General features: G+C 50.6%; 1 protein-coding gene and 1 long non-coding RNA gene across 3 annotated transcripts; both read left to right on the plus strand.

The window, feature by feature from the left end:
* Positions 1-17,367: 17,367 nt before the first annotated feature.
* Positions 17,368-82,639, plus strand: SSUH2 (ssu-2 homolog). Its single transcript, XM_046684145.1, has 13 exons — positions 17,368-17,451; positions 59,534-59,669; positions 62,224-62,322; positions 62,674-62,755; positions 64,224-64,356; positions 65,579-65,639; positions 66,667-66,791; positions 68,107-68,169; positions 69,846-69,931; positions 71,259-71,351; positions 71,926-72,031; positions 73,865-73,972; positions 78,614-82,639. Exons 1-13 carry the CDS (start codon positions 17,368-17,370, stop codon positions 78,758-78,760), a joined length of 1,323 nt encoding a protein of 440 aa, XP_046540101.1. The 3' UTR covers positions 78,761-82,639.
* A 16,302-nt stretch (positions 82,640-98,941) lies between these two features.
* LOC124237226 (uncharacterized) lies at positions 98,942-106,635 on the plus strand. 2 transcript variants are annotated; one of them, XR_006887966.1, is made up of 5 exons: positions 98,942-100,088; positions 100,453-103,706; positions 104,405-105,253; positions 105,964-106,033; positions 106,458-106,635. It is a non-coding gene; the product is annotated as an uncharacterized LOC124237226 (long non-coding RNA). The 2 variants fall into 2 exon arrangements; XR_006887963.1 differs by having other exon boundaries at positions 98,946-103,706.
* The last annotated feature ends 18,110 nt before the right edge of the window (positions 106,636-124,745 follow it).

A 124,745-nucleotide genomic window follows, 5' to 3' on the forward strand; every position in this document is an offset into this window, starting at 1 on the left:
TTATGCTGCCTTTCGCCCTGCCTCTAGTGACAGCTTCCAGGGTATCCATGGGCCCCAGACACAGCGGGGGTGTCAGTGGGGAGCATCTCTCTTGCGGGCTTGCTCAGTTTTCCTGTGTCTTCTTCCAACTCACCGTCACTCAAGGCCTCCACAGCACGAAGGACGGAGACTCTGAGTCCCTGGGTGCCAGCGTCTGTTCATCCATTCGTCCATCCACCCACTCATTCATTCAGGATTTACAACCACCTGGAGATAAACAGACAAATTAGGCTTGGTCCCTACCTTGAGGAGCTCGCCGTCTAACAGGACAGACTGATCAAAAAATAAGTAGTTATAGTACAGCATGGCAAGTGCCACAGATTAGAGATATTTCTCAAAGAACTTGCCTTAGAAGCTCATAGGAGGCGACAGCTTACTCTGAAGGCATCAGGGAAGGCTTCCTGGAAGAGGTGGCTTTAGAGTTAGGTGTTGAAGGACAAGCAGGAGTTCGCCACATAGAACGTTTCAGGTAGCAAGACTATAGCAACCAGGGGACTGGTGAGAACCAGAATGCTGAGAAGTGTGCCATGGCTGGGGCTCTGGCTGTGTGGGGGGTGAGGCAGGAGATATGGCCCAGCTCAGGCATGGGTGTGAAGGATCCCGAATGCCACTAAACAGTGTGGATTTTATCTAGAGGTCCTGGGAAGCCATTGAAGACTTCAAAGCCGCAGAAGGTCTCTATCAGATTTGCGTGTGAGGAAGACCACTGGTGATTGGAGCTGGGCAAGGTTTGAGGCAGGAAGACTAATTGAAAAGCTGGAGGCAATAAAATAAGGGCTCTGGGGCTGGCCCGGTAGTGTAGTGGTTATGTTGCATGCTCCCCTTCTGGAGTCCAGGGTTTGCAGTTTCAGATCCTGGGTGTGGACCTACACACCGCTCATCAAGCCATGCTGTGGCAGCAACCCACGTAAAAAGTAGAGGAAGACTGGCACAGATGTTAGCTCAGCGCCAATCTTCCTCAAGCAAAAGGAGGACGATTGGCAACAGATCTTAGCTCAGGGCCAATCTTCCTTATCAAAAATAAATAATAAAATAGGGGCTGTATCAGTAATTGTACTTGGCTACTAATAAAAAAGATGCAAAATGATTGTGGCTTGTAAAAGCTGGGGATTTTTTTCTCTCTGTCACATAACACAAATAGGTAGTTTGTGATGTCATCAGGCACCCAGACTTCCATCTCTCTGTTCTGCTCTTCTGAGAGCCACCTCATAGGCAAAAGATGGCTGCTGCTCTTCCAGCCATCGTATCTGAGTCTAGACAAGAAGAAAGAGGAAAGGGTGAAGGCAGGAAAAGGCATCTGCCAGGTGAGTTAGCTCTGTTAGACAGTTTTCCCAGAAGTCCCACTTGACACTTACTGTTTGCTCTCTTTGGCCACCCCTCTTGGCAAAGGATGCTAGGAAATGTAGATTTTTAGCTGGGCTCGTGGTCGGCCCTCACTGTGTCACTAGGGTTAAATGGTAGGCAACAAGAAAACTCTGTCACTAAATCTCTTAGGAATTACCTGTTTGTTTGTTTTTTTATCTCCTTGCCTGGGTCCCAGGTCCCAGGTCCTGGGGACATGTCCCTCCTCCTGCAAAGAGACTGGGACGAAGAAGATGTGTTGCTGCCTGCGTCCGTGTGGGATGCAGCGGGCGTCTGAGCCTGAGCTTGAGCATTGTCCACCGCAGCACCAGGTGCATCTGGTGAAAGCTGGGGCAGCTGGGCCGGCAGTATTGTCACAAGGGGTGGAGGAGCTGCCTAGAAGAGACTCATCAAGGAGAAGTGATGGGAACAGAGAATGGTAATGACCCTGGAAGGTTGCCTTTTCCAAAGGTGGCCGCGTCTGTGCTCTCATGATGGGACTGACCCTCCTTCCACCAGGAGCTGGGTCTGCGTTGCTCCCTTCATCTGGGCAGGGCTTTGGATGGTTCTCATTCACAGGGTGCAGCAGAACCCGGGCTGGGTGAGCTTTGGGCCAGGCCATAAGGAGGGTACAGCTTCCTGGCTGTCTCCTCTCGGGATTCTTGCTTTTGGAGCCCAGATGCCGTGCTGCGAGGAAGTGCCCACCAGCCCATGTGGCAAGACCACCTGCCAAGGGACTGAGGCCCCGAGCTGTCAGCCAGCGTGACATGTGAGTGAACAAGACTTCAGAGGACTCCAGTCCCCAGTCTTCAAGTCGCCCCTAAATCGTCGCGCCTTCTAGGTGAAGCCCAGACATCATGGAACAGGGACAAGCTGTTTTCTCAGTGCCCTGTCTGAGTATCAAAACCAGTGACTCCAGGAGCATAATACTTTCTTTTATGTCACTAAATTTTGGGATAGCCTGTTTCACAGTCATCATAACTGGAACAATGAGTGATAACGGCAGTAACCAGCTACTGATTGTTGAGGTCCACTCTGTGCTGGCGCCGTGCTGAGGCACCCTCGGTGCCCATAAATTGGCTCATTTGTCATGTAAAGGGGCCTTGAGCTGGGGATCTTGATGCTGAGGGCTGAGGTTGTGGGGCAGCTAAGACACATTTTGGATTTCAGAGGAAGGAAATGCTGTGGCCCGAGGTGACCACAGAGTGCTTTCTGGAGGTGGCGGCCCTTCAGCTGGACCAGAAGGATCACTGGAATCAGAGAGGCAGAGTGGAAATTGCCCGATGCCAGAGGCAGAGAGCTGTCTCTCATTTCATCGTGACAATCCTGTTTCCAAAGACGATGTCGTGGAAAGAGCATTTGACTCGGGAGCCGCTCCTCCTGAGGTCCTTTCTTGGCCCTGTCACTAACCAACTTTGCGACCTTGGGTCAGCTATTTGCCTTCTCTGTGCCGAGTGTCCTCACCTGTCAAACGTGGATGGTGAAACCTGCCATGGTCCTCACGCCACGACTCTGTACCTCACACCCCAGGGGAAAAGCTCATGGGCCCCAGGGACCTGTGTACCCGGGGAGAAAATGTGACAAAGAACACACTGAAAGACGAAGCTTTCAGGGCAAGGCTGGGGCGATGTTCCTGACAGGAGAAAGCGGTCGAGGAGGGAGAGAGGCTTTCTGAAGCCCATTTTCTGCCTGGGGTTTTATGCGGGACTCTGCGTTCTTACTTTAAAGGCATTTTGCTGTTGTTGTTGGGCGTGCTAAGAGAGAGGGAGAAAAAGTCTTTGAAAGTGAGATGTGCAGGAGGACGTGAGTCCGTGGGGTAGGAGGACGGGCAGCAACAGGAAAGAGGATGGAGATGCCAAGCAAGTTGTAGCCCTGAGATCTGTCAAAGTCAGCGCCACCGTGAACCAGCCAGGTTCATCACTGATGCTCGAGCTCCCGAGACAGGGACGGCAGGCAAGGAGTGGGAAGGAGGCTTTCTGTTTTCCCTCGGTGTTCAGATCCAGGCAGAGGATCCCGTGTCCTGTCCCCCCTTGGCTCTTAGAGTCGCATTTAGAAGAAAAGTCACAGCACTCCAGAGCCGGACGAGACCCAGTTTCTAGATTTACAGATGAAGAAACTGAGAGCCTAAGGGTCTTGGTTGGTAGAAGGGAGAGCTTGGGATTTGGAGACAGAAGAACCAGGAGTAATTAGCTGTGTGCCAATCAGCAGGTCACTCCCCTCCAAACTTCAGTTTATTCATCTATGTAATGAGGTTAAGAAAACTATCTCTTCTTACCAGATTTTGGTACCTGATTCCTACCAGAGATTTTGGAAATTTTTGGAATGGTTTTCCAAAAAGGGCAATGTGATCTCAGGATGTATTAATAGAGATATACTATCTAGAATGATGGAGGTGACTGTTGTACTCAACTCCCCACTGGTCAGACTACACTTGGAGCCTTGTTTGGGCTCCATGCTTTAAGAGGGGTCTTGGAAAACTAGATCCTATCTAGAGAGGGTGAGCAAGATGGTGCAGGAGTTTGAAACACGTCTTGTGAGAAACAGCAATGTTGGGTTGGAGACAAGGAGACTTGGTGGGGAAGGAGGGAAGAACTTTGCTCAAATCTCTGAAGGCTGAAGGGGTGAGATTCATTCTGGATGGTCCCAAGGGCTGGTGGCTTTGGTTTCATTCAGCCCGTGCCTGGCTCACAGTAGGCCCCCTTGATAATGACGGTTAGGGTTAGGGTTTCTGTGAAGGGGAGCAGGAAGAGCTGACTCAGTTTTCCAGACGTGTAATAGGCTGCTTCAGAAAGGGGCGAGCTTCCTGAGGCCAGAGCTGTTAAGGCAGAGAGTGAGAAGGAGTCGAAGATTGGAAAAGCAAAGGGACGGGCGGACTTCGGGTCCAGATAGTGAATATTTCAGGCAGGACTGGTTACGTAATTTACAGGGCCAGGAGAAAAACAAAAATGGGAGTTCCTTGTGAAAAATGATTAAGAATTTCGAGACGGTGGCAGCAGAGCGCTAAACCAAGCTCGGGGCGTCTTCCGAGCCCCGGATCTTGCGGGTTGCAGGCCCATGAAGCTGACCCTGCTTTTAGCTCTGTGGCCACAGTCTCTGTCACAGCGATTCAACTCTGCCATTGTCCCACAAAAGCAGCCACAGACAGGACGTAAATCAAGGGCAGATGGGGGCGTTGTATTCCCATAAAACTTTATTTATAGAAATAGGTGGTGGCCAGATTTTGGCCCACAGGCTGGGGTTTGCAGACACTGCTTCCGCGACCTGAGATAGCGATCAGGGCCACCTCGGGAAGGCACTGCCCCTGAGTCGAGTCTGGCCGGCCTCTGCCCGTGTTTGAGCCTCCAGGTTTGCTCTCCTACTGTCTCCTCCCACCAGGGGAGAACAGCTCTGCCATAAGCTGCACACCTCAGTGGCGTTCCTTGAATCCATCCTTCTGTTTCCATCAGAGTGAGGGCGAGTAAATGAATCCATGTGGCCATATTTCCTGCAGGGGTAGTTGCCAAAACAGGGAGACTGGCCCCTGCCATTGCTCAGGGGGATCCGCTTGCATCCCAGGTGAGAGACAAGAGACGGAAGCTTTGCCAGCCTCAAGGATCCACAGCGAGAAGCTGTTCAGAAACCACACAGCGCAGGCTCAGGGGAAGGGCTGAGTGTGAGTGTGCCTGTGCATGGGAGCAGTGTCTGCTGTTTTCTTTCAGACCCAGAGCAGGCCTTGATCTCCGACAACAGCTGGAGCTTCTGCATCAGAATGCCTCCACTAATTCACAGAGACATCAATCATTAATTCACAGAGACGTCTATCACTAATTCAGAGAGACCCCCACTTCACAAACAACACCTTGTTTGAAAACAGACTGAGCTCAGCTCAGCTTCCAAGGGAAGCTTTCCCAGGGCCATTTTTTCATTCAACGCGCATTGACTTGGTGCTGGTGACTTTGCTGGGCTCAGCAGGTGGGAAACAAAGATGAATAATGAATTATTTCAACAACCACTTGCTGAGTGTGTGGCACGTGGCAGGTGCTGGGGAGACAATAGAGAAGAAGACCTGGACCCCAACCTGGCAGAGGGCACAGTTCTGCTGAGGAGGCAGACGAGAAAGGACAACGATCCACGGGGGGCCGGGCATCGTGCCTGCACGTGGCAGGCAGCCGGTGACCACTGGAAGGAGACCACAGGAGGGGGGACCGATGCAGAGGATGAGAGAGGCCCGGGAGCACCCACAGGCCCGCAGAGTGTGGTGAAGTTCCAGTGAGTGAGTGGCTGGACGCTGTCCCCAAGCTTCGGGCCCTTCCTTCTTGGGCAGTTGCTGCAAGCCAGGCCAGAGCTGCCGGGCGAAGCTGGCATCATCTGTTTTTTCAAGTAAGGAGTCATTGCCCTCCTCTCCCAGGTTTTGCAAAGGAGGGCAACTTTTAGGAGCAGTGTTGTGTATAGGTTGAACTGTGTCCCCCACAAAAGATGTTGCAGTCCCGGCCCCCAGTTCCCGCGAACGTGACCGTATTTAGAAATAGGGTCTTTGCCGATGATCACGTTAAGATGAAGTCATTGGGGTGGGCTCTCATCCTGCGTGACTGTGTCCTTGGGAAAAGGGGTCATTTGGATGCAGAAACAGATGCGCGCACAGGGAGAATGCCGTGGAAGGTTGGAGTTATCGTGCTACAAGCCAAGGAGCCACCAGAAGTCAGGGGAGTGGCCTGGACCAGGTCCTTCCCTGCAGGCTTCAGAGGGAGTGTGGCCTTGCAGACCCCTGACCTCAGGCTTGTGGTCCCCAGAACTGTAGGACGACAAACGTCTGTTGTTTAAGTCCCTCGGTTTGTGACTTTGTTACAGCAGCCTTAGCAAACTAGTTCACGATGGAGGGACCAGACTTCTAACTGCAGTAGCTTCCCTTTGCTGCTGTAACAAATGCCCACAGTTTATTTTAAAATAGCACAAAAATTTATTCCCTTAGCATCCTGGAGGTCAGAAGACCTAAACTCAAGGTGTCGGCAGGCCAGCCTTCCCCCTGGAGGCTCCGGGGGACAGCCCGTTTCCCCACTTTCTCTAGCTTCTAGAGACCACATGGAGTCCTTGGTTGGTGGCCCTTCTCTTCGACCTCTGCTCCAAACCAGGGGCTGGGTTCCAGGCTCTCGCCTCCCCTCTGCCTTCCACGCCCCCTTCAACCTCTGACCTAGATTCCTTTCGGGCCACAGCGTCTGGCCCTGTGGGAGTTCTGGGGCCCCACCTGCCACCTGCTGGAGCAGCCTTTCCGGACAGCAAGGACGCTGCTGGCCCCCCTGAGCAGAAGCTGCTGGGCAGCCTAAAGGTGTCGGGCCCCCCGACTCTCCCCCTCCCTCTCTGTCTACGTGAATGTTATGTTTGGGGACGGAAAGTAGATTGGGGACTCCGTATAAGGAGAGACTGTCCAACAGCAGAGCTCTCTGGGAACTGAGTAGGGAGGGGGTCAGGGTCGCTCACTCGGAGAAGGCAGAATCCTGTAGATCTTTAGAGCTTGGGCTGCTGAGTCAAATTGGCTGAGAGAATCTACCCGTCACGAGCTGTATGAGCTTGAGCCTTCATTTTCTCGCCTGTAAAGCAGGAATAATCATAATAGGGCGAAATGAGGACCACGCCAGGGTCACAAACTTAAATGCCCTCAAGGGAAGTGACTGAAGCAGGCCAGGTGAAAGAAACACAGAGCCTTGGTGACCATCTCTCTTCTGATTGACCCAGGGACAAGAAACACACCCATTCCTCTTAGCTATAGGGAAACTGACAGGGCAAACACTAATGATGATAGCAAAGGATGCTCAGCCTCAGGGTGGGGAGACAATAAGGGGTGGTGGGGACTGTGGAAAACCAGAGTTCACATGCCCTGCTGCCTCTGAGTGGAGTAGGGTATTCAAGCTTGGGGATGGAGGTGACCGGCTTAGCCTTGGTGAGGAGGGCTGAGGGGCCATAGCCTGGGGCTGTCGTCTTCATGGGCTGTGAAGAATCCCAATGCTCAGGCCACACCCCACACCAATTATGGCACTATCTCTAGGTTAGAACCTGGCGTTGATAATTTTTAAAGTTCCTCCTCTCAGTGATTCCCAGTTTTAGAACAACCAGCAGTCTGGCAGTGGGGGGAGGTCAGGGCAAGGGGCCCCCTGGTGACTGGGGCCAGGGAGAGAGACTGAGGGTGAGAAGGAATTCGTGGTAGGGATTGGGGGTGAGCGCCATCTTCTGTAGAGTGCGACTCCTCCCATGACCCTCACTGTCATCCTAAAGCTTCGTATGTTCCCAGTGTACCTGTTGTCATGGAATTTGGAGGGAGGGGCTGAGTTTAAGTTGAAAACGACACGGGCTAACCCAGCTGCTGTGAATGAGGAGAGCGGCTGACTTACTGAGGATGGAAAGGCTGATATTCTTGTGAAATTGCTTAGTTGTGGTCGGTCTCTCACAGGAAACAGCACAACCCTTTTCAGAACTCGGGTAAGAAGAGTTACAGAATGTATATTCATAATGAGAAAAGAGCTTGACAGACTGGAAATGAGGAAGACGGCCTTTGGGGTTACAGGGGAGGTGGCCTGTGTCGGGAGTAGAGATGTTGGGGTAGCTGCTGAGGATCTGAAATGGAAGAAAATGTCCCAACAGCTTCAAGCTTGGTATAAACTTTAGCTTAAAATTTAACCGCAGCTCAAAGGAGCCGAAGATAGTAGGATGTGCAGGAAATGACTGTCAAGAAGTTTAATAGAGTGTGGTGACGACAAGAGTCCTTGATGAGCCCAGGAAAAACACTCGAGACGTTCAGTAGGAGGCAGCAAGGGAGGCTGCATACTGAGGTTGTGTGTATCGATGGACTGGGCGCCTCTGCCTGTGCAACGAAAGCCATTCTTACTGAAATAGAACTTTTGGGTTTGCGACTGGTTTTTATTTTGTTCAGATGTACGAGGTCTTTGTTTTGCTCAGATATGTGAGCATATCACTGTAATATTTCATTTTAATATGCTGTAGAGCTGGCATGGGTTGTAGAGAAGTTTTAATTTTTTTAAATTAAAATATAGTTGACATAGACTATTTTATTTTCAGATGTACAATATAACAATTTGATATTCATATACATTACAAAATGCTCTCTATTGTAAGTCTAGTTACCATCTGTCACCCTACAAAGTTGTTACAATATTATTGACTGTATTCCCTATGCTGTACATTGCATCCTGTGACTTATTTATTTTGTAACTGAAAGTCTGTACCTCTTAATCCCTTTTACCTATTTCACCCATCTCTCACCCCACTCTGCTCTGGCAACACCAGTTTGTTCTCTGTATATATGAGTCTGATCCTGTTTTATTTTGTTTGTACATTTGTTTTGTTTTTTAGATTCCACATACAGTATTTGTCTCTCTCTGTCTGACTTAGTTCTCTTAGTGTAATACCCTCCAGGTCTATCCATGCTGTTGCAAATGGCAAGATTTCATTCTTTTTTATGGCTGATTAGTATTCCAGTGTGTGTGCGTGGTGTGTGTGTGTGTGTATCACATCTTCTTTATCCATTTCTCTATTAATGGACACTTAGGTTGTTTCCATATCTTGGCTATTGTGTATAATGCTGCGATGAACATAGGGGCGCAGATCTTTTCAAATTAGTGTTTTCATCTTCTTCGGATAAATGGTCAGAAGTGGAATTGCTGGATTGTCTAGTAGTTCTATTTTTAATTTTTTGAGGAATCCCAATACTGTTTTTGATAGTGGCTGAGGCACTATCAAATTGGTGGCACCAATTTACATTCCCACCAACAGAGCAAGGGGGTTCCCCTTCTCCACATCCTGGTGATTTTCGTCTTTTTGATAATGGCCATTCTGACAGGTGTCAGGTAATATCGCATTGTGGTTTTGCATTTGATATCCCTCTAATAGGTGAAGGGGATTAAGAGAGCTCATTGTGATTTGCATTTCCCTGATTAGTGATGTTGAGCATCTTTTCATGTGCCTGTTGTCCATCTGTATATCTTTTTTTGGAAAAACGTCTCCTCAGGTCCTCTGCCCATTTTTAAATTGAGTCGTTTTTTGATATTAAGTTGTATGAGTTCTTTATATATTTCGGATATTGACCCCTTATTGGATATATGATTTGCAAGTATTTTTTCTCATTCAGTAGGCTGCCTTTTTGTTTCATTGATGGTTTCCTTCTCTGTGCAAAAGCTTTTTAGTTTGATGTTGTCCCGTTTGTTTATTTTTTATTTTGTTGCCCTATTGTTAATTTTATTTTTTATTGTTCATTTTTTAATTTTGTTGCCCTTGCCTGAGGAGACAGATCCAAAGAAATATCACTAAAACTGATGTCAAAGACTGCCTCTGTTTTCTTCTAGGAGTTTTATTGGTTTTAGGTCTTAAATTCAAGTCTTTAATCTTTTTGAGTTGATTTTGTATATGGTGTAAGATAGTGTAAGATAGAGATCTTGTTTCATTCTTTTGCATTTGGCTGTGCAGTTTTCCCAGCATCATTTATTGAAGAGACTGTCCTTTCCCCATTGTGTATGTCCCTTTTGTCATAGATTAATTGACCATATATGCATGGGTTTATTTCTGGGCTCTCTATTCTATTCCACTGGTCTGTGTGTCTGTTTTTGTGCCAATATCTTACTGTTTTGATTACTATGGCTTTGTACTGTAGTTTGAAATCAGGAAGTGTGATACTTCCAGTTTTATTCTTCTTTCTCAAGATTGCTTTGGCTATTCGGGGTCTTTTGTGGTTCCATACAAATTTTAGGATTATTTGTTCTAGTTTCATGAAAAATGCCATTGGCATTTTGATAGGGATTGCATTGAATCTACAGATTGCTTTGGGTAGTGTGGACATTTTACCAATATTAATTCTTCCAATCCATGAACACGGTATATCTTTCCATTTATTTGTGTTGTCTTCAATTTCTTTCATCAATGTTGTACAGTTTTCAGACTGTATATGTTTCTAGAAATTTTTCTGTTTCTTCTAGGTTGTCCAGTTTGTTGGGAGAAGTTTTAATTTTTGCTGACATGCATATTTACATCAACTGTTTATTTGTGTAGGAGGCATTAATCTTATTAGGGGAAATAGGATGCCCTTTTGCTAGACCTTAACTTTATCCCCATTTAGTGGACCAGGCAAAGAGGTCTGGTTGGTTGGTCCCCTGGAGCCAAGGAAGTTGGGGAAGAAGTAAGTGGCAGGGTGATACTGTGGTTATAATTACAGAGATATATTTGGTCTTCTGGTTCTTGGCACAGAGTTCCTAAAACTCTTGGAATTTCCCAAGTGAAGAGAATGATAAAAGTTATCTCTTGTTATGTTAATGAGGTGACTTTTGGAAATCCCCTACGTCACCTAAGGACGGAGGCTGGTTTCCAGGGGAGTCAACCATGTGATTAGAGGGTTGGAACTTTCAGTCCCCCGTCGCCCACCCTTACCTCCTTGGATGGGTGAGGGGCTAGACATTGAGCTCCCCAATGGCCAATGATTGAATTAATCATGACTATCTAATGAAGCCCCTGTACAAACTCGAGAGGGGGGCTTTGGAGAGCTTCGGGTTGGCGAGCACACAGCAATGTGGGAGAGGGACGTGCCTGGAGAGGGCATGGACACTCCATGCCCCTTCCCCACACCGTGTCCTGTGCATCTCTGGCTGTTCATTTGTTTTATCTTTTTATAATAAACCAGTGATTTATTAAGTAAAATGTCTTCCTGAGTTCTATGAGCCGCTCTATCAAATCAATCGAACTTGTGTGGGGGTCGTGGGAACCTCTGATTTAGAGCTGGTCAATCTAAAGCACAGGTGACAACCTGGACTTGTGATTGGCGTCTGTAGGGGGCAGGGCAGAGAGTCCTGTGGGACTGAACCCTCACCCTGTGGGATCTGATACTTTCTCTGGGTAGACAGTGTCAGAATTGAGTCGGATTGCAGGACACCCAGCTGGCGTCACAGAATTGCTTGGTGGCGTGAAAAAAACCCACACACTGGAGGCAGGTACTAGATCTCGCCCTGGGGAGGTGCTGAGGAAAAAGCGGCTTTGGACTTGAGGCAAGGAGACCAAAGGAGATGAGGGAAGAAAGCTTGCAAACAGAGAGGAGGATGGAACCAGGAAAGGAGAGGCCACGTGGAGGGACAAGCAGTGGCCTCGTGCGCCGCCCCAGGGCAGGCTTGGCAGAGTGGGTGGACTTACCTAAAGGGGTTGGAACAGGCCAGTCTTTCCTTTGATGGAGTTGGATTCTCTGCGGAGTTATTGAGCCTACAGTACCCTCAAGGTTTCTGAACATATGTTCTGAGAACTAAAAGGACTTCTGGAAGAAATTGATTCATGGAAATGAGCAAGAACTGGGAATAAGTTGTTCCTTTGAATTTAGTTTTTTGGAGAATAATGCCTGGCGCCCAGTGGGGACTCTATAGATATTATGGAATGAATAAATGGAGGTAATCCCACACTGATTCGTGTCTGGGAGGAGGAAAGGAGCAGAAATGCTCGGCCAGAAAATTCTTCGAATGGAGGGTGATAGAAAAAAATTGCTATGTTATCTGTGTTCATGTGAGCTCTCTGGGTCTAGGACCCTGGCATCCCTGACTAGTTTCCTACGGAGACGGGGCAGGGACTGTGCCTGGGTTCTGCTGTGGAACGTCTGCTCCAACAGGAGGAAAGCAGCTGACAGCAAATCAAGCCATTGCGTTTGCTCGCTCTTGGCTCTCTGGAAGCTATTAGGAGTGGCTGTTGCTATGCACACAGAATGACTCATGTCAGAGCTGGGTCAAGAAATACATGCAGCTTTCAGCTGGGTTTCTAGTACTTTTGAATTGACGTTTAAGGCCATTATACTTCTGTTAAACACTGAAAATCTTGAGACGTGTGTTTTTGAAAAGATGGGATGTAAATTGGGCTCTGTAACTTCAGATGCATCCTGACTGTGCTGCGTCTCCAGTGTGACTTCAGCAGGCTACTTAATGTCACCGTGTCTCAGTTGCCTCCTCTGTAAATGGGGTAGTTATGTCCTAACTCCTAGGATTAAGTGAGTGAACACGTGAATTAGTGCATGGAAAGCAGAACAGTGCACAACACGGCACAAGCTTGATATATTCATTATTGTTGTTGTTAGTCAATGGTAGTAATGTTTTTTCAAGCAGAGGGAGGAGTAACATTTGTTAGTACCATTTGTTAGTTACATGTTTGTTGAAGGAGTGCACTGTGAGGACTAGATACCAGGCGCTGTGCTAGGGACACTGTAGCCACTCTCACTGGATCTCCATCATAACTCTCAGAAGACAGTGGCAGCTACTGAGGTTCAGAGAGGTGCGGTAATGTGCCTGAGGTCCCACAGCTGCATAGCAGTGCTGAGATTTGAACTCAGCGATGCCAAAGCTTTCCCTTGGGCCACAGGGTGGTCCTGAAAGAGAGTAGGATGACCTGTGGTTTGCAACCTGAGATGGCCTTTCAGTGGAGAGTGGGGACCAGCCTTGCAGAGATGCTACATATGGATTCTCGGACTATTTTTGTGAGGATCCTTGGAGGGTCCTCGTTGGAGTCTAAGATGAGAGGTCCTGGGTCTAACGGCGTGAGCAGTCTCTAGACTTTCTGCTTATTGAATCTGACTCTCTTTTGGGGTGGGTGGCGTCACAGGGGGTACCTTGGGGTGCAGCAGGACAGAAGTGCTGGGGAGAGGTCCTAGCGGGTGGAGCTGAAACCTGTAACAGGGTCAGCAATGCGAGAGCCTGGAGGCTGTGTCCGAGCTGCCTGTGCATCAAGCCCGGGAGCGAAGCTTGTGTGGTGAGCCTGCACCAGGGAGGGGACATGGGGTGAACAGCAGGCCGGCAGGAGGCCGGAGGTGAACTTTAAACAACCACAACAACCACCAAATCGTGCAGAGCCCAGGTGTTGGTTGATGATAACATTTTTTTGGACAGAGGTGCGATTTCCTCTGGGGAGTCCCAGAAATTTTGGGATGGAGGTTGGGGGGCTGGCATCCACAAGACCAGGCAATATCAGAGAAACGTGGAAGGTATTCTTGTCTCCTTTCACAGATCAAGAAATAAAGGCTCTGAGAGTGAACACGCCCCACCCAAGGTCAATGCGGTAGAAATGGAAGGGCCGGCTTCCTGTAAATCAAGCCCACGTTCTTCCCACCTCGTGATCGGCAGTAAATCCACTCAGCAGGGTCACACACTCAGATTAATGTATGGATCCAAGCAGGGCGGGGGCATACTTGGATACGGATTAAAATGTGATACACTCTTATCACCTGAATTGCTTCTAAGGGGAAGTGGATTAGAAGCTGAGACTCGCTCTCAGTGGGTTTGCGTCTTCCACCCTCCCTCCCTGAGAGGGGGGAGTAGAATGGATGTGATCCTATCTCAGAGGGGCTTGGGTTCTACGTCAGCAGTGCTCTTTCAGTTGCAAATGACAGAAAATCTAACTCAAGCTGGTTTAGGGACAAAAGAAAGGAGATGGTGGACTTTATTGGCTCCTGGAACTGAAGAGTCCAGGGATGGCCCAGCTTCAGGCATCCTTGGTCCAGGAGTCAGGAGAATTCACTTGGGCTTTGCCTCCCAGACAGGCTCTTGCTCCATCTCTCCGCAGGGCAGGAATCACATTATCAGCTCACCAACCCCAACCAAAAGAGAACATCTCCCACCCCACCCCTGTCTCCCAGAAAGGCGCAAAGGTCCCCAGGAAAACCCTGTCAGCAGGGCCTGGATCCTGGGTTCACCCGACCCCTGTGGCAGGAAGAGGAAAGAGAAGAATTCAGTCTCCTTGTAATCAGTAGAATGGGTTTCCCACAGGAAATAGGGGTTTTCTTATTACAAGAAGGGGAAAGAGAAACAACAGAAAAGTCCTTATCGGCTCATTCCAGGCAACGGGTGGTACTGGGAGTCTGAGCTGGTGGGTGGCCAGGGTGGCTGGAGTCTCCAGGTGACGGCCATGTTCAGGCTCAAGCAGGTCATGATGGACAAGTTGAGATGATGGACATGTTCAAGGTCCACAGGTGGTCCACCCTGTTTGGGAGAAGAACTCCCGCCAGTGACGGGGGTGGAGCCAGGGCCAGGCTTGGTGCCGGTGGTGCAGGAAGCGGGGTGCAGGAATTCGGTCTGAAAGAAACCTGAGAGGAAGCATTAAAGATGAGGGAGCTTATCATACACCCTGGGAGGGTCCACAGGGGACCCAGCAGGCCGTGCAGGTTGATGAATTAGCTTGGCAGACATTTCCCAACCACACAGCAAAAACAGAAATGATTCTTTCCGGAGCTAAGAAGCAAAAATTAATACTCAGCTTCAAAATGTGGCCGGTGGAGACACTCGTTTTAATTTTTAAAGCAGCCCAGCCGGAAAGCAGGCAGGGAAGCACATCTGAACAGGGTCCATTCCTCACTCCGAGATCACCCATGTGATCTTGATGCGGAGCTGAGGAGTCGAAAGAAAGATTTCTTGGACTCTCAAGGTCTGGTAGTAGTGCTCCGTTACTCAGAGAATAGCATGGGGACAGGCCCCGTGGGCAGGGAAGGGCTGCAGCATGGGGACAGGCCCCGTGGGCAGGGAAGGCTGCAGCATGGGGACAGGACCTGTGGGCAGGGAAGGGCTGCAAACCCGGGTTGAGGGCAGGGCTAAATTTATAAGGCACAGGTATGTGAGTTATTTCTTTACAAGACAAAGATCATGAAAAAAATCATTAAAATGGTATCAGGGCAGGTGGGGTCTGGTTATCAGGTGGTCCTATAACTTTGGGTGCAAATCAGGTCAGATCACGTCGGGACGTCCTGTGCTTCCCGGAGGATGATACAGATCAGTATGTAGAGCAGGACGCCTTGGGCTTCTCTCCCCGGGGCAGCCTGGATCCTCATCAATCTCATTTAATCCTCATTTAAGTCACTTCAGGTGTGGACCACAAATGGCCCCATTTCTTGGATGAGGAAACTGGGATTCAGAGATGGTAAGTGTCTCATCTAAGGTCTCAGGGCTAACGAGTGATGGAGCTGCGCTCTTGGTATCTGGGAATAGTCTTCTGCAGAGACCCAGAAGTTGTGTAACAGTGTCTGGGGGAGGGGGACGGGGTGAGGGAGGGGAGCATTTTGTGGGGTTCTGGCCCTTCACCGCTGCTTCCTACCCTCCTCCCTGCCCCCTCAGTCAACCAGAGCGGCCCTCCTTATGCTGCATTAGATTAGCTTCCTCAATGTTGAAAAAGTAAATTCATTAATCTGGTGTCAAAATGAGAAAAAAACCAATCAGGCATTAAATGATTTAAAAGATTTTATTTTTTTCCAAGACAAACTTGTTGATTTATTTTACTAATCTCAATGATGCTAGAGACTGTGCTTCAAAGAAGAAATAATGCGTTTTGTAAGAATGATACACTATATAATCTAAATGGTGCTGGAGAAAATGCTCTTATTTTGCATGAACTAACTTAAATTTTAGGTCTATAAGAGAAGCATTTTTAAAATCTTGAAATCTCTTTATGAAACGTTTGTGCTCCTGAAATTTGCTTGCAAGCCACATTTATTTGCAAACATGCTAGGGGAGCGGTTAGGAGGGCCGGCTTTCCAGCTAAGCATAACGAGCTTGTATCCCTGACTGCTATTTATTTCCAAGTCTCTTGGCCTCTTGAGCTTCCACTTTATGTTTTCCATTTTTATTGAGATATAATTGACATTGAGCTTTCTTTTAAGAGTGTGTTTGAAGGAAGAGTTGCAACTACAAAAAGTCTGAAGGCCGGGGCAGTGAGAGTACCCTGTCCCTGGTGGGCGAGACCTGGAGATGCACAAGGTGCCAGGTGGCTGAGTCTGCCAGGCATGGAGAGTTGACAGCTATTTGACGGTAGCAGACGCCATGGGTGTCGTGCTCACATCCCCTCCCACACTGACACCTGACTCCCCACTGCTGGCCCCCGAGTTCTCTTGCCTGAGAGCTTTCCCTGGCCCCTGGAGCCTGCTTTGGGGAATTAGCGCCCTGTCAGCAAGCATTGACTGACGGGAGGTGGTGTATAAATACCCCAGCTCCCTCAGCTTCTGGAGCAGGGGGAGCAGTGACTGGGAGGAGGGTGTCGACACTGCCTCCTAGAGGTCCCCAGCAGAATCCCACTCCAGTTGCCCACAGTGGCAGCTGGCTCCGTATCACACCCTCTCTTGGCACCTGTCTTTTGCTGTATCGCTTCCCCACACCCCCACCGCTCTTCCTTGCGTCTCCCACATAAGCTATTGTACTAAAATCCTTGTTTCAGTGTCTCCTTCTGGGAAACCCAAACTCAGACCCCCTCCTACCCCAGGGCCTGGCCACGGATTCACCTTGAAGTGCCCCGTTGGCATTTAACCCTTCTTTGGGACATAGGTGTGCTGGAACCTCCTCTCACTGTTGACTTGGGGACCTGGATTCTTTCTTCCTGGGCAAGCCTGTCACAGGCCCTCCCAGTTCCTCCAGCCCGTCCAGCACACAGGGCCTCTGCTATCCATTGAGTCCAGTGCTTCTCAGCCAGGAGCAATTTTGATTCCCAGGGGACTTTGGCAATGTCTGGAGACACTTTTGATTGTCACGGGGGTGCTCCTGGCATCTGGTAGGCAGAGGCAGGGATGCTGCTGGACATGCCACAATGCACAGCACAGCTCCCCACAGCAAAGGAAGAACTGGCCCAAAAGTCCACAGTGTCGAAGCTCAGAAACTTGCTTCAGACAAAGGCAGTCAGTCACCCTGGCATGATTCTTCGGCAGGAGGGAGTCGCATCCGCCAGGACAGACCCTCCAGAGTAGACCCAGCCCTGGAGACTCACTGACGGCACACGGCAAGGCTGCTGGGAACAGAGGAGACCAATTTCTTGTTGAGAACCTGCCAGCATCTTCAAGGAGTTAATAAGTCAACCGGAAAGAACCTCAGAGAAGCAGCATCTGAACCAGCTCTGTCTTGGCTGCCTGACGGCATAGACAAGAGTGGCAAACTCCAGGAATCACAAGTTATGAGAAGGAAATGGCGTGTCCTTGTCCGGAATGGAAAGGGAACAGCAGCTGTTGCAGCCACAGCCATAATGGCCCCAGCGGCCCAGACTCCCCCAGCCCAGGAGCTCCACCGTGTGCATTTGTATGAGTCCAGAGTCCAGGTGGCCGCGAAGGTAAACCTGGACACCAGGCCAGGTGTGCAGGGCCGCAGGCAGAGCTGGAGGGGAGGGTGCCGGTCTCTGCAGGAGCTGGACCAGCTGGGTGCATTCTGGGGCTGGCTTTTTCTCCGCACCACTACCTTCTGACGTCTCTGCAGGGTCACCCCTGCCCTCCTGTAGATGCCCTGGGCAGAGCCGCTAGCCTTTGGTTCTCTTTGGGGAATTATCCTGTGGGGTGCTGGAGAGATGGTACAGACGTGGGTGGTGGTTCCTTGGGTGTGTCCATATGTAAACATTCTTTGAGCTGGGTGTATATGACACCAGCGCTTCTTAAACTTCTGCAGGCATGCAAATCACTCAGGGTCTCGTTAAAATGCAGCCTCTGACTCAGCAGGTCTCGGGGGGCGGGGGGGGGGGGGGTTGGTTGAGAGTCTGCATTTCTGACAGGTCCCAGATGATGCCCATGCCCCATCTGGGGACCACAGTGTGGGTAGCAAAGTGTCATACCTCAATTAAAAATACAAACAAAACAACAACAGAGGAAAGAAAGCCCAGTGTAAATGCAACTTTAATTTCATTTCTAACACGAAGCTTCTCTCCTCTACCCAGTTGAGGCTGACCCTGGCTGACTAGAGTCCAGACCACGGTTTGGCTTCCAAGTGCCCTGTCACCCCACCACCAACACCCTGGAAGTGAAGATGGGCTGTTCAGGGAAGAGCTCAAAGGCCCTTTTACAAAGCTAGTGCTGTCTGTGGCTGTCCCTTCTGGGTGGACAGACGGCAGAAGCCCTGACTGTGCTGTCTGGAGAATGTTCCATAGGGGCCTCTGCCCTGGCCTCCCAGCTGCACTCTCTGCCTGATCTTGGGTCCTGCCCTGGCGCACACCCCTGGGGCTCCCTTGCCCTGGCAGGCAGCCCTCCAGAGTCCCCTTGGTGCCTGGGGACATGCAGGCATCCTGGATGTCCTAGTTTGAGCTGCCTTAACAATGTGCCATGGACTGGGTGGCTTACACAGCAGACACATTTCTCACAGTTGTGGAGGCTGGAAGTCCAAGGTCAAGGTGCAGGCTGATATGGTTTCAGGTGAGGGTTGTCTTCCCGGCTTGCAGATGGCCGCCTTCTTGCTGCATCCCTACACATGAAGACAAAGTGAGCTCTCTGCTGTCTCCTCTGATAAGGACAGTAATCCTGTTAGATCAGGGCCCCACCCTTATGACCTCATTTAACCTTTGTTACTTCCTTACTCCAAATAGTCACACTGAGGGTTAAGGCTTCACCATATGAATTTGGGGGAAGATGCCGTTCAGTCCAGAGCAGTGGGCCCGCCATACATGCAGGCTGCTCTCCCTCTCCGTGCTCTGCCATTGCAGGCTGCTCCTGCCAGCTGCCGCCTTAGGCTTCTCTGAAGGGCCAGCGCCAGGCCTATCCTTGCAAACCCCCAACACTTGGGACCTCCTGTCGGGTGCTACTCCATTAGCACTTAGGGTGGCCTCTGAGATTCTGCAGCTCGGCAGAGATCCAGCCAAGGAGGGGACGCCCATGCCCTCATCCTGCCTGCCCTCCCCAGCCCACCCAAATGGTTCTCCTGGGCTCCCCCCGCTTGGCTTGGGAGGCACAGGAAGGACCCCTCTTCCCTCGCCCTTGGGGAGATGCCAGGGTACCTGCACTGCAGCAAATTCCCTCAAAAATCACGCGCTTCCCTTCCATAGGTAGTGGCAGGTGACGGGCTTGACAATTACATATCCTATTGGGTCACCTTTTAAATAAACGGACACTTCTACAGCACTCGCTAATGCCAGAAGTTGTCCTAGGGTTACGCATATTGTTGTATTGAATTCTTATAGGAATCCTGTCCGACGGAAATGATTATTAGCCCCATTTACAGTAGAAATGATGATCAGCCCTCCATTTCCTCCTGCCCTGGGCTGTGTGGTAAAGGGTTCTTCCTCACCCCTTCTCCCGCCATTTGGGCTTTTGAAAACTTTCAAGCACACTGAGTCACGCAGAACACAACTACTCTAACTGCAAACACGCTTTCCTTAATGACGGAGGCCTCTGGGATGTCTTGGGTGGGCTTCCAGAAGAACTGGCCCCATTCTCCACCACCCCCTTGGGGTCCTACAACGAGGACAGGCTGGGCTTTGTCCTACACGTTCTTCTCTGTTGCTCTTGTCAGAGTGAGCATTTTCCGAGGCCGGAGCACCCAGGCCATCTGGGTCCCCATCTTTCCCGTGCCCCCTGCTGGCTCCACCCCGCTATCTTCACACCCCATTACTCCTCCATCCTCGGGCGGCACATTTGGCACGAGGGCTCTGGCTCCCCAGAGGGGAGGAGCCCATGGACAGCTCTGGACCACGCTGGCCTCTCTGAGAGGTGCCCCCGTTCATAACAACAGCACCAGTCTGCTAACCGCTAGAATTAAAATCCCAGTTCACCAGGTTAATTCAGCTCCCTGCTTCTTCACTCTGTGGACAATTTGAAATTAAAATGAGACAGGCCGGTTGCCAATTAAAACCCACTAAAGCTTTAGCTCACGACTGTCCAAAGGTTTTATATCATCGGCACCTGGTAGGTGCTCTGTAAATGTTTCTTGAGATAATGGGTAAGTCAACTTTCCAAGGACATTTTAATGCAGGATTCTGGAAGATGCTAATGCCTTCCCTCAAGGAATTAATCTCCTGCGGTGGAACCTCAGGCGTCGTGCTGGCCTCTGCGGTTTAGGGTGCTGGCCAGGTTCTGCACCCTCGCCTCCCTGTGCCCAGGTGCCTCTCCCACCTCGGAGGGTGGTACGGCCATTGAATGAGATCGTGGCATTCATATCGTCTTCATAAATGCATGATAATAACATCATGCCAGTGCATGACAGAGCCGCAAGAGGCTGCTCTCATCATTAGTTCACCAGATTTATGTCAGCCGGCTCTGCCCACGGGAGCTTCTGACATATCCTCAGTCCCCTGCTAGCACAGCCTTGGACGTCCAAAGCCCTTTCCACCAACTTTCAGATGGCAGGAATCCAGATCGCCAGCCTGTCCCTCTGGCCGTTGTTGGCCACGTGTCCCACCCTACTCCCATGAGACACTCAATCACTCGCCCCCTCGATTTCCACACTGTCCAAGCCACTAACCCTGAGCACGCATCGTTCTAATCGCTTTAATGGAAGTTGTCAGTGGAGCTGCTGGCAAGGCTACTGCTCAGAGCCCACGGCCTTCCTCCCATCGGCTCCATCCTCTTTTCTCATTTCACTTCCCTATTGGGAGCAAAAGGACACATTTTTCTCTCTGGTTTTCACATAGACCATTTCTCCCCATCTGCCCCAAGTGCATCTTGAAGCTGAAGCACTTAGCAAGACTTCCAGACCAGCGGTTCTCAAAGTGTGGTCCGCAGACCAGCAGCATGAGCATCACCTGGGAGCTTGTCAGACACGCAAATTCTTGGGCCCTCCCCCCAGACCCACTGACTTGGAAACTCAGGGTGGGATCCTGTGATCCGTGTTTTAATGCCCTCCAGGTGGTTCTGACATGCGCTCAAGTTTCTCTGCTTTGGACTTAAGGGGCTCTGACGTAAAACTTGAATCTCTCCTGATGAAAATCCCATGCACGCACGACAGTTTGCGAATGGGGCAGGCGTTCCCTGGTGAAGATGTGGGAGGAGCGAGGGACGGGGCTGGACCGCTGCATCCGGACTTTGAATGGGCAGCGGGTCTCTCTGCCTGTGTCTCTGGGGCGCCCCCTGCAGGCGGTTTACACAGCGCGTCCTACCATTTCTAGAGCCCCCCGTTCGGCCGTCTCGTCTACGTTTCTCTTTCCCTTCCTCCCTTGTCTGCGTGTTCTTGGGCAATTTCAAGGAATGGCAGCTTGGGTCTCCTTTTCTTCTACCCTCATGGACTCATGTGACCCCTCTTCTCCCCAAATGTCTCAAGATGTTTTCCTAAATAAACCTAGGTGCTCATTAGGAGGATAAATTTTTCACCCCCCTTTAGATGGACAGTGGCAATGAGAAGGCCCAAATCTTTGGCCCCGGCCTGGCCTCTCCAAGCCCCTGTGCCTTGTTAGAGCCGCCATTGTGCTTGCAAAGGCTGCGAAGGGATGCACGGTTGGGTCTGAATCTCATCTTTGCCACTCAGTTGCCTGGTGGGCAAGTCCCTTTGATGAGGATTTTAGGCTGGTTAATTTTAAAAACTGCAGATGAGAAGCAGGCTCACAGGACTGGAATTTGCTTGCCCTTGGAGAGACATTTGCGTTTGTGAAGAAAGGGAGATGACCTTGTCTCTAAAACTCAATGCGGAAGGCAAGAACTTAAGTTGGTTACTGTCTGGCAATCTCATGTAACTGATTTAGGGTGGTGGCTTCTGACCTTTACTTAATCCGATTTGATTCTTATCTAAAAGTCATGGGATCACCCAATAACCAGACCCCACCTGCACTGATACCATTTTAACATTTTTTCATATTCTTTCCTTTGTCCTGTAAAGAGATAACTCACATACCCATGCCTTATAAAATTAGCCCTAACCCTCAACTCAGGGCAGCAGCAGCTCTGACTGCCCGTGGGTCGTGTCCCCATGCTATTCCACACTATTCTCTAAATAAAAGAGCACTACTGCCAGATCTTGAGAGTCCAAGAAATCTTTCTTTCCACTCCTCGGCTCACCGACCCTGCATCACCTTCACCTTTTTGGACCTCAATTTTCTCACCTAGTCTTCAGCTGACCCGAGTAACAGAGATGGGGGAGTGTTCACGGGCAGCCCTCCTCAGGGTGAAAGCAAAAGTCACTTCGACAGGGCACAGCGGGTTGCACATAAGCTAAGTAAAAATCACACCCAATGTTTTTGAAGATTGCAACTCTCGGAAAAGGTAAAAAAATAATATATTTTATCATAAAACTTGCTTGGCAAAAATGATAACTCCAGACTTCCTATTTGATAGAGTAACCGACTAGTGTCTGCTTTGTAGTTTTCCTTTTGCTCTGTTTTAGAACAAAGCTGTTCTAGCATCCGTTTCTCACTGAGCACACTTTGCGGACACCCACAGGCTGGCAGGATGTTGAGGTGTGACATGCAGCATGGTCTTGCTTTTGCAAGCCAGCAGGTCCAGGCCTGTCCCACTGCTGTACCGTCTACTCACACAGCAATTATGGTTTCTAAAGCTCTCTCACACGTTAGCAAATGTCATCATTGAGATTGCCCACGAGGTTGGACAGGGACTAAAATTTTCACTTGATAGCTGAGCGGCGGGCTTAGAGGGTTGAGAAATGCCTCCGAGTCAGGCTGTGGGTGGAGCCGAGGACTGTGAGAGGAGCAGGGGTCCTGGCTGGTCCCTGTTGCCTGGGTCATGTTCAGCCTCTGCTGAAGTTCTCTGACCCTCAGGCTCCAGGGGCATCTGTTTGGAATGTCAGCTCTAGCTCACACATGCTCCTCCCTCTGGGGCTGCCCCAGCCCATTTGCACGTCTGAATATGACCCTGAGTGTGGGGAAGCAGAGGAGGTGGGGAAAGGATCAGGGTGCTCTGACCAGTGGTTGGGGACTCAAGGCTCTGCCCTCATCCTGCATGTGTGCTACTTGCTGTGTGTCCTTGGGGAGGTCATTTCACCCCTGGAACCTTGGGCAGTGGAGACCCAGCTCAGTCCCACGCTAATTGAAACTGTGCTCTGGCTTGTTGGTGGCCCTCACCCCTCTTGGCATACTTTCTGCCCTGCCCCCCTGCAGATGATGCCCCTGTGATCATGGGACCCCAGATTGCTGTGGTTTTTGAGTCTTTGGGCTACTTTTAGTAGCTTTTCCATTTCTTCCCTCACTGTCAACTGTCACTTCTTGCCACTATCAGCTGCCTCTGATTTCTGCCCCTTCTCGGTGCGTTACTTCTAATCCATTGTGATCTGGGATATCAGACGACTCACTTTGTTAAAATTCCATCTCAGATATGAGTCCTGGCTTGGAGCAGAGGCTTTGGTGGGTGCGGTTGGTGATGACAGTAGCTTTGACTTTGCCAAAGCCCTTTCGGCTTTTTTCTGTCCTCTGAGTCATGTTCTAGAGGGCGAAGCTCCCAGATTTGGTGACATTTCACCACCGTGGGTAAATGTAAAGTGTGGAAGGGCCGGCAGGTGAGGTGGGCTGCTGCAGGCTGCCTGTGTTCAGGGCGGCATGGTGGGTGGGAGCTGAGTGGCCCAGAGGCAAGTGCCGGCTGCCGTCTTGCAGCACCAGGCCCGGGCGAGGGCTCCTTTCACACTCACAGACCAGGAGATGCCTTGACTCCACGGAGAACCACTTCCGGTCCTGACTCAGAGTCCTGACAAGGAGTAGCAGCTACTGGAGCCGGGGTCATAGGTCATGGCATTGAAAAGGGACCAACATGATTAATCCCAGAGCTAGAGACTTTGCAAGGGAGATATTCCAATCCTCCAGTGCTCACACACATTAAAAAAAAAATCCAAATTTAAATATTCTAAAAAAGATCTTCACGGTTATTCATAATGGCAAGGAATCAGAAATAGATTAAGATACACATATATTTACAATGGAATGCTGTACAACAATAATATTTAAAGTATTTCTAATAATGTGGGAAATTGATGATACAGAGTCAACTGAAAAAGGCAAGTGAAAAAATTGTTAATACATGAAGATCTTAAATTAAAATATTATTTGCGTAGACAAAGGACAGGACTGATATACTCAGTGATTATCACTTGGATGACTACAGGAACTGGTGGTTAATAGAAACTGGTGGCTCAGACCAGGTGTAAGACAATAGGGAGTGGTGGGGACTGAGGCAAACTGGAGAGAGCATGCCCTTTGGAAAAGGGGCTCCTAGCCATTTGTTGCCATCTACTGCCAGCTCTTCAAATTTTTAAAGAGAAGTGTGAAATCCCCCAATTTTTAAATGTTAGCAAGTAATTTACACTTTTAAAACACTATTTTGGCCAATAAAAATTTTGGTGATTAGGCTTTGGCCTTTGGCCCAACAATCTACCACCTTTGAAGTACACCAAAATGTTGACCCCAGCTGTCTCTGAGGAATGTGTTTACTGCAAAATACAATGTTTCTTTATCATAGCTTTGGTAATTTTTCAATTTTAAAAATCTATGCATACTATTTCTATAATTTAAGAAAAAAATTATCACCCAACACCCAAGGAATTGGGACGTGAGCATACGAGTGTTGAAGGAAAGGAATCTAAGAATTCTGGGTAACTCCCAGAACCTTCTTGAGCTTCTGTTTCACTCTTTGTAAAATGAGGAGGGGAGTTTCTGCTCTGCTCACCGTACACATTTGAGAATCAAAGGAGGTGTCAAGTTGAGAAGATCTGGCAAAGAATAGGGTGCTTTGGGGGGTAAGATGAAGTGGGTGCTCAAAAAAGTTGTCACAGGAACTGTCAATTATTCAGAAGCCGGAGGAGTCCAGTGTGTGTATTCGGAACAGCCAGGCTCTGCCGATAACGAGCGGTGGCACCATGAGAAACAATCGTGACTCTCTCTCGACTGTGATGTGCTGCACACGTCCAGATGTCAACGCTCCGTTCGCGCTGTGTATGCATGATGCCTTTCTGAGCCTGATCCACATTCAACAAAGAGACAATCACAGTCCTTATTTCAAAGCGTCCTTGCGAAGATCAATTCAGAGAATTCAAGTTACATGTGGCGAAGAGAACTCAATAAGCAGCAGCTCCCTTGGAGTTCTGGGCCGGCTTTCCTGTCAGAACCTGTTCAGTCTCGCCTGTTCCCACTGAGCCAAGGAGACGCCATGGGTGGGGTTGTGAGCGCAATAGACTACTTGTTCAAACTGTGCCATTTCCCCCTTCTAATACTTATCCAAAGCACGTAATTTTTCCCTCTCTTGCTTTCTTAAAGAAAGGGAGCTCAGGCCACTCACTGAGGTGATTTACAGACGGGAAGTAAAACCCAACCCACATTCTGTCTTCGGAAACCTGCTCCAGGCTCACCCTGAGTGCAGCCCAGCCCACCGCCACTTCCTGCAGCCACTCCTGGCACCTGCGGAAGCTCTGAGAGGCTTTGTTATGCGTGCGATGTCTACTTGTTTTCCCAGGAAAATTGGGCAGGCGAGCACTTTCATGTAAATGACCTTATCAGAGAAAATATCTCTAAATGCCAAATGTATACATATGCATGTCTATCTATTTCAATAAATGGTTTGTACAATGTATCCTTTTAAGATGGAGGGTTTTTAAATGTCAAACTCTAGCATAGTCACTTTCCATACATTAGCTCTTTAACCCTCACAGCAACCGTCTAGGATGGATAATATCATTACCTTTTTACATGTGAGAAGAATGGGCTCAGAGAGGGGAAGTAACCTTCCCAGGGTCACACAGCAAGTAACTGGGAAGACTGAGATTCAGTGCCAGGACTGACTGGGGCCAAAGAAAGTTAGATTTTTCCTGGTTGCTACAGTAAAGTATCAAAAATAATTATTTTGATGACATCCTCCCAGGAGTTAGAATCCCCCCTACCTTTGCCTAAAAGAAATGAGAGTAAGGGCACGAGATCTTCCTTTAGGCTCCGCGAAATGGCGAGATGGGATCCCAGGCTCCCTCTGTGTGTGTAGGGAGACAGACAAGACTTGGTCGGAGGGTAGGATTCCTGGGCCTGCTCTGCCCCCCGCAGGCCACTGCTGACACCATCTATTGCCCTGAAGGTGCCACCAGCTCCTCTCCTTGTTCTGTCCCTCCCTTCTCTTGGGTGCTGCTTGCTGACTGAATGGGGTCATTCCCCTGAATTCCCAAGGCTCACATCAAGAATGGGTCCATGTTTATTGCATGAGGCTATAATTTCTTTGGATGGGTTATGTCTAAAAATACTGAGCAATGCCACCACATAGACTTCTTGACTTGAAAAACATTGGAGTCGAACAGAATGCGGCAGGAACAAAGATAACCATCTAGTTACAGCTTCCCTGCCATCCAGAAGGGTCCTTTGCTGCTATGACGACCCTTTTGGACTCTGGTGTTAGACTCGTGCTAACACATGGCCTGGGGCATTTGCGGGAGCCCCGAAGGTTGACCTGACGCCTGCTGGAAACGGGAGGGAAGTAGCTGCAGACAGTGGGAAACAGAGTAGATCTGGAGGGCTGGGCTGGGGGGCGATGAATGAACAGGGGCGGAAACCCTGAGGGTCAGACACGCGGAGGTAGGGAACACGGGGAGGGATGGAGGCAAGGTTTCTGAGCCTGGACGTAAGAGCCCCAGAAATAAATCCGAGGCGAAGAGGGCTTTGCACATGTTTTGCTGGGGGTCCTGCAACAGACCGTCCCTCTGGAGCCTTTTAAAGAGATTTCTGTAAACATTAAATATTTACCTTGCTTTCCACAACTCATTTTTTAAAATAATCAAACAAAACCCAAAGAAAAAAACTCAATAAACGTATATATATATATATATATATCTATATATTTTTATGAGCAAAAGAACCATAAAGTTAACACCTAACTGGTCGCTTCAGGGGTGGGGTGGGGGAGGGGGTGAAGTTTTTCTCTGTCTCTCCTGCTCCGTTTGACTTGTTACAATAAGCGTGTACTACTTTTCTTTTGTTCCTAAGTTTGAACTAATTGCAGATTTACGGGAGAGCTGCCAAGGGAGTTCTCACAGAGCTTCGCTCAGCTTCCCGTAACGTTAACCTGGTACATTTATCACAACTGACAAATAGAAATGGCAAGCAATAGGATGTATTGGAGTATATGAGGAAGCCATTTGGTGTAAACCTAATTCAGCCTGACCGTGGCCATTGAGCAGGCATTGTATATCTGCTTTAAACATTTACTATGGCAAGAACAAAGGCCCTTAAGATAACGGTGCAACTTCCCCCGACATTGGCATTTCCTTAGAGATGAGCATCTTTCCCTAGGCTAGGAACTGATTGCTGTGCGCATCTTTGACCACCCAGCTCGAGACAACAGACCTGCCACCCTGCTGTGTCCATCAATTGCTATGCAGACAGAGCAGTCTCACAACTATTGTAAAAAGGGCCTTTCAGTCATATGTGAAACATCCTCTTTGAGGGCATATAACCACTCTGTCCACCCCACTTCTTCGGTGCCCTTTCTTCGTTTGGGAAGGAAAGCCCCGGGCCATGGTCCTCACATTTTAGCTCAGAATAAACTCACCCAAATTTTCATTTATAGATTGGTTATGGATTATTTTCATCGACAAAACTAAGAATTAACGCTGCACAAGACTGTTAAGCAGGCTGCAGACTGTGCTCAGATTTCTCGTTTTCCCACTAGTGTCCTTGTTGTGTTCCAGGATCCCATCTGGAATCCACGTTACATTTAGTCATCCTGTCTTCTGGGGCCCCACAAGGTATGGTGGGTTCTCAGTCGCTCCTTGTCTTTATGACCTTGACAGTGTTGAAGAGCAGTGGTCAGGTATTTCATAGAATGTCCTTCAGTTTGGGTTTGTCCGATGTTTTCTTGTGATTAGGTGGATTGTGGTTGTGGATTTGGGGGAGAAGAGCACAGAGGAGAGGGGCCCATCTCAGCACGTAATGTGGGGATCCATGGTATTGGTACGGCCTGCTGATGTTAACTGGATTGTGTGCTGTCTGCAGCTTTCTCCACTGTACAGGTGCCATTTCTCCTTTCGTAAATAATGAGTATTTGGGGAGGGGGTGTAGTCGAGGTTATCAAATATCCTGTTCCTCCTTAAACTGTCACCCACTAATGTCACTTTTCATGGTTCATCTTGCAGTGGCAGTTCCTGTAGCCTCTGAGGGGGTTCTCAGCTCCCTCGTCCCTTTTCCACTTGTTCATTGGCATTCTTCTGTAAGGAAGATGGATCACTCCTCCCCCATTCATTTATTTATTCCATCTCTTTTTTTATATCAGTTTGGGCTCATGGATATTTTTATTTATTTATTTTGGGGGTTATAATAAAATGTTTTATCTACTTATTTTCTTGCTTGGATTTTTCCAGCTTTGGCTGGTGGGAGCTCTTTCAGGCTGGTTCTTGTGTCCCTTTGACGTGATGCATTACTTTTGTAACTTCATTGAAACAATCCAACAAAGTACAAATAATTAAAATTGGCTTTCACGGATCTTTCTTAGGTTGAACTGGTGTTTCATTCTATGCTAGGACGAGCCATGAGGCAGCTCAGCTTCATCTGTCACACAGACAAACCTTTAACAGATGGCAGATTTTTTCTTTCTTTTTTTATAAGGCTAAATTCTCTTTGGCACCTGAGGCTGGATTGTGCTAGAAACTAGAATCAGGACTCTATCTAGCTTATGAACATCTGAAGTAGGCTTTTTTTAATTACAAAGAATGAGAAGAACTTCACGGTGTTGAAGAGACTCATGAAAACCGTGAACTCAGAGGGTTGCCAAAACTTCACCTGGAGAGAAAATTACAAATAAATTCCAGAGCATTGTTCTGTCTGATTTTACAGTCAACAGCTGGAAACATGACTTGGCTGAGAAAATCAAATTTCAAGGTTAATTCATCACCAATAAACGGAAATTGCGCTCGCTGCTTGTTTACACGGCTGCACTGAAGGAGAAGCCGCGTTCCTGAGCCTGGAGACACCGGCTTTAAGTGATGGTCTCTTTGAAGCATTGTCAAAATTCTTTGAGGTAATGAGCTTAATTAGAAAAAAAACAAAAACAAAAAAAGGAAGATTGGGCGTCTACTGGTGCTATTTCAGCAATACCAGGGTCAAGATCAGCACTTGGGACAAAAATCCAAGAGAAGAGTAATCTTTTGAGGATGTCTTATCACTCCCAAGTACTGGAGTGAAAAACTCTGTGAGGGCGCTCCATCTAGCTACCCAAACAGCCAGTTTGTGAAAAACAGCGAGTTAAACATTTGCCTTTCGGTGTGAAGATTTGAGAGCTGATCCCCGAATACTGAGGTTTGCTAAATGTCCAATTAACCTGCTGGAATCAGTGGAGGTCACAGTTGCTCTGTTTTTGGAATACCCAGGCAAAGATCTTTGCAAACTTTCAAAAGCGTTGACTTTCCACGGAGCTTGGGATAGCGGACACTCAGCGCTTCGCCCGGAGCCTCTGGGTCTCTCTTATGTGTTGGAAGCATTCATGCCACAGCTTCTGGGTGCTTCACTTCCATCGCTCCCACCTGCTGCTTTCTTCCAGGGCCTTCCTGGGCTGCTGGGGCCCGCTGCCTGCTGCTGTTGCCCGCAGGCGCAGAGAGCAGAAGGGCCTCCTGGGAGGTTATGGTACCTGGGCTGGCCGTAGGGGCTGGTATGAAAGTCCAGCTCCCTCTTTGGGGGGGATAAATTCTAGGTGTGACATCCTCTAGAGGTCCCCAAGGGACCACGCCAAGGTTGGGACCTGCCTGAACGGCCACTTTGCCCCGCTTTTCCTCTTTGCCTGGCCTGCTTCCCCCTTCAGTAGAGGGTCCCCTCAATAAATCCCTTGCACCTGCCTCCTGGCCTGGGGTCTGCTGCGGTGGGAGCCTGACCTAAGAGGCTTGGCACGCGTGGCAGATGTGTTTGAAACTTCAAATACATTGATTGTGAAACTTTAAGAAATAAACATTGACCTCATTTCTCAGTATTTCATGTCAAGAAGTTACAGCCAAAATTTATCTAGAGATACATCCTATCCATGTTAAAATTTCTTTTCAGTGTCTAGATTTCGTGCTGTTCTCACTTTCGAGGAAGAAAAACCATTTCCCCTAACGTGTCTGCAGGGGGAATTCAGGATACACGCTTGTTTTCTGATACTGTGGCTGAAAAGCACATTTGAAACTCTCTCAGGAACCCGGAACCCCTTTCCCACCAGTGCTCAGTTCTTGCCAGAATCTCCCAGACGTGCTTTTGGAACTCAAGCTAGACTTCGCTGCCAAGACAACTTACATCAAATTCACTTTAAAGATTTCCGGGGGTAAATTCTCTCTTTCATTTCCTGAAAACAAGTAAGCATGCATTGTACGTCATTTCCCATTTTTGTCAACATAATAAAGGCAGGCGACAGCCTTGATGTTGAAAATGATCTTGGTCATTTTTCAGTTGCCACTCTTGACTCTAAAGAGAAAAACTGGGGCAGGCAGGTAGGTCCATATCATGTGAATAAAATAAAGACTCTGTTTCCTTTGCAGGGAAAAATAAATTGTTTTCATCGACAATTGCCACAGCCTTGCTTTGCTTGTAGCAATGATATTTAATCTGTGTAGACGTTACAAGCGACATTAAGGAAGTGAGCGTTTTCGTTTGTTTCTGGGTTAATGGAAAGGGGACGTGGTTGGAAGGTTGAGAACACTCTGTGGAGACCTCTGCAGTCTTGCCCTCCCCTGACATTCTTTGATAATAAGGTTCTTTTTTTTTCTTAGCTAAGATTTGTCTCTGAGTCAGAATGCCCCTTCCCCCAATTAGGGGATGCTGTGAAAGTTGCAGTAAATTTTGGGTTCAGGCCCAAGCACTGAGGGATAGAGACTGTGGAATAAAAACCCTCCTGTTTCAACAGACAGTGCTGATTCACACGGTCAGCCTTGGCCGTTGTGGATCCTTTGTTGTTGCTGGTGCCGTCCAGTGCATTCCAACTCCTAGCGACCCTGTATGCTAGATCGGCACCCTGCCTGGTCTTTCTGTGCCATCCTCTCACCTTCCAGCGCCATATCAGACAATGTTCCATGGCCAGTTGATTCAGAAGTGAGTGGCCAGGTCCTTCTTCCTAATCCGTCTTAGTCTGGAAGCTCCTCTGAAACCTGCCCACCAGGTGACCCTGCTAGCATTTGAAATACAGGTGGCATCGCTTTCAGCATCGCAGCAACACGCAGCCACAACAGTATGACAACCGCCAGGCGGGTTGTGTGGTTCTCTGATCAGGCTGGTGGTGAGAGCACCGAATCTTAAGCACAGCTTTCTGGATCCTGAGGATGGGCAAATTAACAGCTGACCGTGGTCTGTGTTAGCAGGACATTATCCCTCCCTTGCTCCTCCTTTCTTCTCCCTTCTTTCACCTCCTTTTCTTCTCTTCATCTTCCCTCTCTTCCAATGCCTTTTTCTCATTTATCATTTTTTCTTTCTCACTCTTCTTTTTTCCCCCTTTCTGTTGTGGCAACTGAGACTCACCTAAAACAGAGTGACTGCAGTCAGCTTCTTACGTTTTTGACAATAAACGTTCCAGAGCATCGACGCAAAGAACTCCAACAGTCGAATGTGAGACAGAATGTCTGATGGGAAGGTGTGGGGAGAGGAGTGGGTGTCCTCGGCAGGGATCTGCTCCTCAGGAAGGTGTTTGTAAAGGTGGGTCGTAGGCACAAGATGCTAGAGAGGATACAAGCTCAGTGTTTCTATGATTCACATCCAGACATGACTGGCAGGAATTGGAAGATATCTTTCTTTCTTTTTTTTTAAAGATTGGCACCTGGGCTAACAACTGTTGCCAATCTTTTTTTTTTATTTTTTCTGCTTTATCTCCCCAAACCCACCCTGTACACAGTTGTATATCTTAGTTGCATGTCCTTCTAGTTGTGGGATGTGGGACGCTGCCTCAACGTGGCCTGACGAGCGGTGCCATGTCTGCGCCCAGGATCCAAACCCTGGGCCGCCTGCAGCGGAGCGCGCGAACTTAACCACTCAGCCACGGAGCCTGCCCCTAAGATATCTTTCTTGAGAAACAAAATCACTATGATGTACACCCGAAACTAACATGCTATTGTATGTCCATTGCACTCCAATTAAAAAACAGTTGAGCAGGGGCCGGCCCCATGGCCGAGTGGTTAAGTTCACGCGCTCTGCTTCAGCAGCCCAGGGTTTCGCCAGTTCGAATCCTGGGTGCCGACATGGCACCACTCATCAAGCCATGCTGAGGCGGTGTCCCACAGGCCACAACTAGAAGGACCCACAACTAAAATACACAACTATGTACTGAGGGGTTTTGGGAAAAAAAAGGAAAAATAAAGTCTTTAAAAACAAACAAACACAAAAACAGTTGAGTAGATGTTGATCTTGATAACCTGTCCCAGTTGTCTTCTGGACGCCTTAATATGCTATTTCTGTGAAATAGGAGCAACAGCCTTGGCTCCTTTCCACAGGTTAGAGACATCCTGAGGGTCACTGGCCCACTGGAGGGCAGTGCGGTGAGCAGGCCAGATTCTTTAGTCCCAGATCTGCTGTTTTCTAGGTTTGTCCCATCAGTGTGTAAATAGCTTCTGAACATCTGAGTTTTCTAGTCTTGAGTTTCTCAAAATGAGATGCATTTCCCCAGTTGAAAGCTGCCCTAACCCTTGCACTTTTGATGATATGTTTTTAAAAAGCGAGGCCTCCCATAGGATCTGGCAAGAAGCAGCTGCTCAGAAACACCGTTGAATGAATGAATGGATGGGTGAACGAATGCTTACTGTCAGGGTCCCCAAGTACTGCTGTGCTACGCATGACTCCGAGGGAAAGAGGGACACTCATCACTCTCGGGATGGGAATCGTGCCCCTGGAGTTGTGCAACATGGCGGCCTGTCCTAATGGATGAGCATTCAGTGACCTGAAATTGCCCAGAAGGGGCGAGGCTCTTGGGAGATGCACCATGCCCTACCGCCCTCTGTCTGGTTCATTTTCTAGGAGCGGCAAAACAACCCTCTGGGGCTCTGCATCCCCCTCACCCTACAGAGACGCGGGCCTGTGAGTGCTTCTGGGGCCAGCAGCAGCCACCGGCCTCCACGGCCGGTTAAGAACCTCGGGGAGGCCACTCGGTCAGCAGACGCTTGCAGTGACAAGGGCCAGGAGAGCTTATTCCATAATCTGATTCTTGGGGCCGGCCTCGTGGCGCAACGGTTAAGTGTGCACGTTCCGCTTCAGCGGCCTGGGGTTCGCTGATTTGGATCCCAGGTGCGGACATGGCACCGCTTGGTAAGCCATGCTGTGGTAGGCATCCCATGTATAAAGTGGAGGAGGATGGGCATGGATATTAGCTCAGGGCCAGTCTTCCTCAGTAAAAAGAGGAGGATTGGCAGTGGTTAGCTCAGGGCTAATCTTGCTCAAAAAAAAAAAAATCCGATTCTTTAATTCTTTCCATTGGAAGCTATATTTTGGAAGTTAGCCAAAAAATCCTTCACTTTCTGAAAATATTTATACCACAGGCAGAAAGCAAATCTCTCCTTTCCAAGTGCATTTAGGAGAAAACTAAGTTTTTTAGAATGCTGATACATAAATTAAAAATTTTTGTAAGTTCATCTGTGTGTCTCTTCCAATTACCTTGTGTGTCACAGTGGTACCCATGGGAACCACTAGCTAGGAAACCCCAGTTAAGTTAAGGGCGTCCTAGATGGCTTTGAAACGAGGTGGTTTCATCGGTTAACAGATTCTTAGCGCCCTCTGGTGGAGACGTCGCTGCTCGAATGGACCATGATCCCGGGCTCGGCGGAACTGGAAACAGCGTTCCCAGCCCCACGGCTGTGGTTCCTGCCCCACTCCCACTCTCAACCACGTCCTCTGAATTTCCTCTGCATTTTTATGTTGTTTTGCGTTTGTTTCTCACAAAGTCCCGGTGAAGTTGTCAGAGAACAAAGGATGGGGAGCACAGAGGTCTGGACCCAGAGGTAAGAGCGTCAGTGGCAGTCGCTTTCTGGAACACAGTATGGGCCACGTTGCTGGTCCTCTGTAAGGCAAACATGAGGGGCAGATGATTTCCAAGGCCCCTTCCGGCAGCAGAGGGCAGTGAGGTACAGCCTGGGCTTGGGGGTCAGGCCCGCCTGGCTTTACACCTGAGCTTAGAACTGGAGGCAAGTTATTTCCCCTCCGTGAGCTCTAGCTTTCTGATCTGTAAAATGGGGATGACGATGACAGGCTGTTCCTGGGGTTATGACGAGGGTCAAACAGTAGCAGCTATCAAAGGGCCTGGCATGTTCCTTAGCGTGCCCAGTCTGCGGCAGTGGCTGTTTTCATTATGGTTTTCTGATGATTCGGTTCATAGGACGGCTGCTGAAGAGAGCAAACGACTTCTGCATGAGAACAGGAATAGCGGCATGGACGTTGCCTCGGTACTTATTTTGTATTTGGAAAGATTCCGAAACGATCCATTCATCTCCATTTTTTACTAGGTAATAATTTGTCCCAAGCCAGCACCATGGGAGCCTGGAGCCATCGTCAGTCATGTAGATGTCATCACATCCCGTCTATGAATTCAGATGCGGGACGGAGACCAGAGTCAATGGTGTAGGAAATTACATCCACCTGAGCGCCCAGTCGGAGCCTGGGGAGAGGCGGGCCGGCGGTGACGTTCTCCACCTTCCGCAGCTGGGATTCTGCTCCCTGCTCCCGCAGCAGCCAGGCTGTCTGCTCCACGTGCTCAGCCTCTCCTCCTTTGGCGTGGCGGTTCTTCTTGCCTTCGTTCTTTTATGCTGACATGTACGTCACTTACTGTGAGCCAGCCTAAGTCCTTCACAGGGCAGCACTCGTTTCATCCTCCCAGCCACCTTGTGAGCTGGTAACTGTTATGATGCCCCTTCTACAGACGGGGGAAATGAGTTTCAGAAGAGAATTCTGTGACTTCCCAGGGGCGCCTCCTAGGACTGCTCTGGATCGTCCTCACTCTATCGCCTCTCCTCACCCCGTCTCCCTCCCCACCTGCAAGCATGGCCCCATGGGTTTAGGGGATGCAGTCAGGTTCTTTATCACCCATCAACCCCTCCCCAGTTTCTGATGGTAATATCACTGCACGTCCTGGCATCTGCTGGACGAGGGCCCCCAGGAGGGACAAGGTCAGGCATCCCACTGGGTTCTCAGTACTGATTCTGCATGGCTTACAGGCAGAGGCACTGTCTGTCCTTTGTTCTGGGCCATGCCATCTTTTCAGAAACCCTCAGGAGACAGAAACAGTGTCTTCCTCTAGCACAAGGAGCTCACTGGTCACTATAAAATATTTGGGTTCTGTAAGCTCAGCACTGCTCTCCTATAATGCAACTGCTTGGGTGGCCCGGGTTTGCTTCCTGGTTGAGGAACCACACCACCCATCTGTCAGTTGCCATGCTGTGGTGGCAGCTCACATAGAAGAGCTAGAATGACTTACAACCAGGAAATACAACCATGCACGGGGGCTCTGGGGAGGGAAAAAAAAGAGAGGAAGATTGGCAACAGATGTTAGCTCAGAGTGAATCCTTCAAAACAAAACAAAACAAAACAAAACACTGATCATCTGGCTACTGCTGTTGCTGTGAGTAATAAAAGTCCTTTGTCTCTGATCCAGGTGTCTCGTGTCTTCTGCCATCACCCATGAAACTGGCAGACTGACTTGAGCTTGCAAGTAGGCTAAATTCTTAGACCCTTCACAGTTCTTGACAGATTCCAGGCTCACGACTTAGAGGAGGCAAAGATTCAGGATTTTAAAGATGAATCAGCCACAGCCCCTGCCCTTAGAGGGCTCAGAGACTAGTTGGGGTGGAGGGAAAAAGACACATAAGAGAACGACACAAGCACTAAAAAGATGAATGCTTTCTGAGTAGATGCGGAAGACTCTCTGAGGATGCCTGTGCGTGTGCCTGCAGGAGGCACAGGATTTCGATGGGCATAGAAGCTGGGAAAGGCAGTTGCAGGCAGAGGGAACAGAATGAGCAAAGTCCCAGAGGTGTGAAGGCCAAGGGTGGGTTCAGGGGACAGCAGTCAGTCCAAGTGTCTGGAGCCAGGGTGCATGGCTGGCTGGGCTGGGCAGCTCGGTCTGCCCCTCTGGAGTCTCCCTCCATCCTTTGCACCCTGCTCTCTGTCCCAGCGGGCTGGCCAGGTTCCCTTGCCCTGGCTGGGTTGGCCAATGGGAGGTACCAGGGGGAGATCAGCGGAGAGGGGAGACTGAGTTCAGCAGAGGGATCCTCTTGACCCCCTGCCTGCGAGCTTGCCTTGGGCTCCTGTGCCCTTTGGCGGAAAGTCACTGCTCCTCTCACAGGGCCTCTACCCAGCTCTCCTTCTGGATTTCTAAGGACTCGCCCTGCCCTCACCCTTTCAGGCCCAGGGGATGGTAACAGCTCCACTGCAACTAGCCAGGTGACCACGCTCACCCGCGTGGTGCCCCACCTGTCCCTTTATGTACAATTGTCCCCATGAAAGCAAATACTTCTGGTGTGGTCCTGACTTGAGCGAGCCAGACTTCCCTGTCGGAACCTGACTGATGCAGCGGCTGACGGGGACAAGGATGTTCGGTCAGACCCTGGAGGGAGTGTCGGGGAGCCTGTTTCACGGTGGTCTCCTAGTTTCCCCTGTTTAGCCTCCATTCTTTCTCTGGGATCCGACTCCGGGGTCCACTTCCCCAGGAAGACGCCGTGCAGCCCCTTCCATGGCACTGAGCGGCTATGCTCCGCTTCCTCCTGCCTTGTCTCCCCTCCCGCTGCAGGTATCTAACTCACTCCCGCATTTCTTACACTGCGCACAAGAGCTATTTCTTGGGGGAAGGATTAGATATATGGATGGATGATGCGCGGATGGAGGGGTGAATTTGATCCTATGCCGTTGAAGGTTTGGGGACAGGGGAGCGACGGAAACAGACTCAGCAGCACAGAGGCAGCCCTGCCTTCCAACAGCTTCTAGTCCACATAGGAAGACACAACATGGACACGTGACGTCTCTAACCCTGAAAGGCCCTCTGCAGAGGTGCCCCATGCACACAGACGGCGGGAATGACAGTAGGTCAGATGCAAGGGAGCTCACTCTGCTCTGGGCAGAGAGCCATCAGGGAAGGCTGCCTGGAGGAGGTGGGGCTGGAGCTGGGCACCGAACGACGGTGTCTTAATCTGCTTGGGCTGCTGTAACAAAATACCATAGACCAGGAGGCTTAAACACCAAACGTTTATTTCTCGCAGTTCTGGAAGCTGGGGAGTCTAAGATGAGGCACCGGCAGGTCTGGTGTCTGGTGAAGCCCTCTTCCTGGCCGTGACCTCACGTGGTGGAGAGCAGGGAGAGGGAGCTCTCCGGGGTCTCTTCTTAGAAGGGCACTAATCCCATCGTGAGGGCTCCACCGTCATGGCCTCATCACCTCCCAAGGCCCCACCTCCTCACACACTGGGGGTTTGGATTTCAATATGGGAATTTGGGGGGACACAAACATTCAGACCACAACAGATGGAAAGAGTTAGATGGAGGGAGAGGAGGAGACAGAGGCGGACAGCACGAGTACAGCAGGAACGCAGTAAAAGGGCTAGACTTCCAAGGGCCTTGAAGGCCACACCAAGGAGACTGGAAGTTATCTCGAAGGCACCAGAAAGCCATTGAAAACACCCCAGTGGAGTTTGTTACTTAAAACAAAACTAAGGAAAACAATGAGACAGTCAGGCTTTCTTTTAGTGCGGCATCTGGAGAAGTGGCCGGCGGAAAGAGCATCGGTTTCCGAGTCAGGCAAACCTGGGCTTCAATGCCACCCTCGCTGATTAGAAACTGTGTGACCTTGAGCCGGTTACTTCACCTCTCTGAGCTGAGTTTCCTTTCCTAGAACGTGGGCCTTGTAATAGGTGCCTCCCCGGGGCTGCCGTGAACAGAGGATCAGATGGAAGGACGCGCCTGTCCTAGTGCTCTGTGCATGGCGAGTGCTTCATTGTCATCACCATAATTCCTCTTCCTACTCCAGCCTTTTCGAGTTTTGTTTGGTTTGAGGGAACGTGGGGTGGAGGGTCGAGTGCATCATCTATAGTGGTTTGGCAGCCGGGATGATGACTCACAGGAGGAGGATTGAGCAGCCACGAGGTTTCTCCGCTGGCCCGAGGGAACGAGATAGTGGGATATTAATACCGCTATCCGGGGGCTTGACGCCGGGCCCGGCGGGGGCTTGTTTTTACAGCCTGAAATAGGCTGGCATCTGCCTTTCCAGCGGGCAGGCTGCCAGGCCAAGCAGGGTGGAACCGCCCAGCCTAACAAAGCAGAACTATTTTTACCTTGGGGGGCCCAAGAATGCATCCCAGCTTCCCGGGCCAGCCCCACCCGGCCGCAGCCCAGGCCGGTCTCCAGGGGAGGCTGGGCTCCTGCAGGCGTCAGTGGAGAGCAAACAGTGGACCCCCTGGGGACCGGTTTCCCTGGCAGGGAGGCCAGGGGTCCCAGAAAGCCCCGGAGGACACCACCCCCCCCCGCCCCCGCCTTCTCCTCTCAGCCAGGAACCAGGAGACCAGGAGACCAGGGTTCTCACTCGGAGAGTTTCTCAAGTCCTCAGGCAAGAAGCAATAGGCTCGAGTTTTACCCTCTAATATAATATGAATCAAAGCAAGACTATTACTGATAGTTATGACTTCCAGTTTTGAGATTCTACTGGACACTAGGCAATGTGCCAACAGCTTTCCGTGTACCATCTCTTATCCTGTCATATCTCTATGAGGAAGCCCCATTTTTAGATGAAACTGAGGCTCAGAGAGGTTCAGTCACTTGCCCAGGGTTAACCAGCTAGGAAGGGGTTTGGCCCCAGGCTTATTGGCTGCACAGCGAATGCCCCTCTGGCCTCCCTTGTTACCTGCCTCACAGGGGAACAAGAAAAGGGAGGAGTCAGAAGCTGCCCTCGGTGTGGTCTTGCCCAGACCCAGACCTGGCATCTAGTGGCTCCTTCACGCCTTGGAGTTATGACAGGGAAAACAATGCCTGTGCTTCTGACCAGGCAGGGCTGTGAAAGCAGGGAGGATGAAAGAGATCTGGAGCGCCCCGACGCAGTGTGGACGTCTGCCCATGAGGCCCGCACACTCGAGGGGGCGCATGTCACTGTGCCTGGTTCTCTGAGAGCCTGGGGGGGTGGAGACCAGGGGTGAGAAACCTGCAGAGCCGCATCCTCCAGACATCACCTTAGAGAAGGCTTGTTTTCCTCCCTCCCTCCCTCTTTTTTTATTCCTCATAACCTTTCCCTCTCTCTCTTTCCTTCTCTTTTGCCTCCCTTCCTTCTTTACTTTCCTCCCCACCCCCCTCCTCACCTCTTAGGAGGATGTAGTGGAAAAGCGTGGGCTTCAGAGTCAGCCTTTGTTCCCTCCTCTCCATCCGTCTAACTCTTCCCAAACTTCGGTGTCCAGCTCCAGCCCCACCTCCTCCAGGCAGCCTTTCCTGATGGCTCTCTGCCCTCAAACCTTCAATGACCTCTTACTGCACACAGGATGGAGTATTCATTTGTCCACCCACCCACCCATCCCACAAGTGCTCATCGAGAGCAGTGTTAGGGATGTGGAGACACATGAGGTAGTACCAAGGGGCGGGATGAGGAGGGAAGCAGTTACAAAACAGGGTGGTAAATCCTGTGAAAAGGGAGGTAGAAAGGCGCGGGGGTCGGAGAAACCATACTCAAGTCATGGCTCTGCCCCGTCCCAGCTGTCGGAGCTTGGTGGAGTCGCTTCCCTCCCTGTGCCTCAGTTTCCTATCTCTAAAACGTGGAGAAGAATAATTCCACCTCATGGGATTGTAGTGAGAACTAAGTGAGATGATGCATGCAAAGCGCCCGGCCCTCCCCTCCCTTCTCTCACGTTAGTCCCCCCACGGTGGGTGTGATCCCCGGGGGCCTGGCTGTTTCTCCAGCCCTGAGTCCCAGGCTGCGGCTGCCGGTTGCTGGTCGTGGGGAGCTGAGAGGCTGGGCGTTGAAATGCTCAATCCACAAGAGGTTTTGTGCCAGTTTGGCCCCAAATATGCTCTGAATCAAGCTCCGTCAATCTTCTTCACTTCTCTTCAGCCTCTGGTCTGTATAATATATTTGGGGGGGGGGGCAGGGGCTGTTTCTAGAAGTCCCCTTTGCCTGGACCAGTGCCAGCCTCCTCTCACTAGCAGAGAGACTGAGCCCGGCAGAGGGGAACAGAGCCCCCAGGGCCCATCCAAAGTTCCCATCCAGACTTTCGTCCCTCTGGCTGCTTTTGCTCTCCCCAGGAAGACACGGGAAGACAGCAGGGGGCCCGGCTGTTTGCATCCCCGACCCCACATTTTCCAAAGGACACAGCCCCTGACCTCGGCCCGCCCACACTGCTCACAGCACCCAGAACCCACTCATTTTTCTTGGAAGCTTTGGAACTGTGCCTTCCCGGTGAATGGAGGGAAAATAAATGCCTTCTTTCCTGGACTGGCACACCCACCAGAGCAGAGGGTCCCTGGGACTCAGGACGGGGCAGGGATGGGGGGAGGTGGCAGCGAGCTTCCAAGAGGTCTCGTTTCCCGTGTGTTGTCGGAATAAATACTAAAATTTGTCCTGGGCCAGACCTTTTGTTCCCTTTCCTGCTGGACTTGTTGATGGGAAAATTCGCTGTTTGGTGTGAGACGAAGAAGGGGGGATGTGTGTTGCCAGAGATTTGAGTTTCTCCATTCTGAGCCTAAATACGAAGGCTTCGTTTTGAGTTGTGCTCTGTTCCAGAGTTCCACTAACCTGGCCTCTCTCTTACAATCTTATTTCCTTGGCCATTGTTGAAGTGGGGCACAGATTGTTATTAAAAAAACCAAAACCAAACAACCAAACAACACCGCCGCCCCCCCACCCCCCGGGTTTTTATAGCAGCACAGGCTTATGTTTAGTTAGAAAAATAGTCTTTTGAAATTCAATTTCCCCTGCTCCATACTGGTGCAAGGAGAAGGGAAAAAAAGTGGAGAAATCTGAAAAACTCTCCGATGTCTGGAACTTGAAGAAGAACAGAAGAGCAGGCTTTCAAAATTGCGTCTGTCTGTGTCACCCCCACCACCCTTAACCCGACCCACATCTTCTGCTTCAGAAACCGCCGAGCGTTACCTCCACCAACACCGAACTGTTCTGAGGCCGAGTTCTTAGCCTGCCTGACTCACTCTGAACAAGGGAACAGCAGCGTTTTCTCTCCGTGCAGTGGGCTAGAGATGTCAATCAGAACTGGCCTGAGGCCTTTGGGATTCCCAAGAGTTTGTGTGCGTAACTAACTCCAAGTGAATATTTTCAATGAAATGAAGTCGATGGAGGTGTTGTGGACCAATGGGGCAGGCCTGAAAAGTCAGGGAAGGATGCTGCTTGCGCTGCCTCTGCCACCCACCACTGTGACCTTGGGGAGGCCATTCACTCACTATGATGCTGGAGAGGTCACCACCGTGAACTTGGGAGACAGCGAGGTGTTGGCGTCTCCCCCCGAGCCCCGGCATCCGTCTGCAGAACAAGGTGGTTACAGGAGTTCTAGTTTGGCTCATCTACCCTGTGGAAACACCCGGACGTGCAGGCGTAGATACAAGGATTTCTTTTTTTTTTTTTTTAAAGATTTTATTTTTTCCTTTTTCTCCCCAAAGCCCCCCGTACATGGTTGTATATTCTTCGTTGTGGGTCCTTCTAGTTGTGGCATGAGGGATGCTGCCTCAGCGTGGTCTGATGAGCAGTGCCATGTCCGCGCCCAGGATTCGAACCAACGAAACACTGGGCCGCTTGCAGCGGAGCGCGCGAACTTAACCACTCGGCCACGGGGCCAGCCCCCAGGATCTCTTTTTTTAAACCACAGTGCTGCTTGTAATTGCAAACTTGCAAGAAAAGAGGAAATGATTTGGGAGTCCCTCAAGAGGAGCATGGTTGAGTTGATCATGGTACATTCCTGCAACGGGTTGTTGTGATGCGTTAAAAATAGATGGGGCTGAGCTGCCAGCGTGATCCCACGAACGTAATGTGGGCGAAAGAAACCAGGGAGAAAAGAGGGCTGCTGTGCACTGCGTTGTGCCCCCAACCCACCCCACAGAGCACCGCCCCCCAGCCCACTGTAGTGGTGTTTGGAGGTGGGGCCTTGGGAGGTGATCAGTGTTAGATGAGGTGAGGAGGGTGGGGTCCTCAAGATGGAATCAGTGCCCTGAAAAGCCGAGACCAGAGAGCTTGCTCTTTTTCTCTCTCCATGTGAGGACACAGGATCAGGCGACACCCAGTCTTTCTTCTTTTTCTAATTAAGCTCATGATCTCAAAGAGTTTTGACAATGCTTCAAAGAGATCATCACCTTAAGGGGGTGTCGCACCACCTGGCACCCTGAGCTCAGACTTCTAGCCTGCAGAGCTGTGAGAACAAACGTCAGCTGTTTAAGCCACCTGTCTGTTGTTATGGTGGCCTGACCTGAGCTGACTGATAGAAGGACCCACTGGATCACTCCAAGGCTACTAACGTCAACCACGGGCAAAACTGAGCCATGCTGTCACCAGTCAGGGCAGTGGGTACCCTCGGGGCAGGGCAGGGGGGCTGGGATTGGGGGGGGGGTGCTGGGAAGAAGCTGGGGGTGCCTTTGGGATCTGGTCATGTTCTGTCCTTGATCTGACTGTTGGTCACATAGGTGCCTTTACTTTGTGAAAATTCATCGATCTGTGTGCTTAAGCTTTGTGCATTTTTATGATGTGTGCTATATTTCAATAAAATTTAAAAAATAAAAATCAAATACAAAAAGAAAAAAACCATCCAAGTAAAAAATGATTATCAATAAGAACGAAAGGCTTGTGAACAATATTTTAGTCATTTCTCTGTTATTGGCATCTGGCCCAGGGCCTGGACTGAAACCCAGTCTGTGTCTGCTGAATGTGAAATTTGCTGCAGCAATAAAAAAGAAAGGAACAAGGCAAGACTGTGTATGCTGACACAGAAAGATATCCATGATAAATTTTGTTTTTTAGTAAAAGGTGCTGAGCAATATTTCTAGAATGATCCCATTTATGCTTTGAAACGTTCTAAGTGTGTGTACATTTATATGGGCATCTACATATAAATTTACATATAGACACGGGAGGTGGGGGCCGTTAATTTTTAACTTTGAATCTTTTGTAGGTTTGATTGTTTTTCACAGCATTAGGGTATTTCTTTTATAAATATAAACAATAACAGTGGAGATAAATAAAAAGGGAGAAGAAATGCGGGGTTAGGAGATGACGTCCCTGGGCTCTGGGGTCTGCGACTGAGGCTGAAGTCCTGCGCATCCATCCACACTGATGGGCGGGTTTGAATTGCCTGGCACTCGATCTCCATTTGTGGTTCGTAATTTGGATCCACAGAGACACTCAGCCGTGTCCGTTTCTGGGGCTGTTGTTTTGGGTTTTCTTTGTGATTCTTTCTCCAAGTCAAGTCTGACATTTAGAAGCAAGGTGCAATGGACATGCCTCAGGGTGGCCATTCAGGGAGCGATTCCCAACTTGGCACCTCCCCCAACCTGGGAGGATGCCCTGGGGGCCTGGGGGAGGCAGTCACATGCTCAGACCCATAAGTAACGCCCTGTGAAGAGCAGCGTGGGGACACAGAGGAAAGAACAATTGATTCTGCCCAGGGAAGTCAGAGAGGGCTTCCTAGAGGAGGGGGCATCTGAGATGGTCCTTGGAGGATGAGTAGGAGTTTGACAGAGACTGGAAGAGGAGAATGTTCCAAATAGAGGGAACTGCATGCACACAGGCTTAGAGCGGTGGCTGAGCTTGAATGTTGGGTGTGTGCAGGAGTGTAGCGTGGCCAAGCACTGGGGCATGGGTGGATCAGAGGAAGAGAGAGGGATAACCCTGGAGAAGCTGTTCAGAGCCAGACAGAAGATTTGGACTTTGTCCTGACTAAACAGGGAGCCCTGGAAGCCTTGGCGCAGGGGACACTCAGGCTGAAGCGTGGTAGGAGGGAGCTTTCCATCCTTCCGCTGTCTTTCTCTCTCATCCTCGCTTCCAGGGAGGGACACTCCCACGGGCGGGAATAAAACACGGAGTCTTGCAGACTTTATAAGTATCCGGGTTATGTTGTACGCTGCTATCAGTGACACAAAGGTTTGCTGGCCTCGTGGATGTTTTATTTGGAAGAATCTCAAGCCAGTGAAGCCACTGGCGTTCCAGGTCCAGAGGGTTGGCCGTGCCACTCACAGAGCACCTGAGATGCTGGGGAGCATCTGCGAGTGCGGGGTGCAGAGGGAGGGAGACCAGAGAGAAGGGACCGAGGTGGCTCTGTGTAGCCCTGTAGGTGACTCACCAGGAGTAAGGAAGAAGGTTTTGTAGCATTCTCCGGACCCCGAGTGTTCTCAGATCCTCTGATCATTCTATTTCCCTTCTGGTGATGTCGCGGCGGACCGGCTACCTGCACCGTGCTGGGTCATCACAGGGCGCATGCGCGTGGTGTAGACCGGCGCGGGCTGGCAGGCGCTGCAGGGCAGGCTAGAGGGGCGCAGACAGCAGGATGGAAGGAGAGATGGGCAAGAGGCATCGGGGGTGAGGAGGGGCAGTAGTTGATCATAAGTAGAGGCGTCCAGTTGATGTGGCTGCGGGGAGAGACGGTGAAGCCTTCGGGCAAGAAGAGGCCAAGGAAGGGAGGGGCTGGCCTGGGGAGGGAGATAGATTGGAGTCACACATCCGTCCTTGCTTAGGGCTGTCTCCAGCTGACATAGGATGGGAGGCCCAGCATCAGGGGTGGAGGAGAAAGCGTGTCTGCCGTTTTGGCTTCGTGGGAGGCTCCTTAATGGGGCTGCACCTGACATGACTTATGGCTCCAGCAGCCATCGAGGTCTCTGCAAGGAGTCAAAGCTTGTCGATGATGATGAGTGAAAAAATGCCTGATTCCTAGTCCCAACCCTGTTCCCAGCTCCCTGTGTGACCCTCAGAAGTCACGGCACATCTGGGGACCTCAGTGCAAAATGTGGTTCATGTCTGTCGTGGAAGAAATCCTGGACTCTGGCCTGCTTCTCACTGCCATGCGACCTGGGCAAGTCCCTTCCCTTCTGTTGGCCTCGGTTTCCCCCTGTGCACCGTGAGGAGATAGGACAAGAGGAGTTCTGAGGTGCACACACATATTCACCATCAGCAACCGTAAACCTCTGCCAGCTGCTTCCCTGCTCCTGGGACAGTGGAGGGAGGCACAGTCTGGGCCCCGAAGCACTGAGGATGGAAGGCCCCTCTGCAGTCACAAGGGCTAGAGGTCAGTGCTGCCCTGGGGCCTGGGAAGGCGGGCGGCGCCTCGCGAGGCAAATTGAATTGGTGTTTGAAAATTTGCGTGACCAAATAGACTGGCCTTTTACAATTCCAAATTGGTTTTGGGGACAAATGGATCGGATTAGTAGGAAGGGAAGGAGACATGGCGGGACATCTCAGCGGGCACGGACTTGCTGGCAGGCGGCCTTGCCCAGTAGATTAGCATCTCTGACTTTTGCTGGAAACAGACCACTCGCTGCCTGCCAGGAGCCAGGAATGAAAAACTCGGCTCGTCTCCAGGCCAGAGAGGACGGCCGCCAGGCCATAGATGCTGGGTCCAGTTGGTTGAATCGGAAGCACCAGCCCGGGCGTCTGCTTGGACCTGCTAAAGAGCTCGTGAGAAACGCCTTTCGGCATCGGGGCCACGGGATGGCTCCTGAGCCGTCACCTGTCAGCTTTCCCACTCCGTGGGGACAGAGCTTTCCTCCTTCCCAGCCCCTGGGGAGCATCCTTCATTTAGCATTTGACCTCAGGGTCACCGTGAGTTCCCTCCTGCTGTCCCTGGAAGCAGGCACTCTGAGACTGGGTCCCTCTGTTTTTGAAAATGTGAATGTCTAGAAACAGGGACAAACTGATACCTTAAAAAAATCAGTGGTTTTTTTTTTATTTTCTTCCTGTTGCTCCACAGATGGAACAAACTCATCTTCGGAGAAAACTGCTCAGAAGTCCAGGACAAGGGGATGACAAGGTCCCTGCATGATAATGTAGACCGTGTATTCATTCATTCACCCATTCATTCATTTATTCATCACGTTTGTAGAGCACCTATTATTTGCCAGGCCCTGTTCAGGGTGCCAAGTGTGCAGCCAGGAGCAAAACAGACAAAAACCTGTCCTAATGGAGCAGCATCCTGATCATTGGGTGGTGAGACAGATATGAAACAAAGCACATCGGGAGATGGTTAGCATGGGGGAGAGTAGTTAAGTTCCAAGAAGAAAAACAAAAACAAGAACCAGGAATAGGGGGCTGGAGATTTGGTGGGGGTATGTGTGTGTGGGGTGTTCATTTTTAAATGGAAGACCAGGTATGGCCTCATTGGGAAGGTGACATTTGAGTGAAGGCCTGAAAGAGGCAAGGGAGCGAGTCATGTTGCGAGATCTGGAAGGGAGTTTCCAGGCAGAGGACTCAGCCAGTGCAAAGGCCCTGAGGTTGGAGTGTGCCTGGTGTGGCCTGGGAACAATGAGGAGGCTGGTGAGGCTGGGGTGGAGGGTAGTGGGGGGCCCTGGCAGTGACAATATGGGAAGAAGGTGCAGGTTGCCCCTCACAGGCTGTGTCAGGGGCTTGGCTTTTGGTCCCAGTGAGATGGCAGCCAGGGAGGGTGTTGAACAGAGGAAAGCAATTGTGTGACCAGCTGTTATAGAAGGATCAGTCTGAGGGCTCTGTTGACACAGGCTCGGGGGGTGAGGGCGGGGGTAACAGTAGGAGGACCAGGCAGGAAGGCCCTTCAGGGACCCAGGTGGCTCGGGGTGGGGGCTCAGACACCAGTGGTCAGGCTGTGCCGTGACCCCGACAGCGGATATGACGTGCTGACGTTACCCCGGGGCATGAGGAAAAGAGGGGGTTCAGGGCTGGGGCTCAGGAGTTCAGTGCTAGGCACGCAGAGCTGGAGACGTCAGTTGCACTTGCGCGTGGAGATGTCCCGGCTCCATGGAGGGTCTGGAGTTCAGATGAGAAGTGTCGATTGGGAAATTGTCGGTGTATGGACGGCCCCGATGCTGAGGGAGGTCACCCCCGGGACCCGCTGGGAGGGTGAGGACGCGTTCCCTGCCAGCTTCATGAACCTCGGGGCCGTGGGGCTGCGACAGGGTGGGTGCTGATGGACCCCATTGCAGTCCACCTTCCGGGGAAGAAGACTCAGAGGGGAGACATGCAGGTGGGAAGGCCGTCGGGGGGCACTCCTGTACTGGAGCACAGGCTGCGGCCTGCATGGACAAGGGCGTCGAGCTGCGAGGCAGTCACAGCAGAGGCCTCAGCCGATCCCCTGGGCGGCCCTTCAGAGGCTGTGTGGGGGGAGACTCTGCCCTGGGCCTTGAGCAGCTGATGCTGCTGGAGCTGGGGAGTGAGTGCCTGGGTCCTGGGAGGCCTGGGGGGCAGCACAGCACCCATTGAGGCACCCCACTGGGGGAAGTGACCAGGCCCTTGCAAGATGGTGGCAGGTCAGGGTCTGTTAAGAAAGCTGGTGAGTCTGGGGTTCCCTGGGGAGTAGGGCTGGTGGGCGCCAGGAGCTGAGACGTGTCAGGATCCAGGTTGAGTTTTCTTTTGTGTCCCCTAATTTCCCACGCTGAGTTTTGTGAAGTGAGCAAGCCTGGTTCTAGAGACTTGTGTGAAGGTGGTGAGAGAAGAGGAGCAGAGGCCTGGAGGAGGTGAAAGGGAAAGGCCAAGAGTGTCAGACCAGGGTGACAGGTGGCAGCACATCCAGTGTGTCCTAGTGTGATAGTGAGTGTTCCGCAGAAAGTTCCAGAAAGACCTGGGAGGGACACCTGTTGAAATGTGGCTTTTCTGTGTCAAGGAGGCAGAGGTGCAGACTATTATCACTTGGCCAGAAAAGGAAAGGCTGGAAGGATGAGCTTCCCAAAGGCTGAGGAGCTGCGGGCATCAGAGTTTCACAACTTTCCTCCTCGTTTTCCTGTTCGGTTGATTAGGTAGCCAGACTTACAGAGACAGAGCCATTTTCTAGCTAGGTCAGTGCAACCACGTCTCTCTCTTCTCCCCCAGCTTCTTACAACGGCATGCAGTAATGCCCAGGATTGTTTGTAGTCTACACTGGGGCCTTGGTGCCAACAGATCTTGCTGGAATCCTGGCTCTGACAGCCATGACCTGTGTGACCTTGGGTAAGTCACTCACCCTCTCTGAGGCCCTGCTTCTTCATCTATAAAGAGACCATTATCTACCTTATGGGTTGTTGTAAGTGTTGAGGTGAGAAAGCATCAGTGAAAGCATCTCTGTTCATCCCTGGCATTTGGGAGGCATCAAAAGTTCTCAGTCTCACTTTCCTGTCTCTGCCGTTACGAGCCCATGACTTGGGCCTGAAGGGATGTGCCAATTTCCCTGGCTCCCAAGGAGAGGAGGGTGCTTGGGTGCAGTGTTCCAGGAACCTCCTACTTGGGCAAGTTTCTTATTGTGTCAAGACCATTCTCTTCCACTTCATCCTCGATTCCTGTCATGGGCACCACTGGGCTCCAGCCACCCAGCCTGCAGATAAGCCGATAACAATGTTATCGCAGCTGCCAGGGCCTTTGGGGCAGAATGCCTTTGTTGGGCAGTCTTGGCTCCTGCGGGGGTTCTGGGTGGACCCAGGTTTGGATGGACTGCTGAGGGGGCCTGAGAGGGGCCTGGCTCCTAGCAGATGCTCAGCGAGTGTTCACAGGAGGAATGAGTGAGTGAGTGAGAGCTCTATAGCTGGTGGGGCGAGGCCTTCGTCTGGAAAGAGGGAACCTGGATTTGGAGCCAGTGCCCACGTGTTGCTGTGTGGTGGGGGCAGTGCAGCACCGGGCGTCAGGATGCTCTGGCCTGGCTTCTTACTGTGTGATCCTGGGCAAGTCACTTCACCTCTCTGGGCCTTTTAAAAACATCTGTCCAGTGGAGATAAGAATAACAATTTGTAAACGGTAAAGTGCTGTATAAACAGAAAACAACAAGTGTTGGTGAAGACGTGGAGAAATTGGGATGCTTGTGCACCGTTGGTGGGAATGTAAAATGGCGCAGCTGCTGTGGGAAATAGTGTGGCAGCTCCTCCCAACCGTACGCACAGGATCACCGTATGATCCGGCAATTCCACTCCTGGGCCTGTACCCAAAGAACTGAAAGCAGGGTCTTCAAGAGGTATTTGTACATCCATATTCACAGCAGCACTGCTCACAACAGCCAAAAGGTGGAGGCAACCCAAGTGTCCATCGGTGGGTGAATAGATAGATGAAATGTGGTCTATACATGCAATGGAATTTTATTCAGCCTTAAAAAGAAGGGAAATGCTAATACATGTTACAGTATGGATGAACCTTGAAGACATTGTGCTAAGTGAAATAAGCCAGTCACCAAAGCTCAAACACTGTGTGATTCTACTTATAAGAGATCCCTGGAGCGGTCAAATTCATAGACACAGAAAGCAGAGCGGTGGTGGCCAGGGCCTGGGGGGGCAGGATGGGGCGTTAGTGTTTAATGGGTTCAGAGTTTCAATCGAGGATGAAGAAAAGGTTCAGGAGATGGTTGGTGGTGAAGACGACACAAGTGGGTGGACTTAATGCCTCTGAACTGTAGACTTGAAAAGGGTTAAGATGGTACATTTTATGTTCTGTGTATTTTTCTCATAAGAAAATTTTTTCCAAACTGCTACATGGCCACCACCACCTTCATGAAAATAACTTTCCTTGGCTGGAATTGAGCCTTTCCGCTTGCCTCCATGTAGTGTCAGTGGCTAAATCCTGAATAATTTGAAATTCTGGGAGAATTCTCGATGCCACCAACTCATCAGATGGTTACGGTGGCACTCTGGGGTGAGAATGGGAGAGGAGATGTGGAAGAGAAGGCATCTGTGTTTGAGTGTCCTAGGGTTACTCAGGCTGGAGCTGCCACCAACCGAGAAAATGTCTGTGACTCTCAAATGCTTCCCCAATTCTCAGTGTGGTTACTACTGCTACCCCCGTAAGATCTGTGCCCTTGAGAGAGGAAAATGAAAACCCCTGGGCTGATAGGAGAATGACCTCACTACAGCAGATAACCCAATATTGTAGTGTCTTCATCGTGAGCCCAAGAAAGTCCACGCCATAAAAGGAAAAGATCTAAGACAGATGGTGGGGTAGTCTCATTAAACTTCTATTGCTTTTATCTTGAAATGACTCTTCTTAGAAATAAGACGTTAGAATGCCGAATTGTGCTGAGTGGTTTCCTTAAGCTGGTGTTTTTTAAAGTGTAGACTACCTGAATGGGAGTCACCTGGGGTCTTGTCAAAAGAGACGCAATCCAGGGTGCCACCTCAGACATACTTAATCAGGATTTCTGGGGGTGGAGCCTGGGAATTTGTATTGTTGACAGACCCGTCGGTGATTCCTGCTGACTGAGAAACAAGAGCCCAGGGCCAGCCCAGGTGACTTAATTAGGAAGCCTGGGATGGACACAGTGGCCATCTTGGGTGGCCACCATTTTGGTGGGAGGAAAAAATGGTGATGGCCATCAGGGGACTGAGGTGCGGTGATGGGAAATTGGCAAGCAGAGGGATGGCAACCTAATAATTTCTTTTGTCTCAGAGGAGGTGGCTTTTCTCCCTTGTCGCTAGAGTCCGGAGATGGTAGTTTTGATGGAAGGATTGTGCGCAGGGAAGACAAATCTATCTTCAGAGCGTCTGTTTCAGAAGCACAAAGTGCTACCCCTTCCATGATGGAAGTGGGTGAATGTGATCAGCCTGCCGCCAGGTCGCTGGCCCATCACTTCAGAGAATGGTGCCACACTGAAACTCGGTTGTGGTCTTTGCTGCTGGCAGACTGGGCCTCAGCAGTAGCCAGCCAGCCTCAGTGAGGGGAAGGCCATGTTGCTGAGCCCATACATAACCCCCATCCCTGCCACTGTGACCCACTAGGCAATGGCAGGAGTGGCTGAGGAGAGAGCTTGACTGGTGTCCCCAGAATGGGTCACGCCATCAACTTGACTATTGAAATCCTGCTCTGCTGAAGTCACCCTTTGGTGAGCGCTAACTTGGGACACAAATGTCTTCACGTTCTTTGCCCATTCAAAGAAATCTATCAATAGTCCTCTTCCCCAGACCTCCTTGTCGTTAATTTTCCGGTGGTGTTCCTTCCACACTTCCTGACCATCCAGCCAAAGCGTTTTGCACAGCCCATGATTGCTGTAGACTCTTACCCGGGGACATTTCTTCTCCTAGGCGAAATGCACAAGCAGGTGCGCTGTTCAAAGTTCTGCCCACCAGGAGCATTCCCTCTCACCTGTCCTCCAGGGATGTTCCAGAAAGGCACTGGAGGGCTGCAGCATCCACCTGGGGGCTTTGAACCCAGTTTACATGGATTCTGAAGCCATGAACTGTTAGTTTCTACTACTACCCATTTTGTTTAAGCATCAAGCTTCTGCTTTAATATTCTGCAGAGAAGTCCAGTCCAATGGAAGGAGGCTCTGCTCGCTGGACAGCTCTTCTCTTTGGCAAGTTGAAAATCGTCCCCTCTTCTGGACCAGCCTGCAGCCTGCCTGTGCGTAGGATGAGTGGCCTGGGATTCTGTTCTGCCGCCTCCTCCCATGACAGCCCTTTGAATATTTGAAGGCATTTCTTGATTCCTCCCTCTAGGCGTTTCCCTCACCACCATATTCAGCTGCAGTCATACTATGTGATTTCTAGACTCCCTTCTAAAGCCCTGCCCCTCTAACATGTTCCCCTCAGCCATGACATACCCCTAAGACTCAGAGACCAACCCAAGAGATTGTGTGGACTTTATTTCCAGGAATAAACAAGGCTCTCAGACAGCAATGAATGGATAGGGTTAGCTCTTGGACAGCCATGTTCATTCAACACGTGGTTCATGGGCACTCGCATGTGCAGGGCATGGAGAGCGTAATGAGGGGTCACATCCACGGACCACTGAGGACCCGCTCAGGAAGAAGAGCTCTGAGGAGGCCCCTTCTTGACATCAACAGTGGTGATACAGAATGAACGTATGAGGCCTGGCACACAGTTGGTGCCTCTCCTCCCCCGCCCGAAACCCCTTTGGGAGGTGGGAGCCAGTATTAGCTTCATACTGGCCTGGGTCCTAGAATTAATGATGCCTGTTTCTGCTGACACCATGAATACTAGGTGGTGATGGGTACATTATTTTCCCTGAGTCACTCAAGCATACATGGCAGAAGCATTCCTGTCTTGATGCCTAAGCAAGATTAGAAAGGTCCAACAGTTGGTTTTTTCATCTTCCATGTATTTTTTTTTGCTGAGGAAGATTAGCCATGAGCTAACATCTGTGCCAATCTTCTTCCACTTTATATGTGGGTTACCACCACAGCATGGCTGACGGGTGGTGTATGTCCATGCCCAGGATCTGAACCTGCAAACCCAGGCCGCCAAAGTGGAGCACTGCAAACTTAACCACTATCCCACGGGGCTAGCCCCATCTTCCACGTATTTTAAGAGATATTTATTAACCCACTCCTGTGTGATCTAAGTAGGTGCCGCAAGGGACTGTGACTCCCTTTCATCTCCACTCCCTGGTTCCTAAGATACAACTCATGGTTGTCAGCGTTTCTGCAGCCTCAGGATTTTCGGTTCCTCTAGTACTCAGCTCTATTTAACATTGTGCTCCTTCTGTTTGCCGTTTAAATAATTTCCTAGGGTTGTTTCTTTTGAATGCTGAGGAGGGTTTTAGGTAAGCATATATTGTAGCTTAAAAGTACTCGAGGGGAAATAATGGCATATTGTTTTAGTGAAGCCACAACTAGTCTGTCATCTATCCGTCTATGTATGTATGTATGTATGTATGGATCTATCTATCTATCTATGTATCTATCTGTCTATCTATCTATGTATCTATGTATCTATCAATCAATCATCTTCTATCACATTTTGGCTCAAATGTACACACACACACAGACACATAGAGACGCAGACATAGACACACACAGACATATTATGTTTAGGGTGAAACACATACACACCCAGGCACACACACGGTAATCCTGTTACCATGGAGACATTTCTACAAAGGCTTAAAACGATTGCTTAGTGTATAAAGGGATCAACAAACTATATTCATTCCTCAAGATCTTGGTCTTTCTCATGTATGTGCAGTAGTAAAACATATATAACTCTCAAGTTTCACACATTCGGTGCTCCTACCAACCATAAATACCTATTTGTGGGCGTTGAGTTGTCTGACTGTGTTTAAGAAGCCTGTCTTACATTTGGCTCTAGGGAGGCGCCGGGGACTGTCAACTAGAGAAAGGAATGATAAAGAATGAAAGACTTGGGTGGCGTTACTGTGGTTATGGAGGAAAGTTCTCCTCTTGATTTTTTGCAAACCAAGCTTCGTGACAAATATTGTTTGTCAAATTATTGCTACTGCTTTTGTGAATGTACCGCCTTTCTGTTAGGCAGTGAATGATGGAGGTGACAGGGGGAGAGAGACTGAAGGCACTTTGTCGGGCACCTTGGAGCCATCGCCGTGTGCAGGGTGGCAGCCCAGCCAGGCCGCCGCTGACCCAACCATGGTGCTTCCCAGGTGAGTATGATAGCCAGTCTTCATCCAGGGCTGTCAGGGCACACCCCATGGGCACTGCTGGGCTGGGCAAACCAGGGCTGAGGGTACATGTTTTGCCCTATGGAGCAAGGCTGCCCCGGCCAGAGAACTCCAGGCCCAGATGTCAGGGGTCATTGCCAAGGATGCAGAGCAGGTGGTGCAGCCCCCACGCTCTCTGCTTCCATCACCAGGTGACCCAGTCCAGGTGTTCACTGTTTTGACTCATCCAGAGGAGAGGGGTGCACTTCCAAAGGTTGAGGTTGAAGGAGTTTTGAGCCCCAGTGCAAAAGGCTTAGGAAGAGACCTTGAAAACCCCCAGATGTTTCACAGGGAGCTAGGCTGGTGTGGTGACAGCAGTGGCCCCTGCAGCCTGGGTTAGGAGCTGGTTCTGTCCATGATGAGCTGTGTGGCCTCGTTTCTTTCCCAGTGAGATGGGGAGGTTGACACTCAAGACTTCAGAGGTCCCATCCCTATCTTCTCTCCCCCTTGGGAAGGTAATCTCCTATGGTTATCACATTTTTCTGCATCGCCTGCCCCCCTCCCCGCCTGCCCCTACAGGTCTTAGAAGCCTGCCTCCTACAGATGAGCAATATAGCAAGTGATCAAGAGCTCCGACCTGAGAGTCAGACAGACGAGGGTTTGAGTTCCAGTTCAGAAAAATGGACATCATAAAAGTGCCCATTTCAAAGGGTTGTGTGAAGGCACAGGCAAGTAGAAGGAGCCCCAAGAACCCCTGTGGATCAGCCGCTCTGATGGACACCGTGCTTCCCATGGATGTTTCCCTCTGTTGCATTCAAATCCGAAAACAATGGGCCTGCTGTTCTGGGAGGGGCCGAGGCTGGTCCCTCAGAGCCCAGTGGCCTGAGCCCACTGGAAGGGCAGACACCTCCTTGGCTGGACGTCTGGACCATGGATCCGGATCTGAGTGATGAGGACAGTAAGTACAGCAGGGAGGGTGTGGAGCACCCACCTCTGTAGCCAGCCCTGAGCCGCAGTCCCCTCTCTGCCCTCGGGGCTGTGTTGCTGAGGGCATGCCTCCCTTCCTTCCTTCCACAAGTAAAGCCCATTTGCAGCCTGCAGGCTGGTCTTCATTCTGTGTCTCTGAGCAATGGAGAAGGATGGTAAAAAACCAAGAGGAGAACTTTCCTTCCCAACCATGGTAACACCATCCGTAGATTCTTTATCCTTCTTTTCTCTAGTTGATGGGTCCCCCCAGCCCAGTGTGAGCCTGAATATCAGGATTCCTATTTCAGTCACAGCTGGGTTCAGTTCTTCGATGAGGATAATCTTAAAGAAATGTCATGAAAAGTCTTTACTCAGGGTCTCCCTCCGTTCATTACTGCTCGTGAACAGATGGGGTGACCCCATCCTGTCATTACTGGGACAGAAATACAGTGGACTCTAAGGACTATTTAAAGAGATGAGGAAGGAAATAGTATTTTAGGGAGAAATGTGCTGTTTTAAAAAAATTTTTCTTTGATCCTGAATTTGGAAGGGGCGATGTGGTGGAATATCAGATCGGGAACTGGGAGGCTGGGGTTCAGGTCCTGGCTCTGCTATGAATTGGCTGTGTGATCTTGGGCAAGTCACTTAACTTCTCTGAGTCTCAATTTCCCCCTCTATAAAAGGAGATTGGGTCAGGAGTTCTTAATTTGAGTGTCATGAAGGTGACGGATAATGTCGTGCATGTGGTTTTTGGGGGGGGTCCACAGCTTTCATCTGAATCCCTGAGAGCCCTGTGACACTAGTACATTTTCATAGTTACTGAAGTTGGTGACCTCGAAGGTCATTCACAGACCCAACACTCTTCATTGTCTCTAATGTTGGTGTCTGAAAGCTTTGAGTTTCAGAGCTGACGTTGGGTGTAAAATGAACCCATGCTAATCTTAGAGGGAACTCATTTTAGATTTTGTTGGGATCCGTTTTCATATTGAGGTGGGAGACTGTATGGAGATATGTTAGCATACATTTGAGCAGGAGCTAATCTCATATCTCATAATATAATCTCATAATCTCATACATCATCTCTGATGGATTGGAAGTTGTGTAACCGTAGACTGATTCTAACAAGCTTCCACTCACATTCTAACGCAGTCTCTCCTCTTCAAAACACTGCTCAGTAGCTTTCAATTTATAATTGGAGTTTCTCTTAGCAGCCATGGGCTATGCTAGGTCAGATCTGGATTCAGATCCAAGCTCTGTTTCCTAATTGCTGGGCGACTTTGCTCAATTCACTTCACCTCTCTGAACTCCATTTCCCCCGGTAAAAACAGAGATGGTGCCATCCTGCAGAAGTGGTAAAGGATTAATTGGGTGTGAAGTGCCTAATACACCACCAGCCCAGAGTAGGTGTGGAATAAATGTGGACTCTAGAAAATTATCAGATTATGTCCTCAGAGCTTTAAAATTAAACTGCTCTTAAGGGAAAATATTACCACCTGTGATGTTCCTGTTTCGGCACCATGCCTTTTGGTAAGCAAGGTGAGAGTAAGGCAAACTCTTTACTTCCCTTAAAATTCTAGAAACCTTGATTCCATCATGTGCTGTCTTCCGATATAATCGGACCTCAGGTCAGCTCTTAGGATCTACCGCGGGTATGGGATCATCCAGAAAAGGTTTTACAAACTAAGTTGGTGAAATATGAAACTAGGTAAATTTTTCTCCAGGTTTCAGGAAGGGAGCCTGCTCTGGGACTTCTGTGATTTAAATGTCCCTTCTTAGGTGACAGATGACTGTCCACTTATCCAGTTGAATTACCCTTCCCAGTCACACAAGTATTGTCCCCTCAGTGTTTGAGTCTAAAATGTGGGCAACTTCAGAGAGAGAATAGCTTCCTTCCCTCTTCCTACACTTTGGGACCAAAGTGGGCATGGGTGGGACATTCTGGGATGTGGCATCCACATGGAAGGCACCTAGAAGGCCTTTTAGTACCAGCGTCATCGGACGCTAGGATGCCTCTGACAGCATCCCCATAGAGGCAACATCTCCCACCATCACCTGGAGCACCCCCAGGGGTTGGCTGGTCCCCTCTACAGCTGAGACTGTCAACAGTTCTTTCTTACATTGAGTTGATGCCTCTTTCCCTGGAGCTCCGACTCTTTCATCTTGATTCTGCCCCTCAAGGCTACTGAGAAGTGTCTGTTCCCTGTTTAACATAAGGACCCTTCAGACTCTTTTCTTCTCTAGCTTGACCAGGTCTTGTTTCTTCAATGGTCCCACATGTCATGTGGCTTCAATCACTTTCAGCTCCCATGTCGCCCTGTCTTGGCATGACAGCACTTTCTACAAAGCGTGGGTTCCACATCCCAACTAAGTGAAAATTAATGGTAATGTTTGCTGGGTTCTCTCTTGGCATAGCAGAGGGGCCTGCACAAGTCCCAGGAAACCTTCTCCCAGGTATCCTTCCCCTGGTTTCTCTCGATGTTGCTCTCACTCACCAGGTGGGCATTATATTTGCTCCCCGAAATATTTTCTCCGTGGGTGCCACTGCAAAGCTCCCACCCTTCTCTCTCAAGCTTCCAGCAGCCATCTCTCTCTCTCCTCCCCCTTTCTGCTCTGCTCTCCATCCACACCACCTCCCCTCCTACATTAGCTGTCTTCCCTTCTCTCACCCTGCTCTGCACAACATAGGAAGGCGTTTGCCCTGTCATGTGGGCAGATGAGAATCTTTTCTCGCTGTCCCACAGGTCATTTAGGGCCTTACTTACCCAGTTCCCAAGCTTGGATGTTTGCTGTGGGCAGTAGTGAGCCACTTAAACACTTAAACCCAGTGTTTAAGTCTGGGGGAGACCTAGTCAGCCTTTCAGGTCTTGCTCGGGAAGGCCTTGAAATAGTGTAGCCAATTATTTGTTTGTTTGTTCTTCTTGGCAAAACCAGACTTCTTTCTTTTCTTTCTCTGATGATCACTTGAATCTCCTTCTCTTTCTTTCTATTTTTATTATTTTAAATAACATAAAATTTGCCATCTTAGCCATTTTTAAGTGTATTGTTCCATGGCAGTAAGTGCATTCCCATTATTGTGCAACCATCCCCATCATCTGTCTCCAGAACCTTTTCATCTTGCACAACTGAAACTCTGTACCCATTAACCAACAGCTCCACATTCCCCTCTCCTCTCTGCTCCTGGCAACCGCCATTCTGTGCTCTATCTGTATGAATTTAACCCCTTGAATCTCTTTCACCATCTTAAGTATAATTGAAATCACAAGGCGTTTAAGAGCACCAACTGTATGCAGGACATGGTCGGGGGGCTTCCCTGTCCGATAGGGGCTCTCACACCTGTTGAAGGAGACACGATATTAAACAAACTAAAGTGAGATGGTGGTGGGGGGCCATTTGAGCAGAGAAGTAACATGATTTCAGTGCTTTTAAGATGATAGAACCAGGGGCAGAAGACGTGGACTCCTTTTATCCTCTGAAATAAAGGAAATGACATTTTAAAAAGAGAAAGTTAAAGGGATTATCCATTAATTATGCCTTTCTCTATAAGCAACATTCCTTTCTATACAAAAGAAAAATAGCTGGTGGCTAGTGAGCAGAAACGCTGCCTTAGTGACACTTTGCAAAGCTTTCTCGGCAACCACGTGATGCCATTTGCATGGAGCAATAGGATGTTCGGCTAAGCAGAAAGCTCATTGGGCTTGGAGTCAGGATCTGAGTTCTAAGCACTGTTTCTGTCTCTGCTATGAATGTGTGGGTTCATTGCCCCAAATCACATCTCTGAGCTTGGTCTTGTCTTTCTACAAAGTGGGGAAAATGGTGGTTGTCATGAAGTGAGAAGAGATCATGCTTGCGCCATCCCTTTGTGAGCCCAGGACACAATGCCCGTGTTAGGGTGGGGTGGCCCAGCTGGACAACTGCCCTGGAATGCAGCCCCGTCACCGTGGAAACAGTGACACAGCTGGTGGCCCTCTTCGGAGTGCCCCACGCCGGGCGTCACACAATGCCTGTGACGTGTGCATTCCTGTTGTGCCTGATGAGATCTGTACAGGAAATGACGCACCTGCCCGTAGTTCAGCCTGGAGTCCTTTATTTTTGCACAGAACATAATGGGGAGACTAATTTGGCTCTGACGAATTGCGACGGCCCCAGGAGGGCAGGGTGCCTCCTAGTTGATGGATGGACCTCGACTTTCCCACCTCTCATTCTTCCCCTCTTCCTGCCCCTTTGTTTGGTTCCCAGCAGGGCATAGCTGCCATTTGGCGTTTCCCTGTCTTCTCCTCAAGGAGACTATTGATGTCCCAGCAGACCCAAGACTTCCAGGTCGGGGGGGCGCATCCCAGGGGAGAGGCTGTGATGGTCTTGCCTTTCTTTCCATGGTTGACATTTTCGCTCTTGTCTCCTGGCTTAAAGGAGCACAAAAAAAGAGGAAGGCCCTGCCTCCTGAGGTCCCAGACGTTGACCGGGCATTTGTTAGATGTCAGGCTCAGGACCAAGAGCTGTGTTGTGCACATTGTCTAGTTAGGTGGGCACTAATATCATTCGCTCTCTGTCACAGCTGGGGGGTTGAGTTCTGCCAGGATGCGTTACTGGCACAGTGTCATATATTACAGGGCTCAGACTCCAGGTGTCAGAACCCAGCTTCCTAACCACTGTGCCCCAGGGATTCTGGCTCCAGTTGCCCCTGGCTACCATCCAACCCTGACCTTCATCTTTAATTCCAGTAACTGGGCTCACAGGAACTGCAATGGATGTGCACGGGCCCGGGCCCCAGAAAGGTTCAAATTCCAGCTTCCGCCTTTCTGACCCCCCTCAAACCCATCCACATAGATGAGTGTCTGGGTCAGGATGGACAAAATACAGCTCATGGGCCACATCTGACCCCCTGTCTGTTTTTGGAAAGTTTTATTGGAACAAAGCCACGTTTATTCAATTGTGTCTTGGCTGTGGCTGCTTTCAGGCCACAATGGCGAAACTGAGTAATTGAGACAAACCATATGGCCCAGAAAGTCTACGACATTTGCTACCTGGCTATTTATAGAAAATGTTTTCCGATCCCTGGGTCCCTAGTGACTAAAATAGCTTAGAATGCTGATAAACTCATTAGAAGCAAACCAGTATTGAGAACCAAGGTAGAAGTCGTAATTCCAGACGAATGATCGTGTGGGCGATTCGGTACCCACTGGCAGGCATCGGCTGAAGCCTGGGGATGCTGCCACTCTGCCTCACACCCACGTCCATCCCAGGTCTCTCACCTGTGTCTCCACAGAATCCTTTGCTTCCACAGGTAAGTTTTCTGGCTAGGAGAGGCACTCTCTACTTCAACAAGCATTCTATTTCAGCTTCCCTTGTAAGTTTCCTGCAAGGAGCAAGACCTTCAGAGATACACGTGGATTTCCTATAGTCAGAGGACAAGGACGTTCCTAGTTTGGAGAGAGTGGAGAGTGCGGCTGTCGTTTGTCTTAATGGTGCCCTCTTCTCCTTCCACTGTTTTTGGCCACATATTTCAGGATTTCAGACTTCTCACCCCCTGACCTCTCCATTTCCAGATAACCTAGGCTGCTTCAGTTTAGAACGAGATGTGTTTATTCTTCTGCCTCTGTTTTTATTAAACTAGAAAGGAGAGGGCATCATTTTAAAAAATAAAATCATTTTTATTTTTGTGGAGGTAGAGAGCTATAGGTTTTAAAAAAAGGATCTAGAGGAAAGGTGGGTCTGCTGGAAGCCTGGCCTGAGTCTGCTTCAGTAGCTTACTACAGAATCACCTTCCATGGACCATTTATCAGCTCACCCTTTAAAGACAACTTCCCGTGACCACATTGGCTACCAGAAAGCCAGAGCTGAGGGATTCTTGTCCCCCAGCATGAGGGCTTCTGGAAACAGGTTTGAGGGGTGGTCCAGTGGGCTGGAACTGGAACAATGAGCCTCTATCCTGCTCTAACTCCACTGCTGTGCAACCTAAGGATACTGGAGTCACCTTTCTGAGCCTCAGGTTCCTCATGTCAAAGGGGATCAGAAGGCCTGCCTTCCATGCCTCCAGGTGGGAGGGTGGGGTGAGGCACAGGTGCGGGGAGGTGCTTCCTGAATTTTCCGGAGTTTCTGGAGCCAGTTCTTATATTATGCTTTCCTCCTTGGAGTCTCAGAGCCATGTATCTATGTCCCATCCCGACACATCAAGATGAGGTTTTAAAAACACGTATACAGTGACTGATTCTTCCGTAGGGTTCGCCTCCTGGAAGGCACTTGGAGAGAATATGAGCTCTGGAGACAGACGAACCCTGGTCTGAATCCAGCTCCGTCACTCACTGGCTGTGTGGCCTTGGGCGAGTTACCACCTTTCTGAGGCTCAGTGTCCTCCTTGGTAGAAGGGGTAATATCAGGGTGTCAGTTTGGGTCATCCAAGAAGCAGACACCACAGTGGCGTTCGGTGTGCCAGAGGTCCCTTGGAGACGCCTGTGAAGGGAAAGGGGAGAGGGGGCTGGGACCGTCTTCAGACCCAGTGCAGGTGGGACCCCTGCGAGAGGAGGAGGGAAGGAGGGGGAGTGAGCAGAAGGAGCCGCAGACCCTGGTGTGGCTCTGAGGGAGCCTTGGCCAACTCTGTGGGGAGTCCCACAGCAAAGTCTGCCCAGGAGAGGAAGCCGCATGACAAACTACGCCCATCCCAGTCCCTTAAAACAACCACCATCTGACTCCACGTCCTGACTTGCGGGCCAGAAGCCTGGGCAGGGCTCGGCTGGGCGAGTCTGCTCCACGTGGAATGGATTAGGGTCTGTCTGAGTCGTTTGGGGCTGTCATAACAAAAATACCATAGACTGCTGGCTTAAATGACGTGCAGTTGTTTCTCACTGTTCTGGAGGCTGCAAGTCCTAGATCAAGGCACCTGCGGATCCGCGTCCCATCCCGTGAGAGCCTGCGCTGGCTGGTGGACAGCGCTCTCTCCTGTGCGCTCACAGGGCAGAGTGAGCGAGCGAGCTCTGGAATCATTCTCTTCTTACAAGGACACTCATCCCATCCCAGGAGCTCAACCTTCATTGACCTCACCTAGACCTAATCACCTCCCAAAGGGCCGGCCTCCTCATGCCTTCCACTGGGGTTAGGGTGTCAACAGATGAATTTTGGGGGGGACACAGACATGCAGTTCATGGCAGGGTCACTCAGTGGTGTTCACCAGGCAGCTGGTCTGGCCTGGAGGGTCTAAGATGGCTTCGCTCGTATGCCCGCTGGCCTGGCAGGGTGGCTGGAAGGCTGGACTCCGCCGGGCCCCTCTGCATGCAGCCTTGGGGCATCTCCACGTGGTCATTCCCATAGGATAGGCTGATTTCTTCCATGGCCGCTCAGGGCTCAAGAGGGAGAGCGCCAAGAGGCAAGAAGCGGGAGCGGCACCTCCTCATTGCTCCCGTGTACTCCCTGGGTGAGGCAGTCCCGAGCCTGCTCAGGTTCAAGGGGAGGAGGTACAGCGCCATCTCGTGATGAGAGGAGCATCACCGTGTGAGAACCTGTGATTCAGCACTTATCTCCGAGGGTCGTGGGACATGATAGTGTCTATAAAGCACCCTTCCTGGTGACTGGCACAGGGTAGGTGCCCAGCAAACAGCAGCTGCCATTCTTGGTGTTTTTCTCAACATTATTATGACTGCTGTGGCTACCACCCCCACCCCCCATCCCTGCCCGCCCTGCAGACGTGTTCTGTGGCCCGAGGGTACCTGCCGGAGTGAGACCAGCTGAGTTAAACTGTGAGGCTTTTTACAATGCACTCTCCTCACTTGTCAGCTTCCTGTGAAGTGGCCGTTGACACCCCCTCCCCCTCTCCCCAAGGCTCAGGGCTGCCTGTCCTCCTACAGGTGTGGTGGACCTCAGCTTTGAGGCCGAGAGTCCTCTGGCGCCCCCAGCTGAACTCCTGGAGAGGCTGCCCAGCTGTGACTGGCTTCTTCAAGGGGACGGTGAGTCCGTGGGTCTTGGCTCCTGTGGCCTCTTCCTGGGACTATGCTGCTGGGGGGATGTCTCTGGAACAGGCCAGCATTGGGATGGCTCTTCTTTCCCCTGGGGACCCTGGGAAGCCCCTTGTCACCACTGGGCGGGAACGAGAGGACATGGTGCATAGGCCCTGCGTCCATGAACATCCTATGACCATATCCATGTCCATTTAAGACCAGAATGATGCTGGCCTCAGAACCATAATTCTTCTTCATCTGTCCTTTCTCGCGTTCAGCCAATTTTTCCTCCTTTCACCCCCAAATGCCTGCTCCTCTGAGCTGGGCTGTCGAGCCGCTGCCTCCTCCCCTCTCCTCCAGGACAGCAGATATTCTTCCCACCTTCAGAGGCCCCGGGGAGACCCCAGGAACCAAGGTGCTGGTCCTCGTTCCTGGAGCACAGGTGAGCTGCCGGTGACCCTCACGGAGCCGTCACACGGGGTTACGCTTGTGGGTCCTCACGTCACCACTGCCCCCAAGAGCCCTCCCCAGGGACCTCCACCCTGACAGGGTGTCAGGCTCCCAGGCCTGCTGGGTCAGGTTCTCCAGGGGTGGAGCCCGGGGGTCTGCACCTCACCAAGCTCTTCAGGCTGTTTGGCTCCCAAGCCTGGGTTGAAAACCATTGTGGAGATCAGGGGTTGCCGACCCTGCCCCTGGGCCAAATCCAGCTCACCGTCTGTTCTTGTAAATCTAGTTTTACAGGAACTCAGCCATGCTCACCTGTTCCTTGCTGTCTGTGGCTGCTTTTGCGCTATGACAGCAGAGCTGAGGGGTTGAGACAGACGCTCTCTGGCCCTCAAAACCCAAAATATTGACTATCTAGCCCCTTACCGTGGAGGTCGGTGGCTCCCTGCTCTAGCTCCCTGGAGAGGCCCACACCCGCCCTGCTTTGAGGGACCTCGGGGCAGAGCTCCGGCTTCCAGCAGCCTTGTGCAGAGAGAAGGTGGGTCCGGCCTCGCAGCCGGGTGGCCTGTCCCGCCTTCAGGGGCGTCCTGGGTGCTCCTGGTCTCCCTGCTGCCTGGACCACCTCCCCGTCTCCTCCCGGGACACCCGCCTTCCACGCGCAGTGCAGACCCCACTTCCTCCGTGGAGTCGTCTCCGCCATCCTGGCCCAGCAGCTCCCACAACACTCAGGCCCCTCCGGACACCGAGGTGGGGGGTAGTGCTGGGGACACAAGTGGCACCACAGGGGGTACTGTCTGGAGCCGGGGCTGCCCCGGAGAGAACTGGGAAGACCCGAGGGGGAGGAGGGGGGCAGGACTCCTGCTTCCTGGGGAGTGGGGGGTGGGGAGGGGACAGGCAGGCAGCTGGGCTCAGGGACAGTCTCCCAGGAGGAGGGGGGCCTCCAGAGAGAAGGCCGAGGAAGGGGCCACTGGCTGTCTGCCTCCCCACATGCCGCTGTGCTGCCCAGCAGGCTCACTGCGAGTGTCCGGGCGCCGCGGGGGACAGTCCTTGGCTGGGGGCTTCCCTGAACACTGCTATGGGCTCCTTTCCGAGGTCAAGGTCCCCCCAGGCAGGAACCTCGTCTAGCCTGGCCCTGCTTCCTTCCAGCCGTGTGACAGTCTCTCTGGACCCCGGTTTTCCTCTCCCGTAAAATGGCATAGTTCATCTTTAAGGGTTTCTTTGAGTTCCAAGGCTCCCTCTGCCTTTCTCAAGAGCCGCACACTTCAGCTAAAGGGGCATTGCTGTCCTTTAGAGGGACCTGTCCGTTCCCACCCCGGGCGTCTGTTCCCATGGTTCCCGTGGCCAGAGATGCCCTCCCGGGCTGAGGGCTGTACCTCTACTGTGCGTCACCGCCAGGGGCCTCAGTTTCCCTCTGCATGGTGAGGTAGGCCCTTCCCAGAGCCCCTGCCTCTCTGCCCTGTCCCCAGCAGAGTCCCCGTGGTGACGGAGGAGGTGGCGCGTGAAGCCCTTCTCAGCTTCGTCAACTCCAAATGCTGCTACGGCAGCGCGGCCGCCGGCGACCTCATCATCCAGGAGCTGAAGCCGCAGACCCTCTGCCGGGTGAGGGGCGGCCCACCAAGACGTGGAGGGTTGTGCTTGGAGGCCCTGGGGGTGGCTTGTGTGATGTGAAATGGGAGCAGTGTGTGTGGACGGTGGTGACATGGAAGTCCCTTCTGCCGCTTCTCTGGTCTGGAGCTGTGGGTAGTGACATAAGGAGTAATTATCAGTGGTTGTCATTGAAAGCCTCCACTGCGCCAGGCGTCATAGAAAGCACGTCACAGCTGTCTTATCAAACCCTCCTAACTACCCCACACAGTGGTCTCATCATCGCAAGTTAAAGGAGGAATTTGAGCTCAGAGAGGTGAAGTTACTTGTCTCAAAACACACAGCGAGAAGTGACGGAGCTGGGACTCACACTCGGGTTTGCTAGTGTCAAAGCTAGTGTCCTTGAACCACTTCCAGGAGGGGTGGGCTGAGGAGGGTCCTTTACTCCCCTCGAGTCCAGCTCCCTCTGCCTCCCCCAAGTCACGTCCTTGCCAAGGAATCATTTATTCATCACCCCTGGGCCTGAAGCTCTGGGGAAATCCCGTGTCTGGTACCCAGACCACAGCTGGCACCTGTGTCACCTTTTGCATTGACAGGGCCAACTGACAGCTCTGAGTTCACATTTTCTAGTGTCACTGGCGCAGCCACCCTCTGCTGAGCACACACGCACACAGAAATCAGACCAGGCTCACATGGAGTGGCTAGAGCAGGCATCTCGGGGAAGAGGCCCCTGTGTAGCTGTGTGACCTTGGGCAAGTTAACTGACCTCTCTGAGCCTCCTCTTCCTCACGTGTAAAAGGAGGAGCCAGGCTCCCTTCCCATTTTGTGATTCTGTGGATGAGGATCAAGGAGGACCTCGACATCAGGCAGATAAATTCCTCTAAAGGGGACGCTCCGAGCAGTGGATTCCAGCAGCCTCCATCCAGCAAAGGGCAACTGCTGCTCCAAAACTTGGCGCATAGAACATTTCTGTGTATAAAGAGATGAGAAGCTGAAATCGCCCCGGTTGTCAGCTTGTCAGGGGAGACTTCCTGGGGCCGACTGGCCTCCCTGCAGACGTCCCGGGGCATTGGGCACAGAGAGCGCTGTCGCCAGCCTGTTCTGAGCTGCCCATGGGCGCTGTGCGTGGGGCCTCTGATCTCCCGCCGCGCCCGGCAGGTGGGGAGCTCCGTCTGCTCGGTGGTGCCCTGTCTTCGTAGAGGGTATGCGTGTGAACAAGCTCTTCTGTTCTCTGCAGTACCGGCTGGAGACCTTCAGCGAGTCCAGGATAAGCGAATGGACGTTCCAACCCTTCACGAGTAAGTGAGTTGTCTGGAGTCAGTTTAATTGGGCACGAGTATGGCCGGGGCTGGGCAAATGTCAAGACTTGTGTCAGCCAGTATCCGTGAATAAGATGCTCTTCTGCTGGGAGCCTCGGTGTCCCCTTCTGCTCTAAGGTGAGAGGGTGGCGCTTCATCTCAGAGACCTTCCAGTGCTGGTCTGCCCAGATGCTTGCTGCCCACGAAGCGGTTTGCAGACGGTCCTTGGGCCACAGGCTGGTGCTGCCCACGGGGCTAGACTGCAAAGGCTACATGTGTGTGCAGGCCTCCCAGGCCACCCCCAGTGCCTCCCTAGGACTCTAGACCCCCAGGGACCCCATTCACTGTGCCATCTCGCCTTCTGCTGAAGCCCACTGGAGGGTTGAATTTCTCTGTGCGGGAAGCTCTGGGCCCACCCTTAAGACTCAGCTCACATGTCACCTCTTTTATGAAGCCTTCCAGGATTTCTTCTCCTGCCACTCCCCTCCCCAGCAGAATGAGTCAGTCTTTTGAGTTTTCAGAGCCCTTTATTCAACTCTTGTCTGAGCACTTACCATCGTGGTTGTGGCTGTGTCTGTCTCCTTGAACAGAGGAGGAGGAAGAGAAATAAGATGATGGGGATGATAGCGATGATAGTTCTTGTTTTTGACGCTGCAGCATGTGCCAGTCCTGCACTGAGCATTTATAAGCCTTCTTCTAGTTAATTTTCACCACCATCCTCTATGGCAGGTGCCACCACTATCCCTATTTTAGAGATGAGAGATTGAAGATCAGAGAGGTGAAGTAACTTGTCTGGAGTTACACAGCTAGGAAGTAGAAGAAGCAGGAATCAGACTCGGGTCTTTCCAACTCCAGTGCTTGAGTGCTTGGCCACAGACTCCAAGGACACCCTTATCTACCCATCCTTGTCGCCCCAGGATCTCCCGAATGCCTGGCACCAAGGGAAGCACCCTGCGATTCGGTGAATAAATGAAGGCTTGTCCTTGTGGCCGTTTCCTGGCCTTACAACAATCCCTCTCTGTGTCAGGTCACTCAGTAGATGGGCCACATAGAGGCGCCTCCCCCCGGCTTTGGGACATCAAGGTCCAGGTCCCCCCGATGTTTCAGGAAGACACCAGGAAGTTCCAGGTCCCTCACTCGTCGCTGGTCAAGGTAACGATTACTGGAATCTTTGCCCTTCCCCCTGATCTGGTCCTCCAGACCCCTACGTCTCCTCAACCTTGTCCTTTTAAAAAGGGAACCCCGAGTCCAGGCTGGAGGTTCATTCCCCAGCTAGCAAGACGCCCACTTCTAACGAAGCTCAGGGCACGGAATGTAGTCCCATTCCCACAAAATCCCACGCAAACGTGGGAGCATCCACACAGCAGACGGGCGACCCATGGGCAGAGCGGCACCGGCTCTCCAGAGCCAGCGTTCACGGCCCCAGCCCGGAGGAGCGGGGTTTTTTGGCCTGACAGTGAACAGCTAGAGCGCTGAATGAGACCGTATAAAATAAAGTCAAAGTGGTGCTGGACTTCTCATGGAAGTCAGCAGGGAGCAGAATTTGCCTTCTGTCCTGTTTTACAGAAATGTAATCATGACGCGAAGTGAGGGTCACCTCACGTGTCACCGAAACAGCCGAGGCAGCTCACGTTATGTTCTCATCCAGCTCCTGACCTTGTCTCCACTTTAGACTTTTTTTCTTTTTCTGAGGAAGACTAGCCCTGAGCTAACATCTGCCAACCCTCCTCTTTTTGCTGAGGAAGACTGGCCCTGAGCTAACATCCTGCCCATCTTCCTCCACTTTATATGTGGGACGCCTGCCACAGCATGGCTTGCCAAGTGGTGCCATGTCCACACCTGGGATCCCAACCGGCAAACCCCGGGCTGCTGAAGCGGAACGTGTGCACTTAACCGCTGCGCCCCCGGGCCAGCCTCTGCTGTAACTTGACTCGCGCTTGTAACTTCACCCTCCGCGTCTTCACAGCGTTATAAGAGGAAGGAGAATTTGAGGGGTCAAGAAGCCGTTCCCCTCTTTTCCCGAGAGTGGAAAGCTATTTTGATTCAATGATTAAAATTCAGTATCTAGCTCGTTACCTTTCACAAAAATGCCGCCCATTTTTTATAGCTTTTGATCCCCAAGACCACGGTAGCTACCTAATGGGCAAAGGACACCTGCCCTTGTGGTTAGCCTGGGAGCGTGAGTGGGGACATGGGACTCGGAGAACGCGTCTCCTTTTCTTAGCATCCAGGACAGGCTGGGCTGGGGCACTGAGGAAATGGTAACATGATCTCCTTGGCTTGGCATTCAAGGCCTTTTGGAATCCTAGTCAAGTGGGAAATGGCCACCTTCCTACCCTGGCCCTGAATGGCTGCTCTCTACATGTTTGGGATGGTGACATCACGGGGATGGGGGGTGGCAGGGTGGTGAGACCAGGAGCTGCTGGTGCTTGGGAAACTCGATCCGAGGAGAGCGTTTCACTTCCAGCAATGCCACAAATGCCATGGGCGTGGGTGCTACAAGTGCAGCGGCTGCCATGGGGCCGGCTTGGTGAGTGCTGTGTGGCCGCTGGTGAATAAACGATAGCGTGGGAGGAGGAGGGCTCCACACGGGGACGGAGGGCTGGGCTGGGGGCCTGGGGCTCCCCCATTGGCAGTGTGACCTCAGACAAGTCATCCTCCCCTTCCGGGCCTCCACGTTCCCACCTGCAAAATGGGCAGGTTGGATTGGGCGCTCCCTACTGGCATTTTCACTTTGATGGTTTGTGATTTTGATTCTTCTCTCCTTTTCTCATCCATCTACAAACACTCACTGAGTACTGCTCAGAGCCAGCCCCGGCAAGAGGACTAAGAGGTCCCTCCCACCAGGGCCCCTCTGTCCACGGGGAGACCACAAGCAACCAGCACGGGGAGTACGGGGCGATGCGTGCCGAGAAGGGGAAATGCAGAGGCTTCCAGGGACCCGGTAGATGGGGGCCTTGCATTCCTTTCCCAGGGCTCCTGTGACACGCTACCACAAACTGAGTGGCTGAAAACAACAGAAACTTATCCTCTTACTGTTCTGGAGGCCGAAGTCCAAAATTAAGGTGTCAGCAGGGTTGGCTCCTTCTGGAGGCTCAGAGGGAGAAGCCACCTTCCTAGCTTCTGCCGGCTGCCGGCGATCCTCGGCTGTAGCTGTTATCACTCCAACCGCTGCCTCCGTTGTCCCGAGGCCTTCCCCAGGCGTGTCTGCGTCCCCTCATGGCCTTCTTATACGGACCCCAATCACTGGAGTTAGGGGCCCACCCCACTCCGGTATGACCTCATCCTAACTAATTACATCTGCAGGGACTGTTTCCAAATGAGGGCACATCCTGAGGTTCTGGTGGACGTAAATTTGTGTGCGGGGGGCACACTGTTCACCCCAGTGCAGGCCCCGAAGCACGCTGCCAGGCTCTCATGGCATCAGCCTTCTTTTCAGAGACCTGCAGGGCCACTCACCATCCCAGGAGGAGGACCAAGCTCCGCACGTGTTCTGAGCCCTCCCCGTTTGTGCCTAGTCCTTTGGACACGTGCTGACCACCGGCCACTGGAAGCTGCGCCCCCCTCCATCCTTCTCTCTGCCGGCTTTCCACCTGCATGAGCTCATTCCTCCACCCACTCACACACCATCGGGGGCCCCACTGCGGCCGCCTCGCTTCTCTCTCCTCCTGTGTCCTCACTCCTGCCATGCGCCTCCTCATGGCTCTCCCAGGGCCCCTCCCTCTGGCCTTTCCTGTTCCTTCCTCCACCCCCTGCCCCTTGTCCTCCTCTCCCTCCCCCCTCAGGCTTTCTCTGGAAGGTCTCCAGAGCCCACGCTGAGCCAACTGGGGGAGCGTAGCCGGGGTCACCCCTGGGGGCCTTCCTAAGCCACAGCTCCCCGTCTCCAGTACCAGGTCCCTCGCCAGCCCACCCCTCTCCCTCTGGCCATGGCTGTTTGGTCAGGGGACAGTCCTGGGGGTCGTGGGAATCAGAGAGGAGCAGGAGAGGCTGACGTCTCAGGAGAAACAGGGCTGTTAGGATGTAGAATCCTTGAAAGCCACAACTGGAGAGGTCCAAAGATACCTTCCACCCAAGCTGCCATTTTGCAGATGAAGGGGCCGAGGCCCAGGGAGGGGAAGTGGCTTGCCAAGGTCAGTAGGCCGGGGCCAGAACCAGGTCTTGGGCTGCCCTCTGCCCACTTCCTTAGGAGGTGTGTTGTGTCCACAGGCAAGGTGCCCCTCCTGCAGCGGTGCCAAGCGCAGGGCCAGGCAGCCCCGGAGGTGCCAGCTGTGCTCAGGCTCCGGCAGGCGCAGGTAGGAGCGGGTCTGCCTGCACCCAGGGGAAGCGCTTGCGTGGGCTGCCTTTCTTGCTTTTCACTGTCTGCCCTTCTGGAAGGCGAGTGGGCACCTATCTGTCTTGTCACTCCTGCGTCCCCAGAGCTCCGTGCATAGTAGATGCTCTATAAATGTTTGTGCAGTGGGTAAGCTTTCCTTGAGGCCTGATATTCAAAACAAGACTAGAAATCATCAGGCAGTCTGTGGGTGGGGTGTAAGCAAGGAGGCCTGCAGGGAGGAAGCGGGGCAAGGAGAGCAAACTTGTTCCTGCTCATGTGGTGGGAAAGGGAATACAGAAAATGACCTGGAGGTGAGAGTCTGAGCTTTCTGAGGATAGGGGCCTGGGCAAACTCTTACCTATAATCATTACAGGGCCTGAATGGAGGAGGAGGCGGAGGTTGGTTGATTGACTAAATGATCAACAAAGGTCAATCTCTGGCCACAGGGCTTTGCAAACAGTGGGCCATTATGTTTTGTAAATCATGTTCTTTAATGTTTTTACAAATCTTTAAAGGGAAATAGGAAACCATGAAGAATGGAACTATCCAAAGTCATGTTGGTTAATGAGAATGTTTGGCTCGTTGAGGCCCAGGCCTCTAACAAGCCAGGAGGTGAAGCTTTGGTGGACTTGTCTAAAGGAGGTCTTTGATTTGGAAAGAAACTCAGATTTCTTTCATTTACAAGTGAAAGAAATCCAATTCAAATCAGCTTTGGTAAAAAACTAAATTTATAGGCCTGTATAAAGGAAAAATTCAAGAGTATATTTCTGGGGTGGCTTCAAGTACAGCTGGATCCAAGTGCTTAAACCATATCACCAGGAATCTGTCTCCATACTCACTCTGCTTTCCTTTGTGTTGGCGTCATTCTCAGGCAGGCTGTCTCTGTGGTGGCAGAGAGGACCACCCGCAGCTCCAAGCTTAGTAACTTCAGGAGAAAAGGATGTCCCTTTCCTGATAGTTCCAACAAAAGTCCTGGGGCGGATCTCATTGCACTCACATGGGTCATGGTCCATCCTTCTGTCAGTCACTGTGGCCAGGGAGATGGAATAAGCTGATTGGCCAGGCCGAGGTCCCAAGCTGGTCATAGCAGGGGTGGGGGCAAGCCTGTGAGCCACGTGGGCTGGGTGGGAGAAGGAGGTTTCCACAGGAAGCTGGGGCACCCGAGGAGGTGGGGCAGGTGGAAGCCATCCAGGCCCAGCACAGTCCACCTCCATGAGGAAGGATTTGGCAGGGGTCGGGGACAGGGGCTCTGGAAGCCACCAGGACCCCAGGACTCTCTGAGTGGTCCTGACGATATGCCCTGTCAGGTGCAGCACGTGCTCAGGGCGGGGGAGCAAGACCTGTGCCACCTGCAAGGGGGAGAAGAAACTGCTGCACTTCATCCAGCTGGTCATCGTGTGGTACGTGGCCGCATTCCAGCGCCGTGGCCTGCCGGGGGTGCCGCGGGACGTGGGCTGGACTGGTTTCTGCAGAGAAACTCCACTGGGTTGGGGTTTCCACAGGGCAGGGACCTGCTGGGAGAAAAGGGTTTAAAGTGACTGGAAAGGGGAGAGGTCCTGGGAAGAGACAGCGTGGGCGCGGGATGCTGGTGGTCTTGAGAGCAGACAGACCCGAGTTCAGATCCTGACATCACCACCTTGTAGGGCAGCAGCCACTCAGCACGCGGGCGTTCCCGTCGGGGAACAGAGTCCCTGCGTCCTAAATTCCCAGGGCCGGGAAGGCTCCCGTGCAGAAACTGTTTCTTCTTGCTAAGCACTGCACAGGTGAGGATGAAGTGAGGTAACAGAAGGGAACTGGAGTCCTTTACTAGTTTCCCATTTTACAGATGAGGATGCTGAGGCGCAGAGGCTAAAGAACTTTCCCGAGGTCCCCACCAGTAGTCAAGCACGCCCTCCAGCCCAGGTCTGCCTGATTCCGACCAATGTTCTTAACCTGACGTGCCGCGTCTTCCGTCCCTCGTCCTCTCACTTCCAGGAAGAACAGCCTGTTTGAGTTTGTGACTGAGCACCAGCTGGACTGCCCTGCGGAGCTCCTTGCCAAAGCCAAAGGGGAAAACCTTTTTAAGGATGAGAACACGATGGTAAGGGGGGCTCAGCAGACTCCCACAGAGGAGGCTGGCTCCTCCTCCCCTCCTGTGAGGCTGGGTCTTCTGGCTTTCTGTGGGGTGCATTCATTTGGAAAGACAGGCTGGATGGGAACAGAGCTGCCCCTGTGGAACAGAGGCTGCTGGGACCCCATAGGGCCAGGTCTCTCTTGAATTCCACATCCTCAACCTTTCCTCCCTCCCTCTCCCCTCACTCCTTCCTCCTCCCCCCCTCCCCCACAAACCTGGAGACCCTCCTCCTATACCAGGCCCTATTCCAGACCCCAGGGATACCACAGAACAAAATCCCTGCCCTCAGAGATCTCACAGTCTGGTGAGGGAGAAGAAGATAATAACATTTTCACCACAGTGTCAGATGGTGATAGGGTCGGTGAGAAATACACAGGCAGGGTAAAGAGACAGGAGGGGTGGGGGGATGTTTCAGCTGGGAGCAGGGAGTGACCCTGGCAAAGAACTGAACCCAGTGCAGTGGGGGCGTGGACCACGTGGCCTTCAGAGCAACGGTTCCCAGCGGAGGGAGCAGCACGACAGAGGCCGTGAGGAACAGCAGAGGGCAGGGGGGCTGGAGGGCTATAAGCCGGGCGGAGAGAGGAGCTAAGACACGAGAGGTGCCAGCAGCCAGATCAGGAGGGTCTCGTAGGCCAAGAGTCAGCAAACTCCGGCCCTTGGCCTGCTTTTATAAATAAAGTTTTATTGGAACACAGCCATGCGTGTTTGCTTACATATTGTCCGTGGCTGCTTTCCTGCTGCAAGGGCAGAGTCGAGTAGTTGAGACCGAGACCCTATGGCCCACACTCTGTCCCTTTACAGAAGAGATGTGCCGTCCCCTGCTGTAGGCCTTGGGGGCATTTGGCCTTCACCGGACATCTGAGCAGGCTCCTTGTGCCGTTTTCTCTAAGAGGGCCAGGCGCTCAGCCTCCTTTTATTTTTTTACAGTATGTAGCCTTCTCGGATGGGCTTCTTTCATTTTGTAATATGAATGTTTAAAAATTGAGATATAATTGATGTAACATTATTAGTTTCAGGTGTACAACGTAATGATTCCATATTTGTGTATACTGTGAAACGATCGCAATAAGTCTAGTCAACATCCATCGCTGTACATAGTTACAGTTTTTTTTCTTGTGATGAGAACTTTCATGATCTATTCTTTTAGCAGCTTTCAAATACACAATACAGTATTACTAACTAGAGTCACCATGCCATACATTACATCCGGGGACTTAGTTATAGCCGGAAGTTTGTACCTTTTGACCCCCTCCACCCACTCCCCTTTCCCCTGGCAACCACCAATTTATTCTCTGTATCTATGAGCTCACTTTATTTTTTAAATCTCACATATAAGTCACATCATATGGCGTTTGTCTTTCTCTGTCTGACTTATTTCACTTAGCATAAGGTCCTCAGGGTCCGTCCATGTTGTCGCAAATGGCAGGCCTTCCTTCTTTATGGCTGAATGCTATTCCTCAGCCTCCTTTCTTCACGCTAACCACTCCGGCTTCCTAAAGGCTCACCTCAGGCATCAGCCGCTAGGAGGCCTGGCCCCACCCCAAGCCCCAGTTAGGCGGCAGCAAAGCCTTGCTGGGGGCCGAGTGGCTGCAGGTGAAGGAGTACTCTCTCTAGAGTCTATAGACCCTCTTTTTTGTTGGAATTCCTGAGGCTGGAATGTGGGTGAGCAAGGAGACCCAGGGGTTTAAGTCCCACCAGCTCGCTGCAGGCCTTGGGGCCCCTCCCTCTCTAGGCTTGTTCTCTGTGGGAATCAGGGAATCTGGGCCAGGGCAGCGAGGGCGTCCGCGTCTCTCCCTGCAGGTGTACCCCATTGTGGACTTCCCCCTGCGGGAGATCTCGCTGGCCTCCCAGCGGGGCATTGCCGAGCACAGCGCAGCCCTGGGCTCCCGGGCCCGTGTCCTGCAGCAGGTGAGTGGAGTCGGGGCCTGGGGCCATCGGGAGGGCAGGCTCCCGGGCCAGCTGGGGCTCCTAGGGCACTGTCTCTCTGGTCACATAAAGGAGGAAAGGGGGTGTTCCCTTTGTCGGGAGGCTCCTTTCTGAGAATGGCAGGGAGGACAGACGAGGAAGCTGTCAACTGGGGGTGGATTGAGGGGAGGAGACTCAGTTTAGGAACCCGGGGAGCACTAGGGACAGACCTGAGGCCAGAGTGGCCGAGGGCACAGAGCAGAGCATTTGGGGCCTCGGGGGCAGGCGGGTCCGCTGGACATGTGAGAGCTTTGGGTTTTTATCCCGAGAGCAACAGGAAGCAATGTGGCTCTGTGTGATTTTGCTTCTAACCCCCTGGCTTCGGAGAGGGGAGGGAAAGCTGGAGATCCAGGGTCACAGGCAGGGTCCTGCCCCCAGGGCACTTCCCGAATCCCAGGCCAGTCTTCTCCCAGCATCCACGGCCAGGGATGGCCTGGTGCTGCATCCTGATGGCCACCAGGTGGCGGTGGTGCCTGTCGCGTCCCCAGGAGCTGCTCTGAGTGGTGGCCTTGGCAGCAGCTGGGGCACCTGGAAGGAGGATGGGGGTTCTGCCAGGGAACGCCCAGCGCCCGAGCTCCGTGAGGGGGTCTGTCAGCGGGGCCTGAGTTTTACAGGCTGGCTCATGTCCTCGTTCTCCCGTGTCCCACGGTGGTCCTGGGCCGGTTACCTCCTTCTCCTTGAAGTCGGGATTCTCACCTGTGAGCAAGAGCCTCTAGCCCCGCCCCGGAGGGTTCCATAGGGATGAGGTAATTCGCTGTAAGTGCTGGGACCTGGTGCTCAAAATGTCCCTTCTCCTTCTGCTCCCTTAGCAATGAGTATTTCCCCTTCTCTCTCTGCACATCCCCCCTATTTGCAGATAGAGAGAGAGCAGGATGCATTTGATTTAAAATTAGTAATTCCCATCTTGGAGCTGGAATGGATCTCTGAAGTCATGGAATTGGGGCACTGCGAACTCACAGGCCGGGCAGAGCTGGGTGGCAGAGCCCCCTTATCCAAAGGGGACCACCACTCAGCTTTGTGTAGGACATGGGCAGAGATTCCAGACCTTCTGAAGTCCAGATTTTTATATGAAACCTTCTGATATTTCGATATCGAGAACGAAATTCTAAAAATGCTAAAGACACTGTATGGGCAGATGGCTGGCTTTGGCCTCTGGGCCATCTTCAGCTACCCCTGGTCTAGTCCAAACCCAAGACTTTTCCAATAAATCAGAGGAGGCTCAGAGAGTGCAAGTCATTTACCAAGGTCACACAGCTTCTTAGTGGAGGAGCGTGGGGGAGAACCCAAATTTCCCATCTCCAAGCTAAATGTATAATTCACCACATTCAAGAGACGCAAGCGCCTCTTTGAAAGCCAGCGAGGGTTTGCAGGGGTAACAGCCATGGGGGGCATTTAGGGCCTTTTCCTTGGGCCAGATTCTTCAGGGACAAGTCAGTTACCAGCCTAGGGCCTGCTTCTCAGCGGCGGCACCCACTTGTGGCTTTGAGGCCCTCTCTTCCCTTCCCTGGGCCTCAATGTCCTCATCTGTGAAAGAAGAGAGGTTGGCCCTGGCCCTGGGTGGGCTCTGCAGAAGCAGCTCTGAGAGGAGGGTTTGTGTGCACGTCATTTATTAAGGAAGGGCTCCCAGGAGAAGCCAGGAAAGGGGTGGGGGCGTCGGGGCTGGAAGAGGGGGGGGCCAGCCTCTGCCCACCCCACGGGAGCTCTGAGGGTGAGCCTCCCTCAGCCGCTGTCGCCTGGAGGCGAGGGAGCTGGGATTTTGTTCTCTGGCACCTTCCAGCCATGGCACATCCTCCCAGGGGCTTTCCGCTCGCCGTGTGGGCAGAGAGCTCCGCACAAGGATCTCTTCTCTGAAGAAGCAAGTTGAGCTGTGAGCAGCAGAGCGCGTAGAAGTGGTGAGGGTGGATGTGCATAAGCAGATTCGAGGGAACCTGGGGGCACGAGAACGATGTCCACGGAAGACCCCAGAACGGTCTCCAAGGGTGCTTGCTCACACTGCACTAGTGTCCTATCGTGTGGGTGACAGCGAAGAGCCCAGATATTGAGGTATCCGGGACTGGGAAGAGGGAAGGACATGATTTTAGCAGCTTGGACACTAGTGGTCGCCCTGGGCCTGTTTTGCTTCCGAGGCTGACAATTTGCATCCTTTTTGGACCGTCGTTTGGCAGCTGGGAAGTGCCTGCCTGAGATCTAGGCTGGAGGCGCAGGCCTCGCTCTAGACCCTGGGGCTCCTGGGGCTTTTCCCCTAAGTGCGGCCCTGTCTCGGGCAACACAAGCCATTTGCGAGCCAGTCCTGGAGCAAGGAAGGGGCCACCAGGGCAGACGCACGTTTTTCCTTAAAAGGGAACGTAATGCGAGAACAGGCCACGTCTGTGAATCTTTTTCCTAAATTGTCTTTTGGTCCTGGATGTGTAGACAAAGATTCAGGCTGATATTTTGTTCAGGATGGAGAAGTTCGCGAGTGGACTCCAATAGGACGAGGCAGCTGGCGTGACACTGGGCCTCACTGTTACTCTCAGATCTGGAGTCTCTCATCCCAGGGGCGTGACCGCCGTGCACAGACAGACAAACGGCCCATCATAAGATAATTGCTTGATGGCGTTTGATGTCCTGACCCATCTGTGGTCTCAAACTTAGAGACCTTTCGAATCGGAAGCAGATGGGGGCAGGTCGGGGTGGGGATGGTATTGCTGTGCTGGCCATTTTTTTTTTTTTTTTGAGAAAGATTAGCCCTGAGCTAACATCTGCGGCCAATCCTCCTCCTTTTGCTGAGGAAGACTGGCCCTGAGCTAACATCCGTGCCCATCTTCCTCCACTTTATATGTGGGACACCTGCCACAGCAAGGCTTGATAAGCGGTGCCATGTCCACACCTGGGATCCAAACCGGTGAACCGTGGGCCGCTGAAGCAGAACGTGTGCACTTAACCGCTGGGCCACCGGACCAGCCCCACTTGATGTTAGTAGGAAAGTCTGGAAACGAGTGGTCCTGACTGCACTGTCCAGGCTTTCTGAGCAGTGATGTTGGCTCCCATCTCCTCTTGCCTCTTAGTTCCCATTTTGGGTCCTCTGTACCAAAATGTCAAGAAGGGTCTTCTATCTTTTATTTCCAAAATTATCACTTGGAGACCAATTTCTGGCATACGGAGAAAACTCAGTGTCACGATCTCATTTGGTTGTCAATGACTCTGTGACGTAGGAGTTTTTATCCCCACCTTACGGATGAGGAAACCGAGGCCCAGAGAAAGGAAGTGCAGGACCACACAGGAAGCTTCATGGAAAATGCATGCCCTGACTCTGGGTCCCCTTCCTGCCACAATGTCACGCTGCCCCTCCGCTGCCCCTCCAGTAGAGTAAGGAGCCTGCTTCTCGAAATCCCCTCCCTGGCCTGTTTCCTGCTTTGCCCTGGGGCCTCTGGACCATGCCCTTCAGCGAGAGGACTTGGGGCTCTTCCCCAAGGAGGGGAACTTCCTGCAAGTAGGAGGGTCTGACTCTGGGCCAGCCGTGCCACCTCCCTCTGGTTTGGGATCCCTAAATCTGAGTCTAGGACAGGGGAGCAACAGGTGCAGAAGAACGTAGGGGTTTAGACATAGAGCCTGGCCCACAGTGAGTCCCCAAGAAAGCTTCGCTTCAATGACCAGGAGTAACTTTCCTATGTCAGCCAGGTACCTAGTGGTCCCTAACAAAACAGTACCACCAGCTGACGGAGTTGGGTGTGTCAACAGGAGGCCAGTGTTCTCTCCCAAGGCAGGGCTGCTCTGTTCTGCGCAGGGCCCTGAGATTTTGGAAGGTTGTTGAGTAACTGCTCAGAGAAGGGGCCAGAGAAAGAGATTTTAGGACCATTTAGTGAGGGGGGGGGGGGGGGGGGCGTGGTGAGTACCCCGGGCTCTTAGCTGGAGGTGGATGCTGGGGAGGAGATGTGAGCATTAAACAGATGGGGCTGGACCTGCGTGATTATCCAAACCTGAAATTCCATGAGCCCACAGGCCTCAGTTTCCCCTTTTGGAAAAGGAGGGGAATATTTCAGAAAGGCTTTTCTCAAAGGAGGGTCGATGCACAACCCAGGGTGGGGGGAGGGAGGAGTCTGAGGAAATAGTCTGAACCGACCCACTTACTTTGAGATTTCTTTGGTGTCAATGTTTGGTGGTGCCAAATTTCATTCAAACTGTAAATCTACTTCCTAATATCTCCATGGTTGTTTTAATATTAGAAATGTTTAAAATGACTTTATCCTCCACCTTTCACTGCCATTCTTTCCCCCTATCTAAAAATTAATGCTTCTGGAAGGTGTCCTGTTTGGCTGGTGGCTTTTCATACATCCTAGAATGCCCCTGGGGATACCTGTTTCCCTCCTTTGTGAAACCCAGAATCAGATGGTGGCTAAAGATGAGAAGTCGATTTGGGCCAGAGCTTAGGGTATGTGAAGAAGCATAGTAGGAGATACATCTAGAGAGGGAGATGAGAGCCAAAATGCCAACTCCAGAGCATGAACTTCTTCCCTTGGGTAGTAGGGAGCTACTGAAGGTTCTTGAGCAGGTGAGTGACTTGAACAGAAGGCTGAAGTTTTTCTTGGCCAATTGTTTCCTCAGCGCCAGACCATTGAGCTGATCCCCCTCACAGAAGTTCATTACTGGTATCAAGGAAAGACTTCTGTCTACTACGTGTATGGCACCGACCACAAGGTGTATGTGGTGGACTACCCCGAGCGGTACTGCTGTGGCTGCACCATCATCTGACATGGCACAGCTGTCTCCCGGGGCTGTCACTCATGTGCGCCAAGGAGGACAACCAAGGTCTCTGAATTCACTAGTTGTTGACTGCAATGGACAGTCACATACTAACCCTGGTATGTCCTTCCAGAGAACTCAGCTTATTGTCTGTCAAGCCACAAGTCTTTCCGGAGCCCCTCGGTGGAATCGTCATGCGTTTAACCCGAGAATTCATCTACGCACGTTCCTTTAGGACAAATAATTTAAATGGCGGGGTTTGCCCCGGTCTCCAAGCTCGTGTCCCAGTGAGTGTGTGGTTTGATTTTGCTTTTCCCGGGTCAGCCTTGGCACTGGTGTGCCTCTTCTGGTGGGAGTCTTTGGCCAGGCTGAGCATTATGGAAATGTTTAAAGATACACACAAATTGGCTGCCCCTTCGTGCACACCAAATATTGCCCTTAGGCATAGCATACCAAATTCCGCCACCCCCCCCCCCCCCGCCCCGGCCCCCCGCGTTCTGTGCGTCAGGACTTCAGACACAGCCACGGGGGGATGGCTTCTCTTGGCTCCATGATGTCTGGGGCCTCACCTGGGAGATTGGAAGGCTGGGGTGGCTCAAGGGCAGGGGCTGGAATCATCTGAAGGCTGGTTCCCCCTGAGATCTGGCGGTTGACGGTGGTGGTTGGCTGGGACCCCCCCGGGGCCATCCGCTGGAACACCAACACGTGGCTTCCCCATGCAGCGTGGGCTTCCTCACAACGTGGCAAAGGGTGAGCACCCCTCAGCCACAGCCCAATTGAAGAAACAGAGATATACTCCCTAAATGGAGAACAAACGTGCTGTGTTGGGTCGACTGAGGGTCTGTGCCGATCTCTGACGTGGCGCCTTTGCAGGGGTACATTTCAGAGAGTGATTTTGGACGTGCAGGTCCTCACATCACGTGCTGGCCTTAGAACCTGCCCACAGAGTGGGATGTGACCTGGGTGTCCTACGCACCCAGTCATGTGCCGGAGCTCCCACCTGGTGCAGCCAGCCTGGGCGGGTGGAGGGGACACCTTGCAGACTGAATACCCAGGTGGCTTCAGAGGGCTGGTGCAGGGCCAGGCGGGCCTCTGTGAACCTGGCTGTGGGTAACCAGAGGCCTTTGTTGTCTTATGACACCTGTCCCCACCGATAAGGGGATAGGCACACCCCGAGAGGGCCAGTCTGTACCCTCCTGATCCCCAAGCTCCTGCTGGCCTGCAGCCCTTGTCCCCCATGGGGTGAGAGGGTGTGGACATAATAGGCCTGGCTGGGGGGACTCGGGGAGTCTGAGGCCATCCCCCAGGGCATCCTTGACAAATGATATGCAAATGAGCACTTGCAGCCTCACCTGCTGCTACTCCAACCCCAGGGTTCCCCGTATTCTCTTCGGGTGTTGCTGTTTCCCCGAGTTTGGCTGAGCTGCACACTGCTGGGCCTAGTTGACAGGAGCAGCGGGGTTCAGAGGGGTGTCTGGCGCCCTCGGGACTGCATGGAAGACAAGGGGGACCCGACTGAGAAGCAAAGGGAAGTGACCTGGGAGGCCCTGAGACACCTGAGCCCAGCAAAGCTTCCAGGCTCAGATTTCACCTCCTGCTCCTGCTGCTCCCAGCCAATGCCAAGGGCTCTGCATGTGGGGGAGCCTGAGGGCAGGACGATGTGCATCCTTTGGTGGGGTGCACTCTGGTCCCTGGGGACAGAGCCTGTTGGTGGCAGAGAAAAGAGAGAGGGTTCCCCAAGACTTCCCACCTGCGCTTCCTCCTGAAGCTCTGTCGTGCTCAAGTCTGGGAGGCCAATGCCTCTGGCCTTCCATGTCACAGGGGATGCTTCTGCCTCTAGGGGGCGTTGTGCAAATGGAAGGCACGGTTTTTGGCTGTTGCAATGATTGGAAGCAACACTATTGGCATTTGGTGGCTGGAGGCCAGGAATGCTGATGTCCAGCAATGCTTGGGCGCGTCCGACAATGGAGCGGCCTCCACGGCTCACACGACTGCTGGTGGCCCTGATGTTCACGTAGAGCTCAGGTCTACAAAGTCGCACCCGCTAGTCCGTCCTGCGGTGCTCATTTGTTCCTTAGCATTCACTCTGTTCCTCGCCTTTCCTTCACGTCTCCTTTGAAATGGCTTCTGATCCTCTCACTTCTCTGAAGTGCAAGCTTGTAACTCTGACGACTTCATTCTGCCTCCCAGCGCGGTCACGCCTGAGCAGTCGCAAATTGAAATACACAAATTAAGAAAACGACTTTCTTCTCATTTCTCCTTTGTATTTCAGTTTGAGCATTAAATTGCTTTTAAAAAAAATAATGGTATGTAAGTGGGCTATAAATGAATTTCATTTTAGGATAAAAAAGGAGAATTGAGTGTGTTTAGGTTGAAGCCCACTGGCCCACACGCACTGTTGGCTTTGAACCCAATGAGAAAATCCAGCTGGAATGAAGTGGGTCCAAAGGGACACTGTTCCACTGGGGCACCAGTGAGCCACTAGCCCCAGGACCCCTTAGTTCTGATGGTTCTGGCAAAATCCCACATGAATCCGGGATCCTCCAGCCGTCTGATAACTGGCGCGTGTTCCCCTGCAGTGTTATCTGTGCTTATGAGCTTCGCGGCAGCCAGGATATGACTTAACTTGCTATTTTTTGCCCCTCTCTGTTACCCTGGGGCTGAGCTGGCTGTTACTCTGGAGCCCGAGACCCAGTTGAAGTCACTTGGGGGTAGAAAGCAGCAAGCAACGACAGCCCTAACTCAAAACTGGGCACCACGGTCGTGGCTCTGGGCCTGATTCATTTTGAATTAGAAGAACATCAGACCCAAGTTTTTCTTGGTTTTTCTTTATTGCTCCGCCGAAGGAGGACACCAGCCCTGTCTTTCACCAGTCACTGACAGTCCCTGGTCTCTGCCAGGTGGCCAGAGCCATGCTGGGCTTAGCGGGGGTTTCACGGAGGTCTGAAGTCTCTGCTCCAAGACTATAGGATAGCAGGAGAGTCTGTATATAAGCAGAGGAAAATGAAAGAATCAACGTGAGAGGGAGCTTGATAAGATGAGGATGCGTAAGACCTAAATTGGTGGTGGTGGTTACAAGTGACAGCAACTCAAATTGTCTTAAGCAGCAAAGGTCATTGATTAGCTCTTATACCTTAACAAAGTTTACCAGCTTCAGGGATAGCTGGATCCAGGCATTCAAAGGATTTTATCCCAACATAGTCTCCCTGGTCCTCCTGCCCTCTGCCTTTCCTATCTGCTTTGCTGTCTTTTGATGTTGCTCTCAGCCGGGCTTTCCCCGCCTTTGGCAGTAAGACAGCTACCAGCAGTTCCAGAATTTCATCCTATGAGCTCAGTGATCCCAGAGAAGAGGGTGCTATAAGGTAATTTGCCAATGAGCTCCCACAATGGTCCCGGGGAAGGCTCTCAGTGGCTTGTCCCAGGTCACATGCCCATTCTTGAACCAATCTCTGAGCGGGGAATGCAGTGACTGAATTGGTCAGCCTAGGTCACATGACGTCCCCCCTGCCCCACCCAAGGTAGAGTCAGCCTCAGTGAAATCAGAAGGAGGACAGGGTGCTGGCTACCTGTCCACTAAGGGGCAGGCAGAAAGTGCTAGATTTATCCATGATGGCATTCTGGAGTTTCCTGTGTACTTTGACATCTTATACCAAAGAGGCGAGACTTCGACTGGGTCCTTGCCCTGCCTGAGTCCTGCGTTTCCCTTCCCCGTATTTGCTGGGGTTGCAGAGCTGCTGTGCCTCTGCAATTTGACTATCAAAAATGGGAATATGGACTGGGGCTGGCCCCATGGCTGAGTGGTTAAGTTCGCGCGCTCTGCTGCAGGCGGCCCTGTGTTTCATTGGTTCGAATCCTGGGCGCGGACATGGCACTGCTCATCAAACCACGCTGAGGCAGCGTCCCACATGCCACAACTAGAAGGACCCACAACAAAGAATATGCAACTATGTACCGGGGGGCTTTGGGGAGAAAAAGAAAAAAAATAAAAAAACAAAACAAAAAAATGGGAATATGGACTGACCTTGCGCTTACTTCCTGCAGGTCTCAGGGAGGCACGTGGTCCTGGAAGTGATGGTGTGTGTGTGTGTGTGTGTGTATGTTGCATGCATGGTGTGTGCCTATGTGCATGTGTGTGTGTGTGCATGGTATGCATGCATCGTGTGTGTGTGTGTGCATGTGTATATCTGTGTGTGCGTATGTGTTTGCCAGATGGGGAGGATCACTGCTGAGAAGGTAAGAGGGACTTCCTCCCCCCACCTAGGGTTCCTCCCTTCCCTCCGGGTCCCCGTCGTTCTCTGTGATTCCCAACACCTCAGCCTTCACCATGCGGTCAGCTGGTTTTACTGGGGCGACCTCAGTCCCTAGTTCACGTGCAGCCCTTGACATGAAAGTGATGAGAACACTGTGTTTTTTCAGTCAGGACAAATGACCCAAGTGGAGTCATGTTTCTCAGCAGGAGAGAACCTTCCAGATACAGCAGCTTGGACACTCAGAATTCCAGTCTCATTTCGTTCATGTTAACGGTCGGGGATTGTGGAAAGAGCCTGGGTTTGGGGATGATACACATTCAGGTTCAAATTGGGCCCTGCCCATCTTCAGCTATTCTGTTAACCTCGCTGAGCCTCAGTTTCCCCATCCGTGAGAAGGATGACACGCTTGCTTTGCAGGGTGGGTTGAAGAGGTTACAGGAGATCAGCCGTGCAGAGGGAGCTTGGCGTCAGCAGGGGCTCGGGACTGGAAAGGCCGGTCGCTCCCTGGGTGGAGCCTTTGGGGCTGGGGTTGAGCGCTGGTCCTACAGTGCTGTTCCAGGGGGCTGGCAGCAGCTTGGGCCACACTGCCCGTGGGCTCAGGCTTCCCTGCCCGCCCCCTTCTTCGTCCTCGGCTCGGCTCGTGTGCCCCTTCCGTGGGACGTTCCCCTGCTGGCCTCAGGTAGGGCCAGACCCACGGCCCGTCCTTGGCGCTCCATCTCCGCGGCACTTGCGTGCATCTTTGTTCCGTGATCTGACTTGTCTGCTCCCTGCCCTGGACCACCAGCCCCATAGGGCAGAATGTCACATGCATGTGGTGCCCGTCAGGAAACACTGCCAAGTGTGACCCAAAGACTGAATGGAGGTGCTGGATGTTGATTGAACAGAAAGAAGATGGGATTTTCATTGCAGTCTGGGCTCCACCAGCTGGGGGACCCTTTTACCTCTCAGGCCTCAGTTTTCTTTTTGCTCTATGAAGAGTTGGGTTGGAGCCCATTTTTCCTTTTCTTTTTTATGGCACCGTTTACATCTCCCCCAAACAAAATCTCACGTGAGACCCAGGTATACAAACACGGGTCAGGGGTCAGGTGGCACTGCTGGGCTGAGGTGCGGGTGGGCCTGGCCGGCCCCTGCACCTGCCCCCTCAAACCTCGGGCTTCCAGGAGGCCCCTTGAACAGGGCCAGGCCAGAGCCGCTCACTAATGTTCTGGGCATCTAAGGGATGGGCTGCATCTCTAATGGACCACAGGACCCTCCTCTTTTTTTTAAAAAAAAGAATTAAACCCTTGACATGGTCTTATTTTCTGATTGAGTAATTTCTCAGAGTGGAAAGTGTAGAGAAAAAAGCACCATAGCACGTTCTGTCCAGTGGTACTCTGGGCAACTAATAATTCTCCCGTACTTCATCTGGAGCAGAAGGGCCCTGGGGCATCTGGCCTTGGGGTCCCCTCCCTCCACCCTGCTCCCCACGCTGGAGGAGGGCGTTGCTGCTTGTCTTTATGTCTTCAAGTCTGGGGCAGTTCTTTGCTTTTTCCCCATCAGCTGACGGAATTGAGATTTCCAGCTAAAAGAGAGACATGACCCGGACCTGGGGAGCTGATGTTTCAGGCCACAATTCGTCACTGTCATTTTAGTGACAATTAGTTTCTGTCCCATTATCAAAAAGTCTTTAAGAAAGCAGGACTTTAAGGGGGCTGGCACACAGGATGGGGACATTCTGTAGGGGAGATAGCACAGTGTGGCACAAAGCCACACGGCTTGGCCTCCGTGATCACAGCCCAGGGTTCACATCCTGATTCAGCTGCAACCCCCCGTGTGGACTCGTGCACCTCGGTTTGCTCAGAGGTGCCATCTGTAAGATGGGAGCACTGACGTTAGGACTGTCAGGAGACTAAGTGGATAGTGCATATGGCGTGCATGGCGCATGAGTTCTAGAGAGATCTGAGCCGTTAGTTAGTAGTGGGAGGGGGTACAGGGAGAGGCAGATGCTGAGAGGAAGAGATCAGACCCTGAGCACTGGGGCAGAGCACAGGGAGGGTGCCATAGACTGGATGTTGGTATCGCCCCAAAATTCATGTTGAAATCCTAACCCTCATCGGATGGTATTTGGAGGTGGGGCCTTTGGGAGGTGACTAGATCCTGAGGATGAGGAGGGCGCTGTCATAAGTGGGATGAGTGCCCTTACAAACGAGACCCCCGGGAGCTCCCTTGCCCTGTGAGGTGATATCGAGAAGATGGCCGTCTGTGAACCAGACACCGAGTCTGTAGTGCCCTGATCAGGGATGCTCAGCCTCCAGAACTGCGACTCATCAATTTCTGTTCTTTGTAAGCCACCAGGCTGTGGGGCTCTGTTACAGCAGCCCGAACAGACTACGACAGAGGCTGTGTGAGCGCAGAATCTGAGGCCGCGTGGAACAAGGCCGTGGTTTCCCAAAGCCAGTCCGCGTATCGGGACCTGACCGCACCCGCGTCCCCTGGGAAGTGTGTCCAAAATGCCAGTTCCTACTCTCGCTCCTGGATTTCCTGGGGATTAGGGGCCGAGATTCTGTGGTTTTAACCAGTGTCCCGAGACGATTCTTATGCATGGTCAAAACCAGAAATTGACATTTGGGGTCAGAACAACTGGACTTTGCAATCAGAACTCAGATTGAAATTTCAGTTCTTAGCCCACCGTGGGCTTGCCTTCTGTAGCCCTGTTCCCTCATCTGTGAAGGGGTAACTCCTGCCCTGCCTGCCTTGCAGGGTTGTTTGAAGGCTCACGAAAGACACTGAAGCGGAAAGTGCTTTGCAAACTGGAGCCCCGTGTGAATATTTTTCTTATTAGGAGTGAGGAAGACAACATTGGTGGTTGGGCTCCAAGGCTTCCTGCTGCTTTTGACTCTGTCCACCAGGGGGCAGCAGGTGCTTGCGGATGATATTTTGGACGGGGGTTCCTCCAGGGCAAGTGACTTCTTACCCGGTAAAGTTGGAACCCTACAAGGGTCTCATTTCAGCAGTCCTTGGGCTATCAGGTCCCTTCAGGGCCTGGAGCCTCAGGGAAATCGAGGTGGCTCCAGAAAGTGTCTTCAGAGATGCATTTGATGTATGTTTTGTTATTCACTGGCTCTAGTTAAATTGCTTTATGCTTCCAAAAGGACACGGTGGAAAACAATGGTGACATTTAAGAAACCAGGTTTGAGATGCCAAACTAGAAGTGAAGGGTTTAGGTCAACACATTGGCTCTTGAATCCAATTCACGCATTCACTCATTCATTCATTCATTCGGTAGACATGAACTGAGCCCCTTCTCTGTGCCGGGCACTAATGAGGCCAGGCACTGGGGAAACAAAGATGAATCAGGCCCTGGTTTTGCCTTGAGGACTCCTGGTCTTCAAAATAATGGTGAACATTTTTGGAGCACCACCCATGTGTCAGGTGCTGTTCTCTGTTCCTTATATGTGTCAACTGACCTGTGTCCTGCTAGGTAGGTGTTACTATTACCTGCACATGACAGAGGAGGGCACTTACGTCTGGAGACATTAAATCAAGGTCATCTAGGGGAGAAGCTGGGATTCGAACATGGGCAGTCTGGTCCAGAGCCTGTGCTCTCTGTGGTTTAGTGGGGAGGCAGACATGGTAACAACCTAGCAATAAGGGACTCATGCTTCAGTCGCTCCATGTTCTCAGACACGCTGCTGCCGCCCTGCTGAGCTGGGCAGTGGGAAGTGATGGGGAGATCACGGGAGGGAGCAGCCCTCCGCTGACGGCAGGTGAGAGTTGGAGGATAAATACCCCAGCTCCCGCCGAGATGACTCTGAGGTGTGCTCTCTATCGCCCCCTGGTGCTCCCCAGTGGGACTGGGCTCCCGGTGCCCACAGCCGTGCCCTGCTCACCAGTGCCTGCCTCCTGACTTCCTTCCCCGTCTGTCTCACTTCTCCACAATCCTATTGTTTCTCAGGATGCCTTCCAACTAAACTATTCCCGTTGCAATCCTTGGCTCAGGACCTGCTTCCGGGGGAGCTGCCTGTGACACCGAGTCTCCCTGAAGCAAATACTGAGTCGGATTCACAGCTGTGGCCGCCACCCAGAACATGCTTGGGCCCAGTGGAGTGGGGTTAGAGGCTGCAAAGACTTGGGGTGCACTGACTTGGCCCTGTGGGGGGCAGTGAAGGCCGCTCAGAAGAGCTGACACCGGAGCTGCTGACTCCGGACCCTCTTCTCTGCCTATTCAGGGGTGTTCTCTCTCACTGATTCCCTCCTTGCCTTGGAACCCACATGCTCCTCTGGCGTCTCAGAAAGTCGTGACCCAGCCCCCCAGGATTCCAGTGCCTTCTGAGCCATGCACTTTCATCTCAAACCATTTTTCCTACATACTTATCAGCAGTGTTAACCAGTTGATTGCTTCCGCTTGACTTTCCTACAGCCATCCGAGGCCACAGGTCACCTTCCAGGGCCTCAGTGTCCCGTCTGTAGGAGGGGATGGTAATGCTTCCCTCACCAGGCGCGGGTGCGTCAGTGTGACAGGTGGGAACAGGCTCTGTCAGCTCACAGGCTTGACCGGGGGCTCCGCCCTGCCCTCCGCCCTGCCCCTCAGGAGGGCAGCGCTCGGCAAGCTCGGTCACCAGCCACTTGTCTTTGCCCCTCCCTGGGTGCCAGGCGATCGCTCAGTGTGATCTTTGACCTCCCTCATGGTGTCCTGGGTTCAGAAGAGATGAGAAGGAGAGATGCTTTGCTTCTGGCTGGTTTCTTTCGGATGCCGCCAGACACCCAGCAGAAATCCCTGCGTCTCACCTTGGGGGCTCATGGCCGAACAGACAGCCCCACTGAGCCCTCGTGGCCCTCACAGAGCCCTGTCTCCTCCCGAGTCACCCGGCAAAGGCCTGCGGATCCTCCAGCCTGGCCCTGGGGGTGCCGCGGCTCCTCCCAGTTCCTGTTTCCCTCTGTCAAGGATCGCAACAGGTGATAATCATGGCAAACGTTTGCTCATCGTTCCCTAAGGGCCAGGCGCTGTTCTAACCATTTTACAGGTGGTGGGCCCTGAATCCTCCTAACAATCTTGTGAAGGAGGGACGGTTTTTATCCCCTTTCTACAGACCAGCAGATTGAGGCCCAGAGAGCTTAAATCACTTGCCCAAAGTGCCAAGAGCCGAAGTGCACAGCCAGGCTGTCTGGCTTTCAATCCTGACTGCAAAGGCAGTGGGCCAGTATAGACGGTGTGCTTGTGTGTGTGTGTGTGTGTGTGTGTGTGTGTGTGTAAGAAGGGGCGACCCCGAGGGACTCCAGGGGATAAGTGTGCAGACCAGCTGACAGTGCCAGCAGCAGGCTCCCCCTGGGCCTGCCCCAGGCCTGGTGGACACAGCAGCCCGCCTGCCCGAGGGTGGATGGGATCAGCTGCCCTTGTTGGGAGGTCCCGGCCAGCAGCTGCCGATCGGAAGTGTGTTGTTCTTCTTGGAGAGAAGTTGTGGGCCCAGCTCTCTCTGTTGCAGAGCTCGCTTGGCCTCTTCCCGGGGGGGTTGGTTCCAGGTCACCTCTTGAGCCCCACCCAAGAGCAGAAACAGCTTCATTTTGGAATGCAAGTACAGGTCCTACTGTGGCTTCCTGTTTGTGTCACTGTCCTGGGCAAGGTGACTGACAGAGCCCCGGGTGATCCTCCTCCCTGTGGATCATTCATGGGACTGAATTACTTATACATTATCCGGTACATGACATATGTAGTACACACATGCTCACGACACATGCGGTGAACTGTGAAATAACCCCTACCTTTGAATACGTCCCAGCTACACTCTTCCGGGCCCTGAGACCTTGGCTCAAGGGTCGCTGTGACCTCGGTCGGCCCATCTGCAGAGTGGATGTTGGCAGTGCCGTCGCCTCCTGGGGGCTGTGAGGACTGGAGAGGTGGGTGCGTGGAAGCCCTGGGCGCAGCGCCCGGCACACAGGAAGCTCTCGATGAGCGTTATTACTCTTCAGCCAACGTCAGCGATGACCGTTATTGTTCCCGTTACTTCTGTCTGGGAGATGGTGTAGGAGTTAAATGAGGTCATGCTTGGCACAGAGTGACGCTCATTACAGGGCAGTTATTTTATGATTATTATTGTTTGTCACCATATTTTACTAACTTCTTCTGCCCTCGTGGGGTCCCCACTCTAGATCTGAGGGAAAGCTGGAGTGCCTTTTCTCATTGGAAAAACCTTGAAACAGATGCGCAGGAAAGCAAAATGTCTTGTTCCAGTTTCCTGAAGAGTAAGGGTCAAAGCGATGACTGAAATTCAAAATCTTTGGGTGGATGTTGCTCGTGCTTCCTCCTAACCGCCACGAATCCCGCTCTGGGACACAGATCGAGGCTCCTTTGTCCTCCTGTTATGCAGGAAGCAGCTTTTTTTTTAAAAAAAAAAATAACTTTTTTTAAAGATTGGCACCTGAGCTAACATCCGTTGCCAATCTTTTTTTTTCTTCTCTCCAAAACCCCCCAGTACATAGTTGTATATTCGAGTTGTGAGTGCCTCTGGTTGTGCCATGTGGGACACTGCCTCAGCATGGCCTGATGAGTAGTGCCATGTCTGCCCCCTGGATCCGAACCGGTGAAACTCCCGGCCGCCGAAGCGGAACATGGGAACTTAACCACTGAGCCACGGGGCCGGCCCCCAGGAAACAACTTAAACCACATCTTTACAAACCACATATTTACAAAACACTTTGCATCTACCATCTGGATCTGATAGACTTCTTAGTCCATTCACTTTAAAATCCATCTCAAAGATGGGAAAACTGAGGTTCCCAGAGGCCGAGCTTCCTGCTCAAAGTCACGCTGCGGGCTGGGCCAGAGCCAGAGTCCTCCGCTTCTGGTTCTCCAGAGCATAGTCCTTCCTGCCCGTCCTCGCCTCCTGGCCACCCCGGGCAGCTCCGATTGTCTGTGAGGCCACTGCCTCTGAATCCAGCTCCGTCCCCTCTCGGAACTGATGACTCCTACTGTCCTGGAGTCCAGTCCCGCCTCACCTCTCCCTGCACAGACCAGGGTTGGACATCCCCATCTTCCGTTCCCAGCATGTGACCCCGCCATCCCTAGGTCCAGCTGCTTTGCTCTCATGCCACATCTGCCAGCTTGCAGTCACCTATGCACTGTGTGGCTGAGCTCGACTCTCCCCCAGCATGTCCTGCTGCCCCCACTTCACGGCAGGACACCAAAGACGGAAGAAGTAGGTGTGCAGAGGTGCAGAGGACAAATGTTGCTGATGTTATTGACAAATAGTGACACAGATACAACAGAAATAAAATAGAGATGTCCATGTGGGCACTGGGACACTGGTTGTCAGTGCCCGCAGCCCAGCTCACCCCGGCTGAAGCAGTTTGCTGGCACACAGAGCTGCAAAACCCGAGGGTCGTCCCAGCTCAGGGCCTGGTGCACCCGGACGTGCAAACAATGCCCCTGCGAACCTGTTCCTCTCCACCTCTTGTCCTGTCAGTAGCAAGCTGTCCACCTTAGTTCCAGGCTTATGCCGACTCTCTCAGCAACTCCTGCAGCCAAGAGCATGGGCTTTCCTGGTTATTCCAGAAAAGGTTCCAGAACAGAGACTCATTGGGCCAAATGGCCTGGCTCAGGCCAGCCTAGAGCCAGTCCCTGTGGCCTGAGTGATGAAATGAGCTGACTAGCCAGGCCTGGATCCAGGGGATGGGACTAGACCCATGAAAACCTCCTGGATCTGGAAGGGGGAAGGCTGCTTCCTTTAGGAACATCTGGGTGCCGTTCCCAGAAGGGGAGGATAATCTACACAGGAAAACAACCAAGGACTGGGGCAGCATTTGTGCACACTCCAGACCCAGGGCATCCTCCGCCATCCTCTTTCATTCTGAGACAGTGAGCTTGGACCCATTCAATGTCCCACATGAGCTTGATAGAAACCTGAGTGGGGAGTTTCCTCTGAGGATGCAGGGGCTGGGCTGGAGATTCTGTCTACACTGGCCTGAGTTCAGGCTGAAGCTGGGCAGGAAAGTCAGGCTCCCAACTTGCCTTCCTTCCTCCGGCCAACAGCATCCACTGATGATGGCCCTGCCTCAAACAGGGGGAGATTGTTCAGGAAGACAAAGTGCTTGATTGCTTCTAAGGGACATATGCTGTCTTTGGGGGGTGCTGAATGCAGCGTCTTCACTTAGAGAGTGAATGAAGACAGGCTGGGCTGCAGATGCCAGTGTGGTCTGGCCCTGGGCAGCGATGGGCAGACTGGGCAGGTGGCTTTGGGTCTGGGGTTGTTTGTGGGCACGAGGGAATCTAGACTCTTGAAGGCGAACAGATCAGATCCGACTATGCAAAACGTGAAAATCCTCCCAGCTAGAAGCATCGCTTATTTTTCTCATTCCTCCAGCTTGGCTCAGACAGAGTTTTCTCAAAGAACGATCTGCTCAGCGGCTGTCTCGGACGGCTACAGAAAAGCCTCTATAGCTTTGCCCTGGAGCACATAGCTGTAGATGCCACAAATGATCCGTGAAGGGATGGGATTTCTATTGACAGACACATGTTTATTCAGATCAATTAGGGGAAATTATTTTTTTGCGACACTCCCCAAACAAGGCTTTGCAGCTAATAATGAGTTTGAGCTGTGCAGCACAAATGACAGAAATGTGAAATGAGATGAGAAAACAATCTGCCAGACTGCCTCTTGGGGAGGGCACTGGATGGTGGGGAAGAAATGCTGTGGTGACCTCTTAGGACGGAGGCCAGGATGCTCTCGAAATTGCTGGGCGTAATTAGGGAGAGAGAAGTTTGAAGTCGGGAGGGAGGGACTGTTTTTAAAAGCTGATCAGTATGAGGAGGGGGGCAGGAGAGAGGGGAGAGAGCCCCACTGCTGAGACACACCTACGGAGTGCTGACGTGTTAGGTACGGAGCTTCTCAGGGGAAATTCGGGGTGCTGGGTGTTGTGGGCCTTCCCCGTCAATGGACACCCTGTCAGTAGAAATTATTAAGAAGCCCCCAGATGCTCGGTGGGCAGACTCTGCTATTTGCCCTGATCCTGCATGGGCTCTCTTGCCCTCTGACTTTCTCCGGGATGGTTTGGCCATCGGGAAGCTTCATTTTGGTTTGGCCAATGAAGGAGCATGATGTTGGGGGATATTTGTTCTGCTCTTTCCCACTCAGTTGGCCATTGCTGGCTCCAAGGAACTACACGGTCCCTTGGGGTTTCTTTGTACCCTTCCCACAGCTTTGTAAAATTTCCATCTGTTAAACACCTTGAAATGATCCTAATTGGAGTGTGCTGACTTTTTCCTGCCGGGACCCTGACCGACCCGCTTCATGTGAGTGCATTTCTCATGGAACCCTGTGAAGGGGGGGGGGGGGAGGTTCTGTGTCCTGGGCGAGAGGCCGAAGCAGCAGCCCACACAGAGGAATGAAGAGCTGACTTCTGGAACAGCACACACATTCAGGAACTCTCCGGGCCTCTCCTGGCAGCCTGGCTGCCCTTTGCAGCTGTGGTCACTTAAAAGTAAAAAATTTGAGTCTCGAAATAGCAGACAGGCCCCAGGAGCTCACTGAGCCATCGTGAGTGGTCCTCCTTTGACTGAGGCCAGGAACAATCAGGACCTTGAGACGGAGGGTGGGGAATCGAGAACTGCTGCATGTGACCATCTTATTGATGTGGAAACTGAGGCTGGAAGCGTTCCAGGTGACATGTCAAGTAGATGGCAGCATGGAGCAAACTGTAGGAGAGTGAAAACCGGGCTTGGCCCGAGATCAGATACGGCGTCCAGCAGAGGAGACGTCAGACAAGGAAGTCCAGAATTGGAGCTGGCCGGATGGAGGAGGGTGCAAAGCCCGAGCATTTCCAGAACACAGTCGGGGGGGCCCGTCAGCTGGGAGGGTTATGCGGTGCTGAGGTGGAAAACATGCTCCTCCATTTTCCTCATTATAAAAGCAGTTCAGATTCATAACAGCACATCTGAAAACTGTGGCACAAAATAGAAATCCCCCAGGGGCTGGCCCCGTGGCCGAGTGGTTAAGTTCGCGTGCTCCGCTGCAGGCGGCCCGGTTGGTTCGAATCCTGGGCACGGACATGGCACTGCTCATCAAGCCACACTGAGGCAGCGTCCCATATGCCACAACAGAAGGACCCACAACGAAGAATATACAACTATGTACCGGGGGGCTTTGGGGAGAAAAAGAAAAAAAAAAAAAAAAAAGAAATCCCCCAGGTGCTTACCACTTACACCACCTCAGCTACGACTCGAGTATATCTCCTTCCAGGCTTTTTTCTTCAATATTGTCATTCTGCTCTTATAATTTTGCAGTCTACTTCTTTCTCTCAGCATTGTGAGTAAACTTTATGAATAAACATCATTGTTAAAAATTTCTATTTTTTCTACCATATAGGTTGCCAGGATTTGTTTATATAACTATTCCCATGAGAGTGGGCCCTTAATTTTTTTCCTTTCTATTTTTTTGCTGTTGTCGTTAATGATACATATATATCATTATACGTATGTACATTATATATATGTTGTATGCAAACTTTGTACTTATATTTTTGTGTTCATCTCCAATTATTTCCTTCATTCAGAATTTTAAAAGTGGAATTATCAAAGGTCATGAACATTTTAAAGACTCCTGATAAATACTGATGAATAGCTTTCCAGAGAAGTTGAACCAGCCCCACTTCTCCTGCCAGTCACCCAGGAGAGGGCAAGTCTCAACGCAGCTTTGCCTGTATGGAGCTGGGCCAGCCCTGGTGGTCTGGTGGTTAAGATTTCGTGCTCTCACTGCCATAGCCTGGGTTTGTTTCCTGGTCAGGGAACCACACCACCCATCTGTTGGTTGTCATACTGTGGTGGCTGCATGTTGCTGTGATGCTGAAAGCTATGCCACTGGAAGCTATGCCACTGGGATTTCAAATACCAGCAGGGTCACCCGTGGTGGACAGGTTTCAGCAGAGCTTCCAGACTAAGACAGACTAGGAAGAAGGCCCTGGCCACCCACTCCTGAAAACCTGAAAATAGCAGCAGAGCACCGTCTGATAGGGCGCTGGAAGGTGAAGGATGGCACAAAAAGTTTGCGCAGTGTTTTGCAGGGTCACTAGGGGTTGGAATCGGCCTGATGGCACTAACAACAACTCTTCTAAGCCTGGCTCCACCCCCAAGTCCTGCCCCGCCCCCAGGTCCTGGCCTCGCTCCCAGGTCCCACCTCCTTCCATCTCAAAGGTGAGCCCAACGCCTGTTCGTGAACACGTGCGGTGGGTGAGGGTTCCTCTGGTTCCAAGAGTAATACGTATCTATTTTCTACTTTCCAGATGTTTCTTCCCTCTGGGGCCAATTCCATGGCTCCCTGGAAAGTGATATGATGACCTTGGGCTTGAGCCCAAAGAGCAGAGGAGATTTTTGGCAGGTGGGTGGCAAGTTGGTGCCAACCCACTTAGAGCAAAAACACTGTAGGTTGGGCTCACATGGAGGAACACGTCTGCAGCCGCCTCCCGTGGACTCAGAGGCACCAAAGCGGCCTCCAGGAGACTGCCTGGGCAGCCAGATGCCTCCGGAGGGGAAGCAGGCAGGACATGTTTTAGAAAGGATTTATGTACGGGGAGTTGATGCCAGAGGAGGCACGCATGGTGGAATCAGGAGACCTGGGCCTCTAGAGACCATTGGTACAAAGTCAACAGTAGTGTAAGAACTGGATATCCAGCCTCTCGGCGTCTCAGCTTCCTCATCTGTGTGCGTTAGTGTGGGAAGGGTTTCTGAGCCTTTTCTAATGAGTGTACATGCACACACGTGTGCACACACTCACATGCACAGGTATATGTTCTATCTCACGATCCACATGCTGGAGGGTGGATGAGCCCCAACTGTTCTCCATCTTTAATTTTCCACTTCTTGCTACTTAGCCTGATGCTGGAAATGCACGTGGTGGGTTTCTGGTAGGAGCTATTGAAACCTGGGGCAGTCTTTCCCCTGAACAATGCCCTCTTCCTGTCACTGCCTCAGGGTCCCACCACTTCCTGTGACTGGATAGAGTTCATTTGGACATTGACTCAAAAGTATGATTAAGAAAGTTGATCTGCAGAGCTTGCGTTTGCACTCCTCTGGTGTTTATGCCATCACCCCGCATGGCCCTTCTCTCTGACTGCCAGCTGCTTAAAGTTGTGAGATGTGACCATCTTACAGATGTGGAAACTGAGGCCGAGATGTGGAAAGTCTGGCCCAAGAACCCCCACCCAGTGAGTGGTGGAGGCAGGACTAAACGTAGATCTCCAGATTCCAGGCTGGTGCTGTATTTATTTTATTTGTGGTTTATAAAAGATAGAACTCTTCAAAAAAATGAGTGTTACGTCTTATGAGTTTTATTCTCTCAACTCATAAACAGATGGGAGCAGTGGGGAGGGGTATGTGTGGCCCAGAGCCCTATCCACAGGGGCTTTTGAAGCAGTTCTGTGGATCTCCCCAGTTCTGCTTAGAAACCACTGATGTTCACCACGCAGCCTGCCCCATTCATTCTTCTCTCCTTCATTTTTCCCTTCAACAAACTTGGGATGAGTACTTCTCATACCTCAGGCTCCATGCTTAGCTTAGGTGAGCTACCCAGTGTTCTTCCAATAAACGCCTTGCCCTTGCCTTTTTTCCTTTCTTAAGTTATTCAGTCATTTCTGTTGCTTTCCATCAAGGAGCCCCAATAGGTGCAAGAAGTTTATGCTGTCTCGGAGGTGGAGCCCCTCTGGGAGGTTTTATGCACGGGGAGTCTCCAGGCCAGATTTGAGTGTTACATAGATTGTGCCTGTGGCTGAGCAAATAGTGGCTTGGTTCCCGCGGGGGTAGGAGGGAGATAGGAGGCGGGGAGGTTGGATAGGTAGTATAAAAGACCAGGAAAGAAACGCTAAATGCCTAGGCTAGTCAGTGATTGCACTAAAGGCAGCAAAGTGTAGTGATTAAGAGCTTGGATTCTGATGACAGACCCAGGTTTGAATCCTGACTATGTCACTTACTTGGTGTAAACATGGGCAAATCCCTTAACCTCTGCAAGATAACCTCTTATCTGTAAGCTAGGGCTGCATAAGAATGTCTCTGCTTATGGGGGCATTGGGAGGATTCACTGAGATAACTAAAGTGGAGGCTAAGCACAGTGCCTGCTTCATAAAAGGCATTCAGTGAATGCTCTTATCCAGTGATGATGATGATGGTGATGATGATGATAATGGTGATAACTATCAGGGATGGAGATGACGAATGGGATTTAAAGGAAAATTTGGGGATGACTCCTGGGGTTCTAGGCAAGAAGACTGAGGGAGCCCTTTTTAAGAAGGAAAAAATGCACACAAAATGTATTCTTACGGCTCTACGCTTTTGTAGAATTGAAAAGTTGGATATTGGCTATCTTAACCCCAATCAGTTAAGATTGCCTTCTCCCTCCACTCTGGCTTCCCCTCCTGCCCGCTCTCTCTTATGTTGGGTGGTGCTGGGGCAGCTTCGGGAAGGACCTGTGCAAACTTCATCAGCTCCGTGTTAAATCTGTCTCTGTTTACTCCCAATTTGCAGAACACCTGAGTTATATTTACTTAACATTTCCTTACATCACCTTATGGTTGTACAGGGGAAGCCAGCGTCCTTTCCATAAACAGAAAGTGGCTACAGATTCAAAATGATGAAAATCAAACAAAGTTATTCAGTCTGAGCTAGACACTGTTGCCTGCAAGGACTCCAGACCTAGGACTTGCTCTTTATTTGTTAAAAAGGTGTTAAAGACATGTGGCACCAAGGTGAGACTTTCTCCTTGCAGTAGCCAGCAAGATTTGAAGAGAATTGACAACGGAACATGGTGGATTTCTCTCTATGTGAGTCAGTGTTATTTAAGGCTGGGTGTGTGGACCACCCAGAGCTGTTCTTGAACTGCCAATGGAACCCACCCTACACCATGGACAGTCCTGCCCCAAAGACAGGCTGTCATGTCACCATGCCATGTGGCTGCACTCTTCAGGGTCTGTGGAAATTGACATCGACAGGTGAACGCAGGTAAAAATTAGCTCAGGATTAATCGGCTTGGCCTTTCAGCCTGACTTCCTCAAGCAGGCAGAAGGGAGACATCATCACACAAGGCTTCTATTTAGAGAAGGCATCTGAGCAGCTGGGCTTGGATAGGCCAGGCTCTGCAGAGGGGCTGCCTGAATCTCCAAAGCAGGCTTGCTGGTGACATCACTGGAGCCAGTGCACAAGAGTCTTGCTTAGAGACCACCACAAAGCAATTAAAGGCACAAGGAACACCCTACATCTTCTAGAAGGTTCCTCAGAGAGATTCCCTTCCCACAAAGGAGACTGAAGCCAGCAAATGGGTCCCCTGGAAATGAGAAGTGAGCAACTTTTTTGCCATATTTTTAATAAATATACTTCTCTCCATCCCTGCCCTGCTCAATAGCAATTTGCTCAAATGACTTCCAGAAAGACTAACAAGTGCTGAGATAATCATGGACACCAAAATTGACCTTTGCAAAATATTTGCATCCTTTTCAAATTCTGTTTCTATACTGTGACATTAGCAGTGATGCTCAAGATATTGGCAACATCTCCTTTTTAAAACTTTAATTATAGAAAATTTCAAACATATACAAGAGTAGAGAGTATTGTAAGTTTAATGAGGCCCTTGGACGCAGCACCCAGTCTCAGTAATTACTAACTCATGGCCAGTCTGTTTCATTCATCACCACCTCCTCCCTTCCATTACCCCACTAGGTCATTTTGAAGGAAATCCTAGAATCGTGTTGTTTCATCCACAAATACTTCAGAATGTATTAGGTTGAACCACATGCAATTGCTGATAAACAAATATATTTACTTAAAGTTGGTTTGTTTGATGAGGACTCAAACACGGTCCACCCGTTCTGGCAGCATCTCTATGTTGCTGCTTCTCCTCCCTCCACGTGTCTCCATCCTTCTTCTCATGTCCCCCATGTCTATAGTCATCCCAAGAGGGGAATTTGGGAAGGAGGTGAGTTTGTCTCTGGAGCTCCCGAGCTCTTCTGAGGGGGTCTGCTCCGCGGTGTCCCATTCACCTCCTTTAGGCACTCCGAGATCGTATATTTCCTACCTACTGAGGAATTTTGATTCCCAACAAATGCTGATTCCCTGAAAAAAGAGGTTCCGGACATAAGAGAGCTGGTGGATTGGAGGGTGGAAGGGGCTCCATGGTGCTTCTGTGCCCAAGGGACTGACATTTCTGTTTAAGAACTGACTGAGGCCTTGCCACTGCTCTGTGACCCTGGCCAAGTCACCCATCCGTCCCGGGCTCCAGTTTCCGTCACATGAGAGAACGGGTGTTGGTTTATCATTCCCACCGTCAACATCGAGTGCTCCCTGTTAGTTGCTGTAGCAAAAGCCTAGCCTATAGCAAGCGCCTACTCATCTGCAGAGCAAGTGGACCAGATGCTCCAGGAGCCCCTCCCACGTGCTTCGAGGACACCCAAGCCCCGCCAGTCCTGCCGGCCTAGGACGCCTCACTTCCTGCTCCTGGCTGCGGGTCATCTCCCACCCCTGACTTTGCTTGGCTGACTGAGAAGGAAATAACCACAGGCTCCAGCGCAGGGAGAAGAGGTGGCCAGGGACATTGGAGGCCACTTCCCCAGTGTCCTTGACTGAATGTCTCCCTCCTGGGTGACAGCCTGGGTCCCAGAGCTCAGCTCTATTTCGGTCACCATTTGGCATGTGTCACCTTGCAGAGGCCCGGGTCCTCAGGGACAAAGGGCCAAAATCTGCTACAAGAATGGTAATTTGAGGATCTTGGCCCCCTGCCCCTGGGGCTTCGGTGTTCTTAGGGACAAGCGGAATGATGATATCATGGACTTAATTACTTTCTGGATATGAGGGCCCTGGTCTCTGGGCACCAGCTGGTGTGAGGCCCCAGGGAGCCTAATTTAGGAAAAGGATTCAGCGGAATGACAGCTGTTGAAAGTGCTTGGCTCCCACCTTTGGCCAGAGAATTTAAGAAAAAAGCCCTTTGAGACTTTGAGACCTGTAGCTCTAGAGGCTGGTCTTCCCCCTGAGGTCTCCTAGGAAAAGGCTCAGTTCTTGGAGATGAAAGAGCCCACAGAGGTCATCTTGGCCAGCCAATACCCTTCCCAATACCCCTAAGAGGTGGTCATGCTGGCTGTGCTTGATTACCTCCAGTGATGGGGAGCTCAGTCTCTATGGAGACAACCTGTTTCATTATTGGCCAACTCTAACTGCTGAACAGTGCCAACGTGACTTCTACATAGCTCCAATCTGCCTCGATGCCACTTCCATTGCCCTAGTTTCACCCTGTGGAGCCACAGAGAACACATTTAAATTCCTCTTCCTTGTGACAGCCCTTCAAATATTTGAAAGCAGCTCTCATGTCCCCCCTCAGCTTCTTCTCCAGGCTAAACATAGCTCTTTCAGCCATTGCTCATATGACATGGCTTCAGTCGGCACCACTGTCCTCATCATTTTCCACTGGATGGATACCAGCTTTTCACGGTCCTTCTTACAGTGTGGGGCCCTGGAGGCACTGATCTGAGCAGAGGGGAGTTGCACACTCACTTTATTCCTACCCTCACACGTCTGCTGTCACAGCCCTGCTTGGCAGATACCCTCTCTCTTTACACACAACAAATCCGGCAGTCTTTCTCACGCGTGCTGCGGTGAAGCCACACCCCGCTCTGGGACTCAGGCAGCCATGTTTCAGGGCCCAAGCACAGGGCTTTCGCTTTGTGGATTCATGCTATTGTTCCGGGCTGACTGGATATTTGGGTCCTAATTCTCTCATTCGGCATTGGTGGCCCCCCTCGCTCTGCGCTGCTCGCGTTGCTGAGCGCGCCGCCTGTGCCCGCCCCATCACCCGGAAACACGAGCCACAGGAATGGGCACGTGCGTCCCTCTCAGGCTCACGTGAAGTCGTTATTCAGCACCCTCTTGGGGGTGGCCATTCACACATCACAGGTCATACTGTCGCAGAGCTCCCGTTCCGTCACCCGCTCACAAGGGTGCTCGGGGAAGCCGGGTTACAGTCCATGTATTCTGCGTCTACACATGATCCTCGCCGAAGCGTCTTGTCGTACTCTTGAAGAAAAGTGTGGCGGCAGCGGTGTCCCATGCGAGGTGAACCCAGGCTGCTCCCACTGGTCTCCGGCAGGTGTGGAGGGCCGGCGCATCTCCAGGTTGCCCTGGAGACGGGAGGGAGGCAAGCGTCCCCGCAAGGCAGCAGTGTTGGCAGGGCAGGGGCCCGTGTGGAGCCGCGGGGGCCGATCGGCAGGTGGGGAAGGCTCTGGGCTCCCGGCTGAGGTCACAAGGAAGGACTGAGCCCTGGGTGGCAGATGTAGGGCAAGGGGTGCCTCCTTCCTCTTCTAGGTCTCTCACCTGTGGAACTTTCCCCGGGGACCAGACCCAGTGGTTTTATAACTAGTGAGACTGTAGATCTCACATTTCTCTGGCCTTTTTTCCTTCCTCCTTTCCCACTTCCCCTGCCTTCTTTTCCTTTTCCCCCTTCCTTTCATCAGTTGTTTCTTGCCCTCTGAGCACGTCTGCCTCGGTCCTCACTGTTGCTGGGCTGGCGTCCTCCAGGTTGCAGGCCATTGGGCGAGACACATGTCAATCAACAACAGCCCGGCCATGGCGAGAGGCGGGCCAAAGCGCGCACAGGGCGCTAAGGCAACCCGAAGTTTCTGGATCCTCCCCAGGCTGGACGTTCGGTCCCGTGGTCTTCAGAAGCCTTTGAACTCGCCCTGGAGTCATTCCATTTTGGTATCTGTGTGACAACTTCCTGGATAGATTCACTCCTGAAGGAGATAAAATTCCCCTTAGTTAGACTCTGGACTTGTTTTTGGGTGTAGAAAATGTGTCCCCATAATTAAAGTCAGCCCAGGTCATTTTGGGATTCAGAATGCTGCTGAATTTGAGGACGAAACCTGACAGAGAGCAACTAACCATAGGTCAGTGTGATATACTGGAGCCAGCACCACTGGCGGGCTCGGAGCCTGGGAGAACCAGGAGCTCTTAGCACCTTCTGGAGAGAGTGTAGACTCTGACATTACTCTTGTGGCTCTTCCTCTCATTGGCTGTGTGACCTTGAGACTCTTAACCTCTCTGGACCTCAGTTTTCCACATCTGTGAGATGGGGGTAATACTTTTGCTGGATCATTGTGAGGATTGCCTGAATTCGTGCTGTACCTGGTTTATAGCAGCCTGTTGTATTTATTACTTCACAGCTCTGCCGCTGATAGAACTAGGAGCTCTGTTTAAAAATCTGTGACTCTTCTAGAAAAGAAAAGAAAAATGATGGAGAACATGAATAATGTAGGTTCCGTAGGGTGCTTGAATTACAGTTTCAAAGTAATTTCTGATTTGCGTTTCTCGTGCAGGTCACTGTCAGTCTGCCTTTCTTCACTGTGAGGTTTGTTAGAAAGTCTTTGAGAGAGGAAAGTGCAGCTGCATTTCAAAGGGAAAATACAGGCTGTCCCTTTGTTTGGGACAGCTGGGCCCCAAGTAGCAGGGCTCAGGAAGCTTGTCCTGATGACAGCGACAGGTGGGCCAGGGCCTGTCCGGGTCTGAGAGGCGGTGTAAGTGTAGGAGCCCCCAGGGTGCCGATCTGGGAGTGCTATTGCGTAGCTAGGATGAGAGGATGGAATAATGCCATGTAGGAGGGGACACAAGGCCTTCCTGGGCTCCTGGGCAGGGTCTGGGGTAGAGGAGAATCAAAGTGGGGAAAATTCTTCCTGCTTCTCTGACCTTCACCGCCCCTTCCCCAATTTCAAGGCCAAGATCTGAGTTCCGGGTTCTCAGTGCTTGCCACTGTCCCCACTTCTCTCCTCACAGGACTCAGCCCAGCCTGGCAGCCAGGTTGCTGCAGGTCAGGCTCACCCTTGTCTGAAGATCATTTCTCTCCTGGATTTGTCCCCTTTTCCCCTTCCTCCTGAGTCCCACCGTTGTGCCGTTTCATTAGGATTTCCCAATTCCAAATTCCGTGATATGGCCAGCCCATGCCATTCCACACTAAGTCAGCAGATTTCATTCTATTTATAGGACGATGCGACAATTCAGACCTGGCGCCTCCTCTGCTGGCCTGGCAGCCACAATAGACTTTGTTTTCTTTTCTCTTTTTTCTTTATTCTCTTAGTTTTAAAGATAATTATTCTCACAAGTAATATGCAAATATATTCTCTCTGGGAAAGATTTTAAAAACAGAGAAATATAGAGTAAAATATTTAGGTTCCCCTTCATTCAATTCTGACTGTTAATAGTTTGGTATGTTTCTTTCCAGTCTTTCTTCTATGCGTTTATATACGTACCTGTATAAACACAAATGCAAATATATATGTGTGTGTATGGTAAAGAGTTTAACCTTGCCCAAACGGGGGACTGGCCTGGCTCCTGGGAGGTAAGCTTTCTTGACCTGGGGGTCTTGGGCCAGCTGGATAGTAACAGTGTGATTTAGCATGAGGCTGGCCATGTTGGAAAGACCAACAATGTGATTTTGGGTGGGGGTTTTGGGTCATGCAGTATCAGGTGACCTACAGCTTAAACCAACCCTATGGGCAATCAATCAATCAATCATGTCTATGTAATGGAGCCCCAATAAGCACTCTGAATGCTGAGGCTCAGGTGAACTTCTCTTGTAGATGATGCTCTGTGCATCTTGTCAACCATCAGAGATGTTTGACGGAGATGCACAGAGATGTGAGCAGAGTAACGTGCCCATGACCCCGTGGGGAGAAGACAGTGGAAACTCGACATTTGGCACTTCTCCTGGACTCTTCCCTTTGCTCTTCTTCTCTTGGCTGATTTTAATCTGTGTCCTTTCCCTGTAATAAACTGTAACTGTGAGTGTAAGAGTTTTTATGAGTTCTGTGAGTTTTCCTAGAAAATTATTGACCCTGAGGGTTTTGGGAACCCTCTGAATTTGCAATTGGTGTCAGAAGTGAAGGTGATCTTGGAGACAGTGCCCTCTAACTTCATAGTTAGCCTAAATTCATCACTGTGTGTGAATTTACGTGTGTGTTTAAAATTACATGATTGGGAATTCTATTCATGGTTCTGGGACTTGAATTATTTCACATTCCATGTGCTTGGAGAACTTCTTCAAGGCTTTTTTTGCCTCAGTTTCCTCACCTGTAAAATGGGCGTAACAGCAGCATCTGCATCCGTAGGGTTGTTATGAGGAGTAAATGAATGACTGTGTGCAAAGCTCTTAGGACGATGCTTGCTGTGAAGTTAGGGCTCCGTCAGTGCCGATGATGATGGTGATGATTTCCGCACCAGACCATTGAAGTCTAGCTTATTGCTGTGAAGAGCTGATTAATGCATATCATTTCTATTAGCTCCTCTGGGCTTCCCACAAAGACAGCAGTAGGTTTATGGGAAGTTTATGCAGTGCTTTATGGGAAGCGACTCTTCGGCTGCACTGCCAGGTGGGTAAATGAGCCAGCTGGTCTAGAACAAGTGTTTATTGAGCACCAATTATTTAACGAACACACATTAATTTGGCACACTCTGTGTGCGGAGGCCCTGTCCTGATGACTGTAGAACTATAAGCATAAATGTTTGGGGCTAAGAAGAAGGAGAAGGGAATTCATATCGGCGGTAACAACTACTAAGTGTCACTCACTGTTAATCTGTTATTTCATTTAATCCTCACGACACCCCTAGGAGGAAAATGTTACGACTCCCATTTTCCAGAAGAGAAAATTGAGTCTCAGGTTAAGAAACTCTCCAAGTTCACACAGCCAGAATGTGTTGGGGGTGGATTGAAGTCCAGGTATGTCTCATTTCAAAGCCCATTCATTTTGAGCTGCGTCTCACTGCTGGACAAGACATGGACCCTGAAAAGGCTCATTGTTCTTTGGAGGAGGGGTGTGGGGGTGGAGGGGGGGGAAGATGAGACATAAGACAATGAAAGGAGGCTCAAACTCTTAGAAGCACTTCCCCGATTACAAAGTTGCTTTGTCACTCAATATGTCATTGGAGTTTAAAGAACAACTCTGCCATAGGCAAGTGTTATTATTGCCGTTTGCAGATGAGAAAACTGAGGCTCAAAGGGACTAAGCACCTGTCCAGCTTAAACATCTAGTAAGGGGCAAAGCTAGTAGTGGCATCTGCTCGCTGCAGTGAGTGGGTATAATGATACTGTGAGTGACAGAGTCAGGGCTCCTGCCAGCAGGGAGCTCGTGCTCCACCCGCAGGGCGTCTCCACTGGTCCCTGGAAGGTGGTCTGTGTATTCTTTAACTCTGAGCTCCTTTTCCTTCTGGTCCAGCTGCTCAAGTCCTTAGGACACTGAAAGCGTATTCCTTTGGGGTCTTGGTAATGGAGCATTTCAAAAGCGAACCTAAATTAAAAATAAAAGCCTAATTAGTTTCCTTTGCAGCTTTATCTGCAAACAAATAAATGGCTACCTCTGGAGGGTTTTCTTCATTTTTCCAGGCATGATTCATCATTAAATATATGCTTCCTTCTAGATCCAGTAGAAAACTAATGAGAATTTAATCTCTGCTGAGCAGAGGAGGAAAAACCCAGCTGAATGCAGGGATGGCCACAGGACGGTCAGGGAGTGAATTAGGATGCTTTTGTTTATGGCCTAAGTGTGGGCTTCAATTGGTGGCTGTGCTCTGGCTGCCAAAATAGGGTCATGAATGAAACTAGCATTCCTTTTTCTATGGAAATGTCAGTTTATGAGACACCCCGTGGACTTTGCCCTCCCTCTGGATCGGGCTTCATGGACAGGCAGGGCGGAACTGCAGCAGCCTTTGCAGAGATACCAACCATTCCTCCCTGTGGCCCAGCTGCTGCCGGCGTGAAGGTGTCCCTGGATGTCGTGGAACTCAAGATTTGTCTTTCCTCTTCGGAAGAACAGATAAACCTGGAGCGAACGTTGTGCCCACCCTCTCAGGCTCTTGTTCTGAGGACCACAGGATTGCTGGGACTTGGGGAATTATTCAGGAAGCTTCTGCTCTGAGAAACCTTTGCTCAGTGGAGGCAGTAGCAATTAATTTGCCCATTCAGCCAGCTGCTTTTAATTGGGCACCTACTATGTCCCATCCACAGTGCCAGGAACCAGGGGCACAGCCTGGAAGAGAACAGATGTGGATCCCCCAGGAAGCTTGAACACTCTTTGATCTGGACAAAGTGTTTTTACAGCTGTGGTCACAGCTCGTGCCCACAGCAAGTATGTGGGGGAGGCAAGGATTTGTTATCCCATCTTCCAGATGAAGAAACTGAGGCTGGAGAAGGCAAAGTGACTTGCTGACAACATAAGGAAGTGACATAACTTGCCTGAAGTCACCTGGTTTATTGATAAAGGTGAGAAAGTAAGTATTCAGTGCTTTTATTACAGGTGTATATTACATATAACTGTCATCTACAGCCCTTTTTTATGTCACCAATGGAAAGACAAGGCAATTATTTTTGAACTTCCAGAGGAGAGGATAAAAAATTTTCCCCAGATAATTGTAATATACGTAGAATTCTGGATATTAGGCTGCGGACAGCCCCCTGAAGGAAGCCTGGGGCCTCTGTGGTCTCCTGTTCGCTGGGGATTGTTACTGTTCTCTCAAGGTGCTTGTGAATATTGAATGAGAAGAGTCTGGAACTCTTGGCACCCCAAGAGCCGTCCACAACATGAATCGCTTGTCCTGGTATGTTAAACTCATACGAGCGCGGCATTTTGTGCCCTAAGTGTGTAATGATGCCCTCTGACACAAAGATAAATCGTTTTTCTCAGTCTGCAGCCCAAAAGTTAATATTTTACTGGGGCAAAGGACCCTCATCTGACCATCTTGGACGTTTCAAGTAAACTATTTAAATTAAATGCCTGGGTTATTGATGACCCACTGTTCAAACTGAAAACCTGACTTTAATCTAATTTTTAACAGACTTGTTCAGGAGCTATTTTCTCTGCCTCATTTTGCCTTTAATAACCTGTCTTTCTTCTTAAAATAATGGTTGGTGTCACAGTATTGAGGTACATAATTCAAAGGGAAAAAAAAACAACAGAAAATTGCAATTTCTTGTTTTTTAGAAAATAAGAAAAGTAGAAACACTCTCTACTACTCCACTAATTTTCAGATGTGAAAGAGAAGAAACTTCAGGTAATAATTTCTTTTTATAGATTTTTTACAAAAGTATTCTTTTTTAATGTGGTAAAATATATATAACAAAATTTGTCATTTTAATCATTTTTAAAGGTTCAGTTCAGTGACATTAACATTCACAATGTTGTGCAAGCATCACTGCTATCCGTTCCAGAACTTTCTATCATCCAAACAGAAACTCTATACCCATTCAACACCACCTCCCCACTCTGTCTCCCCCAGCCCCTGTTAATCTCTATTGCACTTTAATTCTCTATGGATTTGACTACTTCACATGAGTGGAATCACATAATATTTGTCCTCTTGTGTCTGGCTTATTTGCTTAGCTTAATGCTTTGAAGGTTCATCCATGTTGTAGCATGTTATGAGCTGAATTGCGTCCACCCGATAAAATTCATATGTTGATGTCTTGACCCCTCAGGACCTCAGAATATAACCAGATTTGGAGATCAGGTCTTTACCCAATCATTGGGGTGGACCCCAATCCACTATGACTGGTGTTCTCCTAAGAAGAGGAAATTTAGACACAGACATGTACAGAGAGAAGACCATGTCAAGACACAGGGAGAAGATGATCCTCTAAGCCAAGGAGAGAAGCCGGGAACAGAGCCTTCCCTCACAGCCTCAGAAGAGACCAACCCTGCTGACACCTGGATTTCAGACTCCCAGCCTCCAAAACTGTAGAAAATAAATTTCTTTTGTTTAAGCCACCCAATCTGTGGTACTTTGTTACGGCAGCCCCTGCAGACAGCATGTGCCAGACATTCCTTCTTCTTTATGGCTGAAAAATCTTCCATTATATGGATAGACCGCATTTTGTTTATCCATTCATCTGTCGATGGACACTTGGGTTGTTTCCATCTCCTGGCTACTGTGAATAATGCTGCTTTGAATAGTGGTGTGCAAGTATCTGCTTGAGTCTCTGCTTTCAATTATGTTGAGTATATGCCCAGAAGGAGAATTGCTGGATCATATGGTAATTCTGTTTAACTGTTTGAGGAATTGCCAAACCATTTTCCGCAGTGGCTGTACCATTTTAAGTTCCTACCAGCAAAGCACAAGGGTTCCAATTTCTCCACATCATTGCCAACGCTTGCTATTCTCCTTTTTATTTATTTTTTGATATGTTTGTTTTTTAATACTTGTTCAGCCAGAGGCATTAACATCAACAAGGAGCTCCACTTCTGGGATGGCAGAGGAGGCTCCTAACAGGCTGATCCTCCCTCAGAGAATAGCTGTAAACTCTGGATACAATATGACAGTCGGGACCCAAAGGCTCCAGAAAGTGCACTAAAGCGAGCAGATTTTGAAGCAGGTCAAAACGTGAAAGAAGGGCCAAACACCGAGTAGTTTGCAATTTTTACGGCTTTAGCTTGAAGGCAGGGTGCGATGACAATTTTTCCCGAATTGGTCAATGAATTCAACACAATCCCAATCAAAATCTCAGCAGGAACTTTTGTAGAAACTAATGGTCTAATTCTCAAGTTTGTGTGGAAATGCAAATGATCTAGAGTCAACCAAAACAATTTTGGAAAAGAACACAGTTGGAACGCTTACACGACCCGGTCTCAAGGCTTGCTATAAAACCACAGCAATCAAGACAGTGTGGTATTGGTGAAGGATGGATGTATGGATCCGTGGAACAGAAGAGAGTCCAAAATAGACGCACACACATATGATCAACTGATTTTCAACAAAGGTGCCAAAACAATGCAATGGAGAAAAAATAGTCATTGCATTCTTTGGCCAAAACAGGTCACAAGAGTAGTCGAGAATCAAGGAATAGGGAAATAGCTCTACCTGTTGATGGAATGGGGATGGGAGGGGCAGCAACATCACATTGCAAGGGGTGTGGAGACAGGCAGACATGAACGACTGGATTCATTTTGGAATCTACCACCCCAGGCAACCCGGATGATCCTTTGGGACCCCTCATCAGACAACAGTGCTTGTCCGCCCAGGGTTCAGCTCAAAGGCCACCTCCTCTGAGAAGCCTTGCCAGATGGCTCTGTCTCGTGGTGACGCCCAATTACCATTTATTACACTGCCCCTGTTCAGCTCCTTCATAGCTCTTCCACAGTCTCCTTCATTTCTTTCTCCATTTGCTCATTGTCTGTCTTCCCCATCAGGACGTGATTCTAGTTTAAGATGGCTTTGAAGTAAGTGAAAATAATTGAGGCTGGAAAGGTAGCCAGAGACCAGGCCATGAAGGACCAGAATGCCCCAGTAAGGAGTTTAGACATTAAGTTGTAGAAAAACAGAGGATGAAGTTTAGCACAAGGACGTGACCCAGTAAAATTGATATATTCTAACAAGACTGCTGAGGCGAGGGCCCTGGAGTAGAAGTCTTTGGGAGGTGGTGTGAAGGGAGAATCAGAGAGGCGGAGCACAGGGCCGAGTGCAGTCCATTGGAGGGCGGCTGTGATGGTCTGAGTGAGTGTGGACGGCCTGGGAGAAGGGGTCAGCGTGGACTGGGAGGCAGGTCCCCGAAGGCTGATAAGGCCAGACCTTCTGACTTTTCAACAGAGTACGGACATTTAGATGTTCTCTGTGGAATCTCATAAGTTTTCATTGTTGGCAGCTAATGAAAATGCTTCAACTGGGCTGTGGCCTGAGCCCCACTGGACGGCCTCTCTGCCAAGCATAATATAATCATGATTTCACAGGCGTAATTATAACTTCACTTGAATGCCTGGAATCCAGGTTGTTGCTCTGAATGGCTTGTGTGTGCAACCCAAGATCCAGCACCCGGGAGACAAGGTCAGGAGGTGGGAGGGCAAGGAGCAGGAGGGGAATGTGAGCCCCCTGGGGAGTCGGAGGCCCAGCTCTCCGCCCTCACTGGGAGGAACCTGGGATTCTAACCCATGACGAGGGGTCAAGGCGCAGCTCTGCCACTTCCTCGCTCTGGGAGCTTGGGCAAGCTGCTGCTTCATTTCAGTGTCTTCCCCTGCAGAACGGGAATAGTAACCCCTGCTTCTCAGAGCTGGTTGGCGGAGAAAACAAGAACATGTAATTACTTATATGGTGACAACCTTGAAGCACGTGCAGTTCTGTACCCTCTGCCTGAACGAATTCACTTAACACTCACAGCAATTCTATGAGGTCATCATTATGCATTTCTTTTTCATATGGGGAAACTGAGGCACAAAGAAGTTAAATAACTTGTCCAAGTCTAATGGCTAGAAAGTGGCAGAACAGGATTCAACGCAGGCTTCAAGATCTGCAGTCCCACCTGCTATGCTGTTCTCCTGGATGTGAAGCTTTCTGGCACTTAGTAGGCCCTCAGTGAAGTTATTAATTTGTTCAACTGATAGTTATTATACAGCTCCTGTGTGCCAGGCTGTGGGCTAAGCTCTGGAGGTGGAGCAGTGGATGGGATAGACATGGCTCCTGCCCTCGTTTGATCTTTGTTGAGGGTTTGCTGACTGCCAGGCTCTGTGTTTGGGGTAGAGGACTGCATTAAAATGTAGGTTTTATTATTATCCATGTATGATGAGGCCAACAGATCATGAGATGACAGCCATTGAAAGATAGTTCATTACTCACAGGTTCCAAGAGGAGGAGCATGCCACACTTTGGGGGCCACATGGGTGAGCACAGGCTGGGTCAGGAGGCAGAGGGAGCGAGGGGAAAGCCTGGGCAGGAGGCTTTATCGTGGGTTTTTCAGGAGGAACGGGTGGAGGAGGGTAAGCATTTGGGATTGGATAGTTTGGATAATTTCGGCAGGCTCTGGGCTATAGGGGTGGTCCCTGTTGTCCGGTACCTGGCCTTGCTGTGGGTTAGGGCAGGGGGATTGTGTCCTGAACTTCAGGAGCTTGGTAATAGGAGGCGATGGGGGCATGGACTCAGATCTGTTGGTTTGCATGTCAAAGGTGTGTGTTTGTTGCTATCTCTAAGAATGGGCTAGCCCTGGGAGAGCAGTCCCTCCCGTCACTGAGGCCCCAGATGCCAGAGCATCAAGAATACAGAAAAGAAGAAGTGATAGTTAATACAGAGACACATTCTCTGGTGTGGAACAGACACGGTTCTGCCAGGAGGGGAGGACAGTCATGTAGGTCATAAATGTTAGCGAACACACACAGGAGTTCTTTTCTTGGTCATTCCTTTATCAAACATTTATTCATTCATTCAGCACATATTTACTGAGAGCCTGCTCTGTGCCAGGCACTGATCAAGGTCCTGAAGGTATGGGCGATAGAGCACAGACAAGGCCCCTGCTCCATGAAGCTGACATTCTAATAGGGGAGACAATGAGTAAGTAAACAAGAAAATAAATGAGGCACGCTCCTACCATGAGATCTTGTACAGAGACAATAAGGCATTGAGATTATTAAATAGTAAGAAATATGTATATATATTGGTCCCTGCCCTCTGTTCCTAATACAGAGCTCCTGAATCCCTTGGAATTTCCTGGGTGAGCGGAGCATCTTTTGTTCCAAGGAGGTGACTCTTGGTGGGCTCCCGGATTGGCACTGGTCACCAGAAAGGCCAAGCCATGATAAGAAACTTAGAACTTTCAGCCCTGCCCCCATTTCACAGAGAGGGGAGAGACACTGGAAATTGTGTTAACAATCAGTCATGTCTAAGTGATGACGCCTCCCTAAAAATCCTGAACGTATGGGGTTGGAGGGCTTCCAGGTTGGTAAACACAGCCACACACCAGGAGGGACAGAAGCTCCTATACTCAGAACCTTCCAGATCTCACCCTATGTGCCTCTTCATCTGGCTGTTCACTGTATCCTTTATCACATCCTTTATGATAAACTTGTAAATGTAAATCAGCCATTCTAGGAAGTTATCAACCCCACGGAGGGGGTCGTGGGAACCCTGATCTCTATCCAGTTGGTCAGAAGTACAAGTGACAACCTGGGATGTGCAATTGGTGTCTGGAGTAGGGGCAGTCTTGTGGGACTGAGCCCTTAGCTTGTGGAGTCTGCACTGACTCTGGTTAGTGCCAGAACCGCATTGAATTGTAGGACACCCAGCTGGTGTTGGAGAATTGGTCAGTGCGGGAAAAACTCCACACACCTGGTCACAGACGTGTTCTGTGCGTAGTGAGTAGTACAAAACAGAGTTGTCCTTTAGTTGGTGTAGAGGACTTTTTCCCTTATAGGGATATAACATAGATTGACTGGGGATGGGCCTTTCAGATAAGGTGGTCAGGGACGGCCTCTCTGAAGAGGTTACACTTGAGTTAATGCTGGAAGGCAAGACAGAGCCAACCATGTGACGATCTGGGGAAGGAAGGAGCGTCCCATTGCACGCAAGTCCAGAGGTCCTGAGCCTGAAAAAGGCTTTGTGTGCTCCATCTCAGGCACCAGAGCAGGGCCTGTATGGCTGGAGCATAGGGAGGGAGGGAGGGAGTAGGGGGAGATGAAATTGGAGAGGTTGGCAGGCACCAGATCTTACAGACTACAATAAGAAGACTGGATTTTATTCTATGGGGACGTCACAAGGCTGTATGTAGGAAGTGACTTGAGCATGTCAAAACATCAGCTTGCGGGGAATGGGTCATCGTGGGGAAAAGAGTGGAGACCAGTTGGGAGGCAGTTAAAGTCACCACGGAGGGATGACAAGTGCCTACAGAGCCCCAGGGACCCCGCTGGGTGATGAAGCCGCCACAGTCCTGGTCCTCAGGGGTCACAGTGTTGAGAGCAGACCACGAGGGAACAGACCCTCACAAACCTGGGTCAAAGACCAACAGCTCATCTCCCGCCGTGCCGGCTTCATAAGACTTGTCTTCCTAACTGGCCATGGGGTCCCCCAAAGCATCCACCTTTCTCTCTGGAATTGCTCTCTTGCTGGGAGAAACCAGCAGAGCCTCTGGTGAAGTGGCCCCGTGCAGAGCCTTCCTAAGGACTTGCAGACTGGGCTCTGCCTGGCGTGCCAGGGCCCCAGCTCCCTGGGGGAGAGAGCACGCTGTGGAATGTTCTGGGCCCCGAGCTTCCCTCTCCACTGCCGTCTGGTGAACTGTGAACAGGGCTCCAGGACCCTGGGTGTGAGCCTTGGATCCGGGCGGCTCTGCTGGGGTCTCAGTCATTTTTTCTGCCTCCTGCTACACATTCTCGTTGGAGTATCTGGCTCCTCAGTATTTCCCCGGGGCCAGTCAATACTTTAGTGTGGACTCTGCGAGAATGGAAGTCAGACCTGTCTCCAGTGGTCCATGGAACCACAGTCAAGCTGGCTAACACAGGAACTCTATCAGCGGGCAGGGACCAGGCTCCCTGCCTGATTAAACCAACTGGCGTGCCGGGATTTTTGGTTTAAGCAGAGAGTGCAGGACCAAATTGCATTGCAGGCAGAATCTATGGGAAGAATTACAATAAAACAAGAAAAATGAGTGTTTGTTTTGGATCAATTCTTCCTTTGCTTACCTACCTCATTTAAAGTCTCTGAACTTTGGTTAAAAAATGACGAGAAAAACAATAAAAATATCCACAACATCATCCTTAATTATTGCTACTTGTTTCACTAGTGGCTTCCACCATTCTTTTTTTTAAAACATTTTTTATTGAGATATCACTGATGTATTACATTGTGTAAGTTTAAGGCGTACATTGTTGGTTTGATACATTATCTATTGTGGTACTGTAGCGTCAGCTAGCACCTCCGTCATATCACATAATCACTTTCTTTTTTGTAGTGAGAACAATTAAGTGTAACTTTTCCCACATCTGCTGGTTCTCGATGGCTCAAAATAATGGGTGTGCGAAAGAGGCGTAGTTATTCTGGTATCCTCGTCAGTTTAGGCTTAAATTCTTAAGCCACCCTTCTTCAAGAGGAGTAGAAAGATCTCACGACCAGGAACCAGGAAAACCGGATCCAGTTCCACTACCTGCTAGTCACGTGGTCTCGAGCAAGTCACATTTCTCCCAGGTCTCCATTTCCTCATGTACAAAACCCCTACAACACATTTGATCGTCCGTGAAATGCAGCAACATCTCTCCTGGTTCGCCAGCTGCCCACCACTTGACCCTGGGCTTGTTCCAAAACCTTTCTGAGCCAGAGTTTCGTCATTTGCAAAAAAGCGATTCAAACAGCGTCTTGCAGGTCCCTGGACACACTATTTCTGTAAGGCTATCTTGCTGACAGTGATGCCTGCTTGCTTGAACGGTCTTGACATTTTCTCCTGTATAATTTTCCTCCGCTCCACACTGAAAATCTCGTGATTGACGATGACGCAGTCAGGAAACAAACACAGTTTTTTTGAGCTTGTTTTTCCAAGCGCCGTGGAGTCTATCGGTTTTGGGGAAAAACAGGACTGAACAAGTCCTCCCTCAGCAGTTCTGTGAGGCCAGGAGCCGCCATCGTGTTTCGCATGTGGGATCTGTTGTCTCCTGATCAGAGGCCAAAGTTGTTCGGACAGAAGGGGTCACCCTGGGTTAGCTCCGCGCCCTTTTCAAAGCTGCTTTCCTTCCTGACATCAGGATCTTGGGTGAGACAGGGGGCCCAGTCCTTTACCTGGAAGACCCTGAAGCTGGTCTGGCAACTGGCAGCTCTGGGGCCAAAATGCTGCTCCAGCTGGTTGGCTGGTTAAGAAAAACCACTGTGGGGCAGTTTCCCGTAGCTCTCCCCTGCTCCTCCCCACATGGGGCATGTGGACAGAGTTTGGGTGGTAGTTTTCACTTGCAGCCGGTCGATGAAAGGCTGAGCTAGACAGGACTTGAGAGGGATTCAATAAACGTGGCCTTCACAACCTTTGCCCAAAGTTCCAGCCTCATCTCCAGCCACTGGACTTTTCACAGGCCCCTCCCCCCCAATGACACCCCCTTTCCTGCCCTCTGATTGACCCATGTGGTCAAGTGGTCTGCCGTGCCTTCTCTCCACTCTCAATGTCTTTCCTTAAGGCACTCCCAGAAGGAGACGGCCTGGCATCCTGGGAGGACACAGCAAGCTCCTGCTCCGGCCTTGTTGATGAAGCTCCTGCTAGCCAGGGGGAGCCTTGTGGCGAGGTCTGGTCTAGAGGGCTTCCCCTGGTTCCCGGGAGCCCTGGGGTCTGTGGGGAGGCCTCTGCTGCCACCACCAGTTTGAGGCAGAAGCTGAATGAGAGGGGGGTCTCCAGCTGCCTTCCTTCTGCTAATTCTTACAGGCCTACTTTCATTTATTTCATGGATAAGACTGAATAAAATTTCATTGATGTGAACAGTTCAAAAAACGTTTGAACATGCCAGAGTTCGCCACTCAGGTGCTCCTGAAAGGATGTTCGTCTCAAACCACATTAGGAGAAACCTATTTCTTCTGGGAATATCAAACCAGCAGGCTGTGTGTGAACAGGGCTCTTTACAATTTGCACAAGGCTCTCCTCTCTACTCCCTGTCAGAGCCATAGTGATCCTGAGAGGCGGGTGGGGTGGGCGTTCCCCACCCCAATTTACAGGTGACTGCTGAGGTTTAGGGAGGTCCCGCGACTTGCCGCTAAGTAGGGAAGCTCAGACCGAGCTGGGGCTTTCTGCTTGCTAGGCCAGGCCTCTTTTAGTTTCATATTTAGAAAGAAGAACTGGGAGCCCTGGGTGGTCGAAAGAGGACCCTAGTTAGAAAAAGCCCAGCTCATGAAGGGTACCAGAATATGCCACCCTAAAATGAGCTAAAGGCCACTGAGAACCAGAAGATGCAGGAAAAGCTTTCAAAACAAGGCAAAAAAGGAAATTCATATTTATAAAGGAAATTTCTATTTGTAAATTGTCTCTCCTATAATAGGAAGAGGAAGACCGAATAACTTTTGTCAGTGGAGAGAGCTGGGACCTAAATCTGCACAAGGCTCTAAACAACCCCCGCTTTCCTGGTCGCCTTCTCATGACTTGCCTCCCCTCCCAGAAGCCCCCAACCCCTTCTCCTTTATTTAGACTGAGATGCTCTATAAGCCTCGTTCATCTGACACCTCCTTGGGCCCCATTTTTCTTTGTGCACGCCTGTCCATAGGTACGTAATTAAAATTGTTTTTTTTCTTTTAATCTGTCTGTTATCAGTTTCATTTGTGGGCCCCAGCCCATGAACCTAAGATGGGGAGAGGGAAAGAGAATTCTTTTCCTTCCCTACACGCCTCTGCCAGCAGTGCCCAGATGCAGGGCGGCGGTGGGATGGGGGCAGCGAGCAGAGCATCAGAATGGTGCCCTCGTCTTCAGTCTCAGAAAGTTCCTCTCTCCAAGTAACAACTGGGGCTGACTCCTTCGATCGGTCATTGGGTGCTGGGGTGTTGCTACATGCTGTCAAGTTGGCTCCAACTCCTGGTGACCCTATGAATGAGTGCTGTCCACAGTGTCCCATCCTCAACAGCCTCCCTCAGCTCCTGTAGACTTGCGCCTGTGGCTTCCTTTATGGAGTCAGTCCCTCTCATATTTGGTCTTCTTAATTTCCCGCTGCCTTCTACTTTTCCCAGCATTATTGTCTTTTCCAAAGAACCCTGCCTTCCCATGATGTGCCCAAAGTAGGACAGCCTCAGTTTTACCATTTTTGCCTCCAGCGATAGATAGTTCAGGCTTAATTTGCTCTAGGACCCTCTTGTTCATCACTCTGGCAGTCCGGGGCATCCACAGAGCTCTCCCAAACACTGTATTTCAAACGAGTCGATGCTTTTTCTGTCCGCCTTCTTCACCGTCCAGCTTTCACACCTGTGTATAGTGAGTGGGAATACAAGCGTGTGCATCATCTTGGCCTTGGTCTCTAATGACACTTCCTTACACTTGACGATCTTTCCTAAAGCTTTCATGGCTGCCCTTCTGAGTCTCAGTCTAGATTTCTTGTCTGCAGTCTCCATTTAGATCGGTGACTGAACCAAGGGAACAGAATCTTTCACAATTTCAATGTTTTCCTTGTCTGTGTTAAAGTTGTGTGGTTCTTCTGTAGTCAGGATTTTTGTCTTCTTGGTGGGGTATCGTGTCTGCCATTTTTCCGCCTCCTCAACCTTCTCCTGCATGCTGCAGTTAAAGAGTGTTTGCAAGAGGAGAGAACGCTCGGGAAGTCGGCCTCAAGTGAGGGGGGATCCCTCCTCCCTCCCAGAAAGGAAGCAGGAGGCTGCACGTGTCTCTCACGTGTTAGATAACCATTCAGACCACTTGATGCCCAGTTGGCTGCAGATGACTTAGCATTTTGGAAAAAGCCTTTTAATTCTAAAGAATTAGAGAAAATAGCTCTAATTTTGAGTTATAATTGGAACAGACAAGATGCAGGTTAGCCCCAGTTTCTTCTTATTTATTTCCTTTTGGAAAGTTTCCTAGCACGGAGGATGCTACATGGTGTCATCAAACCTTTGTCTGCAGCTAGATTTGCCTTTAAACTTTGGGATAGAGAGAAGTTTCCTAGAGTCAACAGTGCCCTGACCCCAGAGTGAAATTTGTCCCCAGGTCCCTCTCCGTAGGAAACGGACAGCCCATAAATAGGGCCACGTGTGCATTCTCACGAGGGGGATTTCGGCACAAGACGATAAAAAGCGATCACAGTTTGGGCGAATCTGGAGGATCTCACTCTAACGGGCAGATTAATAGCCTAACAACAACGGAAACAAAACAAATATGCGTCCGCAGCGGAAGGCGCTTGTGACTCTGCCTATGGAAGAAGAAATGAGAGTCAGGAGAAAAGCTGGCCTCCCGAGGCCGGCTGTGGGCTGCCAGATATTTTCTGGCTCCAACAATTCGGCTTCTCGCTAGTTCACAGGAAGTGTCTCTGGAGCCATTTGAACTGTTGTTCCGTTGTTCCAGAATGAGGTGTTTTCGTTTTAGGCTGTGGGTGTTTCATCTAGAATATTTGGCACTTTCTTCCAGGTCCCTGTTTTAACGACCCTTTGATTAAAAAAAAATGTGAATATACAGAGGTACAATCACGGCTTGTTCTCTCAGATCCACATGCTAATGTGGAGTTTGAGATAATTTAGCCACCACTGAATTGATTTCCTTTTGTGAAGATACACTGGTCGTATATGGTATGAAAACCCCTTGCAAGGCAGCGGGGGTGGGTGGAGGGAGGAGGAGAAGTGTAACTTCTCAAAGGAGATGAATTTTCAATTGCTGGTTCCCCGTGAATCCAGTCCATTCACTGAAGCAAGCCGTGCCGTTTCTCCTCGATGGAAAAGCATGGCCCTGACTTAGAGAAGCCGCCTGTCACACCCGTCACATTGTCAACTGAGAGGCCAAAGGACACCATCTTAAACCAGCTCCCTCCCCGGGGGCGGATTTCTTTATATGAGTCGTTTCCAATTGATCTGATGTCACCTGATACGTGGATTTTCCCTCACTGTGCACACTGCCCAGTTAATTAACAACTTTGTAGGGGGCTGGAGTGAGAAACTACCGCATTAAATGTGCACTGTAGCTCTAAGATGAATCCCCCTTTTAGGAATGTGATGTATTCATTTAACGTGCACCTTGGAAGTGAAGAAACAAGAGGGTCAACTTCTGCCCCCGTTTCTACAGACTCACAGACTACAGCACTTTACTGACTTTGAAAGACACAAGCTGCATTTTCAAAATACTGTTTTATAAATAACAGTTTGCATAAATAGCGACCATTCTCCCTGCCCCCCGCACCCCCCCTTTGTCTAATCAGCCGAGGCAGGGGTTAGCAAATTACAGCCCACTGGCCAATCAGGCCCATGTCCTGATTTTGTAAATAAAGTTTTATTGGAACCCAGCCACGCCCACTTGTTTGTGTATTATCTGTGGCTGCTTTCCCACTACAACAGCAGAATCGAGTAGTTGCAACATAGGCCACATGGCTTGCGAAGCCTAAAATATTTACTATCTGGCTCTTCACGGTAAAAGTTAGCTGACCCCTGGTCTAAGGTTATAGAAGATGCAAACTGGCCACCCACAGACCCATCGTAGCCTACCCGTATGTTTTGCTGGTGTTTTAAAAAGTGAAGCAACAAGCGGCCGTACAAGCGGCACGGCCCCTGCTTCATGGGGTCGCCTCCTGGCTGGCTCCTATCGGGGCTGGAATCCCATCCCCCGGGTAGCAGATTCAGGAGGGGTGTTGACTCGGAAGTCAGGAGACAGGCTGTGGTCTTGGCTCTCCCTTGAGCTTGCTGTGTGACCTTAATAAAGCTTCTTCTACTGGCTGGCCTCAGTTTCCCCACTTCTCAGGCAAGGTGTCAGATTACCTGGCCTCTAACTAGCCTTTTCAACTCTAACATGTTCCAGTCTTGCTGTTCCAAGTGTGGTCCTCAGACAGCACCACAGCATCACCCAGAGCTTGTTAGAAATGCGAAATCTCAGGCTCTAATCCAGACCTGCTGAACCAGAGCTCACATTTTAACCAGCTCCCAGGTGATGCTTATGAACACCAGGTCTGAGAAGCATGTCTCTAGAATATTGCCTTCCGAGTGTGATGTTAGCAGCGAATGCTGGTCTCCACTAAATTGGAGGCCTTTGGGGATTTCAATTTCTGAGATGTTTTAGTCCCAGGGCAAGTCAGGTGAGACATAAAATGCATGGTCCTATTAGTATAGGATTTCTCTGGTCTTCCACCAGGTACTCTCTTAGCACTTTGTGGGACCCATTGTAAGTCTGAGGGTCAAGAGAGCCACTAGCCATTCTTAAAACATGCCCAGCACAAGTGCAGGACAGGCATCACCTGGCTTTGAAAGGGCAGGCTGACTTACCAATTAAAAAAATGTACAGTCACAACTTGTGAGTGTGTGTGAGCGGGTGTGCGTGTGTGTGTGCGTGCAGGCACATGTAGCTGGATGCTGAAATGTCTCTCTCAGTGGGGAGGTCATTTTGGGCATTTGCCAGAAGATCTCAGAGATTAGAAATAAGGAAAGCAAGTTTGCTGATGCACTGTAAAAAACATCACAGAATTTTTAAAATATCACTGTTTCTAAGAGTAGAGGAGACTGCAATTGAATCATCTTCCTGGGCTCACTGTTGGGTAATACAAATAACAACAATGATGATAATAGGGGCCGGCTCCGTGGCCGAGTGGTTAAGTTCGCAAGCTCCACTGCAGTGGCCCAGGGTTCGGATCCTGGGCACGGACATGGCACCGCTTGTCAGGCCACATTGAGGCGGCGTCCCACATCCCACAAGTAGAAGGACCTGCAACTAAGATATACAACTGTGTACAGGGGGGTTTGGGGAGATAAAGCAGGAAAAAAAAATAATGATAATAGCTGGTACTTATTGAGAACTTACCATGAGCTGGGAGCTGTCCTAAATCTTTAACATGTGTGAACCGTTTAATCCTCAGAGCAACCCTATAAGGTAAATACCATTACTATCCTCATAATGGAGAAATATGAACTGAGTGAAATGACTCATCTAAGGCCACACAGTAGAGTCAGGATGTCACTCCAAAGCCCACACTGTCAGTGACAATGTGACGCTGCCAGACGTGTTGGATCTGTTTGGTGAGTGAGTGAGGGAGAGTGGGGCTGAAGTGGCCTGTTAGCGAGGGGGCCGGGGCATCCCGGAAGGAATACAGCTGGGATTCTGCTGGAGCAGGCCTGTGTCAGCAGATCATTATCTGTTACTCGTCGCTCTGCTCCGATGGACTGTAACTCCTTTAGGGCGGGACCCGTGTCTCCTTTGTCCGCTGTTGTATTTCCAACACCCGGCACAGTCTTGAGCCATAGCAGAAGGTGAGTAACTGCATGGTGAACAGATGAACCAAAGAATGAACTAGTGAGTGGGTGAGCTGCCTATGTTTGGAAGACAAACCACAGAATCTGACATAAGTGCAGTCTGGACAAAGGCCAAATCAATCACACAGTCAGTTGAGACTCTGAACATCTCGAGGAATCAGCAAAGGCTTCCTGGAGGAGGGAGCACTTGTGCCGAGGCTTGAAGCAAAGGTAGCAGAGGGTGGCCTTTCGGGTGGGAACAAGCTCAGAAAGCTCACTGTTTGCAAGCTCTGGCTTAAGATGTCACAGACACCTCCCCTTCAGCGGCGGACCACACAGGCAACAGACAAACACCTTCCTCCTTGGCCTGGCGCTTTGGCCGGAGCATGGTCTTCCCTCCAGCTTCGGCATCAGACGGTCCCTTTGTGTTGGCCAAGGATGCCCTGCTGTCCTCTTCTGCCCCCTCTCCCCTTATCAGCTGAAGATGAACTCCACAGGGCTCTCCTGTCAACCGAAGCACAAACCATGTCCTTGTAGGGCAAAGGCTTGCGATTGCTTGCAACAATATTTCATAATTTATATATTTGATTAAAAACCGGAACCTGTGCCAGCAGCCTGCATAATCTAACATATTGGGATCATTAGCTGCTTGTGTCACTCTTCTATTTTCAAACTTTCCATATTTGAACTCATGGAAGTACATCCTTCACATTTATTAAACTTTTCCCATAAAAACAATTAGCAAGTCTCCATCATCTTGCACAGGATGAAAAAAAAAAGAAGGCCATAATAAAACCTTTTAGACATTTCCTTTAGGGAATACCATTTTATTTAGGCCTTTAAAAACATTTGTCTTTTCTTGCCAGTAATTAAAAAAATATCAAGACAAATGAGATTTTTAGTGGCATGATAATTACTTCAAGATGAGCTCTGCGACTTGGCCTCCATCCTGGCTCTTTGCTGCGGCCCCTCCTCGGCCTCTCAGGAGCCTGCATTCCCCAGTCCTGGGACGGCCTGAGTCCCTTAGATTCCAAGGGTTGTTTCTCTTCCAGCTTCACAGAATGCTCCTCTGCACTTCGCCCCTGTAGTTTATCCACCCTCCTTCTCTTTACAGACCTGAGCCAGCTCCACTTTGCCCAGAAGGCTTTTTCCCTACCTGCAGCTCTAACAGGGCCTATCTTTCCTTTTTTTTTTTTTTTACAAGAGGCCTATTTTATGTGATTTGGGTGTGGCTGTCTTTTCCAATCCCTTCTCCTGCCCCTCAGAGGTTGGCTGGGTGGCACACGCTCAAGGCACTGCCAATTCCAGTACCCCAATCCCCTGGGCACAGTCACTGGTCGAGGGACAGGTACATGACCCATGTTAGTCCAGTCAAAGTCATTCCCAGAAAGCCCCAGAAAGAGACACTCCCTTTTCATTGAGCTCACTACCTCTAAGGGCAAAGGTGACCCTAGCTGCTGCTGATGGCCATGTCTGCCACCATTGGGGTGAGCCTGCCTGAGGTTGAGGCCAACATGGAGGAAAACAGAGATGGGAGATGAGAAAGGAAGAAGATTCTTGACTAGATAATTTGAACTACAGGATCCGGTTGTTCCTGAAGCTGGCACTTCTCTTGAAGTTTCTGACTAGAAAGTAGATTCTAGAATGTAAATTCCCTCTATTTTTTTCTTTTTTTGGTTTAAACTGGTTTGAATTGGACTTCCCTCACTTGCAACGAGAGGGCTGGATAATATTTCTTCCGTCTGTAAGTCCAAATCATTTCTGTTGTCCGAGAGTCAACATTGTACCAAACTCAGACCAAAGAAACACTTTATGCTGATGCTTGCAGTTTCTATTATTATAGAAGGAAGGAAATCAGACAAAAAGATCATTTTGCTTCAAACTAGTAGAAGCTGATTGAATGCAAATAGTGGGGGTTGAGAAAAAGGAGCAAACATATTTCTTCTTTTAAGAGCATCATCTTTAGCCTCGGCTTGTCAAAGGCAGAGACGTGTGAATGGCAAATACATATGCCATTGCACAGTCTCGTCTTTCATGTAACTTTCTCATGTTTGAAACCAAACACTTGGAGCCAAATTCTGATAACCCAGTGAGTCAAACACTCACGTCACTATCACTTGTGTCTCCATGGGACAAACTTGATTAAAAATCCAAATGAACTAGGAGTGTAAAGTCTTCAGAAATGTGTAATTCACTCAGGCTGAAAGGTGAGGCTGGCTCCATGGCCGAATGGTTAGGTTCACGCGCTCCACCAGCAGTCCAGGGTTTCACCGGTTTGGATCCTGGGCATAGAGATAGCACCGCTCAACAGGCCACGCTGAGGCGGTGTCCCCCATAACAGAACCGGAAGGACCTAAAGCTAGAATATACAGCTATGTGCTGTGGGGCTTTGGGGAGAAGGGAAAAAAAAGATTGGCAATAGATGTTAGCTCAGAGCCAATCTTAAAAGAAAAGACCATTCTTTCCCCCTGTTCTATAAAAAAAAAAAAGAATCGTGGGGACATGTCACAAGGACATAACAGCCAGCTTGAAAGAGATTTCTTTGGCCAAATTTGGGACAATTTAAGCATCAAAATAAATGATAGTAACAGATTACAAATAACGTAATAAAGTAGAAATCTATAACTCCAAACTGATATAAATAAATGAATAAATAAATAGGGAGAAGATAGAACTTTTCTTAACTAATAAACATTAAAGGAATGATTGAATTAGAAAAATCAACATTTGGCAACTATCATAGTAATAATTAATTCAGTCAGGAAACATCAATGGATACTAAAAACCAGTGGTTAGAATTTTGATGAGAAACAGGATATTAACATAGTCTCAAAGTACCTTCCCACAAAATACTGAAGAAATGCAAAGGGAGAAAGAGTAATTTTACAATGGAAAAATCTAGCTTAATCAATTGTCTAAAATTAACATCAACACTAATAGAATAAAAATCTTGTATTATCTGATAGGTTGCCATGCAAACAGCATCACTTCCATAGCATTCCTATGAAAAATGCATAACCTGAAGCTAATTATGAGAGGACAGCAGACAAACCCAATATGATGGACAAGTAAGTGGCCTCAATAAGTGGCCTTTAATCTTCTAAGATGTCAAGATCATAAATGTCAAGCAAAAAAATGAGGAACACTTGCAAATTTAAGAAGACTAAAGAGACAAGATAACTAAATGGAAAGCATAATCCTGGATTGGATTTATAAAAGACATCATTGGGACAGTTGGTGAAACTTGAATGGGATCTGAAGATTAGATGGTAGAATGTTAATTCTTGATTTTGATGGTTGTTTTGTGGTTATATAGGAGAATGTCCTTGTTTGTGGGAATTACACAGGGAAATATGCAGGGGTGACGGGGCATCGTGTCAGCAACAACCTCAAGTAGTTCAGGAAGAGAAGTTCTTTGTTCTCTGCTTATAATTCTTTTTGGTAAGTTTGAAATTTTACTGAAAGGAAAAGTAAGCAGGGCTATTTCCTCCAGAGCGTCTCTTTTCGTTAAGGAAGAAGACTTTTCTAAGCAGCTCCGCGGTGGAGAAGCCCCACTGGTCACGATGGAGTCACGTGCCCTTGCTCCCGCTGTCAAAGTAGCTGGGAAAGCGAGTCCACACAGTGGGAAGCGGGCTGTTCCCACAGGAAGAAGGAGGAGGGTGTGGAGAATGGCAGCATGTAGGCAGCCAACGGCGTCTGCCTCCGCCTGAAATTTTTATACTTGATTTAGGCCGTTTTGGAACCCACTGCCATTAGCAACCGTGAATCATCCCAGGGCCCCGGGCTGTTTGTTCTTTCGTTCAGTTGCTAGGCGTTGTACTAGGATGGGGAACCAAAGATAATGAGACTGTCCTCTCAAGAAGTCTGTGGGGCGGCTTTCATGAACTAATCACTATAGCACCATAGAATCAGGGCGGCGACCACTGCGAGTCTGGGGTGTTGTGGGAGCACAGACGAGCCCACAGCACCACAGAGGGGAGGAAGCGCAGGGGAGTCTTCCTAGAGAACGGAGTGACGGGTGTGGCAGCTGTTCTTCTTGCTGACGTGGGGCGGATAAAATCATGTACTAGTTCACATGGCAAAATTTAAAGCATCCATCTTTCTGATTCTATGACAGAACCCCACTCAGCTATGGCAGCCCCGTGGGGAACTCCAGGCAAAGGGCACAGCCTGCACAATGGCGCAGAGGTAGGGAAAGCATGGGGCACATACAGGGACCTGCAAGCTATTTGTCTTGCTGCTGAAAGCGGAGCAGGAAGCAAGGTGAGTTGGGGCCAGGAATATTAAGAGACTTGATTGCAAAGGGCAGAAGTTTCCGCTTTCTTCTGTGTGAGCTACAGGGAGCCCTGAGTGTTCTGAAGAGGAGCATGCACGGTAAGACCTGTGTTTCTGAGCAGTTCATCTGAGCAGTGTGTGCAGAGGGTGAGTTCGCGGTGGGGAGACTCACCAGCAGACTCGTGTCAGGTTAAGCTTGAGAAGTACCTTAGAGGACAGACAGAATTTCAACAGACGGCGTTGGTCTTCACGTAACCGGCACAGAATTAGTAAAAGCACAAGGGCTTGATCAAAGGGAGTTTGCGAATGTCTGGGAGAAAGAGAGAAATGGAAATCTAGAGAAATAAAGGGTTCTGAGGCCGGAAAGACAATTAAGCCACGTTTTGGAAGGATCTGAGTCAGAGTGAGGACTTGGTTCTTAACTTGAGAGACAATGGGGAGCCATGGAGGGTGGGTGAGGAAGACAACACACCCACAGCTTCTCTTTGAGAAGATGGACGTGACAGGGAAACTGAGGCTGGCTGGAGAGAGGAGCTGGAAGCAGAAAGCTATCACGGGAGGAAATAGCAATAACTTTGGTCAAACTTGCAAAGTGCATGAATGGGGCATTGTAGATAAGAGATGATGAGGAAAAAACCTGGGTGGTGAAATTAAAGAAACTTGGCAACCGATGAGAAGTTAAAGAAAGAAGGCAGGCCATTGGTGATGGAGCTCTGAGCTCCTGGGACTCATGTCTTTTACGCCTTTATATCCTCAGTAGAAAAAGAGATGTCTTTTCTTAGAAATTGTGGAAAGGAAACTAATTTGGGGACTGCAAATGCTCAGAGAGGCCATAAAAAGAGGGAAAATCTGGCCCAAAGACCTATTCTATTTGGCTCATTCA

The sequence above is a fragment of the Equus quagga genome, chromosome 1 (genome assembly GCF_021613505.1).
Source record: "Equus quagga isolate Etosha38 chromosome 1, UCLA_HA_Equagga_1.0, whole genome shotgun sequence".
Taxonomy (NCBI): domain Eukaryota; kingdom Metazoa; phylum Chordata; class Mammalia; order Perissodactyla; family Equidae; genus Equus; species Equus quagga.

What these genes read in the sequence shown, in the direction of transcription:
- SSUH2 (XM_046684145.1), top strand. Translation starts at nt 17,368, where the DNA reads ATGGCCCCAGCGGCCCAGACTCCCCCAGCCCAGGAGCTCCACCGTGTG. An exon ending in GAGTCCAGGTGGCCGCGAAG is followed by an intron (nt 17,452 to 59,533) that starts GTAAACCTGGAC and finishes TCGTAATTCCAG; the next exon opens with ACGAATGATCGTGTGGGCGA. An exon ending in GACGTTCCAACCCTTCACGA is followed by an intron (nt 65,640 to 66,666) that starts GTAAGTGAGTTG and finishes TCTCTGTGTCAG; the next exon opens with GTCACTCAGTAGATGGGCCA.